The following is a 121,896-nucleotide window of genomic DNA, read 5'->3' on the forward strand; positions in this document are numbered from 1 at the left end:
GTCATTTTTTTCTTTATTGTGAGTTTTTTCCAGTTTGATAATACCAATCTATCAGTGTAAAACTGAAGATATACATTGCTCAAAAGAATAAAGAGAACACTTAAACAACACAATGTAGCTCCAAGTCAATCAAACTTCTGTGAAATTTAAACTGCCCACTTAAGCCACGGTCACACTGCACTTTTCACCCATAGACTTCCATTCATACGCATGTGAATGAGGCAGACTGAAAATGCAAGCTTGTGCGACAAGTTTCGCAGTTTGCTGCATTCGAATGTTTAAGCTTGGAGAACTCTGACATGTGAAATCGCATCACGTGATTGCATGAGACCAATCGAAGATCCAAACCTGACCTCTCTGGACAGAACTTTAAAATATGGACCAATTACTTGCTTTTTTAAATGTCATCTTGTTTAATTCTGCACCTTTCGCTGCGCCGTAGATCGGATTTTCGCACGTACAAACTCTAGTCCAGCGGAGGCATTAGGAAGCAACCCTAATTGACAATCAATTTCACATGCTGTTTTGCAAATGGAATAGATAACAGGTGGAAAATATAGGCAATAAGCAAGATTCCCCTAATAAAGGAGTGGTTTTGCAGGTGGTGACCACAGACCACTTCTTAGTTCCTATGCTTTCTGGCTGATGTTTTGGTCACTTTTGAATGCTGGTGATGCTTTTACTTTAGTAGTAGCATGAGACGGAGTCTACAACCCACACAAGAGGCTCAGGTAGTGCAGCTCATCCAGGAGGGCACATGATCACTCCAGATCATGGAGACGCTACCAGGAAACAGGCCAGTACATCAAGAGATGTGGAGGAGGCCATAAACGGGTAACTACCCAGCAGAAGCTACCCCTGCCTTTGCACAAGAAGGAACAGGAGGAGCACTGCCCTGCAAAATGACCTCCAGCAGGCCCCCAATGTTCATGTGTCTGCTTAAATGGTCAGAAACTGACTCCATGAGGGTGGTATGATGGCCCTAATTCCACAGGTAGGGGTTGTGTTTACAGCAAAACACCATGCAGGACGTTTGGCATTTGCCAGATAACACGAAGATTGGCAAATTTGCTATTGGCACCCTGTGCTCTTCACATGTGACAGAGATGACAGAGTCTAGAGATGCCGTGGAGAACGTTCTGCCTTCTGTAGCCTCCTCAAGCATGATCATTTTGGCAGTGGGTCAGTAATGGTGTGGGATGGCATTTCTTTGGAGGGCTGCGCAGCCCACCATGTGTTCACCAGAGGTACCTTGACTGACATGATGTACCAAGATTAGATCCTCCGACCCCTTGTGAGATATGCCGGTGCAGTTGGCTCTGGGTTCCTCATAATGCAAGACAATGCTAGATCTCATGTGGCTGAATTGTGCCAGCAGTTCCTGCAAGATGAAGGTATTGATTCTACGGACTGGTCTGCTCGTTCCCCAGACCTGATCCTAATTAAGCACATCTGAGAAATCACGTCTTGCTCCATCCTCACATTCGCCACCTCATCAGGAGCATGCCCAGGCATTGTAGGAAGGTCATACAGGCATGTGGAGGTCACGCACACTACTGAGCCTCATTTTGACTTGGTTTGAGGTCATTACATCAGACATGGATCATCAGACTGTAGTGAAGTTTTCCACTTCAATTGTGAGTGAGAGTCCAGATCCAGACCTCCAAGGGTTAATAAATTTGATTTCCATTGATAATTTTTGTGTGATTTTGTTGTCAGCACATGTAAAGTACAAAGTTCATTCATTTTCTTTTCGGCTTAGTCCCTTTATTAATCCGGGGTCACCACAGCGGAATAAACCGCCAACTTATCCAGCATTTGTTTTATGCAGCGGATGCCCTTCCAGCTGCAACCCATCACTGGGAAACACACACACACTTATTCACACACACATACACAACGGACAATTTAGCCTACCCAATTCACCTGTACCGCATGTCTTTGGATTGTGGGGGAAACCGGAGCACCCGGAGGAAACCCATGCGAAAACAGGGAGAACATGCAAACTCCACACAGAAACACCAACTGACCCAGCCGAGGCTCGAACCAGCAACCTTCTTGCTATAAGCGTTGACTAAAGTACAAAGTATTTATTAAAAATATTTTATTCAGATCTAGCATGTGTTATTTTAGTGTCCCCTTTATTTTTTTGAGCAGTGTATTTTGTAGCCACATTCTGGATTAATTCACCCAAAAATGAAAATTCTGTAATTAATTATTCATTCTCAGTTTGTTTCAAACTCCTGAGACCTTCGTTCATCTTCAGAGAACAAAAATTAAGATATTTTAGAAGAAATCTGAGACCTCTGTAACGCTCCATAGACAGCAATTGCCCAGAGACATTAGAAATCCAGAAAAGAAACCAAAAACCTTTCATGTGACTTTAGTGGTTTAACCATAATTGTATGAAGCTCCAAGAACACTGTTGTGCTGAAATAAAATACACGTAAAAAGACTTAGTCCACCTATATCTTCTCACCTGTACTGAAAAAAGGTGAACTACTGTGTCTTTCATTCAAAGTATATTTTTTATAATGGATTAAGTGATAAAAATATGGTTTCTGATTTAAATTTAAAGCATAACTTTTTCTCAAAGTGGTATTTTTATCTTAAACCAGCAGATTTCATGTTATGTGAACACATGAAAAAGGTCATTTCTTATGTTTACTTATTTCTAATGTGACTTTGATTAGCATCTAGTGTGACATTTATACTCATACTGAAAGCAGAAGCAGATAATTTACCTCATTACTGAAAATAACTAGCAATAGCCTAGACTAATGCTGTATGTATTTATTACAATTAAGTCAAATCTACAACTTTTCTTGGATTTAAATTTTAAGTTTAAGCAAAGAAATTCAGTTACTTCAACTACTTTGAATTAAATCATCTATAAAAACAATATTTTACCAAGTCAAAACTATCATTTGAGGGAAATTTATAAATGTAGCAGTAACAAATTACAAAAAAAAAATTAAGGTTAGTCCAAAGCTAAATTACACTTTGATCTAAGGGTAAAAAAAGATAAGATATTACTATAAGATATTATTTCCATAATAAAAATCTACGTTGTACCAAAGTCAAACAACAGTTAGTGTCTTTATAGTAATTTTTTTGTGTTTGTGTTAAGGATGCACCTATATGGAGTTTTTGGCCGATATCGATAACTCTTAAGATTTGGAGGCCGATAGCCAATATACTATAGCCGATAATTATAAATATATTAAAATGTTACATTTTATACAGTGAACAACTGATTTTAATTAAAAAACTTCTTAATAGTTTGAAATGATCTTATGATTATGAAATGATCTTACGGATTAGCCTACTTAAAGCTATAATTTCAAAATGATTATACAGACCTATGTTCATGATTTTATAGCATGTCTAATATAAATGATTTCCTTTTCTTCACTTGGCAAATTACCATGCAACTTGACTGTTGTATAAAATAATTGGTTAAATAACAAAATGGCACTTAATTAACAAACAAGTTTAATAAATATGTCTCAAGTAAAATGAAAATGAAAGAACTAAGAACTGAAACCAACTCAACTCAAATATTCTCGAATAAAACATGTTACAGTAATGTACATATGTAGAAATACAAGGTCCGAAAAGGCTTTTTAAGAGGTGTTTTGACAGTTCAGAGCCACCGTACAATCGAAAAGCTTGACAGTATTACTTTAGAAAATGCGGCATAAATTCATCCTATTTGGCGTTTTAGATTCTTTTGAACGCATGTAGGTGCTGCTTGTCAATCAGACAACGCTTCTATGTTCGTTCTTGCTGTCAATTGCGGAGAAAATGATCTATGAAAGGGTTTTGATAAACCGCTGTGAGCTTGAAACTAACTGAAGGCGCTGTGTGACAAAGCGGAGTCAGAATAGAAAGTCAGATTTTGATACAACACCTGAGCATTGAGCACGGATGACTTTATGACAAACACTGTGCATAATATAAAGACAGAATGTGGCGGAGGGTTGAGAACCCCTATGCTGGATTCAGTGTCTGGCGCACCTCTCCCCGGTGCTGCTGTGAAGGCTCTGTCGGCTCACTATGTGTGTGAGCATGTGGTAATAGCCATCACGAGCGCTCGTTATAATCATAAATATGTCAATCAAAATGAATACAATCTTACATCAACAACATATGGCAAGCAACGCGTTGATAAGAACAAATAATCATATTGGAAACCCAACAAGTTTAGCATGTGAGCGTCGCTGCTATACATGTAATATGTAACATGTAATTGTTTATACATGTAATATTTTTCCTGAGGCTATTTAAACCAAAATACACAATGACACTCAATCAAACATATCTACAATGATAAGGAACACGGTTACTTACTGAGTTATTAACGCCCAGCAATACCACACAAAGAAAGGACGGACATTGAAGGAATAAACAATGTGAGGAAAGCTCTATTACAGTGCAATGGACAAGTCCGAACAAGTTCCATGTGCGAGGCAGGCAGTTATGTACACTTACGTAATTCATCGGCTTAAAGATATAGGCCTAATTTTTACATGGCCGATAACGATATGGACGCCGATAAATCGTGCATCCCTGGTTTGTGTCAATGTAATTCTTTTCTTGGCAACAATATACATTTTTGATTTAGATTAAATTACATTTTAAAGTTTAAACCAAAGTTAAATTATACTTTGAGAAAGACCAAAAGTTACAGTAATATTTTTTAAGTTGGTTCAATGATTACGGTCGAACCACGTGAAACGATGGTTTTTGACTTTTTTCTGGGCTTTGTACATCACAGGATCATTGTTGTCTATGGGGGATGAGAGAGCTCTTGAAGAGGGGGTCTTGGCACGCTTTCAAATGAACCCTGGAGCAGTTCGTTTGTGGTGAGAATAATATCTGAACTAAAACAGACCCAACTGCAAAAAGTACTATGCCTTTTGGACTAATCCAGCTGCCGTAGTCTGATGCGCTTTCCCATTTTATGGGGTTTAGAGAAAAAATACTTATTGACAGCGCTTTACCAACAAATTTAAACAGAGAGAGAGAGAGAGAGAGAGAGAGAGAGAGAGAGAGAGAGAGAAAAAAAAACATTCCTGATGGATCGTTGGTAGTATTTCCGGAAGATGACCATGTCGCAGTTTAGCTAAATTAATTCACGCCTCCTCCTAACGCCTTTGCCGTTTGCAGTGCATTAAAACACTGTCTTCCAGCCGCAGCTGCGCTTCATTCTCGAAATGTATAGTTTGTCTAAAGTGATGTTTACAAACTATATAGTATACTATGACCAGGGATCCAATTAGCCAGTGCAACGATATTTTGTGTCTGCCAGTTTGTTTACTTGTGGGAGTTCCATTGGCATTTTCCCGCACGATAATTCTGACCAATCGAAAAGCAGTTTAGGAAATACATTCAATAACATCTGGCCAATGAGTGATGTGGATTTTGTCACATGACTGCATTTTGGTTCTTTTTAACTGGTTCGGACCAAAGCAATCAGTGTGGTGTGGAAAGGACCCAAAACGGCAGAAAAATGCTACAATGTATCATTTGTTGCCCTTGGTCTGGACCAAATGAACCAAACCACAGGTGTGAAAGCAACCTAAGATAAGCGTTTGGTGTCTCCAGCTAAAATTACGCATCAGATTACGCATTATAGACTCCAGAATCTGCCTATTTTGTTGTCTGAGTACATTGTAGCTGTTTTTGTAGCCTGTGACTTTAAATGCAAATGAGCTGCGTTTCCCCGCCCACCATTCCCACATGCGTGTCTGCTTCTCATGCATTACATCAGACAAACAGCAGTCAGTGATAGAGACCGATAGGATGAAGCTGAAATACAGCTCATTATTAAAAAAAGTACGTTTATTTGATGTATTTGTGGTGGAGTTTATTTGAGCCTTTCTGAAATGATGAGTCCCACACAAATGGTGTTTGCAGTACACACACATATGCACGTTTACTGACACCATGCGGCTGTGGTGATTATAGCGGTTAAGAATTACATGGCGATTTTACTTTATTACGTTTCTCAATATGGCCCCGTTTACACTGTCAGGTCTTGATGCCCAATTCCAATTTGTTGCCTATATCAGATTTTTTTGCCTGCCTGTTTTCTCGTCCTTTTAATTGCGACCCATATCCGATTCATGTGTTTACACTTGCCATACAATTTACGATGCCGTGCATGTGTAAAGGCGGGTTCTAGCATCTGCGCCACACTAGCCATGATGGAAGAAATTGTCTTAGCACTGGGAAATATGTGAAGTTCGCCCAACTTTAAAATGATTTTGAGGCGGAGGAGGGGGGAAAGGGTCGTCATCGCAGCTTGCGCCTATGGTTTATATATGGTGTTTATTTATGGTTTGAGAGAGATCTCAGGTCTGGTGGGAGCAAATTGTGGCGACTGACCACTTTCCTCCTCCATGTTTCCTCTGTTGTTGTTGTTGTTGTTTACCATGTCGGCGTCTCGACACACGCTCTTCCTTCTATGTCATTAAACTGCAGAGAATTACTACATTGTTGCAAGTTTAATGACGTATAAAACGGAATGCCTAAATAAATCAGATCTGCCTGTTTACATGATAGTCGCATTGTCACATATCACACACGATTTATATCTGATTTATTTCCACATATGAAGGAGGCCTGAAACCGATCTCTGAATATCCGAATGTATGCGTTTTTTTGTTCTTACACGATCATAGAAAAGATCTGATCTCTGTAACATATGAGCAAAAAATAAATAAAAATAAAAAATTCGAAATTGGGTCACATTTAACTGTCAGTGTAAATGGGGCCTATGTGTTCTCGTCTGTACTTGTTTTCTTGTGTCCTCGTAAAACGTCATTAACCGTCGCTGTAGTACTGTTCCAATTCAAAGTACATATCCTGCCAAGCACAGATAAAAAAATCCCAGATGTGTACTTGCTCCGCCTCTTTTGTCGAGGGCGCATCGAGAGGAGACTTGTGCGAACTTGCGAAGCACAGGTCTCTCATAAAGCATTGCAACCCAACCAGCGAAAGCTAACGGCGGAGGAGAAAACCTGCACAGTTTTAAAAATACTCATCTGTTATGTCACAAAATAAAGTTTTAGGAGTTTTTCAGGTGAGAATGTAGATGTTTTAAACTGGAATTGGCAGTTTATTCAAAAAGAAATCGCATCTTTGGCGATGAGCCTCAGCTTATGTGGACTCTGACTCCCAGCCTGTCAGCAGGAGCTCCGTCATCACCTCTCCCACCATACCTGCCAACAATCGGATTATGAAATCCGGGAGATTTTATCTGGAGGTGCGTGTGAAGTGAAGAGCGGGGGTGTGGGTTGGGTGGGAGGGGAAGGTGCGCGCGTAGTGAAGAGTGGGGGTAAAAGTGCGCACGAAGTGGAAAGCAGGTATGAAAATGGTTGCGCGGTGGGTTCGGTGCGCATGGGGACTGAACCAAATAGCCGAGAAGCGGGGGTGGAATTCCGGGAGACAGAACAATACGGGAAGTGGGCGGAAGATGGGTCTGAAATACGGGAGACTCCCTGGAAAAATGGGAGTGTTGGCAGGTATATCCCCCACTGAGAGCAGCCAGTCCATCTCGCGGATAGTTAAAACATGATGTTTAGCGAAAACCTCAGATACTGTTGATTGATTCCTGTTGGTTGTGCACCTTTTTTACCAACCAACTTTGTTGACGACATTATAACGACAATAATCACTCTGCCTATTCATGCCAAAGTCCAGCGAAAAAAACAGGTGGTAATTTGTGTGTAACTTATCTTTATTTATTTATGATTTTAAACAAAAACCAAGCAGGTAGTTAGGCTGCAAATAATTAATTTGTAATGAATTAATTCATTATTCATAAATAATTAATTCACCGTCGCCTACGAAGACGGCGATGCCATCATCCATCGCAATGTTTCACATTAGACATCATACGATGCCAAATTGATCAACATCGCCCAACCCTAGTGTGTATATCTAACAGTTTTTGGTCTTTTAAATATATTATATGTTTTCAGGTGTTTTATTTTGGCATTGTTATTTTGTTATGTTTTATAATTTAATTATGTTATCATGTTGTAAGCTGTTTATCTTTTTTTTTACCAAATTACTTAACGTTATCTCCTTTTGTTTACGTCATGTACATCTACTTGTATAATGTTCATTGTAGTTTATTAAATCTGATAATCAAAGACACGAGTCTGTGTATAATAACACTTTTCAATTCACATTTCTGATTGTTTATGTTTACATTTTCCTAAATCAAACACATTAATTTGTAATATTAATATAATATTAATTATAAAGGCCGTGCTTTATATAATTAAATCATTTTATTGTTAATGTACAGTAAAATCGATGAATCCATGGTGAGGTAAGTGACGTTAAAAAGTAAACTGCTGCTCCATTTAAAGAAGTACCCAACTTGTGTCCAAGTCTGAACTTTGCGTACTTTGTATTGAGAAACTGCAATGCTCTGTTTTAAAAACGTTTTAAACTTATAAAAATCACAGAGAGTTGGAAAATGTATATTTTAATTCCAGTTTCTTTGCAAAAAAAAGTTCTGTGGCACAGGTCAATCAATTCGGTGGGCAGGGAAAACCGCACTCTTACATCACTTTGCAGTGGGACTCAAATTATCTGGGATTTAGATCCTATTTTAACATTAGAAAATTTACAAAAAGATAAATTTGTTGGGTTTCCATCATTCCAATATGACAGTGGACCCACTATATCTACACACAGTTCTGTTCACACAGCCTACAAAAGATGATTTTTATCATAGGTGCCCTTTAAAAGGGCAAATAACAAATCTCCCAAACCTGAAAGTATTATCATTTTTTGTTTATTTTTTCATTCCAGGGCTGGTTGAAAAATCATGAGATTGTCATCACCATACAATCAAAAACAACTTTCTCTCATGACATGTTTACTAGAGTGTGGGCAGGACAAACTGTCACTCACAACTCCCAACAGACAAAACCAAGCCCATCCTACTTTTTTTTCTGAAACACTATTTCACCAGGACAGTAGAATCACAAACAATAGAAATACAAAACCAAAACGTACGCTTACAAAAACATATATCTAAATTTGCCTCAGAAATATTCTCCAGAAAATAACATTACTGTATACTGTGATAATAAAGAAAATACATTAAAACCAAATCAAAAAGTGTCTCTACAATCTAATACACTGAACATTATATCATCTAGTATTATACACTGTAAAACCCAATAAGTTAAGGCAACTCAAAACGTTTAAGGAAACCGATTACTACAAAAAAAATTATCTGTATGAGTACTGTGAACTTAATCCATTTCAGCTGAAGTAATGAGGTATTTAATTGACTCTTACCTTCAACACTGAGTTTAAAACTCTTTTCAAATGAGTAGAACTGACTTTCAGTCAATTTTGAGTTAACTACACTCATTTCATTTGATAAAGTTAACTGTTGGATTTTATAGTGTAGTGCTGTAAGATCATTCAAGAACACTCAAATTAAGTAGTAAATACTGCATGCGTAATGTTTTGATAATAAACTTCGTTTTAATAGGTCTACCGTGACGCTATTTCTACATTTATTATTATTGAGGTAAAGTTGGTTTTATATTCGCACATCGATTCAATAACAATTTGTGACATGCTCCCTATAGTGTTTACTATGATACTTTGAATAACCAGTCTGAATTATGATATAATAATGACTTCTAAGCAACATTAGGACTATTTATTTGACTGTGAACAATGTTGTACTTTTATATTCACTGGCTGCCATAACGTTTTATTAAGGTAGGGTTGGTTTTATATTCACACATTCAGACTTTCTCCTTAATAATATAATTTCAGAAAAGTAATCTTTGCAATTTATAAATAGACAAAACATTAACTGAGGTAAAGTTGGTTTTATATTCGCACATTCGTTCTGAGACAACTTGTGACATGCTTTGAATATTCAGTCTGAAATCAGATGTTTGTTTATTTATTTATTTATTTATTTATTTATTTATTTATTTATTTATTTATTTATTTATTGCCACATCTGCAACTTATGGCCATTTCATGGCACAATGGTTATACATAAAAATATCACATGATAAAAACAAATTCGCATTACAATAAAAAGTTACTTAGAAAAATATATAGAATAGAAATAAATAAAATTCACACAAAAATATATTCAAAGTTAAATATGATTTTTCTGTTAAATTTTTGATAAATAATTTAAGATTTTTCCTGGTGGTACCATTTTAAAAATATCAATCAAAGTACTCTACTTATAATAAATTTGTCTAATGGAATTCAAACGTCCACATTCCAACAAAATATGTTTCATGGTAAGAGCAGCTTGGCAGTAATTACATTTAGATTGAGCTTCGTTATTATTACACATAAATTATTACTTTTGCAGTTCCCTTTGCCATGTTTTGTTTACATACAAATTAACTGTAGGTTTAAGGTCCTCAGGAGGAGTTAAACATTCTGTCCTGAAATCTGATGCAATGATGACTTGAAAACAACATTAGCACTATTTATTTGACTGTGAACAATGTACTTTGATAGTCACTGGCTGCCATAATGTTTTGACTATTTATAAATTGCGAAGATTGCTTTTCTGAAATTATATATAAGGAGAAAGTCTGAATGTGTGAATATAAAACCAACTTTACCTCAATTGTATTATTAGGCTACACATGGGATCATGTGAAACGTTTGGCTATACTATTTTTGCATATATGATGATTTTAAATAGACCACTAGAGATATTTTTGTATGAAGGGTCGATTAAAAATTCAGTTGTTAAACAAATCAAGTGAACCTGTCTATTATTTCTAAAATTACTAATATAGCATGCTGACTGATTGCTGTAATGGCCGAGGGTTGTCATTTCTCGAAACATCAGTCACTACATTGACAAAAAAAAATCACTGAACAGGTGGCTAAATGTCAACACTAAACGAAATAACATATTTACTCTTCTCATAGAAACAATATGTAGGAGCAAAGTAGCGACAAACAACCTTCTTTTAATATGATATTATATATATAATCTACTTCCTGTTTCACATTCAGTCCTGCTGGGTAAGTACCTTACTTTATTTAAATAACAATAAAATAATAATCGATAAAATAAATATAAAAAAACCTCAGTATTTACCTCCAGGCAGATGAATGACGGTGTTTATCTCACACGGTGTTTATTTGTCTTCTTATTACGGTATTTACATCTATATCCACACACGCGCACAACAGAACAGACATTACGTATTTTCACTCTCGCTACGTGATCTGCTCCAAGTGTCGGAAGAGGAAGAGTCACAAACTCCAACACTGACTGCGAGTCAACTCAACACACAGAGACGTATCTATGGTCAACACATGGTGAGCGTCAGACCTAGAAGTGAAAGGCAAACAGCAGGGGCGCGTCGAGGGAGCGTAGAGTGCTGTCTGTTTAGGCAGCTCGCGTGGTGTTGAGCGCAGCCAGAATGTGTTTTGACCCGGCGAGATCTACAGTACAAACTAAGAGTTCTGACATAGAGTGTCTAATATTTTACACGCATACATAATTAATCATTTCAGATTAATAATTCATCTTTTTTTTATTTAGCAGACATAATACCGTCATGAATAATAATACTTTTTTGATAATACTCTTAATACTCTTTTGCCCCCTCATACACCCCCATACTCTCCTCATAACTTATACTCCCCATAATCACTGCACTATTTAATATTTACACATTTCAAGATTGCGCATATTCATCTCACTACATTGCACGGATTCATTTTGAATTGTACATACCCACTGTCCCTATACATTTGTAATTATATTCATATATATATATATATATATATATATATATATATATATATATATATATATATATATATATATATATATATATATATATATATATCTGCATACTCTAATTATCAATAGCAACCTCTAATTACATTTGTAATTATATTCATATATATATATATATATATATATATATATATATATATATATATATATATATATATATATATATATATATATATATATATATATATCTGCATACTCTAATTATCAATAGCAACCTCTACCTCTTCATCTATTGTTAATCTCTGTTCAGCTAATATAACCTGTATATTCATAGTACATCCATCTGTAAATATCACCATAGTTTTTCTATAACTGCACTTTATAACTTATCTTATCTAATCTAATAATAATAATAATTAAATAAATAAATAACAATAATAATAATAGCTTTTATATCTTGATTTTGAGCTTTAGTTAATAATAAAATAATAATAATAACACATAGCCTACATCTAGTATTCCTGTTAACATATAAAAATATAATTTTACAGTTTGTTGATATAATTTATATTCATTAAATAAAAGAATATGTTACTACATATTGTGGTTTAATTTGATGAGAGCATTATTTTTTCTGGTGAGGTAAAATGAAGTTGTAATATTCCCTACTATGACGAATATCCCTATATATGAATATGATTATATTCCGATGGTTAGTCGTGATATGATCCTTCACTCTTTACCCATAAATTATAACAATAATAAATACAATAATAATAATAATACAAATTAAATAATAGTAATAGTAAATAAATAAAATAAAATAATGAATCAGAATAAACTTAACAATCAACATTCATGGATAAACAACAACAACAATAACAACAACAATAATAATAATAATAATAATTATTATTATTATTATTATAATAATAATAATAACTAGATATTAAAGTTTGAGGACAAACTTTATGGTGGCTTGAAAAGCCGAGTCTGAATTAGCATGTTACTAGCATGAATTAGCAAGTAACTAGCATGATTCTAACATAAATTAGCATGTAACTAGCATGATTCTAGCATGAATTAGCATGTTACTAGCATGTTTCTAGCATGAATTAGCATGATTCTAGCATGAATTAGCATGTTACTAGCATGTTTCTAGCATGAGTTAGCATGTTACTAGCATGTTTCTAGCATGAATTAGCATGTTACTAGCATGATTCTAGCATGAATTAGCATGTTACTAGCATGTTTCTAGCATGATTTAGCATGTTATTAGCATGATTGTAGCATGAATTAGCATGTTTCTGGCATGAATTAGCATGTTATTAGCATGATTCTAGCATGAATTAGCATGTTACTAGCATGATTCTAGCATGAATTAGCATGTTACTAGCATGTTTCTAGCATGAATTAGCATGTTACTAGCATGATTCTAGCATGAATTAGCATGTTACTAGCATGATTCTAGCATGAATTAGCATGCTATTAGCATGATTCTAGCATGAATTAGCATGTTTCTAGCATGATTCTAGCATGAATTAGCATGTTACTAGCATGATTCTAGCATGAATTAGCATGTTACTAGCATGATTCTAGCATGGATTAGCATGTAACTAGCATGATTCTAGCATGAATTAGCATGTTACTAGCATGTTTCTAGCATGAATTAGCATGTTATTAGCATGATTCTAGCATGAATTAGCATGTTACTAGCATGATTCTAGCATGAATTAGCATGTTACTAGCCTGTTTCTAGCATGAATTAGCATGTTACTAGCATGATTCTAGCATGAATTAGCATGTTACTAGCATTAATTAGCATGTTACTAGCATGTTTCTAGCATGAATTAGCATGTTATTAGCATGATTCTAGCATGAATTAGCATGTTTCTAGCATGAATTAGCATGTTATTAGCATGATTCTAGCATGAATTAGCATGTTACTAGCATGATTCTAGTATGAAATAGCATGTTACTACCATGTTTCTAGCATGAATTAGCATGTTACTAGCATGATTCTAGCATGAATTAGCATGTTACTAGCATGATTCTAGCATGGATTAGCATGTTACTAGCATGTTTCTAGCATGAATTAGCATGTTACTAGCATGTTTCTAGCATGAATTAGCATGTTACTAGCATGATTCTAGCATGAATTAGCATGTTACTAGCATGATTCTAGCATGAATTAGCATGTTACTAGCATGTTTCTAGCATGAATTAGCATGTTACTAGCATGATTCTAGCATAAATTAGCATGTTACTAGCATGATTCTAGCATGAATTAGCATGTTACTAGCATGATTCTAGCATGTTACTAGCATGTTTCTAGCATGAATTAGCATGTTACTAGCATGTTTCTAGCATGAATTAGCATGTTGTTAACATGATTCTAGCATGAGTCAGCTTGTTTCTAGCATGAATTAGCATGTAACTAGCATGATTCTAGCATGAATTAGCATGTTACTAGCATGACTAGCATGTCACTATCGTGTTGCTAGCACCTTTCTAGCAAGATTAGCATGTCAGTAGGATGTTAAAACTGTTAGCGTGTGTTAGAATAGCTAGTCACAGTCTCTGGGACAGTTGCTAGGGTGCTGAAATTGGTTGCTAGGGAGTGGCTAGTAAGTTTAAAGGTAATCAGTGATTGGCTGCTGGCTAGACTGAGTTGAATGAGGCCAGACTCTAGTCTGTAGGACAGTCTGATGCAGAGTTATGAGCTCACAAAGGTTGATCCAATGTTAAGTAAATGGGAGTCTTTTACAATGGAAGTCTATGGGACAGTTGCTAGGGTGCTGTAAGTGGTTGCTAGGGAGTGGCTAGTAAGTTAAAAAGTCATCAGTTATTGGCTGCTGGCTAGACTGAGTTAAATGAGTCCAGTTAGAAGTCTGTAGGACAGTCTGATGCAGAGTTATGAGCTCACAAAGTTTGACCCAATGTTAAGTCAATGGGACTTTTGGGATTTTTCTGGGTCGTTTTTCGGAAAACCCAAGGTCGGATCAGTTAGAAAAGATATAGCAACCCGAGTCAGACCAGTTTGAAGGTTTGACGAAAGTTTGAAGTATGTAGCTTGAAAGGCCTAGGAGGAGATACACTTAGAAATTAGTCTCAGAAGAATAAGAAGAAGAAGAAGAAGAATAATAATAAGTTTAAGATAGATAACAATATGCTGGCTTTTCAAGCCACCATAATAATAATAATAATAATAATAATAATCTCTCTTTCTGTGTACATAGATACTTCTAGTTTTTTTAACAGTTATGTTTTATTACCAGCATTTTGGTTGCCTTTTTATTGTAGCCTTACAATGCTTTTTGACATTAAAATGACGCAAATATTACTTTAAAAACTTTCAAACAAAATAAACTGTGTTTACTTTCACTTTCATGTTGTTATGTTTTGTCTAACCCCGCCCTTAACCCGGCCCTCCATAGTGACGTCATGTGCGGTGACTGCATGTCTCAGCTCGCATGTGGAAGTGTGCTGTCAGATACCACTAAACGTTTGTAATAAAGGATTTCAAAGAAATGAAATTGTTTTTACTTTCACTTTCGTTTTGTTCGTCTTAGGCCTAAACGTTTTCATAGAAAATAAACACATTTTACTTTTGTTTTCATGCTGGCTGCTTTGCCCAATAGCATCTGGATGCAGCCTTTATAATGCAAGCTGAGATTGCATCTCTCAGAGATGAACCGTCAGACACAATTCAATCAATGGATATAGTGACGTGTAGGGTTAAGGGTGGGGATAGTTGAACCCATTCAAAAGCATTGCATGCAGCTCAGATTGCATCTGCACTGAGTCTGCAGCCAAACCCCTCACCAAAAAGTATGAAATCCAGTCCCAAAAGTGTGATACAAGCATGATATAAGTTTTCAAAGAAAATAAATATATTTTACTCTCATTTTCATGCTGTTCTGCTTTGTCAAGAACAGTACAAAATGCAGTCCCAAAAGTGTGACATAAAAGTTTTCAAACATAAATAGATTTTGCTTCGACTATCATGCTGTTAGGCATTTTCTTGGGTGATATATACACAGTTAAAATATTTGATATTTGCTTTTTTCTCAATTGTTTGTTTTGCCGTCGTTTTTGTCTTAAATTAGACAAATCTGTGAAAAGCATTACAGCAGTTTTGGAATGCTCCTTTTAAGGCACAAGCTATATACAGTTGGGCTTTTTTTGGCCCTTAATAAATGTGAGCAAAGAAATCTTTTTTAAAAATCCCAAAACTAACATTTCACTGAAATAAAGCAAGTGAAGATGAGCAAGAACTCACTATAAAGTATAAATTTCTTAAATACGCTTTGGTTAAAATTGTGAGAATTGTTGTTTTTTTCAATGCTTTTTGCAATCTCAGTTTGCCCACATAACAGCTCTAAATCTCCTTTAAGGCCTGATGAGGTTTGAAGAGACTCCGAAAGGGATTACAGAGCATTAAATACATACAGAATCTCACTATATCCTTTAGGTTCTCTGATCTTGGTGCACTTTGTTAATTTTCTATAAGATTCTATAAGAGCCAGACAGAATCTGCAGACATTACTTGCTATTTCTGCAGTTTTGTCAAAAATCTGTGGATTTATCCTGCATGATTTTGTGGGTATCACAACTAAAATCTTTATATATTCTCAAAAAGCCTGCTTGAGGAACTAAAGTTTGTTGCATGCCTCAACCAGTGGAAAATTTACATGTAGTAATGTGTACTGTACTACATATATGAAATAAAAAATAATGCAGTTTTTAACTTTTATCAGTGTTTACAATGCATTAGATCTACTTATTTGGTAAACAAAGCAGGTTTCTTATATAATATCTCTACTAAAAGAAAGAAAATATTACTGCACAAAGTGTATTGTAAATAAATCATATGAACATTCTGAGTCAATATTACTGACATTATTTCAAAAACTGAATTAATATTCATTTACACACATCTACACAAGTAAATAAATAGACTAGTGATGGGCTAAAAATCTGTGGATTTCTGCAAGCGCAGATTGCGTTTGGGCCTACTAATAAGCAATGCTTATTTGTTTTTGTTTATTTAGTTTTGGGGGAGAGGCAGAAGGAAATTCTGTAGAACGATACTGGAAAAACACCACTAGAGGGTATAATTCGACAAGCAAGCAAACTCACACAGAAAGCCTAGCAGGTATACCGAGCAGTTTGTACACACATTGCCTGAGCATGAATATACTTCATTCACTCACTCACTCTCCTTCGGCTTATTCCCTGCTTTTGTCAGCCGTCACCACAGCGGAACACAACGCCAATTGTTTTACACAGGCAATGCCATTCCCGTTACTTATAATGTTTTTAACTACACAGCTGCTTATTTTTTGAACGTATGTGATTTATATCCTATTTATAACCAGCCTGTTCATAAACAAATCCCTCAAATCCATGAATATGTGGCTTATTAATGCAACTTTTCTTTCGTTTGTAAAATAAGTGAGCGGTTGAAACAAAGCGATGTGTGTCTCCAAATAAATTCGTCCTCTTCCTTGAAAGCACGTGGTGCAGCAAGGGTACTTCTTTCCTGTGATTTTTTGTTCTTTTGTAACCTGAAGTTTCATAATTAAGACAATGACTGTAGTATTTCCTGCATTAGTTTGCAAAACGCCTAAATTTAAAATCACTGCAAATAGTATCATAATGTTATCAATGACATTCAATCAGAAAAAACGTGCCTGTTCATATATTCTTTGCCAGTTGTTTTAATAAAAAAAAGATAATTCATAAAATGTTTGCGCACAACATGTTTAGAAATCTTTACAACTCATGTCAACTGTTTAGAAAGATTTGCTAAGTGTTCAGTATCCAACAGAGATTAAAAAACGCATATATGATGAAAGGCCAGTAGGGGTTCAATCTTCAACTGGCTGGCTTGAGCTGCCAGTGGCGGGTCACGTGACCTGTCACTGGCTGGTGGTAGCCGCCAGTGTCCAACTGTCGGGTAGCCTATCCTGCCAGTGGCAGCTGCATCTAACCCGGCAGTTGACAACTAGCAGGTGGGTCATGTCATGTGACCAACCAGTGCCTGGCAGGTGGGGCAGGTTTCCTATCAGTGGCTGCTTGGTGGCCATTAACAACTGGCTGGTGAGTCAGGTGTCCTACCAGTGGCCGCTGGCAAACCATAGATATATACACTAGATGTCGCATACGGACCCTGAGCATGCGTCAATAGCGCCGCCATATTTGTACAGTGCTCCCAGGACAAATGTCATTCAACCGCACTAGACAAGTCAGTGTTACTAGGTGAAGATGCTGGACTTTAGCGCTGTTTACGAGCAAACAAAGAAAACAAAGCACAAAGGCAGAACATTTCATAGGTAAGATTTAGTTTTTTACGTTTTTGTATGTTATTAACTTTTGTGCTAAACAGGTAACGTTATTGATAATACAGTCATCTACTGCATTCACCATAAGGCAAAGTAGTACCAACTCGCACTAAACACTCGGCTTATGCTAGTTTTGTTGAATAAAATCAGCAAACAATGCAAAAGAAATGTGACAACGAGATGCCGAGATGCAACGGTGTCTCATCTTTTGTACAAGTTCATCAATGTTCGGGGTCAGGATCTGAGCTGAGGAAATCCTCAGGATTGGAAAGACTGCTCCTTTGTGATGTTTTGTTTAGGTTCATCAAAGAAAACGTTTGTTTACACAGGTATGTGCTGCCAAACATAGAGAGCTTCTGAGCAGCTTGGATGCGCAGCTGGGGCATTGTGTCGGGGATGAAACGTGCAAACTCAGCAGCACCAACTCTCTCATATTTTTCCTTCAGTGTGTTATTGCAGTGGAGCTCAATCAACTCCATTTGTAGGTTGGGTGGTGCACTTTCCACGTCAACTCCAAAAGGATTGCTGAGCAGTTCAAACCTGAATGTTTGGGCTTCAAAGTCAGCAAATCGGCATCGAAAGTCAGCGGCAAGTATGTTGAGTTTATCAGCAAACTGCACTTGGAAACACAGCGGTAGAGAGTTTCTCTTGCATGGTATGGCAGCTTGGAAAGTGACTCAAGTTTTCTTTTCGCATCTGCGTCTCCCACAGACTCAGCTTGGTTTTAAATGCCTTCACTGTACTGTACATATCAAAGATGACACACCCTCGTCCCTGCAGCTGCAGGTTCATCACATTCAGATGGCTGGTGATCTCGCGTAAAAACGCCATTTCACACAGGAACGTTTCATCTCGGAGCTCTGTTGTGTCTTTCCCTTTGCTTTCCATAAACAGACAGATCTCCTCACGCAGCTCGAAACATCTTTGCAGCACCTTTCCCTGGCTTAACTATCGCACCTCTGTGTGATAAGTCACCAAACTCTGTATCTAATTCACCCAGAAATGCCTGGAACTGGCGGTGATTTAAACCTCTGGCTCTGATGAAGTTAACTGCTCGTGTTATGGTGCTTATTACATGTTCCATTTTCAAGGCTTTGCCACACAACGACTCCTGGTGTATAAAACAGTGATAAGCTGTCAAATCAGCTGTGACGTTTTTCTCCCGCATCCTCTCCCGCATCCTTGCCACTAATCCACTCCTGTACCCACACATCGCGGGTGTTCCGTCTGTAGTCAATCCCATGACTTTTTCCCAAGGCAGCCCCATCTCATTTACACATCTGGATAATTCTTCATACAGATCTTGTCCTGTAGTTGTGCCATGCATAGGACGTAATGCAAAAACTCTTCTGTTAGGCTCAAGCTGGAGTCAACTCCACGGATGAAAATTGACAGCTGGGCAATGTTAGATGTGTCGGTGCTCTCATCCACAGCAAGGGAATATGCAATGAAATATTTTCCCTTTTCCACAAGCTGTTCTTTTAGATTGGTGGAAAGCTGGTCTTAGCAATGGTGTTTCTGCTCAGACTCACGTTTGAAAATAGTTGCCTTTTGTCTAGGCACACTGCGTCACAAACTTTAAGCATACAATTTTTGATAAACTCTGCCTCTGTAAATGGCCGCGCTGATTTTGCGACCTCTTCTGCCACAATAAAACTGGCCTTGACAGCAGCCTCGCTTTGTGATTTGGCTTTCGGGAACAGAGCCTGCCGGGGACTTAAGACCTCGTTTTAATTCTTCCACCTTCTGTAGCCTTTGTTCTGTGTTCATATTCTTGTGTTTGTCTTTGTGTTTCTGAGATGTTTCATGGTGCCTTAGATTATATTCTTTCATTACAGCCAAACTTTCTTCACACAGAAGACACACAGGTTTGCCTTTTACCTCCGTGAACATGTACTCTGCCTCCCACCTGGCTTAAAACCCCCTGTTCTCAGTGTCCACTTTCCGTTTAGACATTTTTGGGGAGGGGGTAGCTGAAAATTGACATCTGCTCTGATTTCTGATGAATAATGAAGCCGAGGCCCGCTTGCTGCACTGCAGTGAGTTCGCGAGCTACCCTTGCATTGTGTGGAATGTAGTGTTGGTGCATGCAAAACACCAGCAGGTGGCTGCGGCCTGCGGACCGGTTTCAATAGTAATTAAATATCATCCCGGGGGCCATAGATAATTCGTTCCTTTGATATATGTGCCTTGACTTTGACATATGTGTCAGCTTTTGTAGTATTGGTTTTCGCATTTTGCTCTTTGTAGACGGTCCCTAAGGATAGGTCTCTTCTCCGCCACCTGCGCATAGAGATCAATATAAAGCGTCCAGTGCATAGGAAAGCTAATTTTTAGGAAAATAAGGTTGTAGGTGATTGTTTACATTGGGACGGTTGAAAAGTGGTCCTATTTGTGTAAACTGACTAATATACACAATTTGTAATAGAAAATGTCCGGAAGAGTATATTCATGATGATAAATCAATGTATAAAGCTGCAGAGACAGTTAAAGCGAATGCGGTAAACGCGAAGCTCACTGTCTGCTGACTGCATGATTAGCGTTGGTAACCCACCAGTCTGTTTAAGAGTCGTTTGAAGACATTGTTTGGGATAAATTTACTGGAAATATCACTGATGTAACGCAATAGACTGTAAGGAATAAAAAATATTATACATAAAATTTAGATTGCTCTTATCGAGAGTGCAAAGAGAAGCGTCAATCTCGGAGCGCGAATGCACTGTTGAAGCTGGGGGAGACGTTACCAGCCAGTGGTAATCTCGGCTATTTGAGGACCGTATCTGGAATTAAGCTGAGGAATATACACAATTTGTAATAGAAAGAGTTCAGAAGATTATATTCATCATAGTAAATCAACGTATAAAGCTACAGATACAGTTTAAGCAAACGCGGTAAACTCGGAGCTCGTTGTCTGCTGTCTGAAGGTGATAAGCTTGATAGCTTCAGTAACCCACCAGTCTGAGAGAGTGAAAGCGAATGCGGTAAACTCGGAACTCCCTGCGTGCTGATGCAGCGAGAGTGTTGCAAACCCACCGGTTAGTATTTGAAGACCTTCTTTGAGGAAACATTGCTGCAAATGTCAGTTACGGAAACATATAGACCCTAAAGAATACCCAATGAAAAAAACACCTCATAAAATTATACTCATGATGAGAACAAGTCAATAAATGCAAAGAAAGAAAAAGCGACAAATGACACACTAGACGCAACTGCAACTAACCTGCCACTGGCAGGTCACATGACCAGGCAGTTGGACACTGGCGGCTGCCACCAGCCACTGCCAAGTCACGTGACCCGCCATTGGCGGCTCCTGCCAGCCAGTTGAAGATTGAACCATGTTTCTCTCATCACATGTTTCTCTCATCACTTTACTAGAGTGTGGGCAGGATAAACTGTTACTCCCAACAGACAAAATCAAGTCCCACTTAGTATTTAAAAACAATAGTATCTGGATGCAGCCTTTATAATGCAAGCTGAGATTGCATCACTCAGCGATGCAATGTCAGACACAGTGCACTCAAATGGAGCGAGTGACATTACTGTGAGGGTTAGGGGTGGGGTTAGGTGAGCCCATTAAAAAGCATTGGACTAGCTCAGATTGCACTACACCAGGTCTGCATTAAGACCCCTCTCTAACCACAAATTAAGCACAGATTTGCTACACTAATTGTAGTTCAACTATGCTTTACCAATATTTACATTTTTAATATATAAAACCATGGTTTATTTTCATAAGGGTAAATATATTAAGGGATAGTTCATCCAAACTCACTGTTTGCTCTCCCTCAAGTGTTTCTAAAACTTTAAATTGACCTATGATGAAAATCAACTTTTGTAAGCTGTTTGAAGAGAGATGTGTGTAGTTATAGTGTGTCCACTGTCATATTGGAGTGATAGAAACACAACAATTTTTTTTTTAAATATTCTGACGTTAAAATCAGACCCCAGGGATTTTGAGGCCCACCGCAACGTAACATAAGATTGCAGTTTTTCCCGCCCACCGAATTGATTGACAAGCGCCATGTCTCCATAATAACGTGTATACACATGTCCACAGAACATTTTTTGCAAATAAACTGGGATTAAAATATCTGTTCCAACTCTCTGTGATCAGCTGCACCTCAATAATTAATTTAAGTTTAAAATGTTCTTAAAACAGAGCATGTTTGTAATAAAGAGAGTAAAATCGTTCAGTAATTCTTAACCGCTATAATCACCATGGCCGTGTGGTGTCAGTATACACCAATATGTGTGTGTGTGTGTGTACTGCAAATGGCATTTGTGTGTGACTCATCATTGCAAAAAGGCTTGAATAATTTCCACCACATTATTATTTTTGACTAATGAGCTGTATTTCAGCTTCATCCTATCACTGACTGCTGTTTATCTGATGTAAAGCAGGAGAAGCAGACACAAACAGTTGTTGGGAAGAGCAGCTCAAAGTCACAGGCTACAAAAACAGCTACACTGTACCCAGACACCAAAATGTGCATATTCTGATTATATGAGGCACTGTCGCCTCACAGCAAGAAAGTCGCTGGTTCAAGTCCTGGCTGGGTCAGTTGGCATTCCTGTGTGGAGTTTGTATGTTCTCCTCATGTTTGCGTGGGTTTCCTTTGGGTGCTCCGGTTTCCCCCACTGTCCAAAGACATGCGCTGTAGATGAATTGAATAAACTCAATTGGCCATATAGTGTATGAGTGTGAAAGAGTATGGGTGTATGGATGTTTCCCAGTGTTGGGTTGCAGCTGGAAGGGCATCCACTGTGTAAAACATATAAAAGTTGGTGGTTCATTCTGCTGTGGCGACCCCTGATGAATAAAGGACTAAGCTGACTTAAATATAATCTAATTTCTAAATGTTATGATAAATAATACAACATTAATTAAACAAGCTGAATATTAACTTAATTAAACAGGGATGAAGTGCACTCTTGTTTTACTCAAGTGTTCATTTTTATTATTAGGTGAGTGAATATCTACAACAAGAACAACAAAACATTTTAAAAGTCAGAATCATCTTTATGTATGTCATGTAATATAAAAAAATGCCCTGTTAAAACGATCTTACACACAATATTAAAAACTTGTACGCTTATGATTTCACACACATGTAGGCTTGACTCTCATATTTAACAAATCATAACCCCTGAAAAGAGAGTCCCCTAAAATGCAGCATGGACATCTATAATGTAGAGCTAGAGCTAGATTCTGATCCTCCACGTTCAGAAAGTCCTGAGCGTAGCATCTAGAGCTGCTTGTTTGTCTTCGGTTCCTCCTCAAGATCTCTGGACTTCTTAAACACCTTGAAAACACATAAGAGAGATTATTGTTAGAAATATTGACAGTTTGCAGATCTGTCAAAACACACAAGCAGGAGGGTTATAAAATCAGCTTTTCATGTAACTGACAGACAAAGCGATGAGGCTGCTTCTGGTTCAGGTTTGGGATGATGTTGTGAGTTAGCATTAGCATAGAATTCACACCAAAAGCATGTAGTTTTGATATTACAGCCATATCTGCTGGAATAAAAAGTGATGATGACTAAGTGCAAAAGAGGGAGGAGAGAGTTAATCACAGGAATTCCTGTTCTTGCTTTCCTTCCTGTTGCTCTTTTATTTGAGCGATTTTTACATCTGCACTGTCTTCTGTTACTGCTACCAAGCAAGCATGGTAGGAGTTTCATTTGGACTCTTTAAATGCAATTAACACTATAAAGTCTAGTTTTTCACTATATACACTGCAAAAAATGCTTTTCTTACTTAGATTTTTTGTCTCCTTTCTAGTCCAAGTATCTAAAAATTCTTTAATCAATAAGCATTTTCTAGGCAAGCAAAACATATTGTCTTGTTTTCTGAAATAATATGCCAATATTAAGTTAGTTTTTCCTTAAAACAGTAAAATAATATGCCAATGGGGTGAGCAAAATAATATTGTTTTTCCATGGTGTTTTTCATGGTTAATCTTTGACAAAAGATTATTTTGCTTACCCCATTGGCAGATCATTTACCTTGTTTTAACGAAAAACTCACTTCATTTTAAAATTTCAATCAATTTCAATAAATTTTGGCATATTAATACTTAAAATAAGACAATATGTTTGTCTAGAAAATTTTTCTCGATTTAAGATTTTTTTTTAGATATTTTGACTAGAAACAAGACAAAAAAAAGAAAATCTTTTTTTTTTTGCATTGTGTGTGTGTGTGTGTGTGTGTGTGTGTGTGTGTGTGTGTGTATGTATGTGTGTGTGTATATATATATATATATATATATATATATATATATATATATATATATATATATATATATATATATATATATATATATATATTATATCTATTTTAAAGATATAAGTTGTGCTGGGAACCTTGCCACACATAATGTTGTAAATGATTTATTTTATGATATTACATATCTTTTGTCTTTATTTAAAAAAAATTTTCTACACACATGGATGTACATATTTGAGAATATGTTAACAAAATATATGTATAATCAAATTATATATACAGCGGGGAAAACAAGTATTGAACACATCACCATTTTTCTCAGAAAACATATTTCTAAAGGTGCTGTTGACTTAAAATTGTCCCCGGATGTTGGTAACAACTAAAGATATCCAAATATGCAAAGAAAACAATATTAATACGTTTACAAATGAAGATATGAATAATAAAATGAAATGGCACAAGACAGCAGCTGAAATCTCTCAGTAGTTATTCAGCAATATTCATTCATCACTGTAAATTAATATTAGCTGCGTCAGTCCAACATCTACATTACCAGGATGATGAAGCTGAAACCAGGATGGACATTTCAGCAAGACAATAATCAAAATACAGCTAAGGAAACTCTCAAATGCTTTCAGAGAAAGAACATCGAGCTGTAGAATGGCCCAGCCAATCACCTTACTTGAATCCAATAGAGAATACAAATTAAATATCAGATTTGATAGACGAAACCCACAGAACCATCAAGATTTTTACACTCTGTTGAAGTCTATGAAAAACTCACACCTGTGCAATTCATGTAACTTCATTCTCCATATGAGAGCTGTCTTTAAGCTGCCATCACCAAAAAAAGCCCTTTTTTACAATGTAATAGATATATTTCAGTTGTTCAGTACTTTCTCCTTCTGTCATTTCTTTGTTATTACACAGAACCCATTTTTCTGAGTTTTTGTTTTGTTTTATTTTATTTTTATGTTTGTATTGTTTGAGTTTTTACCAAAATCTGGTTTAATACCATGTCAACAGCTCATTTAGAATTATTATTCCCTGGGTAAAGCATGACATTTTCAATACTTATTTTCCCGTTGTAAATTAGTGCTGGGCAGGGTAATTTTCAAAAAAAAAAAGTTTGCTTTGACATTAGAGATATGTGTGTATTATATATAATATTATGTATATGTAATACACACTTGTACATAAAACAAAACTATACAAAACTATTTTTTTGCATAGATATTGAATTTTATATGTCATTTGTTTCATATACATATATATTTATACCTAAATATAAATGTTTTCTTAAATATATACATGCATGTGTGTATTTATTTATACATAATAATAAATATACACAGTACACACACATAAATTGTGTCAAAAAAACTTTCTGATGTGACTAATTGTGATTAATCTTCACCCAGCACTAATATAAATATATGTTAACATTTTATTATTTATGTGTGTGTAGTTTTATATAAAAAATAAATATACACAGCACACAAACACACACACACACACACACACATATGTAAATAAAAACTTAAAAATAAATAACTTATAAATATTACATTTAGTGTCCACGTTACTTGTTTTAAATATTATTTATATAATAAATTCACTTTCTACATAAGAGGTGTGTGCTATCAGTTAAAACTCAACAAATATGCGTGGGATGTCGTGTTGGTATCTTCAACAAGTATCTGGTAATAAGCCCAGAGATTTAGCTCTGTGAATGGTACTACCATGTTACAATGTCAAAACAATTTGCAAATACTTTAAGAAATTCTGGCACAGTAACTTCAAAGGTGTGTCTATGCATCTTATTTAGCCCCATAGGATTGTTTATTAGGGCTGTGCAATATAACAATATATATTTATCGTATCCTATAGACAAAATTATAAAGTCTACCATTACATATTTCAGTCTGTTGTTTATTTTGCAACCCACGCTCATTGGAATTATGTGCTCAGAGATACAATTTTTGAGAACTGACAAATATGTACCAGGGACTACATCTTCTTGTGTTTTTTGTTTTCACAAATCCACTAGAGGCCGTTGTGTACACAATATTAAACTATTAATGCAATTTATTTCATTTACAGCAATATTACTATATCATTATCAGGATATGCTATATCGTGATATGAAATTGTTGTCTTAGTGTTAATCAAAATTGTGGTTACTGTAAATATTATTGTTTTGTAACTTTTGGATTACTTTTGTGATGTCTGTTATTTACTGTCAAAATCCATGTGTGTCTAAGTAAAGCTATTATATATATATATATATATATATATATATATATATATATTTTTTTTTTTTTTTTGTAAGACTTGGATAGGGTCATTAGTGGCCTAAGGTATGTAATAGTGTTTATTTTTAAGTAAAATTCTATATGTTTTCAGAAAATACATGACGTTCTGCTTTGTTCCTCAATGTGGAGTGTTTTCACCTGTTAAAAATCATCTGCTCCAAGTTCCAAAAAATAACAAATTATGCTTTTGATGATTTTTTTTGCGAAAAATCAGGAGAATTATTTGCTATTGGAGCAGTTAGAAATCCATCCAATGTGTATATTTAGGTCCTTATATAAGACCTGAATATATAATAATGATCGGTAACACATTCATGCATTCAAAAGCGAAAGAATGAACAATTTCTCAACTTCCTCAACAAACTAGTACTAGTGTGGTCAAATATTAAAGGCACACCATGTATGACTTTTGTATTGAAATATCAAAAAACCGAACAGTGTTATATATTTTGCTCACTTACGTTAACCTAAGTGTTTAAAAGAAGGTATAAATCCAGAGAAATAAGCAATTTAACTAATGACACAGACCGCACAGGTCCTTTGTTGCCAGGAGAATGACATCACACAGCCTCGATGTCCATTTTATGTTTCTATAAAGCGAAGCCCCAAAAACTCTTTAATATGTTGTGTGTTCAATTAGACTGCACAGAGTATCATTATAACAAACCCTGGAACTCTGGCATAATAAAAACTCTGCTGTTTTCGTGCTGCATCATGCTCATCTTTCATCAGTCTCAATTGCTGTCATGGTCGATGGTTGGGGAAAAGGAGCGAGGACTTAAGTGCAAAGAAAATGGGTAAAATAACATAAACAGCAAAATTAACTACCCCGAGGGGGAAAACAATAATAAAACAAATAAACAATCAAAACAAACTAGACTGGGCAGGCTGGCAGGGATCAGGGCTGGAAGACAGGACAAGGCAGAAAATGATGACGAAGTGGCACAGAACAGCAGACATGAGGAGAATATAATCAGAAATAATTCACACACAAACAGGTGAACATAATAAACTAATAATGGGTTAACAAGGAGGGTGGGATTAGACAATAGACGAGAGAGCACATGACACAAACAAACAATACAAGTCATGTGCTCACATAAAACGAGACTGGAACACGCAGCCAATGAGAGAACTCATTAACCGCATGTTCATATGTTCATATGTATGTAAACATGCACCACGTGCTAAACACAACACCAACAGAGGACTGAACGCGAGACACGAGTACACGATGAATGAAGACTCTCACCATGCACTCACAGACAAGAAAACTCGAGTCAAGCACAACACACAAGATATGACAGGAATAGTGTCTGGACTCTGCCACTAAAATAAGAATTAACAAGACCAGAATGGCAGAACCCTGACGAATTCCATCGTCTGCCTCCTTTTTCTTCCACAGCTTTTAGCTTTACTCTGCTTAATACTATCATGATTATAGGTTTTAAATATTTAGCTCATTCATGAACTTGATTTCTGCAGCCGTCCTGTAGCATGTATTGAAAACAACAGCTCCCATATTTCCACACTCAGTCACGGAGTCATCAAACTATACCTTTATTTGTTGTGAATATGCGCCCTCTAGGGGTGATAATTACTGTGCTTTTATGTGAATGAAAATATGCCTGTTTCTCAATTCCAAGAACGCAGAGTACTGACTTCCGTTCTTGTGAAGACCGGTCTTGCCAGGTGTCCTCGGAAGAATGAACTCGGAAGACCACGAGAACAGAGAACGCGTCCTGTGACAAATGAGATGCTGCATTCTTCCCTGGTTCTTTCTGATAGTCACGCGTTATAATAGAAAATTATTTAAACATTACAGCATTCATACAACGATTTATTGTTTTCCCCCTTTTCAATATATATATACTATGCATAAAGACTTTACAAACATACGTTTCTGTAACCATGGAAAGTGGCTGACAACAGAGGTGCGGATCCACATGCAGGTTTAATAGCAAAGACAGGTAAGCAGTGGTTAATGCAGGGGCAAACAGACGTATACATGCAATCCACAAACGTAATCAAAGTAACAGGCAAGAGGTCAGATGGCTGGCAGCAGGCAGGGATAAACACATAACAAGGCGAGGATAAAAACAAGAAAAACCAAGAAAAGGAAATGCGTTGTAATGTCACTAAGTGTAAACAAGACTCAGCGACTGGCGTGAGAGTGTGTGTTGCTTAAATAGTGTGTGTAATCAGTCCTTGACAAGCCTCCGGTGGTGCGTGTGTAATCAGTCAGAATGAGGAACGTGTGTGTGTGAGTGCATGTATGAAAATGTAGTCCATAGCATGCTGGATTTGTAGCCCGTAAGTGATTGTGAGTGTATTCCAGCAATCTAAAGAGTTTAGATCGCTGGTGATCATGACAGTTGCACAATATAAATAAAACAGATTTTAATACGAATTTCAGCAAATAAACACCCTTAATGCGTTTATTCCTTTATTAAGACTTTCATAGTAATGTTTATATTCACCGTTTTATTTAGGGAAACTCCTGACATAAATGAGTGATATCTCTGAACTTGAATAATAAATCTATATAAAATGCTGCGCTTCCCACCTCTAGTTGCAATGAATTCAGGGACTTCTAAAGCGAGTTCGCTGCTCAAGTCTGCATCGGTGCGTCCTCAATATCAAGAACACATCGGGGAAGTTTCACGCATGCTCTGTTCTTGCGGTCTTGAGTATTGGAACTGATCTTTGGCAGTTGATGAAGAGTTGCACGAGAACACAAGGACACAAGACCGCTGAAGAACGCATATTGAGAAACAGCCTATGTGAATGCAAAGAGTGGGGTGGGGGTGAGAGTCGTGGGGTCATATAAGGCTGGTGGCATAACTGCTAACAATCATCACCTGTGCATGACACGAGTCTCAAGTCTCACGGAGACTATTGGCAAACTGAAAGCAAAACAAAACACAAACGTCCAGGTCTGGTCTTCTCTCATCTTTCACTGCTGGCTTTCCTTCTTTTAAGATCATCCAGATCTACTTTGTGAGACTCGAGACAGGTGGCGTGCACAGGTGATGGTCGTTAGCCACCAGCCTCACATGCCGGTGTCCTGAGATTTTATCCTACCCATCAGTTTATGCTACCAACACTGTATGTGAATGGTTCTAAGGTTGGGGTTAGGTAGTGTTGGGAGATATTACAGCTTCATATCACACTATTCCACATTAAAATTTACACTGGTGGCAAAATCTCATGGTAGCATATTGCGTTATCAAAATGTGCTACCTACTTTTTGAATGGAAGGTAGGACAATCTGACAAGCTAGGACAAATCGACACTGGCTCTCAGTCTGCTCCACTCACTACAGTGAAAAAACAACACCATTTACCTTGCAAATGTGTTTTTATAGCTCTCACCTTTGGATTTGTGCTTGATGACAAACTGTTTGCTCTTTTTTCCAAGGATATTTGACGCAGTGCATGTATAAACCCCTGGGCTCAAAGATGCGTCTTTCAAAACGGGCTGATTATCAGCCTTCTCCTGAAGGTTTGGGGACGTCCAGATGTACACAGGTGGTGGGTTTCCCTCTGCTGTACAATCCAGTACCATTTCACTACCCTCACTGACCTCCAGCTGCTCTTCCTTTGGACTGCGGAAGTCAGGTGGGTCTGATTATATAAAATATATTAATAAATTAATGAATGACTGCAAAACAAAGCTTAGTATCAACAGATATAACATGTTGGTAATGTTGGCTTGTTGTTGCCGATTGTTGACTTACACTGAACAGCAATGTTGAGCGATGGGGACTGAACTGTGGGAGGAGGCTGAGGGCCTTCAGGGCCCAGCTGTAGCTCTGCTTCACACCTGTACTGAGCTCCATTTTCAGCTCTGTTTGGAACGATCAGCAGGGTGGAGGACACCTGCACTGGCGTAGAAGTTGTCAACTCTGAGAACGAGTGGTTGTAAACTTCGGTTTGTCCTCTGTACCATCGTAAAGCAAGGTACTGAACAGGAGCAACGTTGTGCACCTCACATTGGAGCTGGTACTCTCGTCCCTCCACCACAGGACTGCTGTGATTCACTAAACTTATGGACACGCTGTCGGGTTTTTCTGTGTGGAAATGAGTAAAATACAAACATTTACAAAAATTACAGTTTACAGTAATAGTTGGGTGAAGGGAAGTGAATGTAATTCACTTGTTACATTTCCAGTTGTTCAAATTGCGAAAGAAAAAGTCACTATAGTGTTTTCATGACTTAAAAATAGTAGGAAATTTAAGACTAATAAAGGTAGTCAAAAGAGAGAGTCATGTTACAAATAGGCCACAATTTTTAGTATGTGACCCTGCCAATGGTTAATGTTTGAAAATTGACATTGAAATCTGAAAGCAATCTAAATGAATAAGCTTTTCATTAATGTTTGTTAGGATATGATCACATTTGGCTGAGATACAACTATTGGAAAATCTGGATTCTGTTGTTTACAGTTGTTTTAATTACGTTCTTAGCAATGTATATTTCTAAACAAAATTTGTGTAACCAGTTTAAGTTTTAAAAATAGTTTAAGATCTCTCATGGGGTGGCATTGTGGCTCAGTGGTTAGCACTGTTGCCTCACAGCATGAAGGTCATTGGTTCGAGTGGCATTTCTGTGTGGAGTTTGCATGTTCTCCCCATGTTTGGGTGGTTTCTTCCGGGTGCTCTGGTTTCCCCTACAGTCCAAAGACATGCGCTATAGGTGAATTGAATAAACTACATTGGCTGTAGTGTATGAGTGTGCGTGAGTGTGTAAGGATGTTTCTCAATACTGGGTTGCAGCTGGAAGGGCATCCGCTGTGTAAAACATGCTGGAATAGTTGATGGTTCATTCCACTGTGGCGACCTCTGAAATAAAGACTAAGCCGAATGAAAATGATGCAATATCTCAATCATTTGAAAAGGGTCCTATAGTTTACATCAATTTGGACAAGTCAAAGTTTGATAGTGGTCTTGTTTTTAAAGGGTTAGTGCTGGTCTGTTTCTAGCACAAGCTGGTCACTGTTTCAGATGTTAAAAATGTTAAAAACAGCTTTCCAACCAAAGGTAAATGACCCAAGATGACCAATATGTCATCATTTACTCATCCTCCAGTGATCTGTTTGTCTAATAGAGCTTTTGAAATTTTACTTCTGCTTTTGTTGGTTTAAAAATACTGTGCTCAGGCTCTTTAGAAAGCATGCTTGTGATGACATTTCTTAGAAAGGATATCACACTTCTTCTTGCAAGTTTTACAATACTTTCAGAAAGAAATCTCGTGTGAGTGAAACTTAAAGAAGATTTATATGAAACCAGAAAGGTCATGTTGGTTCCTGGAGAAATACATAGTTATCTAAAAAAATTTTTTATTCATTTGTGTGTCACACTTGGTACATTAGAGGTCAAAAGTGACCAAATCCTTAAAATGTAAAAAATTGTAGTGTGTAGAAATTGTATTTTTTAATTTCTTAACTTTGTATATGTTTACATGTCACACTAGAGTTAATATAAGAATGTTTTTTATGTTTTTTTTTTCAGGGGTAAGAGTAAGACCTTTTTAACAAATGAATACTTAAAGGGACAGTTCACCCAAAATAAATAAAATGTACTCACTATTTACTCTCAAGTGGTTTCAAATCTTCATGAATTTCTTTTTTTTTTCTGGTGAACACTAAAGAAGATATTCTGAAGAATGTTGGAAACTGGTAACCGCTCACCACCCACCTTATTAGGTACACCTGTCCGACTGTGTGTTAACACAAATTTCTTATCAGCCAATTACATGCGGCAACTCAATGCATTTAGGCATGTAGACATGGTAAAGACGATCTGTTGCAGTTTAAACTAAGCATCAGAATGGGGAAGAAAGATAATTTAAGTCACTCTGAACGTGGCATGGTTGGTGGTGCCAGTTCGGCTGGTCTGAGTATTTCAGAAATTGCTGATCTACTGGGATTTTCACGCACAACCATCTCTAGGGTTTACAGAGAATGGTCTGAAAAAGAGAAAATATCCAGTGAGCGGCAGTTCTGTGGACGCTAATGCCTTGTTGATGCCAGAAGTCATCAGAGGAGGAAAATGGCCAGACTGGTTCGAGTTGATAGAAAGGCAACAGTAACTTAAATAACCACTTGTTACAACCGAGGTATGCAGAAGAGCATCTTTGAATGCACAACACGTCCAACCTTGAGGCAGATGGGCTACAGCAGCAGACCACAGCAGGTGCCACTCCTGTCAGCTAAGAACAGGAAACTGAGGCTACAATTCACACAGTCTCACCAAAATTGGACAATAGAAGATTGGAAAAACGTTTTCTGTCTGATGAGTCTCGATTTCTGCTGTGACATTTAGATGGCAGGGTCAGAATTTGGGATCAACAGCATGGATCCATCCTGCCTTGCATCAACAGTTCTGGCTGCTGGTGGTGGTGTAATGGTGTGGGGGATGTATTCTTGGCACACTTTGGGCCCATTAGTACCAATTGAGCATTATGTCAATGCCACAGCCTACCTGAGTATTGTTGCTGACCATGTCCATCCCTTTATGATCACAGTGTTCCCATCCAGCAGGAAAACACACCATGTCATAAGCACAAATCATTTCAGACTGGTATCTTGAACACGACAATGAGTTCACTCTACTCAAATACTCAAATGGCCTACACAGCCACCATATCTCAATCCAATAGAGCTCCTTTGGGATGTGGTGGAACTGGAGATTCGCATCATGGACATGCAGCCGACAAATTTGCAGCAACTGCATGATGCTATCATGTCAATATGGACCAAATTCTCTGAGGAATATTACTAGTACCTTGTTGAATCTATGCCATGAACGATTAGGCAGTTCTGAAAGCAAAAGGGGTCCAACCCGTAACTAGTAAGATGTACTTAATAAAGTGGCCCTTTAGTGTATATAGTAGGAACAACATATATTATGGATGTCAATGGCAACATGTTGCCAAAGTTTTGCAAAACACCTTCTTATATTTTTAACAGATGAAGAAACTCAGGCAGGATTGTGACAAGTGAATGGTGAATAAATGATGACAGAAATGTTATTTTAGGTGAACTATCCTTTTAAAACTTGATTAAGGTAAAGTTGGCTTGCTTATCTAACTGGCATAATTTCATAAGGTAATTTTTGATGTAAGCAACACTGTACTTACTGTATAGAACAAGGTTTAGTTTTTCCTCACACTGTCTGGGTGCAGTGAAGAAAACGCCATAGCAGATCGGCTCCTCAATCCAGTCTGTCAAACTGTCCACCCGCCACTGAACGCTCAGGTCATGCTGAGTGTGTGATGCGGCAATAATCGATTCCCATCCCAGCACTCGAACGGGACGAGAGGCCACACAGCTGACCGTCACCGGATCCCCAAACTTCACCACTGCTCTGGGTGGAGAAATCTCTAGGGAGCAACTGTCACCAGACACTAAACAGAGAATGTCATCGACGTTATCAAAATTCCACAGAGAATCCACCTTTTTTTTGCTCATCACAACTTTCATTCTGAGAACTGACATTCTCTCTTTGTATGTGTCATCGGAGGGGGAAAGCCCCGTCCATTAGTGACTCTGCCTCATTAGCATAACACATTAAGCTGCGGTCCCACTGGGCTTTGTGTGTCCGAAATTCTGTCGTGCGGCGCTGCGAAAAGGGGCGGGATTAAAGAAGATGATTAGACATTAAAAAAAAGCGAGCGATTGGTCCATGTTTTAAATTTCTGTCCAGAGAGGTCATGTTTTGATCCTCGATTGGTCTCACGCAGTCAAGTGATGCGACACCACAGCGAACTGCGAAACTTAACGCATGACCTTGCGTTTCCGGTCTTACGCATTCGCGTGCGTATGAATGGAAGTCTATGGGAGGAAAAGCCCAGTGTGCAAGATTCTGTCGTGCGGCGCTGCGAAAAGGGGCGGGATTAAACAAGCTTATTAGACATTTAAAAAAGCGAGCGATTGCTCCATGTTTTAAATTTCTGTCCAGAGAGGTCATGTTTTGATCCTCGATGGTCTCACGCAGCCAAGTGATGCGATTTCGCAGGTCAGAGTTCACCAAGCTTGAACTTTGCACCCCAGCAACCAGCGAAATTTGACGCATGACCCTGCGTTTTCGGTCTGACGCATTCGCGTGCGTATGAATGGAAGTCTATGGGAGGAAAAGCCCAGTGTGACCGCAGCTTTAGTCTTGTTTTTGAATCTGCCACTATGCTGACACAGACATTTGTAGCCTCGCCCTCTTTTGAAAAAGAGCACAATCTTATTTGAACTTAAAGTGACAGTCACCAAAATGACACAATTTGGGTCAAAGCCTAATGCTGATGATACACAGGGCAACTTTTTAGGCAATGCTGCTGGGCAATTTTGCAGTGCGATGTTGCTTGGATATTTTTTTATTAAGAATGTGCAACAGTATTATACCTAATTAGTGGCCATGTGTCTGACCCAGTTGCCCATTTATGGCATCATTTCCCAAAGTTTGCATTGCTCAAAAATTTTGAAATTCAAAAGAACCCTGCGTATCATCAGCATTTTAAAGAGTTAGAAAACATTGGTGTGGCATTTTGAGCTGAAACTTCACATACACACTCTAGGGATATCAGAGACTTCTTTTACATCTTACAAAAAGGGGCATAATAGGTCCCCTTTAAAATAATGTAAAGAAATTTCTAATTAATGGAAAGAAATGTTGCTTTACACATAATCTGTACATAGAAAAAACTTAATGAAAGGAATGTCATTGTTCCTTGTTGTGTGGGAAGAACACAGGGTCGGCAATATTAAGTAAGTAGATGTTTCTTTATTTTATAAATGCACAACACACGTGAAGGTGTGTGTGTGCTCCCCTTCTCTCCCGGCTGCTCCTTCTGTTCTCCTTAAGAAGGGTGTCTCTCCGGCCCAATCACTAGAATAAACAGGTGTTATTTATTATTTCTGATTGGCCTGCTGATTAGCTGCCGGGCTCTGAGCATGCTCTCCCCCCTCATTGGGTGTTCGATCATGCTTACCTCTCCACAGTCTGGCTTTAAACTTTATGATTGACATGAACAAAACACTACGCTTGGTATTTTAACATGACATTATGCTAGCTTAAGCATATTTTGATATGCTTCCTTGAGTTCACTGTGTTTCTCTTCGTATTTAATAAAGTAATGTTCAATACAAGTCCGTAATATTTTGGGTTTTTAGTGTTATTCATTGGCTGCTGAAAGTAAATTGATAATTCTAATTAGAATGATCTGTGAGGAGAATAATGGCACCTCTTGTAAACTTCACAAATTGTTTGTTGTCACAATTCACATTAAGCATCATGAGGAGTAGGAAAAAGATCTGTGTAAATGTAGAACAATTAAAAGTTACATTATTTTCTAATTTATCAGACCAGATTGAATTATTCTGCTTATACTACAGTTACTATATCAAAAGACTTTGTTCAGATTTTGTATTTCAAGACATTTGTCAGGTTTTTGTCCTCAGACCGCTTCTGTGTGTATTTTTTCTTTCTTTCTTTCTTTCTTTCTTTCTTTCTTTCTTTCTTTCTTTCTTTCTTTCTTTCTTTCTTCCTTCCTTCCTTCCTTCCTTCCTTCCTTCCTTCCTTCCTTCCTTCCTTCCTTCCTTCCTTCTTTCCTTCTTTCTTTCTTAAACAGACCATGTGTGACCAGTTCTGTTCAGTTGAGGAGAAATGGTTGTGCCCAGCTGAGCCTGGTTTCTCAAGGTTTTTTCCCCTACACTTTTGTCAATTGGTGAAGTTTGTTCCTCACCACTTTCGCCACTGGCTTGCTTGGTTTGGGACTTGCGGAGCTGCGCATCGATGGATTTGTTCTTCAGTGTTTGTACTTTCAGCAGTGAAAATAATCTACACTGAACTGAACTTCAACTCTGAAAACTGAACTGACTCTGTTTCAATTTACTAGAACTTAAGCTGCTTTGACACAATCTATATTGTAAAAGTGCTTTAGAAATAAAGATGAATTGAATTGAGGATTCCGCTACTTTACCAGGTAAGATGTTTTTTTTTTCATTTTAAAAGTGTAATTCTACCATTTAAAAACAATAAAATAAATACTCAAATTACATTAATTCTAACATTTCTAAAGATTTTATTAAAAGTTCCTATCCCACCTAACAAATATGTGTTTAATAGACATCTTAGAATAGCCCAAAACTAGACTAGTTATCACATTAACCTAACCTTCTGTCTCGCTACAATCCAACTCGCTCTTTAAGGTCTCAAATCTCAGGGCTTCTAGTAGTACCTAGAATAGCAAAGTCGAGTAAAGGAGGTCGAGCCTTCTCATTTATAGCTCCTAAACTCTGGAATAGCCTCCCTGATAACGTCCGAGGCTCAGACACACTCTCCCAATTCAAAACTAGATTAAAGACCTATCTGTTCAGTAAAGCATACACTTAGTGCACCACTTAGGGGGCTTCCACACAGGTTCTGCATCTTGTTGATATACACTGTGAACATCAGCTACGCTAATTATTTTCTTTATTCTCCATTTCCACCTGGGGATACTCTTCCTGAGGCCCTCAGACTATGCAGAGTCACTGATTCGATCCAAGACCAACGACGAGATGATCCCAAGGTTTTTTATATCCTGGACCAGGCCGAATCCTGAGCAGCTACTGTGATGGTCATGGAAGAGTGGAGAACATGAGACTGATTCCTGTGACGCTCCAGAGACAGACGAGTCTTCGCTGAGGCCAGCTTCCAGCCTCCGCCACTGAGACTGCAGCTCTGCACAAGACGTTTGGCCAGCGGAGAAATTAAAATGGTCGTGCCCAACTGAGCCTGGTTTCTCTCAAGGTTTTTTTTCTTCACTTCCGCCTTTAGTGAAGTTTTTTTCCCTCTCCGCTGTCGCCACTGGCTTGCATGGTTCGGGATCTGTAGAGCTGTGCATCGTTGGATTTGCTCTTCAGTATTTGGACTCTCAGTAGTGAATATCAAACCACACTGAACTGAGCTAAACTGAACTGAACTTAAACACTACAAACTGAACTACACTGTTCCTATTTACTATGACCTTTTATGTGAAGCTGCTTTGACACAATCTACATTGTATAAGCGCTATACAAATAAAGGTGAATTGAATTGAATTGAACATTAGACAGACTTCACGTGTGTAGTCATTTATTCCTTTGTATTTGATGATTAGTTTTGGAATATTCTTTGATGTCTATTAGATTTTCACTGAAAGAGACCAAATTTAGCCCTGTTTTATCAATGTATCAATGTTTAGATGTCTATTAGATCTATTAAACATTAATTATTGTTGCTAGGATATCACATTTTATCTCTTGTGTGCTGTTGGGGATGTCCACTCTGGGGTGATGTTAAGTCTTAATTTGGCCACAACATTCTCTGTTTCAGCAAATAGACAGATTTTTTTGTTGACAAATCTTATTATGACACATTTTGGGAAAATGACGTTTTTCAAATACTCAACAATACACTCAAATTTACTACCCTTTTGCTCTGTTCGTGGCTGTTTTTGCCCTCATGATGTCAATTTTAATGATATTTTTAGACTACAAAGCCATAACACCTTATAATCATGCATTCTTGATTGTTGGTGGTTTTCCCTGTTGGGAAAAAGTACAATTGATCATTTTTCCCAACAGGGAAAACCACCAACATTTCAAGATTGCATGATTAAATGCTGTCTTGGCTTTGCTAACAAAAATGTGGTTATAATGGATGTCAATGAGGCAATAACAGCTACCATCATTTTGTCCACTCTAGGGTGATTTTAAGTTTTAATTTGGCCAGAGCTTTCTCTGTGTTTCAGCAAATGGAATGACTTCTTGTGAAAAATCTTATTTTGACACATATTTTGGGAAAATGCTTTGAAAGTTTTCAAAAACTCAACAATACACTCAAATGTACAACTTTTTTGTTTTGTTCGTAGCTGTTTTTGCCCCATTGAATTCCAATATGATGACATTTTATGATTGCTAAGCCATGACACCATATAATTGTGCATTCTTCAAATGTTGGTGGTTTTCCCTGTTGGGTAGAGGTACAATTGATCAATTTTACTGTTGATCATCAGTTTCAGTGCAACAAAAACTATAATTTCCGGCTTTTATATGGAGTGTGTGTGTGCTTGTATGAATGTGTGAGAAAGACCTTTGCAAACGTACCTTGATGCATCTGAGAAAATCTAAATTAGCACCTCAGCTCTCAGAGCTATCTAAAGGTTGCAAATTGTACCTCTCCAAGAATGAACAATCAAGAATGTGCTATTATATGATGTCATGGCTTTGCAATCAAAAAATGTGGTTATAATGGAACTCAATGGATCAAAAACAGCCACAATCATAATGAAAGGAGAGTAGATTTGAACAATAAACCATATTAAAAGCGTTTTTTCTAGCTGAAGCACTTTTTTGGAAAAGTTTAGATCAAAGAGTGTAGTGATATACTCAATATACTCTGTATCTGGAACTATAATGTGGTCAGGACCTGACTGGAACTACATTAGCTGGGCTTTTATCTGAAAATAACTGCACGCCTTAGAATGTTCATCGGCCAATCGGAATGAAGCATTCAACAGGCTTGTAGTATAACATGAAGTAAAACTTTATTAGAGTTCTCTCCAATCCAAATTGTTAAAACTTACTACTTATTACTACTAGCTGATACTTACCGTAGTAACAAAGAAAGGTGGTACAGAAGATTTGAACAGATTAAAACAAACTGAGTGTAACATGAAATACTATAAAACAACCAACGTTATTTGCACAATGCAACGTCTTACCTATTCCGATAATGGACAGACCAAGAAAGCACAAGAGAGTGTTTTTCATTTTGATGGAAGTGGTTGCGATCCGCTATAGTCCAGACACAGAGGCAAGAGGAATTCCGACTCGGTCCTGCTTGGCAACTAAAAACAGCGAGCTGTGACAGGCAACAAAAGCCTTCCCTTGTGCTGAAGGGCCTGGAGGGGGATTGAAGAAGTGGGCCTCATTAAAATCAGCTCTCCCTCTGCTCGCACTTTAATATTTCTCATAAAGTGTGTCATTTTCTAGCATGTTTGAGTCTTGTGAGAAGAAATCTGACATCAAATGCAGCCATTAACAAAACTTTGAATGGCTAATTTGTCTAAAGGTGGCATTTAATTGATTGATTATTATTTATTTTATTTTAAAAATAACGATTTATTGTGATGGTTCCATGAAAGACTGTCCCACATGAAAAAAAAAATACTATAGTAAATACTGTTTTTGAACCATATAGGAAAGTACTTGTTGGGGATAATTATATAGTTGCCATGGTAACCCAACAACTATAATAATATAAACAAATAACCCAATACTATAGTTTTCTACAGCTATAGTATACTACAATGCACAACAGATTACTGTAGTAAAGTATACTACAGTATGACATTTTTATCAGTTCACTATAGTAAATACTGCAATATGCTGGAGCAATCATTAGTGAGTTTTAAATACTATATAGTATGATACACTTTACCATAGTGTGGTTCACAAAATAGGTTATTTACTTGTAATATTTACGGTATAAATTACAATAGTATTTCTTTCATGTGGAATTCATTCAAAGGATCTTTATAGAGGAAAAAGTGTCTTTAGATTAATTGTACTAAAAATGTTATTTTATAGCAGCACTGAGAAAACCTTTTAGAATCTTTTTTAATATGTATTTAATTACTCCTGTGATCTTCACTATTGAACTGTCGCTGTTTATCTGAAGCATCTTGGTTTCTTTTTATCTACAAATTAACTTCTGTTGGCCGAAAGCTGATGAGTTCCTGCTCGCCGTCTTAAAATGCTCCACTGCAGTGAGGTTGCCATGGCAACTCTCATTCACGGGAAGTTCTGGCAGACTCAAGTCGCACAGGTCACTCTGTTTAACATACACAACAGAAGACTTTATTTAATAAAAAAAAGATAAAGTTTTGAACTTATTTGTTCCTCTAATGGATTTTCTTTGAGTGTGAAATGACACCTCAGTGTCTGATAGCTGTCATACTGGTCATGCGTTAATGTGCTTTGTTAATATTTATGAAGGAAGTTTTGTTTTTAGGCCCGGATGTTTTTGTAGAGTTATGGGTAACGGAAATTTTAAGTGTGAGAGATGGGGGGGGGGGGGGGGGACTAGTGTTAATAGTCTACAGTGCATCTGGAAAGTATTCATAGCGCTTCACTTTTTCCACTTTTTTATGTTACAGCCTTATTGCAAAGATGATTTAATTAATTTATTTCCTCTAAATTCTACACACAATACCCCATAATGACAATGCGAAAAAATATTTTTTTGAATTTGTTGCAAATTTATTAAAAATAAAAAACCTAAAAAATCACATGTACACAGCCTTTGCTCAACACTTTGTTGATGCACCTTTGGCAGCAATTACAGCCTCGAGTCTTTTTGAATATGATGCCACAAGCTTGGCATGCCTGTCTTTGGGAATTTTAACCCATTCCTCTTTACAGTACCTCTCAAGCTCTATCAGGTTGGATGGGAAGTGACGGTGCACAGCCATTTTCAGATCTCTCCAGAGATGTTCAATAGGATTTAGGTTTGGGCTCTGGCTGGGCCACTCAAGGACATTCACTGAGTTGCTGTGAAGCCACTCCATTGATATTTTGGCAGTGTGCTTTGGGTCATTGTCCTGCTGGAGGATGAACCATCGTCTCAGTCTGATGTCAGGAGCACTCTGAAGCAGGTTTTCATTCAGGATGTCTCTGTACATTGCTGCATTCATCTTTCCCTCTATCCTGACTAGTCTTTCAAGTCCTGCTGCTGAAAAACATCCCCATGCTTCACTCTAGGGATGGTATTAGCCTGGTGATGAGCGGTGCCTGGTTTTCTCCAAATGTAACATCTGGCATTTACTCCAAAGAGTTAAATTTTAGTCTCATCAGACCAGAGAATTTTGTTTATTATGGTCTGAGAGTCCTTCAGATGCCTTTTGGCAAGTTCCTGATTGGCCTGATTGGTGGATTGCTGCACAGATGGTTGTCCTCCTGTAAGGTCCTCCTCTCTCCACAGAAGAACACTGGAGCTCAGACAGAGTGACAATCGGGTTATTGATCACCTCACGGACAATGGCCCTTCTCCCCCGATCACTCAGCTTAGATGGCCGGCAGCTCTAGGAAGATTCCTGGTGGTTCCAAACATCTTCAATTTACGGATGATAAAGGCCACTTTGGTGGAGCCACATTGGAGCTTTCAGAGCAGCAGAAATGTTTCTGTAATCTTCCCCAGCCTTGTGCCTTGAGACAATCCTGTCTCGGAGGTCTACAGACAATTCCTTTGTCTTCATGCTTGGTTTGTGCTTTGACATGCATTGTCAATCCTGGGACCTTATATAGACAGGTGTATGCCTTTTCAAATCATGTCCAATCAATTGACTTTACCACAGGTGAACTCCAATTAAGCTGCTGAAACATCTCAAGAATGATCAGTGGAAACAGAACGTACCTGAGCTCAATTTAAAGCTTCGCGGCAAAAGCTGTGAATACTTGTAAATGTGAGTTTTCAGGTTTTTTATTTTTAATAAATTTGCAACAATTTAAAAAAATCTTTATCACATTGTTATTAATGAATTTAATCCATTTGGAATAAGGCTGTAACATAAAAAAATTTGGAAAAAGTGAAGCGCTACCAATACTTTCTGGATGCACTGTATCACAATGTACACTGATAAATTTACAATATCACATCACCTTGTGATTAGTTGCAGTGTTAAAGGAAGCCACCCTCTTTTAAAAAAAGGCTTTTTTTTTACAATTTTTAAGTCATTAATCTGACTTTTAAAGCACTTTTAACTTTTTAATAGCACAGAGCATTGGTTGCATCCGAAATCACATACTTCCATTTTATATAGAACGCTAAAAACAGTATGTGAGCTGAGTAGTATGTCTGAATTCATAGAATTCAAAAATCAGTATGCGAGAAGTACCCGAATGACTATGATGACTACTTCCTGCAAGATTCTGAAGTGCTCATCAGATGGACGCTACACTATCCCATGATGCCATGCGAGAGAATTCATGAATGGGAGTGAAGCGAGTAGGTCACATGATCATGACAAATGGTGGATATAGTACGTCCGAGTTCCATTAATTCGGTATAGAACCAGTGGTGTAAAGTAACTAATTACAAATACTCAGATTACTGTAATTTAATAGTTTTTCTCAGGAACTGTAATTTACTGAGTAGTTTTAAAAATGTGTACTTTTACTTTCCCTTGAGTACATTTTTAGTGCTGTATCTGTACTTTTACTCCACTACTTTCCTTCAACCTGCAGTCACTTTATTTTTTCTTGTCTATAGGGATTAGAAAAATCAGTCCTGTGATTCCTGTCCAATCAGATCACACATAGAAGGCAAATCGCATCATAATGAACTACCTCAAGACATGGGCAATTTATAATTGCAGCAAACTGTTTGGAAGTATTCAAAGTGTCCAAGAAGATGTCCAAAATCTTTAAACGCATTGACCCTGAGACTGTTTAGAAGCATGTCACTGATGACAAGATGACGGATGCTTATTGTATGATGACCTAAATGGCTTAAACACCCAGCAGGCACAAGACAAAACATGACGTCAGATTGTTGTTGTACCCCAATGTCATGGGGATGTTGCATTTTGTTTGACATGAAAGTCGTGTTGACGTCAGAACTCAACGTCAATGTCCAACCTAAAACCAACCAAATATCAACGTCTAATGATGTAACAGCTTGATGTTGTATGGACGTTACCACTATTGACATTTATCAGATGTTGGATTTTGGTTGCCATACCCAATAGTATCTGGATGCAGCCTTTATGATGCAAGCTGAGATTGCATTACTCAGCGATGCAATGTCAGCAGACACAATGCACTCAAATGGAGCAAGTGACGTCACTGTGAGGGGTAGGGTTAGGGGTGGGGTTAGGTGAGCCCATTAAAAAGCATTGGATGCAGCTCAGATTGCACTGCACCAGGTCTGCATCCAGACCCCTCTCGCCATACCTGATGAATAAATGTCAGTATTTGTCATCAATATGACATTGGTTTTAGATGTTGGGTCGACGTTGGATTTTGGTTACTTTCTAACAACCTAATATCGACCAAATATCAACGTCATTTGACGTCATTATTGGACATCAAAATATCATTGTCCTTAGACGCTGACTAGACGTTGAATTTTGGTCACCTGACATCACAACCTAAATCTAACCTAATATAAACGTCTTATGACGTCATGTGCCTGCTGGGCAATAACTGGATACACTACAGAATGTTACATTTACACACATCCACAAATTACATGTAAATGCATCAGTTTATACAGCGTAATACTCAATACTCACTACTTTTGAAAGGTCTACTTTTTACTCATACTTTGAGTAATATTTACAACTGATACTTTTTACTCTACTTACACCGTAGAAATTTACATTAGATGTCGCCTGCCCTGTTGTTGTCTATTGGAAAGAATGCATCAATAGAGCTGCCATTTTAGTACAGGGTAGCGCTGAGTAGTACATTTAAATTCAAGTGCAGTACCTAATTAGTAGACAAATTTGGACACAGTCATTGAATCGGATTAGACCACAGGTGTCAAACTCAGTTCCCGAAAAGCCGCAGCTCTGCACAGTTTAGTTTCAACCCTAATTAAACACACCCGATCAAACTAATTAAGTCCTTCAGGCTTGTTTCAAACCTACAGATAAGTGTGTTGAAGGTGGGCTAAAACTAAACTGTGCAGGACTACAGCCGTCCAGGAACTGAGTTTGACTCCCCTGTCCTAGACATATCTAACTATAGAAAATAGCTAATCTAAATTTAAAGTCAGTCTTAGTAACTACAGAAAAGTCGAGCTTTACATGACAAAATTATCTAAACTTTTTTCAGTGAGATGCTAATGGTCTAATCTGATTCAATGATCTATGCTAAGCTAAGCTAAAAGTGATCCCACCGGCCCCGGAGACCGACTGAATGGATTTAAAAATTGTTCAAATCAACAGTTTAACTCTAGTGGGAAAATATTATCTTCAACACACACAACAACGCTTTTTGTGTCCTCAGACTTTTACAATCTCCACCCAATCGTTTCTATCAAACGCCTTTTCATTTCCTTTGACAAACCCAGTAAATGCATCGATATTAACACTGAAACAGAAGTCAATGCCAAAGTTTATTTTAAGTTATTTTGTTCTCCAAAAACATCTTCACACAGGGTACAAAAGAAATCCAGAAGCTGTGCAATGAGTGCATAATGCGTATAACCTGCTAAATAAGGTATTTAAAGGTGACAAACAAACAAAAAATACCAAAATATTTCACAACAAAAGTAAAATGTCAAAAATAAAACGAAATCATTTTCATTAACATTAACAACTGCATCCTGTCATTGACTGGCATGAAAACTGACAATTCTCTAAAAGCATATCTGGACATATTGTATTTGTGTATTAATCATTTCAATAAAATAATGTTTTGGCAGACAAATGGCATCAAAGTAAAACTAAATGTATTAGTATCTAGTGCAAGAAAATAATTACTAAGATCTCTTTTTTTGGCAAGAATATGAAAAAATGATCACGCATGAAAACATCTAAACTCAAATTCACTTTGACGGTCAGATAGTTCTTGATAACAACAAAAAGCACAAATTTAATTACAAATAAAAGTGATGTGTAGCATATCATGCATATTGAAGTAATTGATTTGGAATCAACAGAATTTACATGAATACTCAGCAGATTAATCCCATGTCTGAAAATAAAGCACAATCCTAGGACTAATTCTCTCCTACAAGATAGACGTGAATGCAACCAGCAACTGGAGGAAAACCAGAACAGTCCAGAATGTACCATGACAACCTGTGGAAGGAAAATGCACAGTTTTCAGTACTGATTCATAAAAATGACATTTATTTAAGTGTGCTGTTAGATCACGAGCTGCAACACATCGATTGGAATTGTTTCTAAATGATCTAAGCCATATTAAAGGCTTTATTAAATCTTTATCAGTAAAAATACATGACTATATCAACGCTATCTCACAGCAATTCGTAACTTTTTGATTTAGTGGCTAATTCGTATAAATTTGTACAATCTCATTCGCACAGTTTAGTACTATTTGCTCTTCATCCAATGACGGTTGGGTTTAGGTGTGGGGTTGGGTGCCACATCTCCTTTTTAAAATCAAACATTTTCATATGACTGAACTTGTATTGAATTAGCTACTAAAATGACAAAAAGCTAAATACTTGTGTTTTCTCGTGAGATAAGGCTGGACTTTATATAGTTCTTGGTTTTTATGACTTATAAGCAATGATGACAGATATAGCTGACTTTTTCCAGCCAAAAAGCTGTCCAAAACCCTCCCAAATGCACAAAAAACAGCCAAAATATTAAGTTAATATTAATTTACCTTAAATTTATTTAAATCAGGAATTAGCCTAGTAACTCTACCTGTCTCAATTTTTACCAAACAGCAACCAACAGTCACAAAACCACAATAGTAAAACTAGAACCTAATGTTCGTTGACAAACTTTGATGTTGGCTTGAGAAAGCCAACGTGACTGCGCTAGGACTGGGAGTGGCAGTTGGCAGGAAGCACAGCGGTCGCTAAGTGGTTGCAAGGCAGTTGCTAAAATGTTTAAGGTATTGCTAGGTGGTTGCTAAGCAGTTGCTAAATGGCAACACTTGTGTACATGTTTGATCAAATGCTAATACTTAGTAGGCATTTCTAGCATATGTTATTGCACTTAGATAATTATTAATAGCATGAAGCTAATCGTTATAAGCACTAGACTTATCATTGTTACAATGCATAGTACACAGGAAGTCCCATTTGCTAGCATGAGTCAACCAAGCCAATACCCAGGTCTCTACGATGTTCTGATGAGTTATTGCTGTTTTTAAATGGTTGCTAAGCTAGCCTGTTTTGTTGCTATGGGGACAATTGACAGCTTAGTGATAATACATCAAAGCCTCTTGCCAATATGAGTGATATAAGTCAACCCAGATGTCCTTATGACAGTCAAAAACTGGACTTGGACTTTATGAAAAAATCAATTGCCATGTTTTATTAATTATAATCCTTAATTAGTGTGGGGATACATGCAAAACAGTAAATAGATACATTGGACAGTAAAGTGACAGTAAGTTGCTTGCCATATCAGTAAAAAATATGGAGTTTACAGTGTAAGTCAAAAATGGGTTGCCATATTTTGAGAAAAATTATGCTTAAAATGATTTATTGGAAAACTATAAGTCTGATAAACCTGAAAAGATATAGCAACAAAATCTAATGCAGATCACAGCTTTTGGCCAAATTTGGGGCTTGTATAATTATTAAAATGTAACATTTAACATTTTTTTATTCAAAAAACGATAAGTCATAAGGAGATAAAGCAACAATCTTGAATGCAGAAGGCACCTTTTGGCCAAATTTGGGTCTTGTAGCATGAACGGCCTAGGAGGACAGAGTAGTATAACAGTATGTTGGCTTTCTCAAGCTAACATAATTACAACATAACCGGTCACATTACAACACTTCACCCCACTCACCAACACACTGCACTTATTGTAGTGTAGATCACACCTATTAGAGCAGGGGTTCCCAAACGTTTTAGCTCATGACCCCCCCCCCATAATAATGGTGGTGACTCGCGTCCCCCACTGTCCTCTGAGGAGGATATAAATATACAAATCTTGCATGTTACTACATTCTTGGTGTAATTTTGGAGACCGCTTCGAGCTTAAGCTCTATGTTCAGTCATGGCCTGTATTTATAATTAATGTATATGAGTGCCGTAAAGGTGCCAAAAATGAACCTGATGCCATAAAATCAGTCTGCTGCATCTGACACTATTGCTGTGCATTTAATATAACATACAGTAGTCACCCCAGGGGTCGCAATCCAATAGGGAAAAAAGTTAAATAATAAATCAAAAGCCTTAAGGATTTTAATTGGCATGCTGTTGTTTTTTATGTAACTAATAACTACTATTTTTATCATTTGTGATTGTGGATAAAATCTGGTCATTCTAATAGTTTAGAAAATGAATTTTTTGGAAATCACCAAGTGACCCCCACTCATTGTCCCGCGACCCCCACTTTGGGAACCACTGTATTGGAGTATGTTTATATATAGTAAGATTGTCCCATTTGGTATTTCAAATTCTTTTGAACATATTTATGTGCTGCTTGCAGGGGCGTAGCAACTGAGGTGGGGATACGTCCCCCTCACTTTTAGAGACAGACCATTTAAAAACAGGTGATTAATAATTATATGATCGTATGATCTCATACAGCTGTCCCCCCCACTTTTAAAATGTCCGCTACGCCTCTGGCTGCTTGTCAATCAGACAGCGCTTCCATGTTTGTTCTTGCTGTCAGTTGCTGAAAAAAGATCGATAAATGTGATTATAAACCACTGTGAGTTTAACTGCAGATGCTGCGTGATGCACGTGCACGCAAAGGGGGGTAAAATGTGTGTGAGGAGTAAGATTCTAGTAGATTTTAACTCGCAGGTGGGTCCACGGAGTTTGCACTATGCACTGGTTACTACTAACTAAATGGAGTATAAGCACACAGTTACATTTTGTTAAATAATAAGTTAAAGTAAGTTACGACTAAAGTTTATTTATTTATTTTTTATTGCACATTGCATGTGTCTTTCTCTTTGTCCCGCCTCCTTGTGTTGTTTTCTGTTATTCCACAGGCTCCCACTCTAACGTGATCTAAGCTCTGATTGGCTACTGCTCGCGGAGGCCTATAAAAAGAAACTTCCGGCAGGGTTCGGAGAGCTCATTTGTGGTGTGACGGTTGCTGGGACTGGAGCTCCTGGATTTCCTGGATTTCCCTTCCCCTCTAGCCAACGACCAACATTTGATCTTGTACCATTGTTCATGCGTTCAACATTTTGAGAGTTTGTAGCGGTAGCCTGGCTATTTATTTGATTACTTTAACTATGTTTATGTTTAGGGAGAAAGGTAAGCTTCCTTTATTTTTCTTTAAATATTTATAGGTAATTTAGTTCATTTACTTTGTAGAATCTTTTGTTTGTGATTTTGGCCTGTGGCCACGCTGAAGAGATGCTCATTTAAAACTACTTTTTTCTAATATAAATCTATTCAATTACTCTCAACTGAGTGTCTTGAGTTTGATTGTCGACCGAAGGATTCTTGCCATTCTTTTGCATTAAGGTTTTGTTTGGGAAACCCACCACCACAACACTAGACTTGGGGCGTAATAGCAGATAACTAAACACATAAATAAAAAATAACTTCTTGACTTTATTTATGGTGTACAATGCAAATCAGAACCACTTGTTTCTTAAAGGGACTACATTTTCTTTACTTTTTTGGGGAAATTTTACATGTCTCCGTGAGTTAAACCGTTTATTTTTTATCATTTCTGAATCCAATCATTTGAACTCTGGGTCTGACAGGAACACTTTTAGCATAGCTTAGTAAAAATCATTGAATCTAATTGGACCGTTAGCATGTCACTCAAAAAAAAAAGTTTTTCAATTTAACGCTTGCCTTTTCTGTAGTTACAGTTACAAGACTGACAGAAATTGAAAGGTTCCTTTTTCTAGGCTGACAGACCTCTTGAATAGACCTATATTTGCATTGCATTTAGTAATATTACTGACATATAAAAACAGAATAAATATATACTAAACATACATTTACATAAGTGAATAAACAGATGGAATGATGAGCTCAAAATTTGTGGATTTCTGTGGGTGCAGATTTCATGTAGGCCTACTTACACACCTGTAACGCAATTGACGGTGAACACTTTGCTGTCTTCTCCCAGACAGTTTGTGGCGGTGCATGTGTATTTTCCTGGATTGAGTGTGGAGGACTGGATCACTGAGGAGCTGATCTTCTCTGTCAGATGCTCTGAGTGCCATGTGTACACAGCAGCCGGGTTTGCCTTCACTGTACAGTTTAGATAGACATCATCGCTCCGACTGATGATCTCTGTCGGACTGGAGTGTTTTGGTTTATCTGAGGAGGACAGAAGAACATTTCTCATCACTACAGCAACATTTATGCAGTTTTTATATATTTTTAAATAATATACTCTAAGCAGTTGTTGATTTGCTTTTATAATGTAAATTAATATATTACATCCATCTGGATTTAACTGGATTTATTTACACCCACACAGGCCTCTTTGTTAGAATTAGTTTTCATGTACTGGAAACATTCCTCAAAGATTTTGGTCCATATTGACATAACAGAAAAACGCAACTGTGTTAGATTTGTCATCAGCTTGTCCATGATGTAAATCTCCCATTTTAGCATAAAGATGCTCCCTTAGATTGAGATTTGCTGGATCTGGAGTCAGTGTTTCTTCTATTGCAGCTGAGCGCTCAAACTCGTTGCTAGTTAAATGTGACAAAAAAGACTAGCTATAAAATACACAGGAATGACCAATGAAAGGACATTCTGAGTTTAGTCCGAAATCGTATACTTTCATACTATATAGCAGGGGCTTTCAAACTGTGGAGACATTGAGGCGAATTTTTCGACTTTAACTGCAGTTTCACTTTCACTTATGAACATTTCATTCATGCCCCCATAACAAACTGGGGTATTTGACGCTAATATGAAGTAAGGACTGGTGGAAAAGGGTTGTTTAAATGGAATTTGATACCTCACGCCAAATGGAAAGAAAAAAAACATCCGCATTTCATGATGTGTGTGTGTGCTGTCCTTTACTAACAGTCATGACAGTGAATCTTGATACAAAATGCGGCGAAAAGTCCTACATGACGGTAATAGTATGATTGCGGTGTTTACTTCAATAATGCCACTAATATATGCATACTCCACGTCTTAATTCCATTTCTGTTTAGTTCAATTATGACTAGTCGGATTAAGGTAATAAAAAAATTGCTGTTTACATGTTAGACTCCAATCAGAGTATTCTCTTAATCGTATTAAAATCATATTAAAGTATTGTTGCGCATGTAAACATACTCAATGTTTGACTCAACCACACCGTCAGGGCTCTGCAAACTTGGCTTTGCAAAGCAGCATTTTGTGTATGTACGTACATCAAAAGCAAGTATGCAATGGCTCACGCTTACAGACAGTGGAACATGATTTACGGTTAGCCAGGTCAGGAATTCAACCACAGATTAGCATGTTGTCCTCACAGAAAGTGTGTGTTAAAAGTTGGAAAACCTCTGCTATATAGTATGGTAAAAAATGAATGCGAGCCGAATAGTATGGCCGAATTTACGTGCTGTATCCCAACTCACATACTATCCATCCTAATAGTATTTGTAAATAGAATGTGTCACAAATCGTAGTATGTTGAACAGAGGTTTACTACTTCCAGTAAAAATTCAAAGTGTAAAAGCGTCCATACTCTAATCGCTGATATTCCACACAATACATTGCTCATTGGAACTTAGACGTGAATTTTATTAGAACTACAAATGTGGGGGAAAGTGTAAAGAAACTACAAACATGGTGGACGCGCAAGACCACTTTAAAGCAGAGAGGCTCCGGTTAAGATGTTTGTTTGACTGTTAATTGGTATCTAGCCAACTGGAAAATATTTAAATCGTGTGTTCTGTGTTATATTTCATCTGCAACAACACTACTAAACTTAAATTAAGAGGTGTTTGGACATTAACATCTGAATGCATAATTATCCAAAGACCTGAGGAGATTTCTCTGCATGAAAGAGTTGTGAATGGGAGATTATCCTGCTGCTGCTTCGCCAATAAAGTAGGAAATTAAATCCGACAGAAATGTGGATGATGTGTGGAGGATTGAGAGGGCTCAAAACTAACACAACGATCTGTTAACGGGGAAGTAGTGTGCTCCAAAGCTTGCATACTCTTCTGTTACACACTCAAAAGTATATTTTTTCACTTCACAAAGAAAGTGCATACTTTTAGGGTGTAGTGTAAGTATGCGAATTGGGATGCAGCAATGGAATTCGAAAATAGTATGCAAGAAGTACTCGGATGACCAACTACCTCTGGCGAGATTCTAAAGTACGCATCGGATGGACGCTATGCTATCCCATGATGCACCACAAGAGAATTCATAAATGACAATGAAGCAATGCAACTGACACAGATAGGTTATGTGATTATGACAAAATGGTGGACGTAGTATGCCCGAGTTCCATTCATACTACTGACATTTATACTGTATATAACGCGCTTTTTTAACAGCCGAGTACGTTTAAATTCAAACGCAGTACCTACTGAGTAGGCGATTTTGGACACAGCCCTAGTCTATTTGTGCCAGCCATGCCCTATTACAATGTAAAGTACTACATAGGGTCCAATTCACTAAAGCCTAACATTTTTAAAAATATTTCCAGACAGTATTGATGCTTATAACAGATGTAAGCAGTCACCGGCCGATTACCTCCACATTTGGTGGTCTTGTTCAAAATGAACAAACTATTGGTGTAATATTTTTAATATTAAATATTTAAATATTATTCTTTCTCAAGCACTCAATATAATCATCACTCCTGACCCTCTGACTGCACTTTAAGATATCATCCAACCCCAACTACACAAACATGCTGTAAACACACCATGTCATTTTTTCCTTTACCACCTTGCTTGTCAGGCACGCGATTGTCCTCAAATGAAAACATTTGTCCCCTCCATCATCAGAACACTGGATTAAAGAGCTTCTACGTTGCATCTATCTTAAAAAACCGAGACATTGCTACTTTAGATTTTCTTCTTCTATACTGTATTTACCCATATTTTCTTATATCTTATTATGTATTTATTTATTCATTCAATTGGTTTATTATTAATTTGTCTTGATTCATCTTTGCATACTTATTGAAGGCCTCAGGAAAAAGGGAGGGGTGGGAGAATGGTGCTTAGAAGAAGGTAGAAGAGTTTAGGTTTGTTTTGAGAGGATTGGTGGAGAGGAGACAGAGTGATAAAGCCAATTATGATATGGGGATGGTTAGGTGGCCATGATGGATGGAGGTCCGTGGGTAAATTTGGCCAGAATGCCACCCCTACTCTTTTTGGGATTTTTAACGATCACAGAGAGACCTCAATTTAACGTCTCATCCAAAAGACAGCGCTCACTGAGCAGTATAGAGTCCCCGTAAATATACTGGGGCGTTAGGACCCACACAGACTGCAGGTTGGGCACCCCCTGGTGGCCTCACTAACACCACATCCAGCAGCAACCGAGCTTTCTCATGTGGTCTGCCATTCAGGTACTGACCAGGTGCAGCCCTGCTTGGCTTCAGTGGGTGACCATGTGAGAGTTGCAGAGAGACATCCCATTCTCTGCAAATCATGGAGATGCTTATGTATAGAAGCTCAAACCTTATCATCTGGCACTAACAACCATGCCACATTTAGAGCCCGTTTATAAATATATTTTCTGATGCTCGGTTTGATGTTTGTCCCATCATCTGAGAGGGGTCTGGCTGCTGACTCTGTGCAGATGCAAGCTGAGCTGCATCCAATGCTTTTTAATGCACTCACCTAACCCCACCCCCAACCCTACCCCTCACAGCTCTCTGAGCGATGCAATCTCAGCTTGCATCATAAAGGCTGCATCCAGATGCTATTGCATCATCTTGACCACATCTACATGCCTAAATGTCTTAAATTGCTACCATGCTGTAAGTGTACCTAATAAAGTGGCCCGTGATTGTGTAACATAAATATCAATCACCCATAAACCATACTAATTCTTGCACCCAAAACCTGTAAATTATGTTGAATTGCCCAACACTGGGGGAAAATTAAGTAAAACGTCTTTTTACATTAAACCTTGACCGAACAGTCAGTAGACTCACAATACACAGTAATGTTGAGAGGTTCTGATGTGTTTGTAGGAGAAGGTTGAGGTCCTCCTTCTCCCAGGTTCATCTCTGCTTCACACCTGAACTGAGCTCCATCATCAGCTCTGTCTGGATGGACCGCAAGTTTAGATGTTTTACTGACTGGACTCTTGGTGGTGTCAGTGAAGTTGGTTTGATCCACCAGAGTTTCTCCTTTGTACCAGTTGACAGTGAGACTCTGAACAGGAGCCACATTGTGAACGTCACACTGGAGCTCATACTGGTTTCCCTCCATCATTGCTTGATTCACAGTGCTGATGGAAACACTGTCTGGAGTCTCTGTGGAGGAAGATTCACACAATCTGATACCTGCAGTCATTTATTAGATATTTCTGAGAATGAAAAGTCTTCTTTAATAATAACAGAGAAACTCACTGTAAACTGTGACTGGGAGATCTACTGTACACTGCTGTTCGTCATAGTTTAAGTAGCAGAATGGTGGCTGCATCTCCCAGTCTGTCAGCTCTGACACTCTCAATGTGATCAGACTGTCTCTGGACAGGGACACTGCTCCCACAGTGGATTCCCATCCCATCCCATGATGTGTGACAAAAGTGCTGCAGTTTACTGAAACAGAATCGCCGTACTTCACAACAACACTCTGTGGGCTGATCTGAAGAGGACATTCAGCCAGTGTACCTGTTAAACACAATGAGAAGAACTGATTTACACATAGGCTATCAGCAGAACTGAAGTGACTGAATAAGTAGACCCATGCATCTACATGTTTGTAAAGTTATGTATTTTATGGCTAGTGAAAATGTTTTCTTGGTTGCTTATAAGTCTGTCTTCTGCCATAATCATGATTTAAAATAAAGAACTTCATTGCAGTAGCATGAAGTAACCTCAACTGAACATTCATTCATTTAACACTCCAAACCAAATTATAACAGGTACAATAATCAACCTCAAAATAAAGCAAAATATACAACATATTTAGACTCCAAAAAATTGATAGAAAAAAAAAAAACAGATTTAACAAACCTCTGAGACAAAGGTGTGAAACTGCTGACAGATAAACGAGTCCAAAGAAACGTTGAAGCATGTTGAATTTGATCAGGGAAGCTCGGCTGAAGAGAAAACGTTTTAAATCAGCCTCTTCACACAGGAACTGTGAATGTAAACTGCGGCCGTGGTGAAAACTAACCCCACCCAGAAAATACTCTGAGAGGGAATTTGAGTAAGTTCAATCTGACAACATTATTATTACCGTTCAATAGAAGTTCGACAGAATAAAAGCTGAATAAAATACTAAACAACTCAATATAAAAAGTCTAATTTAACTCCTTAGCTGAGTCAAAGGCTATCAGAACATCTGGAGATCAAGAGAGGTACAGTGAACTTTTTTCATTTATAATTTTGAAAATTATGAAATTGAATATGATACAATAAAAGAAGAAAAAAACTAAGTGCAAAAACAAATCTGAAGTTAGTTTATAAACCGACTCCTTGACCTGCTTTGTAGCATACTGCGCCATCTTTTGGTTATTTTAGGATACAACAATAAAGCAAGAAACGTGACTAAAATGGCGTTCATGTGCAGTATTTCTTTCTTTCATTTTAATATATATTTTTTTATTGCAGTAACAACCGGCAATTACAACAGATAGGAATACAAACAGATAGAAGTATAGAACAAACTATATATATATATATATATATATATATATATATATATATATATATATATATATATATATATATATATATATATATATATATATATATATATATATATATATATATATATATACCTTTTTGAAAAAGAGAATGTGAAAAATTTTAAAGAAATATACAAGTAAAGCAAAAGAAAGACAATAAGAAAGAAAAAAGAAACAAAAAAATAAATAAACAAGAGAGGGCACAGGTAAAAATAATACAATTATTTACAAAGTTACAAAGTTTTATAAGTTTTAACCGCTTTCTTGTTATGAGAGTCTATAATGGTTTTCAAGTACCGTTCTAATTTTCGATTTAGAAAATGCTAAATTTGGCTTACATTAAGTATATTTACATTTATGTATAAAAAAAATTCCCAATAAATAAAATAAGGTTTATACGCTGTAAAACCCAACGGCCAACTTTATTAAATGAAATGAGTGTAGTTAACTCAAAATGTACTGAAAGTTAATTCTACTCATTTGAAAAGAGTTTTGAGCTCAGTGTTGAAGGCAATGAGTTAATTAAATACCTCATTACTTCAACTTAAATGGAGTAAGTTCACAGTACTCATATAGATTAGTTTTTTAACTCAAATGGTTTGTTGCAATTGGTTTCCTCAAACGGTTTGAGTTGCCTTAACTTATTGGGTTTTACAGTAATCAGTTGGTTTAAATTCTCTTCATTTATCGGGTTTTGCTGTGCTCAGATTGCTTCATTTACTCAAATGGCTTAAGTTCACAGTACTCATTAGGATTAGTTTTTGAACTTAAATGGTTTGTTGCAAATGGTTTCCTCAAATGGATTGAGTTACCTTAACTTATTGGGTTTTACAGTGTACAAAAAGCTGAATTAAGGAATTGTATTGTTTTTAATAAACAAAATATGCCTATAGCTTAAAGAAAAATTACCACAAACCTTTTGGACAATTAGAGAATTCACATCAGACCAGAAAGATATACAATATATAACCATCATTTTTGTCAAGTGGCAGTATTCATCAAAAATGAAAATGAAAGCGCATTACAGCACAAACTGCCATATTTTAACGTCATATTTTATTTTATACCAAAATCTCTTCATATGGTAACATGAATGTGTTTTGTGGCTTCCAGCACTGCAGTTCAGCATATTCTGGGTTCATCTGCTTTCCTATGAATTAGTGGGCCTAGACTATATTTTATTAATAAACTGATTTTATATCACTGTTTTATCATTAAAACAAAATATAAATTTGTCTTTGCACTGCTTTTGTATGGGGGGAAACTTGCAATTTAGCATAGCCTATTTGATACTCTGAGCTATATTGTGCTTGTCTGTAAATTCCAGGTCTTTATTAATAAGGTGTACTGAATTTGGATATCCAATGGTCACGTGCCCACTCTTATACAGTCCACAGTTTAAATGCAAGAAAAGGGAAACAGATAAAATGACAGATTTATTTATTCATTTACAAATTCTAGGTCACAATTTAGCAAATGTAAAATATTAAAATATATAAAATGAAAATGACATTAATCTTTTATTAAGTAACTTGTAAAGTGTAACATGGAGTCATAGAGTGCTCAGCTGTGGTAACTGCAGGATAAAACAGAATAATCCAGAAACTTGTCAATGGTGTTCATCCACAGAAACACTTACAAGATCTGAATTGAGAGAAGTTGGGTTTGCTGTTCTGTTGTTCAAAACAAAACTTCTTGCATTCACAAACATCTTGTGCGATGCTCACTTTCACAAATACAAAAGAAATTTAATAGCTGTACTGTAAAACAAATACATAATGCTGAATAACTTCTGAATGGGTTTTTACAGGGTGAGAAACAAACCTGATACATTCAAAGCTATTGACATCATAAATAGCATCATATAATATGGTAATTTAGATCGTATTCATCTGCTTTTTTTTGTAAATAATGTTTATCTTATGAAAGTAATTGCAAAGATCAGCAACTTTTATGTAGGCTGGCAGAATAAAAAACTATTTAGGAAATGCATTAAATAGCAAACTGTATTTGTAGTTGAATGACTGTCCACATTCTTTAGTGAGTCTAAAGCCAGCCACACACCGAGAAGCACAGTGCTGCACCACTTCTTTGACGTTTGGCTTTGTGACACAGCAGGAATTTAAACAGCGTCCTGAAGAAGGTCACACATTACACTTTAAAAAATATCTGTTCATTAACAGTTTCTGGATTTTGTCATTCACATTTTTTGTTTTGCTTATTAACAGTTGTTAATTGCTGGATCTTGATATCTGCTCTGTCAACTTTTGATGATAAAATTTCAATAGTAGTTTGAAATAATATAATGTGTAATAAATAATATATTGAGGAATAAGTCTGTAAAATAAGAAAAAATGTATTGGCAGTTTATCACAGGTTTTTTTTTTTTTTTTTGCGTAATATACAACACCAACTCGACCAATAAATCACTTTAAACTATTCAAAATGTTAATAAAAGTGACTTTTTAAAAAACTTTTCTAGGTTAAAAGTTGTCAGAAAAAAGATCAAGGTCCCATAATGCCATTCAAAAGCATAAATAAAGAGAGGGGGGGGGGGGGGGGGGGGGGGGGTGTAAAATCAAGAAATCTCAAAATATGTAACATTTTTAACAGTCTATAGACAAGAAGTGTGCAGGAGCCCCAAATTTAAAATGATTAAGTTGCAAATAAAGCGAATTCTGCAGCAAATTAGTACATGTGCCTGTCAACGCTTATTATTTTTCTATTGCTAGCTTGCGCAGGCCTGCACCATCATGCTCTAAATTGTTTTGAGAATCAGAATTTCTAAAGTAAGAATCGCCATATACATCGATGAGTATTTTTTTTTTCTCCAATTTCTAGTGCTAATAACCTCTACAAGTACAGTTTATTTAAATTGACTTAAACGCTGAAAGATGTGTTTTACCTTTTTTAAAAAGGATGACCAAAGTTTGCATCAGTAACAGAAAAAGCAAAACAAAATCAATAAGAAGCATCTGTGATCTGCGTTTAAAATTTGAACCCAAATCTATCTGGCAAAACACAATGAGCCAACAATTATGAAAGAGCCAGTTTATGTCTTTATTATTACTGTCATTAATACTAAAGCTGAGTGAAAATACAGCACAAGTACAGTTTGTTTACTAAAAAGCCAATAAAACTAACATCGCTGCTTGAACCTTTTAGCTGATGTTCAGACAAAAATATGCTTTGAAGATTAAAACCGACCCATAAGAGGACTCATCAAAGTTCATTCTGGATGATCTGACTGTGAGGTTCAGCAGATGAATCAAACTCAGAGAATCATAATCATAAGAGGAGATGTTGCTCTGACAGAGTTTCTTCATGGGGCTTGTGCTGGCTGCGCTGAGAGTTCTTCAGGTGTTTTGGGCATCTTAAAGTTGTAATCAGTTTTTTGCATAGCAGGTGATGTAGATGAGGATGAAGATCAGTGAGATGACCAATACACCAAAAACAATGCTTAATATCAGCATTGTTATATTCTCTGTGTCAAAAGATAAGATATATAACAAATATACAGTATGAGTAAATCAGCATTTAATGAGAAGGAATCAAAGCATTTAAAGCAGCCGGTCTAAATACTGTAGACAACAAAAATCTAAGACACCAACACTGTAAAAAAAAGGTTCCACACAATTCCTTTATGATGTCCCAACACAAATCGATTAGGTAAACTTAATTGTTTCATTACAAATTTAGGAGGTTTTTTTGTCCTAAAAAAATTCAGGAATTGTGTTGATTCAGCTCATTTTAAATAAGTAGTTTGTACAAGCAGAAAAAAAATCCATTTTGAGTGAATGCTGACACAATCCACAATTCAGAACACTTAAAAAGCGTCTGTATTATTACACATCCTCTGATGACTAGACTACAAGCAGACCAACAAACCAAGAGCTCAAAGGAAAAGTACAGAGAAATTAACAAGGGAAGCTGTGACTCTGACAGATGTGTTTCACTTATTTTAAAATGGATGACCAGAATTTCACAAACATCTGTGATCCAACAAATAAAACAAAGTTTATAAAAGTCCTTATACTGTCTAAATACTAAATAATGGCATTAATTCTGATGCAGAAAGTAATTATTGATGCACACTGAAGGTCAGATGTTATAATAATGCATAGTTACCTTCAAAGAACACTTTCACTGATCTGCTGGAGCTGCCAGCAGCATTGGTTGCAGTGCAGGTCAGATTCTCAGCTGTGGACTCTGTTATAGTAAATGTTTCACCATTAAATGTGTTTGTGCCATCACTCCATCTGATTGTTGGTTTTGGCTTCCCTTCAGCTTCACAAACAACCACCTCTGAATAGCCTCGTACCACAGACACTGTGGAGGGCAGTTTGTCCTCTTTGATGGTTGGTTTAACTACAGGAAGAAGCACTTTTGCTTTATTTATATATTTATTCATATATTTTACATGAAAGTGACATTCTGTACCTGATTCCTGTAACCTGACAGACTTTGATATATTGTGTTAAACCACTTAAAGTCTGCTTGCATTGGACTTAACAAATGTTCTTAAAAATAAAGGACAGAAGGTGACAGAACTCACAATATACAGTAATGCTGAGAGATTCTGATGTGTTTGTAGGAGGAGGTTGAGGTCCATCTTCTCCCAGGTTCAGCTCTGCTTCACACCTGTATTGAGCTCCATCATCAGCTCTGTTAGGACGTATCGCAAGTTTAGATGTTTTATTGACTGGACTCTTGGTGGTGTCAGTGAAGTTGGTTTGATCCACCAGAGTTTCTCCTTTGTACCAGTTGACAGTGAGATTCTGAGCAGGAGCCACATTGTGAACGTCACACTGGAGCTCATACTGGTTTCCCTCCGTCATTGCTTGATTCACAGTGCTGATGGAAACACTGTCTGGAGTCTCTGTGGAGGAAGATTCACACAATCTGATACCTGCAGTCATTTATTAGATATTTTTGAGAATGAAAAGTCATCATTAATAATAACAGAGAAACTCACTGTAAACTGTGACTGGGAGATCTACTTTACACTGCTGTTCGTCATAGGCTATGTAGCAGAATGGTGGCTGCATCTCCCAGTATGTCAGCTTTGACACTCTCAATATGATCAGACTGTCTCTGGACAGGGGCACTGCTCCCACAGTGGATTCCCATCCCATCCCATGATGTGTGACAGAAGTGCTGCAGTTTACTGAAACAGAATCGCCGTACTTCACAACAACACTCTGTGGGCTGATCTGAAGAGGACATTCAGCAAGTGTACCTGGTAAACACAATGAGAAAAAGTGTGATTCAGCACACAACAGCAGAATCAGGCATGTGCACAGGTAGAGGTCACCTGTACAGAGCACATGCCATTTTTCTCAGAAGTACCCTTTTTTAATGAATATTTGCTCATTAATAAATGAATACTATTGGTCACCCTTTATGTCTGCTTGTTTATTTTACAAACATATTTATATATATTATAATAGAGCAACTTCTTCAGCTGTATTTAAAATCACCCCCTATACTCTCAATCAGTGCACTATTTGAAGGAGCAGCCATTTTTATGGTGTCGAAACCATAGTGCACATTTTGAAGTCCACTCAATCAATCCAACAATGCTAAGTAATAATTAAGTGTTCAACCCATATACACTCAACAGCTAGACACTCCCCATAATGCAGTTCACCGTGAGAGTTCACATGCTGAATGAATTTCCACAATTGACCATAAGATGGAATCTAAAGCACAAAACTACCGGTGTGTGGATAAAAAAATAAATTATTAATTAAAGTAACGTTTGTAATTATGACAGAAGTCAAAAGTATTTGTTTCATTACCAATAAATGAAATGATGTTAAATAACTATCACAGGGTCTGACCAAGAAGATAAAAATCTAATCTCTCTAAGGGATTATTAACCAGCAAAGCACAAACAAAATGGCATCCCTTCCGGTCATTCACTCACTCATTTCATTCACTTCTTTAAGTGGACTATAGAAGGGAATAGTGAAAGAAGGGGTTGATTTCGGACACAGCCTTCATCTTCTTCTTCTGTGATATATTTTGACAACTTTGAAAACTGTGTGCATTACCGCCATCTGCTGGACTGAGGTGTGATCTTTATGCTTTTATGCTAGTTGTGCTACATTCAGAACCTCTATAACTACATTGACTGTATTGAATGTATTCCACAGAGCAAATTCAGTGGTCCTCGTCAGCTAGTAAGGGGCAGATTTAACCATTAAGCAAAGGTAGGGGGGTATTACCTTGGTACCTGAGTTTCCCCCACCAACCTACCACAAGAAAATCTTGTACCTTTCTTAATTTTATTACAAATATTAAAATTTTGCTTAAAAATGCATCAGAATACTGACATTATTTTTAGCATTAGACAGGAAGGGCGGGCACCCCCGAACACCACCACCATTGGACTATTCCAATAACTGCTGAACTGATTGACAGGTAGCATACATGTACAACATAAACTGTATTAAACAGAGCTGAAAAGAAGGGAAGATACCCAATGTGCTGAATGTAAGAAATGGATGGAAAGCAAAACTACCAAAGGTAACAAATGTTTTGTTCGCCATAATGAAATAGTATAGCATAAAACATAAAAGTAGCTCATATAGGCTATCCAGCTGGTTTTGACAACATTGTCTTGCTTCCCTTGAAGTTACTGATAAAAATACTCTGCTGTTTTTATTCCAGAATAGCTGCTAAATTCATTGTCAGAAAAGATAAATGCCTCTTGCTAGATTTACTGTTGTAGTAGAATGGTGTGGACACCAGTGCAACAACAACAAGAATAACAAAACTAAAAGCTGACAGATTTTCATGACCTGTACAGACTGTTGGATGTTATGCCTCAGAGAATAATCAACACAGTTCACAGTACAGGGATAATGAAAACTCAACTAAAAGGAAATTAAGCTCTCCAATTTAACACTCCAAATTAAAATTATAACAAATTATAATTATTTACTCTACAATAAAGCTTAAAACATGTTTAGACTCACTCCTTAAAATCCATCTGAACCAAAAAGGGTTTAAATTAAGCAGACAAACCTGAGAGACCCAGAAGCTGTGAAACTGCAAAGAGAGAAACAAGTCCAAAGAAATGCTGAAACATGTTGTATCTGATCAGGAAAGCTGAACTATGCTGTAAATCAACTTTATCACGGTATCTTTGACTCTAAGGTCTATCACTGCTGTTTGTTGAAGCTTGAGCGAGTTGAAATGAGAAGCGTTTTTGAGGTGAAATTGTTGACTGCAAAATAGAGAAATGAAACCAAACCCATTTCTATAAATATATACTGAATCCTCGTAATGACTGAAAGTTATACCCTAATCAAATCAACAGGTCACCAGCGTAGTGGCACATGAAAAAGACGTCAGATTTGGAAAAAAAAGACTTTTTCATGGAACTGCAGATTTAAATAAATCACAAAGAAAAAAAGCTCACTCATTTTAAGGAAATCATTATTTCTGATACTCTTAGTAATTTAAACTGAGCCTCAGCCTCATATCCTCTATGGATCACCATCCTTCAGCGTCAGTGTGCCTTAATCGTCATCCCTCTGGATCCACCTTGGTCAGATGACACTCTGCTATTTCCAAGGCCTTCCAGACCTCTGGATGTGCCTCAGGTTTCCACGGCTATTGCTCCACCATTGTCTTTGCTCACTTCTGCTCCACCACAGTCCTCCAACCCCAAAGCTCTGCCTAGATCATTCTTTCATCTGATTTCCCAGTGACAAATCTTCCATGGGCACTCCTTCATGACTTTACATATTAAACCATATTTTTTGTTGTTTTATTTAATGCTGCAAATAAAAAAAGATTATCTTTGTTTTGTTATAGAAATTTGCCACAACCATATTACTCTGCTGTATTAGGTTGCCCACTAAAGATAAACAGGGTTGTGGCTCGCCATTAGGCCACCTGGGAAAACTAGGTTCCTGTTGATAGTTAGTGAGGCGTGAGTGTGTTTACCCAGTGATCTGTGCAGGTTGTAGAATCTGAAATTTTTGATAACCTGTGTGTGCTTTAAATCAAATCAGTTAATTATTATAGAATGTTTTGTTTTTGTTTTTTATTATTTGTTTTGCACTGGTAGTTTCATCATTCATTCATTTTCTTTTCGGCTTAGTCCCTTTATTAATCTGGGCTTGCCACAGCGGAATGAACCGGCAACTTATCCAGCATATGTTTTACGCAGCGGATGCCCTTCCAGCTGCAACCCATCACAGGGAAACACCCATATTTTCTCATTCACACACATGCACTACGGACAATTTAACCTACCCAATGCATGTCTATGGACTTGTAGGGGAAACCGGAGCACCCGGAGGAAACCCACGCAAACACAGGTAGAACATGCAAACTCTACACATAAGTATCAACTGACCCAGCCAAGGCTCGAACCAGCGACCTTCTTGCTGTGAGGCAAGAGCGCTACCCACTGCATCGCCCCAGCAGGAGAGATATTAAAGAAATTGTCGTTTTAACATTATGTTTAGTTTCCTTCCAAAACTGACTATATTCACAATATGATAATAGATGAAAGAGTCTAATTCACTAATTAACTGTTAATAATAGTGTTCTACAGGCTCCTTGGGCTATATAAGCCAAGCCATAGGCCTAGACTATATTTTAATAATAACTGTAAACAGAGTTAATTTTTTGAAGTCAGTGTCATCATCCATTACTTTATATTAAATAGTTTTTCTTTTTTACAATGCTTTTTTATGTGGAGTAAATGTGTAATTTCAACGTTCATATTCTGGGCTATATTCTGCTTGTCTGTAAATAGCAGGCCCATAATGTGTACTGAATTTGCTAATCCACTGGCCAAATTCCCACTCTTTTATACAGCACACAGTTTAAAATACAAGAAAAACGGATTTAACTTATTAATTTACAATTTCTGATGTCAATTTAGCAAATGTAAAATTGAAAAAAAGAAAGAGAAAATGAAATAATCACTTTATTCAGTACATGGGAAAAAAGTCTAATAAAATTTGGTTTCATTTATCTATTTTATTTTTACATTTCCACCATTTGGTCTGAAATGATTATTGTAAAGTGTTACATGGACCAACACAGAGTTCAGCTGTGGTAACTAGAGGATACAACAGAATAATCCATAAACTGGTCAATGGTGTTCATCCACAGAAACATTTACAAGATCTGAATTGAGAGAAGTTGATTTTGCTGTTCTGTTGTTCGAAACAAAACTTCTTACATTCCTGAACACTTCTTGTGCGATGCTCACTTTCACAAAAACAAAAGAAATTCAAAAGCTGTGCAACAAATACATAGTGTGGTTTATTTATAAACTAATATCGAGAGGATCAGGTGCTTATGATCAACACGGCTGGCTCCTCATTAGCTCCGTAATCTGACCCATTAGATGATTACGGAAGTGTGGAGAGGTAAGCATGATCGAACACCCAATGAGGGGGGAGAGCAGGCTTGGAGCCCGGCGGCTAATCAGCAGGCCAATCAGAAATAATAAATAACACCTGTTTATTCTAGTGATTGGGCCGGAGAGACAACCTTCTTAAGGAGAACAGAAGGAGCAGCCGGGAGAAGAGGGAGAGAGCACACACACAATACGGGCGTTGTGCACTCATTTAAAAAAAGAAATAAAACTTTGTTGCTTACCTGAATCGCCGACCCTGTCTTCTTCTTCCCTACATAACGAACCTTGCTACAGTGGTGCCGAAACCCGGGAAGAAGAAGAAACTTTGCTGCCAGAATGGTTACTCCGTCTTCCAGTTCATGTGCGGAAGTCATCCAGGCGCTCGCGGCCCTCCACCAACAACAACATCGTGCGCTGGGGGACCTGAGAGGAAATCTGGAACAACGCTTCCAAGTCCTCGTAGAGGCCCAGCGGGAGGACCGCGAGCTAATCCGGAGTCTGCTGGCCCAGGAGATCCGGCCCGCTCCGACATCTGCCGCCCACCCTCCCATCTCGCTACAGAAGATGGCCCCGGAGGACGACCCGGAAGTATTCCTGAACCTCTTCGAGAGGTTGGCGGAGGCGTGTGGCTGGCCGCGGGCCGAGTGGCCGGTAAGAGTTATCCCCCTGCTGTCAGGCGAAGCTCAAATTGCCGTGCAGCAGCTACCGGCCCAGAATCTCCTGGAGTACGCTCACCTGAAGCGAGCCGTTCTCCAGCGGGCCGGCCGCAATCCGGAAGAGCAGCGTCAGCTCTTCCGCTCCATGGAGCTGACTGCCAGCGGCCGGCCCTTCGTGTTCGCTCAGCAGCTCCGTGACGCCTGCCGCAGATGGCTGGTAAAGGATGGCCGGACCACCGACCAGCTGGTGGATGCCGTGGTGCTGGAGCAATTCATCACCCGCCTCCCCTCCCGAACATCGGAGTGGGTCCAGTGCCACCGGCCAGAGGATCTGGAGACGGCCATCCGGCTGGCGGAGGATCACCTGGTGGCGAGGTCCAGGGTCGGCGAAATAACCTCTCTCTCTTCTCCCCCTCTCTCTCTCTCTCCTCCTGTTCCCAGGCCCAGACTGCGGGGACCGCCCACACCAGCACCCAGACGGCGGTGCACACAGGCGGATCTGCCAAATGTCCCAAGAGGGGCGGGGCCATATCCGTTCGACAGGGTGGAGCCACGACCCCTGGCGGTTCCCCAGACAGCGCCAGGTCTCTCTCCGGTTCAATCGATTGGTCTTGCTGGCCCTGGGGGTATAGTGAGAAGGGCTGGGCCGATGCATTGGCGCCGCGGGGGCGAGAATAGCGCACCAAAAGCCTGCTCCACGAAGGAGGTGAGTGCGCTGATTCGGGTCCCCGCCACGCCAATCGTCGCCCCCGGTCGCGACGGGCTATACCGGATACCAGTGAGTATAAAAGGGGGTACATATCAAGCTTTGGTGGATTCGGGGTGCAACCAAACCTCCATCCACCAAAGCCTGCTTCAAGACCCGGCATTGGATACGAGCCGCACAGTAAGGGTAAGGTGTGTGCACGGGGATGTAATTCACTACCCGCTAACGGCAATAGACATTCAATTCCGGGGTAAAAAGCATAGCGTTGAGGTAGCAGTTAACCCGCACCTCAAACACCCGCTAATTCTGGGAACCAATTGGCCTGGATTTAATAGATTATTAGGGGTCTTATGTGTGGGTGTGTCTTGGAAGACGAAATCGCCGGGTAGGGGGTGTGTCGCTCAGCTGGGGGAATCCCAAGCGGTGACGTCACGCGCTGTCTCAGGGGAAGGGCTGGGAATTTCCCGGTGTAAAGACTTTCCCCTGGAGCAGTCTCGTGACGACACGCTAAGACATACTCGAAAGAGTGCAGGTGATAGATGGGGAAAACCTCCAGCCTGACCGGCCCCTCTCCTATCCATATTTTGCGATCATTAATGACAGGGTGTATCGAGTGACCCAAGACGCTCAGACAAAAGAAGATACTACCCAATTATTAGTACCAAAGAGCCGCCGGGAAACGCTTTTCCAGGCGGCTCATGCTAATCCTATGGCTGGACATTTAGGTCAGGCGGCCACATTAAATCGCCTCATGACCCGATTCTTTTGGCCGGGCATTCACGGGGATGTTAGCAGATGGTGCGCTGCGTGCCGTGAATGTCAGCTGGTAAATCCACCGGCCACCCCAAAAGCGCCTTTGCGCCCGTTACGAATTATGGAGATGCCCTTCGAGAGAACTGGTATGGATCTCATCGGGCCATTAGAGCGATCCGCACGCGGGCACCGGTTTGCACTAGTCCTAGTGGATTATGCAACCCGCTACCCGGAAGCAGTAGCGCTCCGTAACATCTCAGCAAAGAGTGTTGCGGAAGCTCTGTTTCGTATAATCTCCCGAGTTGGAATCCCCAAGGAGATTCTCACTGATCAAGGCACCGCGTTCATGTCACGCACCATGCGCGAACTTTATGGATTATTGGGCATTAAATCCATTCGCACCAGCGTCTATCACCCACAAACAGACGGGCTGGTGGAAAGGTTTAATCGCACGCTTAAATCAATGATCCGTAAATTCGTTCACGAGGACGCGAAAAATTGGGATAAGTGGTTAGAGCCCTTGTTATTTGCTGTGCGGGAGGTTCCCCAAGCCTCCACGGGGTTTTCCCCCTTCGAGCTTCTCTATGGCAGACAGCCCAGAGGGGTTTTGGATGTCATTAGAGAGGCTTGGGAGGACGAGCCTTCTAAGAGTAAAAATGAAATTCAGTATATTCTGGACCTTAGAGCAAAACTCCACACACTGGGGCGGCTCTCTACGGAGAATTTGCTTAAGGCTCAGGATGACCAACGCCGGCGATATGACAAGGGCACTAAACTACGTAAATTTGCACAGGGAGATAAAGTCCTTGTACTATTACCCACTTCTAGCTCTAAATTACTCGCCAAGTGGCAAGGGCCGTTTGTGGTCACACGACGAGTCGGTGATCTCGATTACGAGGTGGTTCGTTCGGACAGGGCTGATTCACGTCAGATTTATCACATTAATCTGCTGAAGCAGTGGAGGGAGCCGGAGGAAGTGGCGCTGGCTACGCTTGTTACTAACGAGGATGACCTGGGGCCAGAGAGCCCCGGCCGGGAACGGCCGGGCGCTCTGGTCACCGGAGGGGATCATCTCTCAGCGAGCCAGCTCCTCGATATCCGGCACCTCCAACGTGAATTCTCTGATGTGTTCTCACCCCTGCCCGGTCGTACTAACCTGATTCAGCACCATATCGAGACCGAACCGGGCGTGGTCGTTAGGACCCGGCCGTATCGCCTACCTGAACACAAGAAAAAAGTGATTCAGGAAGAATTGAGTAATATGTTGAAAATGGGAGTAGTAGAAGAGTCCCACAGCGACTGGGCCAGCCCGATTGTCTTGGTACCCAAGACTGACGGCTCGGTCCGGTTCTGTGTGGATTATCGCAAGGTAAATGCGGTGTCGAAATTCGACGCCTATCCAATGCCGCGTATTGACGAGTTGCTCGACCGGTTAGGTGCTGCTCGATTTTACTCGACGTTGGATTTAACGAAGGGCTATTGGCAGATCCCCTTGACTCCAATATCCCGCGAAAAAACGGCTTTCACAACGCCGTTTGGATTACACCAATTCGTGACACTTCCGTTCGGGCTGTTCGGGGCACCGGCAACGTTTCAGCGTCTGATGGATAAAATACTCGGCAGGCCTGAGGCGGGCGGTGGGGGTATGTGGAGAGGTAAGCATGATCGAACACCCAATGAGGGGGGAGAGCAGGCTTGGAGCCCGGCGGCTAATCAGCAGGCCAATCAGAAATAATAAATAACACCTGTTTAATCTAGTGATTGGGCCGGAGAGACAACCTTCTTAAGGAGAACAGAAGGAGCAGCCGGGAGAAGAGGGAGAGAGCACACACACAATACGGGCGTTGTGCACTCATTTAAAAAAAGAAATAAAACTTTGTTGCTTACCTGAATCGCCGACCCTGTCTTCTTCTTCCCTACATAACGAACCTTGCTACAGGAAGCATTATAAATAACCAGAGTTTTTCACTCTAGTTATCTTCGTCTTGAAGCTCCCCCCTCCTTCCACCCCTACTTCCTCCCCCTTTTTCCGATAGGGCGACACGGTGGCCCAGTGGCTAGCACTGTTGCCTCACAGCAAGAACACCGCTGGTCCAACCTCCTATCGTGCTGGTTGGTGTTTCTGTGCGGAGTTTACATGTTCTCCCCATGTTCGCATGGGTTTCCCTCGGATCCCCCGGTTTCCTCCCACAGTCCAAAAACATATACCATAGCCAATAGATTAAACCAAATTATCACCGAAAACAACCATAGTTTACACTTCTCACGCGGCGACAAGCAGGGGAGTTCTCGAGACTACCTGAGCTCGAACTCCCCTCTCACCCTTCTAACGGGAGGGAGCCCCGGGCTCGAGGATATTATGAGCTCAGGGCTCTCTACCAGGACAGCATGCCAAATACGCTTTATTGATTATCAGCTAAGTGTGAACTCTTAAAATGCTGAATAACTTGTGAATGGGTTTTTACAGGGTGAGAAACAAACCTAAGACACCAAACAGCTACATCAAAAATGGTATTTTAGTATTCATCTGATTTAGTGGAAATAATGTTTATCTTAAAAGGAATTGCAGCAGAAACAATTAGTAATTTGATAATGCATAAAGTAGTGGATTATATTTGTTACAGTTAAATGACATCAGCAATTAAACTAATAGTATGTTAATACACTGATAGATTATACATTATCTTATATCACGACACTAAAAATAATCTTTTTCAGTGATCTTCAGATGCTAACATTTAAAAGCAAGACATTATTTTGATGCAGCGGTTGCCTGATTGTGCATATCAGGCCTCACAGACTTCCTAATAGGTAAACCCTTATAAGTCCACAGATTTTAAATGATTTCCCAGCACGCTAGTCCAAGATTGGAGAAAATTTAATAAAATTCAGCGACTTATTCTCTCCTGTGAGACAAACGTGGATGGAACCAGCAGCTGGAGAAAGCAAGAGTCTGTGACAAAAAAATAAAGTGTTAATGACTGTACTATTGGAAACAACGCTGCTGAATCTGAGTGCGTCAGTGTTAAATAAACACCTAAAGTTGCACTCTTATAAAAAAAGATTCTAAATGTCTTGAAAAGATGTGAAAGGTTTTTTCATGGAACCATTAATATCAATAAAGAACTTTCATTACAACTGTACAGGGGAGTGACTGGTTTTACAGCCAGAAATCAAACATGACAAAGCCCAACAGTATATAATGTATAAAACATTACAAATGTGCAGTCAATTCTTTTATTATTGTATTGAGAGTAATACCATCTCACTTATAACACACATGCAGATCAGACGATAAACTCTTTGCTGTCTTCTCCCAGATAGTTTGTGGCAGTGCAGGTGTATTTTCCTGGATTGAGTATGGGGGACTGGATCACTGAGGAGCTGATCTTCTCTGTCAGATGCTCTGAGTGCCATGTGTACACAGCAGCCGGGTTTGCCTTCACTGTACAGTTTAGAGACACATCATTGCTCTGACTGATGATCTCTGTTGAACTGGAGTGTTTTGGTTTATCTGAGGAGGACAGAAGAACATTTCTCAGCACTACAGCAAAGACATGGTGAGCAGCTGCTATTAATACATCAGTGAAATTACTGTGTAACTGGTCATTTTTAATCTGATAATTGAGTTAATAGTGTACTAGGTGATCGAATCGTTGATTGTTAATGTGTAGAACTCTAACTATAAGAGTCAAACAGACCAAAGGATCTGTGGAACATAATGAACTTGCAAGTTTAGCATTAAAAAAGCTTACAGTGAACTTCAATGCTGAAAGGCTTTGATGTGACTGTAGGAGGAGGTTGAGGTCCTATTTCTCCCAGGTTCAGCTCTGCTTCACACCTGAACTGAGCTCCATCATCAGCTCTGTCTGGACGGATCGCAAGATTAGATGTTTTACTGACTGGACTCTTGGTGGTGTCAGTGAAGTTGGTTTGATCCACCAGAGTTTCTCCTTTGTACCAGTTGACAGTGAGACTCTGAGCAGGAGCCACATTGTGAACGTCACACTGGAGCTCATACTGGTTTCCCTCCGTCATTGCTTGATTCCCAGTGCTGATGGAAACACTGTCTGGAGTCTCTGTGGAGGAAGATTCACACACTCTGATACCTGCAGTCATCAACCTACATTTTCATTTCTGAGAATGAAAATACACAAATAATAATAAAAGAGAAACTCACTGTAAACAGTGACTGGGAGATCTACTGTACACTGTTGTCTGTCATAGTTTATGTAGCAGAATGGTGTATATATGTCCCAGTCTGTCAGCTCTGACACTCTCCATGTGATCAGACTAGCTGTGGACATGGGCACTGCTCCCACAGAGGATTCCCATCCCATCCCATTATGTGGCACAAATGCTTTGCAGTTAGCTGAAACACTACTGCCGTACTTCACAACAGCTCTCCGTGGGTTTAGATAAATAGGACAGTCACCATCTACAATAAAATGTGATTGAAAACCAAAGAAACTTAACATTAATGACAGTAGCAACAGTAGCAGATTGAGCTTTACTAGGAAAGATTTGGTCTGGGAAGGCCATTTGGGAGTACTAAATTAGCTCTGTTGTAATTAGGCACAAAAAGAATTTAAAATACATTGCATAAGATACACCAACATAGTATTTTGAAGATTCACAAGAGATAGCTGAATGCCTCCTGTTTATTGTTCCTGTTGTACTTTTTTCAGCCTTGATGAAATGTAGCACAATAAACACAATAAAGTGCAAGTGCCAAGTACAGGAAATAGGTCATGAAAGTAGTCAAGCAGTCAAGTGCAAAGACAGCAAGTCTGAGTATTTGGTCAAGGCATTTGTGTAGCAGCGCAAAAAGGTTATGCATGTAAACATAGTTTCCTGAACAGAACAAAATCCTGCGTCTCGGAGATGCAATGAGATACACTCTCTCTTATAAAATCCAGAAGCACAGGTGAAATCAATCCAATTTAATTGGTGAGACGTCACCATGTGTTCGTAGAAGTAAACAACTTTAGTCTAAAAGCACTTGGACAAGGCACACTAGGCATGAAAATGTATGGCAAAGAAACACAGCATTTCGTTCCCTTTAGGGAACTCTGGTTACATGCATAACCTGAAACCTTCCTTCTCCGGGAACTTGTGCTGCGTCTTTCTTAAGGAGAGACAATGGGAACACAATGCTGACCATGCCATATTTTGAATTGCTGGGTACGAGGTCTCTTATTTACAAAATGACACTAGATCCAGAAGTAGGATCCAGGTTCAATTGATAGAATCTTATAAAGGTGTGTGGAGTGAACCCTGCTGCATTACAAATTGACGGACCAGAATAAAAAGCTTTAGCTAAAAAGCTGCCATAGCCCTGATAGAGTGGGCCCTGACTATCTAAGTTACAAGTCGATCTAGGACCTCATAAGCCAGTCAAATAACCTCAACTATCCACCGGCTTAGAGTCTGCTTAGATGCAAGTGCCCCCAATCTAGGTAGGCCAAGCACAATGTACAGCTGCTCTGTTGAATGCCACTTTGATATACGATGAATGTACGTGTTTATGGCCCGCACTAGGCAAAGCAGATTTAGGCTCTTCTGATCTGGCATCGTAAATGTTATAGGGTTAAAGGCCTGAAAGTTTGTCACTTTTTGTAATCATTTAAAAAATTTTGTTTTTTCCAATTTACAACCTTCACACATCACCAATCCTGGTCTGAGCTGTCGACACAACAGATCTCGTCACAGTTGCTGCTGCTGATGTGTCCAATGATGAGAAAGGAGGCCAATTCTTGATGCACATATAAAGTTTCAGGAAAACCCCCTCTTTTGGTACAAATCTACCTCAGAATTGTTTCGGAAAATGTAACTTAAATGGCCATGGAGAGCTGTGAGCAGACGGTAGAGGAGTGATGGATCAAAGCAGATAGAGAAAGGAGAGCGAGAGAGCGAGCAACCATATTGTAAATTGAATCGGTCTATGCTGACTCTGATGTAACACATGAGGACATGTAGGTTTCTTATATTTAAAAATAGATTTTTATATATTTTTCATTAAAACACACAACGCATGCTTGCTTTACTGGGCACTGGTGCGTTTGAAAGTGCTGTCTTTGATAAAGGTGTCTATCAAACACTCCAGTGTCTATATAAGCACTCTTGTAAAATGGCAATCATTAGAGCCAATGATAGTCATATTTTTAGAGCAGCAAAGTTTAGAGCGCCTAAAGTTGCCAAAAAAACAGAAGTTAAGATTATCCCTTTTTCCCATATCATGACATACATCCAATTGAAAGGGTCTTAAAATGGGAAAAAATGTATTGGAGTGAATGATTTCATACTTTGGGAACTGATTTGATAGTTGGAAGATGGGCATTGCTAACAAAATGAAGGAAAACTGAAGAGCAGACAAAAGCAGAGTAGAAACGAGACACGGCCTAATAGATCCTCCTGAAAAGCAATCCATGTGACCAGAAATGAAAAAAAGGTTAGCATCTGGAAAGGTTACAGTATTTGATACAATATTATGAAGGCAAATAATTTTAACAAAATAATGAAGTGCACATATCATTTTATCATTTAGAACAAGCACTACTATATTCATACAAAACTAAGATGAGCAAATTGCATGGTGACATTAGTAAACCTAATAAGCCTGTTAACAAACTAGAATCTTACATTTTACAGTAATGCTGAAAGGCTCTGATGTGACTGTAGGATGAGGTTGAGGTCCTTCATCTCCCAAGTTCAGCTCTGCTTCACACCTGTATTGAGCTCCATCATCAGCTCTGTCTGGACGAACCGCAAGATTAGATGTTTTACTGACTGGACTCTTGGTGGTGTCAGTGAAGTTGGTTTGATCCACCAGAGTTTCTCCTTTGTACCAGTTGATAGTGAGATTCTGAGCAGGAGCCACATTGTGAACGTCACACTGGAGCTCATACTGGTTTCCCTCCGTCATTGCTTGATTCACAGTGCTGATGGAAACACTGTCTGGAGTCTCTGTGGAGGAGTGGAGGAAGATTCACACACTCTGATACCTGCAGTCATCAACCTACATTTATTAGAGATTTCTGAGAATAAAAAGTCATGAATAATAGAGAACAGAGGAACTCACTGTAAACAGTGACTGGGAGATCTACTGTACACTGTTGTCTGTCATAGTTTATGTAGCAGAATGGTGTATATATGTCCCAGTCTGTCAGCTCTGACACTCTCAATGTGATCAGACTGGCTATGGACAGGGACACTGCTCCCATAGTGGATTCCCATCCCATCCCCTGATGTGTGACAGAAGTGCTGCAGTTTACTGAAACAGAATCGCCGTACTTCACAACAACACTCTGTGGGCTGATCTGAAGAGGACATTCAGCAAGTGTACCTGCTAAACACAATGAGATAAATGTGATTCAAGACATAAGAGCTGAACAGAAGTTTACAAGCAGACATGCTTCTAGAGTTTTGTGAATTATAGAGGAAGGCTGATTAGTTATTTACCTAAAAGCTAACATTTTTTTTCTTTGCTGCTGAAGTTTTTCAATTGTCATAATCATTACATGCAGGACAATATTTGAAAGGAAAAATGGAAATTCAAATATGTCATCTTAAAAAAATGAAGCACTACAATTTAACACTCCAAGCTTTAAACATAACAAATTCCCATTAATATTATGATACATCTTAAAACATATTTAAACTCATTCTTTAAAATGCATCTAAAAAACACAGTAGTAGTTAAACACACAAACCTGAGAGACTCAGAAGCTGTGCAAGTGCAGAAAGAGAAAAAAGTCTGAAGAAATACTGAGACATATTGTGTATAATCAGGAAAACTGACGTGAACAATGTTGTAGATCAACTTTACCGCTGTATCTTTGACTGTAAGGTCAATGACTTCAGTTCATCAAAACTCTAGTGGGTGGAAATGAAAAGTGTTTTTGAGAAGTGTTAACCCATTTGTGCCCAAATTTTTCTAAATGGTTTCATGCATGCTTGTTAACAGTATCCCATATGAGCATGTTTTGCATTCATTCTCCCCAGGTTTTACATTTTTTTGTTGCTAGAAAATCATATTTGAATATGCGGCGACTATAATAGCCAGTGGGCAAATATGTTGTATGCACACTTCAATGTAAAATTTGAACAAGAGGAGAACATTTGACATTCTAACTCAAAACAACTGCTTTTCGACAGATCAATTCCTATTCATAAACAAATGTATTACTTAAAAGTAGAAGACTATTTGACGTAACCACCCCCAAAAGTATATTTTTTAGCATAATATATGATGAATGTGAAAACACAAAGAACTAATCCATTTGTCCTAAGGCCGGCTCACACTGTAAGATTTCAGCAACAATTTTGTCATCTGAGCCAAATTTGGGAAATCCTAAAAGATTCCTGAAATCCTAGGCTAAAATCGGTGATCTTTGATCATTGGTTTGACATGTTCACAGACAGCCGCTTAATTCCCATTGGGATCAGATTTTTTTCTCCGATGAAGTTCTGGCAGTGTCAGAAGATTTCAGACACTTTCCTGCAGTGTGACAACAACTGGGATGAGCGTCAATCCAAGAACCAATAGGAGCTCTGAATTTAATGGCGAAATCCATGTGAGTGACAATTCAAATGACCGCGGGGAAATGTCAAAACAGTTTTTTTCTTCATGGTTTTGTTATTGAGACACGCCGTGTGCAAAATTGCTGCTACAGATTGTTTACACTTGCTGTGAGGAATCATTTAAGTAAGCAGGATAGTGAAAGTTTCACGGGTGGATGATGTCAAACTCCTGGGCGTTTTTTTGGCGTGTCTTCTTTGTCGTTCAGTCTGAATTTATGACAGCAGAGATCTTACAGTGTGACATTGGAGTTATGTTCATTCAGTCTGACATGCTACAATCGTTAAGGATTATAAAAAAGATCACACAGCGTGAGTTGGCCTATAGTGTGATGAAACACACATTATCAGCACTTAAACTCTTTCAAGTGCAAAAAAACTAAACATTCTCTGAGACGTCAATTTTACTGTTGAGTTGAGTCAACTCAAAAAAGCTCTGCAGCATGTTGCCTTACAATTTTGAGTTGAACCAACTTTTTTTACAGTGCAATAAGTGAAGTTTATTTATAAGCTAATTTCGAGAGGATCAATTGCTTATGATTGTTTGTGGCTGGTCCCGCATTATTCAATAAATGATTGACCAATCAGATGATTCCTAAGCCACTATAAATACCCTAAGTTTCATATAATAGCCATCTTTGTTTTGAAGAATCCCCCCTTCCACCCCTACTCCTCCTTTCCTAGATCAGTGGCATGGTGGCCCAGTGGTTAGCACTGTTGCCTCACAGCAAGAACGTCACTGGTTCTAGTACTTACCAAGCCAGCCGACGTTTCTGTGTGGAGTCTACACGTTCTCCCATGCTCGCGTGTGTTTCCTCCGGGTCCCCCGGTTTCCTCCCACCGTCCAAAAGCATGCAACTTCAGTTAATTGACTAATCTAAATCGGCACCATAGACATGCTCCTACTAAGTAGTTATCTCTTAAGAACAATCACTATCTGTTCATTAGCTTCTACAGTAGGGGAGTTCTCGAGATCTACCTGAGCTCAAACTCCCCTCTCGCCTTGCAAACAAAAGGGAGCCCCGGGCTCGAGGATCTTATGAGCTCAGGGCTCTCTCCCAGAAAAGCATGCCAAACAAGCTTCATAATCAATCATCAGCTCAGTGTGAACTCTTGAACCTTGATTTATTATCTTATTAACATAGTATTCCCTAATTTCCAATGGGTTACGTCCTTACAAGGTATTTGCTGGCAATGACAATTTGACAATGTCTACATTAGACAATGTAGACAAAAACTTTAGATCACTTGTAGGATTTGTTTTGTGTGGATGATTCTGGAGACGTTTGTCATCAGGGAGGTACAGTGGCTTAGTGGTAAGCACTGTCACCTCACAACAAGAAGGCTGCTGGTTCGAGTGCCGGCAGGGTCAGTTGTGTGGAGTTGGAGAAAATGAATGAATGAATGAATAAATGTTTGTCAACAAACATAATAAGAATTTTAGCAACATGAAATTTGTCTTTATCTAGGAGGGTTTAACTCCATTTTGCATCCTGGAATTAGGGGTTGGAAGTTGACAAAGGAATGACAGGAATGAAGACAATTGCTTTTTTTAAAAATCTTATATTTGGTTGTTTGCTTGTCATCGAGAAATCAAACATAGATAACATGTAGAAAATTACTAGGAATATGGAAAATGGCAACTATGAACTTAGGCAGCTATAGCCGCCGTTGTGCTCTAATGCAGAACTGAAACCAAATGAAAGGTACCCTAATCAACAAATCATCAGTGTAGTGGTGCATGGCAAAAAAAAAAAAGACCTCAGAGTTCTCAGTTTACATAATTTTAAGTAAAGAACTTCAGCGTGAAGTGATATTCTATTTATTTTTCTTTTACTCAATAGGCGTTGCAACAGACATTGCAATATTTTGTTGAATATAGCGCCGACTTGTGGCAATTACAAGGATACAATAGAATACATTCAGTAATGTGATGCTACTGTTTGTTTTGTTCATTGTCAGAGATGGCAAAAGTACATAAACCCTTTACTTAAATAGAAGTACAGATACTCATGTTTAAAATGACTCTGGTAAAAGTTGAAGAAAGTAAAGAAGTACAGCCACAAAAATGTACTTAAGTAAAAAGTACCCATAGCTGCTACATGTTTTAGTTTCACTAGGTAAATATCCAGTTTCCGCCCTTTTATCATCATCCTGATGCAAACTCACAGCATTCATCATGTAGTTTTGCGGCTGTTGGATTAAAGACATCAGCTGCCATTTATGTTCATACACTCTAAAAATAATTCTATGCCAGTATATCTGTATAAATGATGTCTTACATTTTACACTGAACTCTGTCCACAATATAATGAATTTTTGGAATTTTATATTTAAATATGTTGAAAATATTTTTTGTATTTGATTGCAAACTATTTTTTTATTTTGCATTAGCAGCTCTCATACATAACCCATTATTTCATTGTTTTTCCCCCAGCGTATTGTGGATATTTAATGGATAAACCTTTATTCAGTTAATACATTTATTCTATACTAAAAGCTATATACACAGGCCTGACTACAATCTACAAAACATGTGCATGATCTTTTATTCACGTGATAAATTCAGGATCTTTTGCATTAGATTTTTGTTCATGCATTGTCCAGTATCATTACTTTTGTTGTTGTAAAACATTTGTTAAAAAAATATTAAAGATTAAATCATGTAGTCATTAAAAAAATCAACAAAAAAATTAAACAGCATAAATTATGTATTAGGAAATATGAACTCATCGGAAATAAAAGAAATACAATTTTATAGAGTATTGATTGTTTTAGTACTAAATGTAAAAAACACAAGCATTAACGCCATTATCATGATGGACATGATGAACTTGCGTTTAGCCTATGTGACTTACACTTTCGTTGAAAAAAGCACCTTATATCCACCTTTTTTTTTTTTTTGCTGCCGCCATCTTCGCTTGTGTGTCACCCAACACACATTATTCCTGCACGGGAAAAAAATCCACTGCTTTTGGCGCTGCTTGTATCTATGCAGGACCCATATATGGGTTCCCAGATCAAACCCATCTGGCTATCCCCACTCAGCTCATAAATATGCCATGCAGGACCCATATATGCATTTCCAGTTCAAACCCAATGCGACTTTGCCCATGAATATGCTTTGCAGGACCCAAATATGCATTCCCAGTTCAAACCCAATGCCACTTTGCCCATAAATATGCCATGCAGGACCTACATATGCATTCCCAGTTCAAACCCAATGCCACTTTGCCCATGAATATGCTTTGCAGGACCCAAATATGCATTCCCAGTTCAAACCCAATGCCACTTTGCCCATAAATATGCCATGCAGGACCTACATATGCATTCCCAGTTCAAACCCAATGCCACTTTGCCCATGAATATGCTTTGCAGGACCCAAATATGCATTCCCAGTTCAAACCCAATGCCACTTTGCCCATGAATATGCTTTGCAGGACCCAAATTTGCATTCCCAGTTCAAACCCAATGCCACTTTGCCCATAACTATGCCATGCAGGACCCATATATGCATTCCCAGTTCAAACCCAATGCCACTTTGCCCAAAAATATGCCATGCAGGACCCATATATGCATTCCCAGTTCAAACCCAATGCCATTTTGCCGATAAATATGCTATGCAGGACGCATATATGCATTCCCAGATCAAACCCAATGCCACTTTGCCCATGAATATGCTTTGCAGGACCCATATATGCATTCCCAGTTCAAACCCAATGCCACTTTGCCCATGAATATGCTTTGCAGAACCCAAATATGCATTCCCAGTTCAAACCCAATGCCACTTTGCCCATAAATATGCCATGCAGGACCCAAATATGCATTCCCAGTTCAAACCCAATGCCACTTTGCCCATAAATATGCCATGCAGGACCCATATATGCATTCCCAATTCAAACCCAATGCCACTTTGCCCATGAATATGCTTTGCAGGACCCATATATGCATTCCCAGTTCAAACCCAATGCCACTTTGCTCAAAAATATGCCCTGCAGGACCCATATATGTATTCCCAGTTAAAACCCAATGCCACTTTGCCCAAAAATATGCCCTGCAGGACCCATATATGCATTCCCAGTTAAAACCTATGTCCACTTAGCCTATAAATATGCCATTCAAGACCCATATATGTGTTCCCAGTTCAAACCCATGCCCACTTGGCCCTTAAAAAGTCTATGCAGGACCCATATGTGCATTCCCAGTTCAAACCCATGCCCACTTGGACCATAAATATACCATTTAAGACCCATATATGTGTTCCCAGATCAAACCCATGCCCCCTTGGCCTATAAATATGCCTTTCAAGTCCCATTTTTGCGTTCCCAGATCAAACCCATGCCCACTTGGCCCATAAATATGCCATGCAGGACCCATATATGTATTCCCAGTTCAAACCCATGCCCACTTGGCCCAAAAATATGCCATTTAAGACCCATATATGTATTTCTAGATCAAACCTATGCCCACTTGGCCCATAAATATGCCATTCAAGACCCATATATGTGTTCCCAGATCAAACCCATGCCCACTTGGCCCATGCCTGTCCCTTATGGGTCCCATGCAATCAGCTCATACGGGCTTCCTGTGGGACTCATACTACAAAACCTACATGGGACCCGCTAAACCCAGCCAAAGCCCATGCCCACACAGTTCCCATGGAACCCGTAGTTAACCCATCTGGGTCCCACATGTATTTGCTGGCTGGGATAACACAGCTAAAACATATTTAAACACATTCCATAAAAGGCAAAAAAAAAAAAAAAGCAGTAGTAATTTAACACAAACCTGATAGACTCAAAATCTGTGAAAGTGCAGAAAGTGAAAAAAGTCCTCAAAAAATCTGGAGCATATTGTATATATAATCAGGAAAACTGAACTGAACTATATTGTAGATCAACTTTATTGCTGTAACTCCGACTGTAAGGTCAATGACTGCAGTTCATCAAAGCTCAAGCTGGTGTGATTGAGAAGTGTTTTTGAAAAAACAGATCATCAGTGTAGAGTATGGGGCTAATAATATGCCAAAACAATCTGAATTTGAAATGTGTTAATTTGAATTATTGACAATTGTAATTTAATAAATCTGAATTTTTATATGCCATTCAAAAATGTTTGGAATTTGAATTTCTTAACTTTCAATGAAACTGCAGATATAAATAAATCATGATAACCAAAAAAGCCAAGTAATTATCAAAAAATAATAAAACCAAATCATGAAGATGAAGTTGTATTATTTTTGTTTAGGGGTATACACAAAAAGTATGACTTTTATGAGTGTTACAAATTTACCACTGCAATGCAGGGGCTGTCGGGAGGTTCGAAAACAGTTAACCGTCACTCAGCCTTTTCAAACTTCTTTTTTGTCTTCAAACAAAGACTGAAAATGAAGTGAAACAGCTTCATTCTCACCCTCAACCCTCTGGATCCATCTTGGTCAGATGACTTAATTTTGCCTGGGCCTTGCAGACCACCATTGTACTCCAGGGTCATTTATTTCAGTCCCCTTCTGTGAATATATAAAGGTGCTGCCTATGCAACCCTAAGCTGTGGCATGACTTTAAAAAAGTGATTCACAGCAGAGATCCCAAGAATATTCCTAAACTGAAACCTTTTTTTTTGTAAAGAGGAATGGTCCAAAATCCCTTCTGACCTGCAACCACAGGAAATGCTTGGTTGAGTTTATTGCTGCCAAAGGAGGGTCAACCACTTATTAAACCCAAAGGTTCCTGTTTACTTTTTTCAACCACCATATTTTCACTTAAATCTTAATTTTTACATAGACTGCTTGTCCTCAGCTTGACTGATAGTGAATAGCGTCACTGAATCATTTACTGTAGGTATCCCAGTGACAAAGTGAAATAAAATACTGCACACATCAATAATGAATATAGGTTACAGCAAACATGGACGCCTATTTTCATCTAATGTGCAGGGTTTTTATTGTAAATAGAATGAAGAATTATTAAACCATTGGAAATATTAAGCATTTCAATGTGAAAATACCAGTCAACATGCTAATTACAGCAGAGTGTGAATTACAGAAGGGTATGCTTGAATCCCCTGAAGGACGTGAAAACAACATGTATGTTGAAGGGTGGGGGGGGGGGGTCAGTCCTCTAAATAGTAAGAAATGGTTAGCTCTGATCTTCATCTTGAATACTAATATTACTAATTAAATAATAGATAATATAAATATAAATATACATTTGACAACCCCCATAATGGATTTCACCATTGCGAATGCAATTAATTGAAGCCGATAGACATGGTAAGTGTTAACTTTTTTTTTCACAAAAAAGGTGTATAGCCTAAAAGTCAAGTAAAATTCGATGCATATTTTGACCTACAGTAACTTCTGAAATGGCTAATCACAGCATATTGTAGGTCAGAACACACTATCCCACAAAACACTGAGAAACTAAATATGTTGCATTAGTAAAATAGATGTCATTTAATTTGATTCACTGAAGTATGTATTACACAAAATAACATTACCGAAAAAGTTGACCCCTCTGATCGCCAGGGTATAATTCACACCCTAAATTACAGATGTGTGACCTATGATTCTGTGATAAAATAAAAGAGTGCAAACCCTTATCAACCATAGTTAATTATAGTAAAGGTTTGGAATTTATTTTTTATTGGTGCATTGATTACCATTTGTATGACCATGGGCAGATTTGGGGGCCCAAAGCAATTCCAGCCATGGGGCCAAAAAGTCATAATAGTACAACAGTACACCCTTTGTATGTATGTGTGTATTTGTTTGTTTGTTGTTAGTTTGGTTTGCTTTTTCTTATGTAACTCAATCTTCTTTTCTTAATTTTTTTAACCTAAAAAACAACTAAAATACTACATTAATTGTTTTATTTTTAAAACTAAATCTATATTTGATTTGACTACTAATCATGGTAACTTCCGTCCATTCCATATCCGTTTACAAACAAAAAAAGGATAATAATTAAAAAAAAAAACAAACAAAAAAAAATAAAATAAATAAATATAAACAAGATTTTGACTTGATTTTTGTTCTTTGGTTTAGGGTAGGAAAACATATAAATTACTTTACAATTCATTATACACATGTAGGCGTTGCTGAAACGCCCTTTTTCCTCTTATTGGTCAACCAAACCTGAGCTCGTGATGTCGCCCAAAATAATAGTTGAATTATCAAAATATAATAATATAGTTATAATATAATTTAATATAATATAATATATATATACATTAGCCCCCCTGAATTATTCGCCCCCCTGTTTATTTTTTCCCCCTCTTCTGTTTAACAGAGAGAAGATTTTTTTTCAACACATTTCTAATCATAATAGTTTTAATAACTCAATTAAAGGTCTGTGTGCATATAGCCTATTGGTTAAATCCTGCCCTGTGTTTGACCACAGTTTTACTACAAAACACATGGTCTGTTATTGTTGTGGCAATTGTTGGCTATGGTGGTATGATTATGGCTATGGTTTAGCTACAATAGTCATACTTATTCATTCATTCATTCATTCATTCATTCATTCATTCATTCATTTTCCTTTTGGCTTAGCATATTTATTAAACTGGGGTCACAGTGGAATGAACCGCCCATAACCATATATAATTATAAATATATATATTTTGTAGTAAAACTAAATTTTCGTTTGGGTCATGACAAAACATACAGAATTCCCAGAATTTATAGTGCTTCAATGATCAAAGTTCATTATTAAGAAATATTTGACAGCCTAACCAACTAGTCAGACAAAACCTCGTCATTAGATTGCCATACATAAATTCAACCCTCTCACAAGCATTTATGATATGATATCATAAAAGTATAAAAGTGGCACAACTTAAAAATCCTACCATGGCGAAGGCTAAAATCATAAATATTAACGACGTAACGCTGACGTTGCCTGGTAACCTCGCAGGGGCGTCCACTCGTGTGACCTAATACATATTCATGACGCAGTTCTTCGCCATAGTATGATAAGTAAAATCACCACACCTCCCGACTCTTGTGTTTACGTCAAATCCTTCCAAGCGGCGGATGTTATTGGAAAACTGGGACCACAACCGTGAACGTGCGAGCTAGAAATCCTCGAAAAGTTGTCAAACCTGATATTTCGACAAACGCCGTGGATACGAAAGGTAACGGCACGTTGTCCATATGATAATAGCGTTATGGTTTAATTCGCTTACAGTGTAGCAGCAGCCGACAGGCCTGACTGTGTTTTCATCATTCACAAGTAACGTTAACATTATGAATGCCTGATGGATTTTAATCTCTAACGATGCTATATGGGTACATCTGTTTATTAAAGTTGTTAATAATGCTTGATTAAAAAAATCAGATAGCCTTACAATTTGGTAGTTATGTTTATATGGCTAAATGATACGTGTTAGCTAAAAGCCAGGCTTGTTGCTGATAGTACAACGTTGAATGAGGGTCGCATGTAACGCTATATGCAGCGATAGGGTCACTCTACACTTGTGTGCTATTTTTGAGTCAATGTGTAGAGACGTGACTTATTTCTATACAGAATAACGGTACATTAACGGTTCTCAGCTCTGATGACGAGGCCAGATATTTGAATTTGCATAACATGTATGAAAATGAAAGATTGGTTGACATTAAAAGTTGAGTAATAGTGGAGAGAGACATGAAGGTTAGGTCAGTTTTATGTAATCTGTGCTAGCGGCGATGAAACTCAGGTTGGATAATCGCTGATCTCTGAGCATCATCTACTCTAGAAAACACTAGAACAAACACCCCTACAACTCCGATTGAACGATCATTTGGAAACGTTTAAAAGGAAAAAAAGCGTTTGGATTTAGGGCTGCACGATATTGGAAAAAATTGACATTGCCATATTTTTTCTCTGCGATATAACGTTATATTGGAATATAAACACAAGTTCACTAGATGACTTTAATAGCTCAATTTGAAAGGTCATTAATTTAGATTGATTCGGATGATTATTTTGTGGGAGAGTGAAATGTAAGTATATATATATATATATATATATATATATATATATTAATAAATAAACTATATTTGTATAAAAATGTGAATGGAAAGCAGTGGAGCAAATATTAAAGTGAAGAAACTTTTATAATATTTTGGAACAGTAAACACGTCAGTCTAAATAGTTAAACTAAATCATTGACTTCTGCTCTCTTCATTAGTTTAAAAAATACAGATTTATATAAAAAATATATTAAAAAACCTTACATATACCTTGGGAATGATATAACCGAACATTTTAGTGGTATTAAATCCTTGACTTTTCCAAATTGCGGTGAACCTTGAAACTGGTTATCATCTCATGCCTAGATATGACTATTGTGGGTGCACACATTGTGATATCGATGCAAATACAGTGCAAGTCAGAATTATTAGCCCCTTTTTAATTTTTTTTTTTCTTTTTTTTAACAGAGCAAGGACATTTTCACAGTATGTCTGATAATAGTTTTTCTTTTGGAGAAAGTCTTATTTGTTTTATTTCGGCTAGAATAAAAGCGGTTTTTAATTTTTTTAAAATCATTTTAAGGTTAAAATTATTAGCCCCTTTAAGCTATTTTATTTTCGATAGTCTACAGAACAAACCATCATTATACAATAACTTGCCTAATTACCTTAACTTGCCTAGTTAACCTAGTTAAGCCTTTAAATGTCACTTTAAGCTGTATAAAAGTGTCTTAAAAAATATCTAGTAAAATATTATTTACTGTCATCATGTCAAAGATAAATTAAATCAGTTATTAGAGATGAGTTATTAAAACTATTATCTTTAGAAATGTGTTGAATTTTTTTTCTCTCCATTAAGCAGGAAATTGGGAAAAAAATAAACAGAGGGGCTATTAATTCTGACTTCAACTGTATATTGAGGTGTATTTTCTATTCATTTTCCCCATAGGGATTTGAGTCTTTGTTTAAGAGTTACACGCCATGAACAAAACCAGCGAATCACAATATTAAAAGATTTGATCGGACATAGCTGATGAAAGACAAAAATTATGAATAATTTATAAAACATAAGTTTAAAGTTGTTGGTTGTATCTGTATATTCCAAATTCACTGCAAAATATGTGGGTCAAAATATTTGAATACATGTACTGTATACAGCTTTGCAAATAACTTAGAGACAACTTGACGATTCTCTAGGTTTACTGTATTTATTAGGTTTGGGTTTGAGTAAAATGTTCATATTTGTTTTGTTCTATAATTTTTTGATAACTTTTTTCCTAATGTCTAATTAATATATTGCCAGTTAGGATATGCCCTTTTCAGAAAATGACAAATGGTCAGAATAACCAAAATATTTTTTATTTGTTGTGATTGAAAATCAGGTTCATTTATAATGATTTATTACCTCTAGTTTAATATTGGCATTGCATTGTTTTTATACTAATATAAACATGTCTATATAGAAATGCAGTGCTCAGCATAAATGAGTACACCCCATTATGAATATTAATATTTTTATTAATTTCTCAGTGAATATAGGCAATATACTTTGGTGCATTTGAACAAAATAAATACTAATACTAAATACTAAAATACCAAACAGATATATTTATTAAAATAATATTTCAGTCACCAAACATTTTAGACATAGAAAGATTATACATTTAAATTCAAGTTTTATTCATTTCAAAAGTCAAATTTAATTCAAAGGTTTAATTTAATTTCAGCTAAATTTAATATATTTTTTGCTTCTCTTGATTTTTTTCTTCTTCTTTTTTAAAATTAATAATAAAAAAAATCCCTAACATATTAATTTTGGAGTACTAATTTTTGAATCGTTAGTTATTTCATTAGATAAACTCCAGATTTGGCTTCAGTACTGACTAATCTAATGCACAAATATATCATTGTATAGCTTCTTATAGAAAGTGTTCATTTAAAAGATAGATCACTGAGCACTGTATGTATATTCAGATATGTAATTATAAAACTTATACCCAGAGAAAGTTGTCTTTTTTCCATTGCTGTGCATTCAAAAGCTTTTAGGAGACAGTATTTCTTGGGAGTGGTCGGAGATAATGATCTCTTGTGGTGCTTTGCTTATTGTGACCGATTAGTGGCATTTTCTGTAAAGCATCATGGGTAATGTAGTTTTTCTGCCCAGATTTTGCTATTGTGACAAGTGTTTTAAAAATAAGTTGATAATTAGATTAACAACTTCACAACAGCTCTGTCTTTTACTTTGAGAACTTGTTGTTCACTATAGGATATCTTTTGAATGTTGATATATAACTCAGTGTGAAAACAAATGCAGTTTATCAAGCAATAAATCCGCCTGCTTTTGAACTGGTAAAATACCTGTAATCAAATGACAGAAAAAAACGTAGTATGATCCAATGTAAATGCAAGTATCAAATGTAAGTATCTTTGTTTTTGGTGCTGAAGTTAAAATGTACTATAAACAGCATGGCAGCTGTGCATTAGATATGTTTGTTGACTTAAGTTGTGGTTATGGAGAAGCTTTCTGCGTAATTCATTTCCATTATCCCATGTAACACAGGATGCGAGCTGGGCAGCAAGTTACTCTGACTATGGTAACCATCAGAGTCAGACATTTATACACTCCATGTTGAGTATCAGTCACATGCCTTCATATTTTAATTTCCTGCTTCATCCCCATTGGCTGGTTATAGTCATTGCAAGAAATTGCGAAGTAGATGATTTGTAATTGTAAATTGCAATTTCACCTGTTTTCCATGAAAGAAAGGCATCTACACTGTAAAAAATGCAGGGTTCCACACAATTCCTTCATGTTTACCCAACACAAATCAGTTAATTTAAATGTTTTTACAAATGTAAGTTTATTGAATATAAAAATATTATGTTATCCTCCAAAAAAAACAAAGAATTGTGTTGATTCAGCTCATTATAAATAAGAACATTAAACAAGCAACAAAATTTTTTTGGATTATACGAGCCATTTAATCGGCCATATTGATTATAAATGTTTGACCTGAATTCTTCATATGTGCTGTTATGTTATTTTTATCACTTGAGGAAGAAAGTTGATTAAATGGGTTATTATACTCTACATACACTATAACGTTTTGGCTTGCAAATGAGGTGCCGATTCAACCATGATCTTGTTCCTCATTTGCATTTATTTCCTTTTAACCAGTTTTAGTTTTTTCGGTTCTTATGTAAAGACACACAAAAGATATCAATGCTTTACATCAGGTTAGTCTTTGACCTATTTATTCGAGGTTTCAGGAGCACTGTGTCCTTGTGTTTCCACTGTAGTGTAAATATTTTCACTTAATCTTCTTTTAAAAGCCAAAACACTCTACATAAATCTGAAGATTGCAGCTATCCTATGACATTAGGCGGGTTTCCATCATAACATGAAGGTTTTTTTAAGTTCACAAAAAAAAAGAAAAACATCCCAAATTAGGTTGTGTCCATCAAGATTTTAGAGTGGCTGACTGTAGTGTTGGTAACCTAGTAACCAACAGTAAATAAGGCAAGCATAATAGACATAGATAAATAGTCACATGGGTCTAATGTTTGCTATGTCAGTTTATTCAGCAAATGAATTTCCATCTCCTATTATTCATGTTAATTACTTCCAAAATCACCAAAATCAAGAATAAAAAAACCTTTTTTTGTAAATCACGTTTCTATAAAACTTTTTTTTAACGTTTTCATCGCTATCTCATGCAGTACTTCAAAATGTGCATTAACACACAATGAACTCAGCTATCGGCTCTTTCAGTTATTTATTTTATTGTGTGTTTTGTTGTCTAAAACATGATAATTAAACAAGATATTAAACATTAAGCAAGGTATTAAACATGCTAGCAACATGCTAAAAAGACTGGTCATGTTTAAAAAGTTAGCAATATGCTTGTTATGCTAGCAACATTGAACATTTTGACAGTGTGCTAGTCATGTTTTAAAACATGCTATCAGTATATTAGAAAGAAGCCAATTCATGCTAGCAACATTTATAAACGTGTACCTTGTGTTAAAGCATGTTTAAAACATGCTAACAACGTGTTTACTTCACATTTGTTAGTTAAATCATTCGAGCCATGTTAAAGTATGCTAAAGATCTCTAAATCTTAAGAAAACCTCAAATAATTTTGTTAAATGGTCACCTTTTTTGGTCAGAAGTTTTCATGCTCAGTATTTTTGTTGAAACTTTAATACATTTTTTTTATTCTGATAATAACCAATCCATTCATGTTCAGTTTAAGAGCAGCGGGCCAGTCAGTAGAGCTTGAAGGTGGGACAGGGATTGCAGCCTTTGTTTGCCGCAGCAAGTTAACATGCCAACTGTTTTAAACTATTTCTAAGTGCTGCAGCATTTTTAGGTGCAAATATGCATTCTGCGTAAATGTCTCCTAAATACGCGCATGCGGTGAACATTTTGCAATGAAAACTGGTTGCACGGCAACAATTTTATGCACTCGCACCCACACGTCACGAGGAAATGGAAACAACACTTGTTTTGGAACACATTAAAACGGAACACTGACAACCAATGTCTCTGAGAATTTCATCATCTATTGAATTTATTTTTGCTTGGTAGCACCATTTGGACCATGCTTCTCTCAACTTTGTAACAGTTAAAAAGCGACAAAGCTATCTCATGCATATTAATGAAGTCGCATCTCATTCATAATAGACCACGCTGATTGGTTCAAACCAACTCTTCCTCATGAATATTGCACAGACATGCTGAAAACTGGCCGGTGCTGGCAGCCAATCACCACGCTTGAATTTACACAATGACCTCATCACCGTGACGTAGCTTCAAAATTTCTTTTTAAACCGGAAGAACGAATTTGCTAAAAAAATGCAAAAACAACCAATTTTCTTTTTTCTTTTTTGTAAAATATATGTCCTAATCATAGACTGTAAAGGAAATGTACGTAGTATCCATGACGTCACCCATAGTTTTCTGAAAAGCATAAATTAAGCTACAAATAGGCGTGGCCAATTGTCGTCATTTTGTTGGCGCGTAATCGCACCCACCGGGGGTGACCAAATAAGGGCAAAGAGGCGGAGCATCAGTGGAGCTACAAACTCTTGCTAGCATTTTGCTTAGACAGGCTTTTCTTTGGGAGAAACGCTTAATACTTCATTACCCGCAACTTGTTTGTGTTCTGACCACATGTTCTTGGTTGTATACTATATCAATAAAGTGTTTAAACTTTTAAAAACACTATTGTAATACATCGAGCCACTAAATATTGTTCTTACAACATTGTGCCGTAGGAGGAAAATGCAAATGACTTCCAAATACTTCAAATATAGACTGTGTTAGTAAATGCAAGGCTATTTATGAAATCCAGGCATAACACTGTACACTAAAGATTACAGTTCTAAAGAACATTATAAATGATAAATTATCGTAAATAAAACAAATACATTTATTGATTTGGTATAAAAGTATAAAATTTCACTCACATGGCAAATGGAGGCCACTTGAATGGTTTGTGAACACAATTAAGAACACACAGCATGTCATATTATCTAATTGTAGGAAATAATTCCAAAAGGCAATAGACTGTAAAGCTACATAAAACAAATACAATGTTTATGTCGAGTTTAGCGGCTAATCAGCTGGAATCAGCTGAGGTGACGAGACTGCGAGCAGCGAGACCTAGCTGTCACTCAAGTGGCCACGCCCTTAATTATGCAGACATAACTGAATAAAAACGAAACAGATCAGTTATAAAAAAAAAATTACCCCCTCACAGTTGTCATGAAGGGCATTATTAGCTATGTACACCAAATCCATCTTTTGTACCAGGCTGTAAACATGTTTTTATCAGCTGTAAATTTGGCCAATTTACCACTGCAGTCAGTGAACATCTGGATTTCCTGGAGCCAGTCCCCAAAGGCAAGTCGATGAATTGCAGTTTCAGTTACTTCAGTATTGGCTTCATGAGAGGGAACAGGAGGTTGCTGCTTTTTAGCAACGTGGCACATATACATGACTGTCAACATCTTAAAAAATGTGCTTTAGTGTTTCGCGAACCTTTAAACCAAAACTATGGTTTAATTTTTTTATGTTGTCACAGTTGATTATTCAACTTCATTCTTGCCAAAAAAAGTATAAATTTCTATTTAAAAAAAATATCACTTTGCCTAAATGTTTCGAATAGTATATGTGTGTATATATGTATGTATGTATGTATGTATGTATGTTTGTTTGTCTTTTTAAAATAATAAATTGATGTGACCTGCACATCTGACTCATTGATAATCTTGCCAAACAGTGCTTTACCTCACATGCAGGTCTGTATAAGTGAGACATATGTCCTAGATCACCTGTCATTTGTTATTAATCAAAAGCGCAGAGAAATCAGTGTTCATAAAGCCAGGTAACTCATGCTTATGGATATGTTGTTTTTATTTGTGGGCTCAGGGGAACGTTGAGGCAGGCAGCATCTGCAAATCGATGGTAATTGGCTGAGCTTAAAGTGTCTCGGCAACAGTAGTCAGGGATGGTGATATATATTACATTAACTGTGTGTGTCTGCTGAACATTGCGGCCTGTGTGTGTGTTTACCTTAGAAACACAGTGATTCGTCTCGTGAGGGAAAAGTCGCTTCTCTGGCCTCCTTTCAGGGACCCATCATGTCCAGTGACCCTCCTCCTCCATACCCCGGGGGCCCTAATGCTCCGCTCCTCGAGGAGAAGAACGGACAACCTCTGCATTCTGGTAAATTCCTTGATATTCCTCTCATCTCTGTTGACATTTAAGTTGAACTCTTGCTTTTTTTATAACTGCTTTACAGACAGATTTACAATGTGTAAGTGCAAGTGGTTTGAAGAAACACTCTGCAGCTTTATGGGCTGCCCATTGGTGCTGATTGTTAAAGGGAAATTATGAAAAATTGAATGAAAACAGTTCTTTACAAGCTTAGAAGTGTTTTTTTTCTTTAGTGTGTGAAATTTAAACGATTGAGGGAGGATTTATTATAGTATAGTCTGTAAATTGTAAAAAATACATTGGTAACATTTTACAATAAGGTTGTGTTGGTTAATGTTAATGCATTTATTAACATGAACAAACAATGAACATTACATTTATTACAGTAGTTGATCATGTTAGTTAATGAAAATACAGTTGCTCATTGTTAGTTCATGTTAACTCACGGTACATTAACTAATTTTAACAAGCATGAGGTCTGAATTTGATAATTAGTAAATTAATTAGTATTTGTAAATTTAGTATTAGTAAATAAATTCGATTTAATTTAGCAAGTGTTGGACTATAAAGATGTACAAGCATTGTATATAGTTCATGTTAGTAAATGCATTAACTAATAAATCCATGTTGTAAAGTGTGACTAATCAGGGTTCAACGCTAAGGATTTTTTCTACTGGTCCGATCGGGCCAATGATTTAGATGTCTACTTGCCCTGGCAAAATTTTCACTAGCCCCAGCAAAAAATAAATAAATAAATAAATAAATAAAAAGAGAGAAGTAAATAGATATTTTTAGCCACATACAGTTAAAGTCAGAATTATTAGCTCCCCTGAATTATTAGCCCCCCCCCCCGGTGGTTTATTTTTTCTCCAGTTTCTGTTTAACGGAAAGAAGATTTTTTCAACACATTTCTAAAAATAATAGTTGTAATAGCTCATTTCTAATAACTGATTTATTTTATCTTTGTCATGATGACAGTAAATAATATTTGACTAGATATTTTTCAAGACACTTCTATACAGCTTAAAGTGACATTTAAAGGCTTAACTAAGTTAATTTGGTTAACTAGGCGGGTTAGGGTAATTAGGCAAGTTTATTGTGTAATGATGGTTTGTTCTGTAGACTATCGAAAACAAATATAGCTTAAAGGGGCTAATAATTTTAACCTTTAAATTAAAAATTAAAAAAATTAAAAACTGCTTTTATTCTAGCCGAAATAAAACAAATAAGACTTTCTCCAGAAGAAAAAATATTATCAGACATACTGTGAAAATGTCCTTGCTCTGTTAAAAAAAGAAAAAAAAAATTAAAAAGGGGCTAATAATTCTGACTTACACTGTATTTTAAATAATGTGTCAAAAATAATGTCTGTGAGTCTAGAATTAAAATATTTAAAAATGTTAATAAATTTATAATGAGCAAAATTAAGTGTTTTGCAATCAAAAAGAGCAGTATGGAAAATGTGCTACTATTTTATTGCAGTCGAAATTATTTAACAAAAGGTGGCCAACTTGTCATACTGAGGGCAATTTGTGCCAAACATCACTTCACTTTTTTCGTCGTGTTGTACCCACATAAATGTCTGTTTCTAAGACGTTCAAATTTTCTTTTACCCCTATAATTTGATGTTGCCGCTATCACTTCACTGTACTGGTTGTTACCAGGTTACCGGAAAAAATTGCATGCTCAAAACATCAAATCAGATAAGAGGAACCGAAAAGCAATATGGTGTTCACGACATCACAGAGAAGGTAGCATTTAAAGACTTAAAAACACAATCTTAAAATGCACACAATTGACATTGTCGCAGGCAAGTTAAACTTTAGTGTCTAGGCAGCACTGTCCCAGTTGGGCCAGTAATGATCTTGTCTACTGTCCCAAGCGTCTCTCACGCTGGCCCCGGGACATCGGGCAGTCCTTATTGTTGAGCCCTGCTAATGCATTTTGGATAAATATTACCTTGATTAAAATAGAATTCGAGCAACATACTAAAATATGCTGGCCATGTTTTAAAACAAGTCAGCAATATGCTTATGTCATGCTTGCAACATGAAACATTTGAACTGGATTATAAACGGTTATATAAACAGTTGAAATGGAGAGAAATTTTTAAATAATAATCCCAAAATAATTTGTGGTTGTATTGAATTGAGTTGGTCAAAGTAGTGGGAATTTGGTCTATAGTAGAAACATATGTTGTTGTTGTTGTTTTTTAATGGTGTAGGATTTACAATTAAAAGCAAATTAATGCAGAAATGGCTAGTAAATTGGGGAAAAGCAAAAAATAAATAAAAATAAAAATAAATTCTACTAAAATTGGAAGTAGAAAGACAGAAATTGTATTTTCTTGTTAAATACTTGAGTTACTCACAGCAACTCAATAAAATTTAATTATTTGAAAAAACATCATTATTTAAATATATTGCAGACAAATATATAGATAAATATAAGGAGTTCTCCAAAATCATGAAGCCATTATTTATAATAATTTTATAATCATTTAAAATATGATTTAAACTACGGGTTGAGACCAGCAAATTAGCAACAAACCTAGTGGGATATGAAAGAAAACCACATTCAATTTTCATTTAGCAACTACCATCAAATTGTTGTTGTTATAGTAATGTCTATGAATATTATTGCATATACGTTTACAAAAAGATGAGTATTCATTAAGACCCCACTCTTTAAAGGGGATTTTAAGACAAGTAAGTAGGGCTGTGTGATTTGGGGAATTTGGTGTTTTATTTATTTTTTTATATCTTATTTATTTTTATTGTTTTATAGATATTGCGATTTGTATACAGCTCAGTAATCTGTAAGCCATGCCAACAATTCTGCTACAGCTCTTAAAAATGACCTGTTTTTGTACGGTGTCTGTGACTTCAAAACCAAAATATTCCCATATTAGCAATGCCGTTTTTCTTTAATATTAATTTGCTATTAATGCTTCTAAAGCAGCAGGCAGCATTATCCCACTTGTCCGCGATTTCCAGTTTGTTTTCTTTTTTTTTCTTTTTTGTGAGAATTCCGCATGGGGGTCAGTTGCGCAATTCTGATTGGGCAGAACGAAGGTGTGCACACTCAATTGGCTAGTAAGACGATCACACACAGACGAACATTTGCTCTGGGAGGGGGAAATGAAATAATACATATTTCATATCACAGCCTCTTACGATTAGCTAACACAACTTTTCAAATTGCGATTGCAATTTGATTTTGATTAATCACACAGCCCTAGAAGTAAGTCTAGCTTTTGGGATGCAGAAATTGTGTTCTTTTCATGATTTGTGATGAATTTGTATCTCCTCAGCAGCCACTGCTCCAGTAATGACCGGACCTCCTCAAGGACACCCTCTGCCTCCAGAATATGGACCTCCACCTTATGAAGCCACACAGCAACCTGGCTTTGTCCCTCCACACGTCCCAGGCGAAGGTCCCATCCCGAAGCCTATGCATATGCCAATGCCCATGCCTCATCCTCACGGTGAGTGTGGATTGGGTATATGTGTTTGGGTAAGGAGCACATTTACAGAAAAGTGGTTTTTGGTTGGTTAATATGATTTAAATAGACAAAAATGGTAATACTTGTCGGGGAACTGATAGTTTTAACTCAAAAACCAAAAGAAGAGCCGGAGTCAGAGATTCAGTAAAAGAAAAGTTTACTGAGGATAGTTACATTTTCATCAAGCAGAAGCCAGCTTCGACACTCACAAAGAGTTCGTAGGCTGCTCTGCTTACAGTCTCAAATCAACAACAATTATACTCTCACACGACGTCATTAACTGCGTCATACACAGCGTGCGAATTACAGGGGGGTTTGGAGAGATTGACCCCGCTAATTAATGCTTGATCCTCTCGGAAGGACATCAAAACAACATGTATAGGTGGCCAGCTCTTTAATACTGAGATATAATTACTTAATTACTTACTAATATACTTACAAAAGTCAGACAGCCACTAGACTAGGCTATTCAGAACTGACCCCAGACAGCTGTAAAAATTATCCACAAACTAATAGAACACACGCACACACACGGTACAATCTGTTTCATACTCAAGGCTGTTTTATGGACTCAAAGCCGTCTTATCAAAACTGGTTTAATCAACATCCAAACTGGCAACATGCTACTAGACAGGAAGTCTATCTTGCATACAAAAGAATTCACTTAAAATGACAAATAATTTGGCATACAGAAAAAGCAACAACATGCTTATCATTCTAGTTTTACTCTGAGAAGCAATGACAGTAACGTCATCATATAATCTAGGTCCTTAAACATTCAACTTTTATATATATGTACACAGTTGAAATCAGAAATATAACACCCTTAAAATATATATTTTTTATTTTTTAAATATTTCCCAAATGATGTTTAACAGAGCAAGGAAATTTTCACAGTATGTCTGATAATATTTTTGTCTTCTGGAGAAAGTCTTATTCGTTTTATTTTGGCTAGAATAAAAGCAGTTTTTATTAATAAAAAAAAAAAAAACATTTTAAGGAGAAAATTATTAGCCCCTTCAGCTATACATTTTTTTTCTCGATAGTCTACAGAACAAACCATCGCTATACAATAACTTGCCTAATTACCCTAACCTGCCTAATTAACCTAATTAACCTAGTTAAGCCTTTAAATGTCAGTAATTCAGACTTCAACTGTATATATATTTATTTTAATTGGCTTTCTTCAAGAAACAAAACATTTTTGACTCGGATGTTTTTTACAAGATAAAATATCGTTCTGATGAGGTTTCATTGTGGATTCTATGCAGGATGCTAAAGACAAAAACGGTAACACTTTATAAATGCACATTATGAATCATATATTAAGCATTAGCAAATAGTTAAGGCATTATCTGTTAAGCACTTACTCTACATTAATAGACTTTAGTAAAAAGGTCCTTTAAATATATAGTAAAAATAATTGTTCTTTCATACTTTATTACTTATTAATCCTTCATTACTAAATTCAGTATTGCATTATTTACAAACCATTTGTATTTAAGAGTAGTTGGTGGCTTTTAGAATCATTCAGAATGAGTTGGTAAACGATTAATAAACTATTGAAATCAACATTTAAATATTTTATTATTCAGGCATATAGTAATGGCTGCTGTCTTTGTTAATAAATGCTTTATTAACTCAACTTCATGCAGTTTTGTTACCTAATCTAAAGTGAGGACTGTTTATGCTTTGTAAAACCCTTATAAATGACACTTAAAGGCTTTGTATCAAATGAACAATAACATTGCCGATTAACAGGAATGTCAAAATACTATTAGAAATAAATACAATGAAATAAAATTGGATAAAACAGCAACAATATAATAATTTATAAGTCTATTATGATACAACATTTCAATGTTATTTAGCGATGATTAAACTGTACATTAATTTTATTTTACATGAGACATATTTGAAGTACAGTTTAATTTGCGTATCTTCAAATAAATAGAAATTAAGTCATTTCTTTTTGTCATGTTAAGAATATAACTGACCCTTTCATTGTTAAAGGGATTTATTAAGCATAATAATTAATCACTAAATAGTATTAAAATACAATCATTAAGGACATTATAAATTTGCTTATAAGTCTAGAATAAAGCAGTTGTAGCTGTATTTATAAACTGCTTACTAACGTCTGTTAATGTAGAGTTAATGCTTAACAGATCATGAATTAACTATTTGCTAATGCTCAATAAATGATTCATCGTGTGTATTTGTTATAAAGTGTTACCAAAAACACAAGTAAAGAACAATATATTTTTGTGTGTTTTTCCCTTAATAATAAACACCTTCATATCAGACCTACATGATGTGTTTAATCTTTGATTAATTAGTTTGATCATCTGAAACCTTAACATGTGTGACAAACATGCGTAAACCATAAGAAATCGGTTCTTACTTGCAAATGATTTTTTCACACTACTGTATGTAACCAGATTTCATTGCAACTTCGAGCTCTTCACAGCATCTTAAAGACACACCATGTCCTAGAAGCTTTGTTTTTCGCAGATAAAGTAAACCTGAAAACTGATGTGCTGCAGGTGGTTACTATCCTCCTCTTGGGCACTTTCCTCATCCAATGGGCGAGTATGCTGGTCCAGGACCCAGTCACTTTGCTCCAGGGCACACAGCCACAGTTCTGGCCCCTCCAGGTGCCGCCACCACCGTGACTGTCCTACAGGGAGAGATGTTTCAGTCGGCTCCAGTGCAGACCGTTTGCCCACACTGCCAACAGCCCATCATCACCCGAATCAGCCACGACATCGGCCTCATGAACACTCTTGTCTGCATGTTCTGCTTCTTCGTTGGGTAGGTAGTGAACTGGACAACTCAATATTAGATTGCCTCTATATTGCTATATTGCTATGCTATATACGCTTATTTCACGCGGAAGTATAGGACCAGCACTGTAAACATTGCAGTAACATGCTGTGGAATACAAACCTCCAGCTGTTGCAGAGGTTTCAAAATGCAGAAATGGTGTAAACATCACTTTAATATCATTCAGTAAGTTTAATTTAAACAATTAAAAAGCAATTTAGCATCAAACAACATCACAATCTCTGTAAGAGTAATACGCTCAAGTGTCCTCCTAGGCATCAGTTCATAGCACCAGGTAAACATCGTGGGGACGCTTTTCAGCTTCAGCCTATGTAACCCGGTGAGCGATAAAACACTGCAGTCCTCTGTAGCACACCCTCGTGTTGTCTGTAATAGTGTTGTCCCGGTACTGAAGTTTAAAAACCGCTCATTTTCTCGCTAACATTGAAACGTAGCCGAGCGTGGATGGCTCGACTGATCTTCACGGCTGCTTCGCACTCCAGTCTCCGTCTATCTGTGTTTGCACTCAGTTTACCGCTCTTCACCCAGTGCTGTAAACAGCTGAGGGTGAACTGATGACCTTCTCGGCCAATCACAAGCACTTCTGTTGAGCATGTGAACACAATGGCAAATCAGTGCTGTTTTAAGAAAGCCATCAACAGTGCCTTAAATTGACGGAAATTGACGTTTTTTCTTTTAATTCAGTATTGTGACAAGTCTAATATAGTGAAAGAATCAGTTCATTAACTCAAGTTTGATAAATGACATCTAAAACGTGTGTTTAGGAAAGAAAACGTTAGCTAACTAGTGCCATTTCCCTTAACTTAGCTGAAAATTAGCTCTGATATCCCTTTTTATTTTCACCATTTATTCAGAACGGACATTCGGGTCACTCAGAAGGCGGTGAAATTATAAATTTGTGTCACTTTATCTTCACTGATAATATATACAGTCAGGTACACAACGTTCCTATGTACTTCCCAACGATACTTCTGGGGTTTCTTCCCACCGCATGCAGCCTCGATTTCGCTGTTAAAATGACGGCCGCGTGAAATCAGTCTATTGACCTTAAGGATGCACCGATATGGATTTTTTGGCCGATATCGATAACTCTTAAGATTTGAAAGCTGATAACCGATATACTATAGCCGATAAATATAAATATTTTAAAATGTTATATTTTTATACAGTACACAACTAATTTTATTTTAAGAACTAAAAGTTTGATCTGATCTTATGAACTGAATAGCCTACTCAAAGCAAAAAACAATCATTTCTAAATTGCAAGATGATTATATAGACCTAAATTCACAATTTCATTTTAAATGATTTCCTTTTCTTCACATAGCAAATTAACATGCAACTTGACTGTTGCATAAAAATAATTGGTTAAATAACAAGATGGGATTTAATTAACAAACAAGTAAAATAATTGTTTTTATTTTACATAAAATTCGTTCTATCTGGCGTTTTAGATTTATTTGAACACATATAGGTGCTGCTTGTCAATCAGACAACGCTTCTATGTTCGTTCTTGCTGTGAATTGTGGGTAAAATTATCGATGAAAGGTTTATGATAAACTGCTGTGAGTTTGAAACTTTAACTGCAGGCACTGTGTGATGTGCATGCACGTGAAGTGGAGCCAGATTTGTCCTCAGAGTCAGATTTTGATACAACACTTGAGCATTGAGCAAAGATGACTTTGACAAACACGGTGCATAATATAAAGACATAATGGGGCAGACATTTGAGAAGCCCTATGCTGAATTCAGTGAAAGGCACTAGTCTCCCCTGCTGCTGTTTGGGATGCTTTGAATGTGTGTGTGTGTGGTGATAGTCATCACGTGCGCTTGTGATAATCATAAATATGCCAATCAAACTGAATACAGTCTTACATCAATGATACATGGCAAGCAACGTGTTGATAACAAATAATCATTAGATTACAAACAACCCAATGAGTTTTTGTGCATCGCCACTATTGTGTTTACACATGTAATATTTTTCCTGAGGTGATTTAGTCCCAATCCCAATTCTATTTTTGTACCTCTACCCTGTACTACTACTTGTACTACTACCCCTTCCCCTTGGCCCTTAAAACCGAGTGTTAATGGGAAGGGCTTAAAAATTTACCCCTAAGAATTGGGACAGCACTACTGCACCTGCACACGTCATCATGTCATCGCGATCTCTTGCTTCATATGAGATCAGACGATCGCGACTGCTGTAGTTATTCCAGTTTTTAGTTTTTTTTTGTTATTTTTTGGTATTTATCTCCAGGAAATCACTGAAAGCATATATTATGTTATTATAACGATCTAATGTGGCAATAAGATCATAACTGTACTGCGCATTTACACCATGGCTATATTCATCAATGTAAACACACCAAAAACAACATTAACATTATAGCAGACACTGTAAAAAGCTCAGTCCCAGCCACTAGACTTTTCTGACCGGGTATTCAAGTGCCATCGAGTGTCAGAATGTTGTGGGACTGCTGAACAGGAGTTATGATTATAGATTATAGATCGTAAAACATAGAGGTATTTATTTTAGCAATTTTTTTTATTTTCAATTTTTAAAGCATGATGGAAAAACACGAACGCTGTTATGAATATATTAAAACATTTGTCGTTTGTTGTAAAAATTCATAATAATGACAAAAAAATATAAATTTGTGGATCCTCCTTACTTCCGGGTACAGCGATCCTTCCGTTGGGGCTGGTGTATTCTGGGAAATTTTCTTACCCCTTGCTTTCCAGTGTTGTCCTGAGAACTCTTCGTTCGAAGGGCCAAATACTCCTTCAACTTAGCCCTACGCCTTCAAGCTAAAGAGAATTGGGACAAGTGGAAGGGCTAAGGGGTAGAATTGGGATTGGGCTTTAAACCAAAACACACAATGACACTCTATCAAACATATCTACAATGGTTACTTACTGAGTTATTAACGCACAGCAATGCCGCACAAAGAAAAGACAGACTTTCAAGGAATAAACCATGTGAGGACAGCTCTGTTATAGTGCACTGAACAAGTCTGAACAAGTTTGACCCACGCATGCACCAGGCAGGCAGTTCTGTACAATTACGTAACCTACCAGCTTAAAGATATCGGCCTAAATTTTGAGATCAGTCCGATTAACAATAAAATTAAAAATAGCATTTAACGGTGGATAGCGATATGGCCGCCGATATATCGTGCATCCCTAATTGACCTTATTTTGTGATGCGGAAGTTTGTTCAATTTTGCAACTATTTTAGAACTTTCGATTCAGTTTCCAATGGGAGAAATGACTAGGAATGATAAACAGTTAAACTACTTCCTCTACAAACAGGTTTGTTCATAACTATACAGGCAAAGTAGAATAATATAAGATGAAAACATCAGTTTTTAACAAAGCAACTAGCTGTTTTTAACGTCTAAAAATAAATGGAAGTGAATTGGACCAGAAGTCTCTAGCCAAAAAGGCTTAAATAATAATAATAATAATAATAATAATAATAATACTTTTTATTTAAAGGCACCTTTCTGGCAACTCAAGGACACTGTACAATAAAACAAGAGAAATAAAACAACAAGAGAAATAATATAAAAGTATACACAACAATAGTGCAGAGACAGTTAAGTATTAAAAGCCATCTTAAATAAGTGAGTTTTGGGTCTTGTTTTGAATAATGTAAGGGAGTCAATGTTTCTGATGGCAGGTTGTAGTGAGTTCCAAATCTGGCGAGCTGAGTGGCTGAATGCTCTGCTGCCCATAAAAGAGCAGAGGGAACAGACAAGTGGAGGAAGGAAGAAGATCTCAGGGAGCGAGAGGGAGCAGCAATGTGGATGAGGGCAGACAATTATGGAGGGGCGAGATTGTGGATGGCTTTGAATGTTAATAGCAAAATGTTTAAATTAATTAGAAAATGAACTGGTAACCGGTGAAGCTGCTGCAGGACAGGGGTGATGTGATGAGAAGCAGGGGTTCTTGTGATGATACGGGCAGCTGAGTTCTGGACCAACTGGAGCTTACGGTGGGATTTATGACTGAGACCAAAGAGAAGGAAGTTGCAGTTATCGAAACGAGATGTGACAAGGCTCTGAATAAGAACAGCAGTGGCGTGAGGGGTAAGAGAAGGGCGGAGTTGGTTAATGTTGTGTAGGTGGAAGCAAGCAGACAGGGTGATGTTATTGATGAGAGAATCAAAAAATAGGTTCCTGTCAAGGATGACACCCAGACTCTTGACCTGTTTAGAGGGATAAATGGAACGGTCGTCAATAGAAAGACAAAAGCTGTCAGTTTTGGAGAGGGTTGATGTGGTTTTGCACTATTTAATTTCAGAAAGTTAAAAGAGAGCCAAGATTTGATTTCTACTAAGCAGACTGTAAGGGATGTAGGTGAAAAACAAGAAGAGGGTTTGCCAGAAAGATAGAGCTGGGTATCATCCGCATAACAGCGGAACTGTATGTTATGTTTACGGAGAATATTACCAAGGGAAAGGAAATGGATGATAAAAAGCAGGGACTGAGCCCTGTGGTACACCCGAAGAAACTGTAAAGTGCTGAGAAGTGAATGATTTGAGTTGAATGACTTAAATTGCTGCGTCTGCTCGTACGTGAAGAATGACGTCAATTGGTTGGACCAAAAATGCTAACACAGTGTCAAAATTTCAGCGACAAGCAATTTGACTGTCTGCAGTAGACGCCATGGAAACATTTGAATATCAGACATTAAGAAGCACAGAATAGCGCACTGCACTCCCAACCAAATGGACAGGTTTATTATCTAATTAATGAATATTACATTTAATTAGCATTATTCAAAGTACATGCTGGTGATGCAGTGGCGCAGTAGGTAGTGCTGTCTCCTCACAACAAGAAGGTCACTGATTCGAGCCTCGGCTGGGTCATTTGGCGTTTTTGTGTGGAATTTACATGTTCTCCTTGCGTTCGAGTGGGTTTCCTCCGGTTTCCCCCACAGTCCAAAGACATGCAGTACAGGTGAATTGGATTGGCTAAATTGGCCTTAGTGAATGAGGGTGTATGGATGTTTTCCAGAGATGGGTTGCAGCTGAAAGGGCATCCGCTGCGTAAAACGTGTGCTGGATAAGTTGGCGGTTAATTCTGCTGTGGTGACCCTAGATTAATAAAGGGAATAAGCTGAAAAGAAAATGAATGAATGAATGAATGGAAAAAGTACATGCTGAGGGACTGATGCTAAAGGTTTACTCAGTTCCTGCATTCACGTAAACATGTTTGCTGGTTATTTTATTTTGATGATCTGAAGTTGACTATCTGCTGTTGCTTTCATTATGGTGGCAAATCATAACAAAACAACTTTGCATTTCCAGATGCACGATGCAAAGGAAACTCAAGGTATTGGGACTAAACAGCTGCGTAGCCTTAAGAAAACCACTTTTTTTTTTGGATAATCTTGAACAAAGGCTTCAATTTGTTTAAAGATGTCGTACATATTAGACTGTGGACCAATAGAAGAAGGTCATATGGTCTGATGAGTCCTGATTTGCCTAATTTCAGAGTGATGGACAATATCGAGGTAAGAATAGAGACAGATGAAGTGATGTACCCATCATTCCTAGTGCCTACCATACAAGTCTGTGGGGGCAGTGCTGTGATCTGGATGCTGCAGTTGCTCATCTCTAGATTCAACAATGTTATGTGTCCAAATGATGAGTTACGTTGAATATATTATATGACCAGGTTATTCCCTCAATGGATTTTTCATTCTTACATGGCTTAGACCAGTGTTTCTCAACCACGTTCCTGGAGGCCCTCCAGCTCTGCACATTTTCCATGTCTCCTTAACCAAACACTCCTGATTCAGATCATCAGTTCATTAGCAGAAACTGAAAGACCTGTAATGGATGTGACAGACAAATGAGACATCCAAAACATGCAGTGTTGGTTGAACGTGGTTGAGAAACACTGGCTTAGACATATTTCAAGATGACAATATCTGGATTCATCAGGCTTAAATTGTAAGAGAGTGATCCAGGGAGCATTAGAAATCATTTTACAAATGGATTGGCCACCAAAGAGTCCAGATCCTAACCTTATTGAGTATTTTTAGGATGAGCTTACTTACAACTCTCCAATCATCAGTACAAGATCTTGGTGAAAAATCAATGCAACTAATAATGCCACGGTGAACATGTCACATAATCAATGCAAAACATCCAATGAAATATTAGAGTGCGTGAATTTTTATTATAAAAGTGCTAGAAACATACTATCATGTTACAAATTAATTTTAATATGTGATTCCTCTTGATTTCTGTCTTTGTTTTACAGTTGCGACCTAGGTTGCTGCTTGATCCCCTGCTTGATCGACGACCTCAAGGACGTGACGCACACCTGCCCGAACTGCAAGGGCTATATTTACACATACAAGCGCATATGCTAACAGTTTATCCCTTCAACAAATGTGCTGCGACCTGATGCTGGTGGGTGTCGGCGACTCACTTTCATTTCCGTCCGCTCCGCTTTCACCTTCCGCCTACCTGACAGCTCGTATTTCTAGCCATTGCTCAGTTTATGTGACCGCGTTTAATTTACAGGCACATTTTATAGGTACCGATGCACGTCAAATGAAGGATTCACTTAAGGAGGCACATTTTATATGCATGATGGTCAGGGTTACATCAAAACACTATTTTTTTTATTTACTATTTTAGCTGTGAAGTGTATATGTGAAAGGGAATATGTGAAAAGAGGCTTGCGTAACAAAACTAAGTGAGTTTCATTCAGGGTCAGTATTGCTGGATTCTTAATTTATGCATTAGAGTTTTATTTTAACCTTAAAATGGAATTTTTTCATTGCTGGTTTTGAAGACATCGCTTATACCTCTCTGTGTCTCTGTGTGTGGCATTTTATGCAAATGTTATGGAAATGTATTTTCCTTTTTTAGTTTTACTTTCAATCTCTTGTCTGGATTTGATATGCTTGTCTATGTAACCTGCATTGTTGTGCGGACGTGTCATTTCTAGATGAAGGGTTTCTATTTATAAGGCATATATAATGTATGCCAATCCAGCCTGATCTCACGAGAAAATGGAAGTATTTTAAGTTTTGTCAGTTTAGTGGCTAATTCGTATGAATTTGTGCGAGTTCAGTTGCATGAAAATGTATGATTTTAAAAAGGAGCTGTGGCACCCAACCCCACACTAACCCAACCGTCATTGGGTGATGAGCAAATCGTACCAAATTGTACGAATTAGATTGTATGAATTCATACGAAGTGAAGTTTATTTATAAACTAATTTCAAGAGGATGACGTGCTTATGATTGCTTGCGGCTGGTCCCGCATTATTCAATTAATGATTGACCAATCAGACGATTCCTAAGCCACTATGAATACCCTAAGTTCCATATAACAACCATCTTCGTTTTAAAGAATCCCCCCTTCCACCCCAACTTCTCCTCCTTTCCTAGATGGGTGGCACGATGGCCCAGTGGTTAGCACTGCTGCCTCACAGCAAGAACGTCACTGGTTCTAGTCCTTACCAAGCCAGCCAATGTTTTTGTGCAGAGTTTACACGTTCTCCCCATGCTCACTTGGGTTTCCCCTGGGTTCCCCGGTTTCCTCCCACCGTCCAAAAACATGCAAGTTAATTGACTAATCCAAATCGGCACCATAGACATGCTCCTAGTAAGTAGTTATCTCTTAAGAGCAATCACTACTTGTTCATTAGCTTCTACAGTAGGGGAGTTCTCGAGATCTTCCTGAGCTCAAACTCCCCTCTCTGCCTGCAGACGGGAGGGAGCCCCAGGCTCGAGGATCTTATGATCTCAGGGCTCTCTCCTGGGACAGCATGCCAGACAAGCTTTATAATCAATCATCAGCTCAGTGTGAACTCTTGAATTAGCCACTAAATCAAAAAGTTACGAACTGCCGTGAGATTGCGTTGGCCAATCTGAATCTGCTTTTATTGATTTAGAGACACTAAATAGCCTTCGTTAAAGCTTGTGGCGTTTTAATATGCCACGCGGTTCATGTTAGGGTCGATATTTGTGGAATGCAAACCAATATACAGAGAATTTAATTTCAACTGTGAATCGAAGCTATAGCCACGGTGCTTTTCAAAACCTCTCTACTTAGCTGTTCTGTGTTGTCGATAAGCTGTGTAAACTGGGACTTGTGTAAACCGTCATCTGTTATCCAGGTCGGTTCGTTAGGTAGGTCAGTGTTTGCTACTATAATGACTGATGTAGAAGCATCTACAGGCATTTATTCTTGCCAGCTTTGCTAACAGGACGTGTTTAGAAGTGGCTGTTGCGTTACTTTCAGATTCTACTAGCCGTAGTGTTGTTGTTGTTGTCTTCAAAAAAAAAAAAAAGGGAAGAATTGTCTGGTTTTTCTGTTGAAGTTGATCAGCATGATGAAGCACACCGCAGGGCATCGCTGTAATCTTGCTTATTTTTTTTAGGCCATATGTGCATCAGTGTGTCACGCTGGGCTGCTTTCTGAACTGGCCTTCAGAAGTCAAAGCAGATTAACTATGCGCTTATTAATACTGTGTGCAACAAGCCGTGAGGATTTAAAGGATGATCGTCCTTGTTTTTCCTTTCTTATTTTTTTTTTTTCTTCACGGTCAGATTGTATCATCCAAAGAGATTGTTTCCTTTTTTTTCTGCCTGCAAAAATGTGAACTCTTAAGTCATGTTGTTCTGTTCCTTTACTGATGAAATGGTACGAACTCAATTTAAAAGCACCTATACTACACTCACCGGCCACTTTATTAGGTACACCTTTCTAACTGTTTGTTAACGCAAATGTCTAATCAGCCAATCACATGACAGCAACTTAATGCATTTAGGCATGTAGACATGGTCAAGACGATCTGCTGCAGTTCAAACCGAGCATCAGAATGGAGAAGAAAGGTGATTTCACCAACGTGGCATGGTTGTTGGTGCCAGACAGGCTGGTCTGAGTATTTCAGAAACTGCTGATCTACTGGGATTTTCACGCACAACCATCGCTAGGGTTTACAAAGAATGGTCTGAAAAAGGGAAAATATCTAGTGAGCGGCAGATCTGTGGGCGCAAATGCCTTGTTCATGCCAGAGGTCAGAGAAATATGGCCAGACTGGTTACAGCAGATAGAAAGGCAATAGTAACAACTCGTTACAACCGAGGTATGCAGAAGAGCATCTCTGAATGCACAACACGTCCAACCTTGAGACAGATAGGCTACAGCAGGAGAAGAAACTATGAACAGGAAACTACAATTTAATAAAATTGTACAATAGAAGATTGGAAAAAACATTCCTGGTCTGAGTCTCGATTTTTGCTGTGACATTCGGATAGCACGGTCAGAATTTGGCATCAACAACATGAAAAATCTCTGAAGAATAGGCCAGTACCTTGTTGAACCACAAAGGATAAAGGCAGTTCTGAAAGCAAAAGGGGGTGCAACCTGGTACTAGTAAGGTGTACCTAATAAAGTATCCAGTGAGTGTATGTAGATATTGTATTATGTGTAAGAATCATTCGCGATGGTGTAGTTTGGTTGCAGACAATTTTCATTCAGAAAGTGCAGCACGTTGTACAATTAAATATGAAGAAGTGGAAAACATGCAATTAAAACATACAATAGCACTGTGGCAGTTCAAAATGGCATGCATCTTGCAGGAAAAATCATGGCGCCAGCAGTCTCAACTCACTAATTTTATGTTTTGGCAAATTGCTGGCTAATTTATGGAAAGCTGTTTGCACCAATGATTAAAAAATAAAATAAAAAAGGTTAATGCGACTTTTTATCTCACAGAGAATTAAGAGTTCTCACAGTTTTGATGTATGAATCAATTGCAAGAATTGTAAGATATAAACTTGCAGTTGTCATAAAATACTTGTTTGTTTGTTCGTTCCCAAAACCTTATATTTTAGTGAGCCCTCTAAAAAGCTCTCTTTATGTACACTAAATAGGGCACTTTTTCTAAGCTCGGATGTTCTCTATTAAACAAACATCCATGCAACATTCTGTATTGATTAGGTTTTGTTTACAAAAAACTAACCTGCAGAGAACATTCCCGGAATGGTATTTGATTTGGATGGAAATGTTCAATGTTTGCGGTGCATGTTCGCATCTCAGTTCTGAGAATAATAATAAAAAAAGAGTCATTATTGCGAAATATAAACTTGCAATGGCAAGAAAAGTCAATATCGAGAGTAAAGAAGTCGCAATTACCTTTTTAAATTTGTAAATGTTTTATATGATCAAGACTGTTCTACATTTTCATGTGAATGTGATTGTACAAATTCATAGTAGACGCTAACATGACAAAATGTAGGTTTCCTGTGATATAGAGTTCTTCAATGCACCGTTGTTCAGATAAATCATCACACAGCTGGTGAATATTTATGAAATATATCCCAACAAATCTGAAATCTAAATCATTAATATTTATTTTGTCTATAATTTATAGTTATTGCATTAAGATCTCTGATGTTAATCATCTGTCTCCAGTAGACAATCTGCTAATGATATAGCTCTTCAAGTAAAAGACGTTACATATTTTTATCGTAGTATTTATTATGAAGGGAAGAAAAAGATGTAGCAAAGCTGTGAAAATGCATATATAAACCTGCGGTCTCATTATACGATTTGTAAATTGATTCATTTTAAACTAACAAACACCTTAAATCTTTCCTACTAAATCAACCTGCACCCCATATGCATTTTTCAGGCATCACAGAAATAAATTATAGCGGTAGTTTGACCAAAAATGAAAATTCTGTCATCATTTACTGGCAAAACCTATTTAAGTTTCCTTTTTCCATTGAATACAAAGGAAGATGTGGAGAAAAAGAAAAATCAACCATTGACTTCTATAGTATTTTTGTTCCTACTATGTATATCATCTGCTTTCTCTCCCAACATTCTTCAAAATATCTTTTTTTGTGTTCAATAGAAAGAAATTCATAAAAGTGAGGAAATTTTCATCTTTTGTTTGAACTATCACTTTAAAACCCTCGTTAAATCAAAATTCAAAGCACCCTCCAATAGAAACAAGCAAAAAAAAAAAAAAAAAGACTTCCATTCATCCACTATAACCACATGCCGTCTGTTTGACTACTGAAAGATAATCTCCAGTAAATATGTATGCATGTTCATGAGGTTTACTTGCACAACCCAGGCTGGCTCCCTTTAATCAAATACGCTCTCGACTAGTAAGTCTACTTGCTTTGTGAAGTGACTTGACGCTGTTTTCCGACAGAGTAGATGTCAAGCTTGTCGTACGGGAATGCAGCTGTAGATAAATGCCTTGAGAATAGTCTGTGGCTCTACAGCAGATGCCGTGCTCATCCCAAGTCTCAAATGTGTATGTTTAACAAAACGTATGGACTCATTTGAACAAATAAAACAAACTGTATCAAATATGAGCATCTGTTTTATTACTTTCACACATACACACCAAAAAAGGGAAGTAAATCATCTGGTTATTGCACACAACCTAATGTTACAAAGCTTCTAGATGGTGGAAATAAAGTTTAAAGAGCATCTGAGGGTTTTAATTTATACAAATGATGATGAGGTTCCAACAATTAAATACAATTCTCTGCTATTCCACAAACAAAGTCTAGATTTAGTCTCTCCATCGATGGCCACACTGTATATTGCAGCATTTGTAGAAAGTTGTCATTGGTTCATCAGCAGATCTGGTTTGAATCTGCATGAAATAAGCCCTTGGATGCTCACATTTTGGACAGGGTTCTTCAAAGAAAAAACAAATTAAAGAAGAATGTTAAACATCAAAATAAACCAGGAAAACTGTCTTTTATTACATGTGGATTTTTATTATGGTTGAGAAAGCCAACATACTGGTATACTCTTCCATCTTCTTTTGAGAATAATTTCTTTATGTATCTTCTTCTAAACCTATCTTCTAAAAGCTACAAACACAAAATTAACTCCAAACTGGTCTGACTTGAGTTGCTATATCTTTTTTAACTAATTCGACTTACGGTTTTCTGAAAACTGACCCAAAGAATTTGGAAAAGTCCCATTGACTTAACATTGGACCAAATTTTGTGACCTCATAACTTTGGGCCAGACTGTCATACAGACCTAAGGTTGGGCACATGTAACTCAGACTACCAATCTGCCAATCACTGATGACCTTTTATTTTACTAGCCACACTCAGCACCCTAGCAACTGTCCCATAGACTTCCATTGTTGGGGGAAAAAAAACTGCCATTGACTTTAGATTTGACATACTAACAACATAGCAATTCATACTAACAACATACTAATCCATACTAGAAACATACTAACGACATACCAATCTATACTAGAAACATACTAACAACAAACCAATTCATACTGGAAACATACTAACAACATACCAATTCATACTGGAAACATACTAACAACATACCAATCCATACTAGAAACATACTAACGACATACTAGAAACATACTAACAATATACAAATCTATACTAGAAACATACTAACAATATACCAATCCATACTAAAAACATACTAACGACATACTAATCCATACTAGAAACATACTAACAACATACCAATCTATACTAGAAACATACTAACAACATACCAATCCATACTGGAAACATACTAACGACATAATCCATACTAGAAACATACCAATCTATACTAGAAACATACTAACAACATACCAATCCATACTGGAAACATACTAACAACATAATCCATACTAGAAACATACTAACAACATACCAATCCATACTGGAAACATACTAACGACATAATCCATACTAGAAACATACCAACATGCTGACCTATATGTAGTTTTCCATCTATGCCAACTGTTTCAAACTCCTTAAACTACTCTCAAGCCAACATAACTTTTGTCTATGAACTTTACTTTTCTAGTTTCATTTGTTTACCTGCAGTGGAATCCACATTTTCCCAAGCAGCAGATCCTCCAAGAACATCATCAACCTCCTTCAGTTTGGGGTACTTTCTGTTGTTTACCTGTCAAAACACAAACACAGGTTTGTTTTTCTGTTTGTATATCAGGGAAATGATACTGTCTATGCCTATCCTTCATAGAAACAAGTGAAAAATTATTAGATAAAACCATGTTCTGGATGGTTTACTATTGTTTTTAACTGGAAATTGCTGGGTCTTATTTTAATATGTTGATGAACTTCCAACTGAAACTGAATATTGAGTATGGGGCGGGGCTTTCTTTTCGCACATTATTCACTCATAGCAAGCTAATGGTTAGAGGGATAGAGATGGTTAGGAATATTGTGGCCGAGGCTGTCAAATTGATGTCATCAGAAAAGTACCAGAGAAAGACTCCAAATGCAGAAGCAAATGGTCAGACTTACCAAACATTACCAAAACACATTTTTCAATGAATTAACTTGCACGGATTAATCATTCACCTAAAGAATAACATTGTGTGCTAGCAAATAAATAAACACTGTAAATGTTGATTTCACAACGACTTTAAAGAATGTATTTGAAGAATGTTGAAAAAGCTGCCTTTCACATCCATAGTAAAAACAGAAAAATACTATGACTAGTGGGTCATTTTTAATATCTCACTGTATAAATTATAGGTGGGCATAAATAAATAAATAAATATATATATATATATATATATATATATATATATATATATATATATATATATATATATATTTAATCTAGATTAATCTCACTGTAATCTTGGAATTGATCTAGATTAAAATGGCTCAATTGAATTCTGCCGAAGGCATTCCGAATATGTGTGCTACCCAAATAATGACTTAAAGTAAGTCTTTGAGAACAGGTTTCTCAAGCCAGGTGGCGCATTAGACCAGGGGCTCATCTCCTGTTTCCAAAATGCATCACAAACTGCTTGAGAAACAACTCTACTATGATAATTGGTGATGAAAATAAATGAGGTTCAATAAGAAGTACTTGTGTTTACTAACTGTTCATTCAGTTAAACATGAATTTTGAACTGTAGGCCTACATAAGCTCCAAACAGCTATTTTAATTACCTTAATCCTACTAAAGTCATAACTGAACTACAGAGAAATGAAATTAAAATATGTAGAGTATGCATATATTAGTGGCATTACTGAAGTAAACACCGCAATCAAACTATTACCATCATGTAGATCTTTTCTCCGCATTTTGTGACAAGATCCACACACGCGCTGTCAGTAAAGGACCGCACACACACACACACACACACACACATCGCGAAATGCTGAAGTTTTTTTCTTTCCATTGGGCGTGTGTGATTAAATTCCATAACACTCTCACCAGTCCTTACTCCTTATTAGCGTCAAATATACCAGTTTGTCACAGGGGCATGAATGAAATGTTCATGAGTGAATGTGAAACTGCCAAACTGCAGTTAAAGTCACCCAAAATTACAGGAAATTCTTCCATGAAAGCACTTCACATAAACACCTTAATTATATTATTGTCTATAAGGCAAATAACTAGATTACAGATGTCCATGTAAGCATAGTCAGTAGTGTCTTCAAAGTATGTGAAAGATCCAGAAGGGCATCCTGCTCATTTGATTCAGAAGGGCACTTTCTTGCCATTTTGCGCTAAAATATCAAGGTGAAAGTCAATCATAGCTTGCGTAGAATAGACCCAGCTCCCAACCCAACTTTGAGAATAGATTACAGCGATATATATATATTTTTTAAATCGCCTGATAAGAGTCTCGCGTTAATGGCCCACCCCTGGTATAAATACAGTTTATTACTAATGTTATCATTGTCTAAAACAGCACTTTGGCCATTGTTACAATCAGAGTTTGAAATTGACTTGTTCACTCAACAGGCAATTACATTCACACACCAACTGAACATTGAAAACTTGAATGTGTTCTGGCCATTAATTTACACAACAGCATTCTTGGGGACACAACAATACGTTTCAAAGTGCAAGCTTCTGAAAACAACATCAGCAATTTTCAGGTGATTTATTTATCCCTGTTTTGTGTTGTCATTCTGAAGCTAGTCTTTATGAAGTGACATAAAATAGAAATTCTCTCAGGTATCCAGTGTTTATCCACCTGAAGTTGTAACAATATTTATAAAAATCTATTCCATCAAACAATGTCCAAAAAGTTTGACCAGAGTAGAAATGGTCTAGCCCAACTGAGCCTGGTTTCTCTCTAGGTTTTTTCTCATCACTTTCATCAATTGGTGACGTTTGTTCCTCACCACTGGCTTGCTTGGTTTGGGACTTGTGGAGCTGCACATCAATGGATTTGCTCTTCAGTGTTTGGACTTTCAGCAGTGAAAATTAAACCACACTGAACTGAACTAAACTGAACTTCAACTCTGAAAACTGGACTGACACTGTTTAAATTTACTAGAACTTCTATGGTAAGCAGCTTTGACAATCTACATTGTAAAACTTAAACACTACAAACTGAACTACACTGTTCCTATTAACTGTGACCTTTTATGTGAAGCTGCTTTGACACAATCTACATTGTATAAGCCCTATACAAATAAAGGTGAATTGAAAAATTGAATTGAATTAAAAGCGCTATAGAAATAAAAGTGAAGCTTATGAACCTCATTTTTAATTTCTAAGTTTGTAAGGAAATATAAATGCAGTTCTTGGTTTATATGGCACATTAAGACGCGTTTTATTAGTGTTTAAATATTGCCTTGTCCAGCTTTTGACATTATAGGCAAAATTAACCCAAAAAATTACAATTCTGTCTTCATTTACTTACCCTTAACTTGTTTACATCTTCTGTTGAACACAAAAGAGGATATTTTGCAGTATGTTGCTGGGATCCATTGACTTTCACAATGGATGCCAATGGGTGCCAGCATTCTTCAAAATATCTTCTTTTAATCAGAATCCACTATTCTAGAATTGTAAATTTTATACATAAATATGATAACGTGATGAAATAAAGAGCATTTTAAAGTCCCAAAGAACCAGAAGCTGCAACCGTTATTTTTTTCATAATGTGACGCAGTTCCTAGAGAAACAGAATATAATGAGCAAACAGTGGGTGTGGCTTGTTTTTTTTTCTACTGTGAGCTGAATGGATGTAGTAAAGTAGGAATTTCATTCTGAATGATCGGGGAAAGTGTTTGGGGAGATTATTACAACCTTACAGCCACCTCCTCCACACCATTTCTGTTTGTTGTCAAAACTGACAGTTGGCGCTGTGTGATTAAATATGTTCACCACGCCCATTTGCTAAGATATACGTAATCTGACAATTTAACTAAAGAAATGCATTTTCATATTTCAATTAAAGATTAGAAGGGCAAGGGGGTTTGGGGGATTGACCCTGCTAATTAAGGCTTGATCCCCCCTATAGGACGTCAAAACAAGATGTATGGGAGGTCAGCTCTTTGAATCTGAGAAAAAGTTCACTCTGATCTGTGTTTTAAATAATAATGTTAATAATTATATTAATAGACATCCATTTGAACACCCATATAATAGTTCATACCATTCTGAATGCATAATCGCACCAATCAGTCTATGTGGGGAAAAAAGTAATTCAACAGTCTGAACCCAGCAGATTTAGAGCACTGTAAGAGATCGCAAGACTGATTTCTTTTAAAATAGTTGTTTGTTTCTACATAAAGCCTAAAAGTAAAGTTAAATTAGATGCGTAGTGTGTATAGTTTGACCTAAAGTAAGCCGAAAATAGCAGGTCAGAACACATTAAATCGCCTACTGAAAACTTAAATATACTTTATTCATAAATTTTATGTAATTTAATTGAATACATACACTTGATTCACTGATGCATGTATTAATTAACCAAACTAACATTTAAATATTTCAGTTAAGTTACTTAATAACACAGCCTTATTTAGTATGCTCTGAATTCAAGGTTTAATGGAACATAAACACTGTATAACTCAAATGTATGTTTTTCTAATATCATTAATATTAATTGATATATTTATACTCTCTCCTCTTAACTTATACTCCCCATAATCACTGCACTACTTAATATTTGCCCATTTAAAAATGGCACATATTCATTGCACTGATTCATTCAATTCATTTTGAATTCTACATACCTACTGTACATATACTTTTGTAATTATGTTCACATCTAGCTGCACACTTCTGATTATTAATAGCAACCTCTACATAAATTCATCTACTGCTAATATCTGTTCATAGCTATTACAACCTGTGTATAATGTTCATAGTACATCATCTGTCAATTTTACCCATAGTTTTTCTATAATTGCCCTTTATAACTCATGCACTGGCTGCTATTGCACTCCATAGAGGTAAAGTTGGTTTTATATTCGCACATTCGTTCATTTAGAAGTCCCTAAATTGTTTACCACAATACTTTGAATATTCGATTGGAATTAGAATACAAGTATGACTTCTAAACAACATTGATTTGACACTATCTTTGACTTTGAACAATGTTGTACTTTGATAATCATTGACTGCTAGTATGATTTTCCTATTTAGAATTTGCAAAAATACTTTTCTGAAATTATATTATTAAGGATAATGTCTGAATATACGAATATAAAACCAGCTTTGCCTCTATTCGCACTTCTGGTTAGACCTGAACCTTGCCTTGTCTTGTACTTGTCTAACTTAATGACAATAAAGTTTAATCTAATCTAATCTAAATAATATACTTTGTAATGTTAGAAACATTAATCTCATCAACACACGTTCACATATTTTAGAATCAAGTCATTTCACTGGTTTCATTCGAATCGAACTTTTAAATGTCGGCGTTCCATTGAACGTTAATGCATTGGAATCGAACGTTCCAAATGCTTATCCAATCCATATGTTATGTTGTGTTGTGTAATGTTATACATTACCTTCCTTGTGATGTTGTGCACATATGGACATGTGTTACACGCGAATCTAAAGCATCGCTGTCCTTCTTCCACGATTAACACATTCCCACATGTCGGACAAAACAGCAGCATTTTCAAATGGTCATAAATTATATTACGTACTAAATACAATTAAAGTTTCTTTCTGATGCAATTAAAGTTGATATTTACACGCACATTCCCATCTACAGGAAACACGTAAAGATTAGTGTGCCTCAGTATTATTGGCTCGCCATGAAACAAAATATAAACAAGGATAAGCACCTTTTCTGTTTTATATACTAATCTTAAACATACATGAAAATGTCAACAAATATAAGCACTGAATAAAAAATTTAATAGAAAAATAGCGTAATTGTAATAAAGAATGTGTATTATAGAAACCCAAGCGGAACTAAAGTCGGGTGCATCACTGAAATAATCCGACAGCTTGTTTAAAAAAATGAGACATAAAAAGCTGGAACGCAGGAAAAACTGATGAAGGTACAATTTCAGAATTAACTCCTGCAAAAGGCCTACAGTTTTAATACTAAATTCCGGTTATGTTTACTATTAACACATAGTTACTTTTTAATATACGTCCTGGCTTTCTATAACCTCAAAACAAGACGTTTGAAGTTAAAATGGACGAAATAAAGGACGAAATCGAGCTCAAATCCGAGTTAGAGGAGAAAACTGTGGAAGATGAAATGAAAGAGGAGCATGAAGAGGAAGAAGACGAGGAGGCTCTTCCACACTCAGAATTTCTGGACATCTTTGAGGAAGGACTGGCTCTCATGGTGCAGGACCCGCTTCTGTGTGACCTGCCCATTCAGGTGTACATGCAGTCAAAGGGCTGTTTTAAACGGATAAATAACCCAGACATTAAAACGTCCTGTTACTTGACATCTAAAGATGCAGACGACTTTCTTTCTTCAGTAGAACAGAAAATACGTTTTTAAGTTGAAACCCTTGTTTTCCTCTAATATCTATATAGACTAATAGAGGTCAGGGAATGCTTTCACTTTGAGATTAATAAACAATATATATGCTTGGAAATTACAATTACTACCGCATAGTGTTCACTGGGTCTAAAAAAAAAGTCTTAAATTCCCTGACATATTGTGTTGTACAGTGCTCAGCATATACAAGTACACCCCTCACAAATCTATCTTTTAAATTCATATTTTAATAGGAAGCTATACAATATTATATTTGTGCATATACATTAGATTAGTCAGTACTGAAGCCAAATCTGGAGCTTATCTAACAAAATATCTTACGATTACAGTCCAAAAACTAGTACACCGACCCAAATTTGTTATAGAAAAATATTAAATAAAAATTTAAAAAAGGAAAAATCAACAGAAGCAAAAAAAAAAAAATGTAGTTGAAATTTTGTAGTTTGGATTTTTTTATTTTTATTTTTTGCTATATTTTGCTTGCATTTAATTGTATTATCTTTCAATTTCTAAATATGTTTGGTGACTAAACTATTATTTTTAAAAAATATATCTGTTTAATTAATCTGTTTTGTTTAAAAGCACCAAAATACACTGCCTAAATTCTCTGAGAAATGTATATAAATGCTCATTTTCAAAATGGGGTGGACCCAATTACACTGAGCACTATAGGCCTTAAACAGGTCTTAATTTTGCTTTGTCTAAAAAAAGCTACTCAATTTGGGCCGACATCCATGACCAACAATACTTTTCAATAAAACCTTTTAAGTTATTTCATTGCAAAGAGATACAATTCACAACAGCTGTTAGACAGTTTTACTTCAGATTTCCCAAATTAAATTCCCTAATCAGGGAAAAAATAAATAAACCAAAAAACAATTACACAATTCCTCATCATAACAATAAGTACAAGTACTATAAACGTACAAAGGTTCATTCCTAATGTTCTTAAAATATTAAATTTGACTTGATGAAACCTGCAGAAACCCTGGAGCTGATTGCTAGGTTGTGAAAAGCAGGTAATTTAGTTACTTAGAGAATAATAGATCAAGCTAAAAATCTTTCAATATTTAAAAAAAAATGGTCACCTACATCTTTGATGGCCAGAGGATGAGAAAATTTGTGTTAGTTTAAGAGATAAAAAAGAAAAGAAAATTAAGTTATTAGTTGCTCACCCTCATGTTTTTCTAAACCCCTGAGACTGTTGTTTGACTTCAGAATACAAATTAAGATACTTTAGATTAAACCTAAGAGCTTTATAGTCCTCCATAGACAGCAGCGTTCCTGAGATATTCGGAGTCCAGAAAGGTAACAAAAAACATCATCCTCAAAACGGACCCCATATGCCTTGAGTGGTTCAATCTGTTTACTTTTTTGTGCACTTAAAAAAAAATATATATATATATATATATATTTATATATATATATATTTAACAGTTATTTCTTAGTGTCAGTATAATGGTTGTGCCTCTGACATACTACCTTGTTATTTTTGTTTTATGTGAACAAAAATGTATTCTTGTAGCTTGATAATATCCTGATTGAGCAGCTGAAGGCATATGGTCCGTATTGGTGATAATTTCTTTTGTATTTTTTGGAACTTTGAACGAGTTGGGAACTGTTGCTGTCTACAGAGGATGAGGGAGCTCTCAGATTTCACCTAAAATATCTAAATTTGTTTTTTTGAAGATAAACATCGGGCATCAGGGGTTTGGAATGATATGAGGGTATGTAATAAATAATGAAATTGTAATTTTGGGGTGAACACTTTAGCTTGACATTTAAATTTTTGGATGAACTATCCCTTTAAAATACCAATCTTAAATTAAACTATATATTTGAATGCATTAATTAATTCTATATTTTTGAAACTTGCAATTGTGCAGGTGACACTGGAGGAGGTCAACTCTCAGGTGGCTCTGGAATATGGTCAGGCTATGACTGTTCGGGTTTGTAAGGCGGATGGAGAGGTCATGCGTGAGTTTTCTGATTTAATATGTCTTTGCTAGATTCCTGGTGATCCATGAGATATTGATCTGGGAAACAGCGTATGTTTCTTGACTTGTATTTTAATGGTAGTTATATATTAATTGAGTCTGACTGGAGCACATCTCTCCACAGCTATTGTGATTGTGCAGTCTGCTACCGTTCTGGATCTCAAGAAAGCCATTCGCAGATATATGGAGCTGAAGCAACAGCGAGAAGGAGGTGTCAAGCACGTCAGCTGGTGAGACATGAAAAATGGGCCCTGTGTAAATATGAATTCGGATGCAAAATCCTCTAAATATGTGTAAATATGAAGAGTTCAGATGCAAAAACCTCTTAAGTATGTGTAAATATGAAGCGTTCAGATGCAAAAACCTCTAAATATGTGCATAAATAAAGAGTTCAGATGCAAAAACCTCTTAAGTATGTGTGGAAATATAAAGCGTTCAGATGCAAAAACCTCTAAATATGTGTAAATATGAAGAGTTCAGGTGCAAAAACCTCTAAATATGTGTAAATATGAAGAGTTCAGATGCAAAAACCTCTTAATATGTGTAAATATGAAGAGTTCAGATGCAAAAACCTCTTAAGTATGTGTAAATATGAAGCGTTCAGATGCAAACACCTCTAAATATGTGCATAAATAAAGAGCTTAGATGCAAAAACCTCTAAATATGAGTAAAAATGAAGAGTTCAGATGCAAAAACCTCTTAAGTATGTGTGGAAATATAAAGCGTTCAGATGCAAAAACCTCTAAATATGTGTAAATATGAAGAGTTCAGATGCAAAAACCTCTAAATATGTGTAAATATGAAGAGTTCAGATGCAAAAACCTCTAAATATGTGTAAATATGAAGAGTTTAGATGCAAAAAAATCTAAATATGTGTAAATATGAAGAGTTCAGCTGCAAAAACCTCTTAAGTATGTGTAAATATGAAGCGTTCAGATGCAAAAACCTCTAAATATGTACATAAATAAAGAGTTCAGATGCAAAAACCTCTAAATATGTGTAAATATGAAGAGTTTAGATGCAAAAACCTCTAAATATGTGTAAAAATGAAGAGTTCAGATGCAAAAACCTCTTAAGTATGTGTAAATATAAAGCGTTCAGATGCAAAAACTTCTAAATATGTGTAAATATGAAGAGTTCAGATGCAAAAACCTCTAAATATGTGTAAATATGAAGAGTTCAGATGCAAAAACCTCTAAATATGTGTAAATATGAAGAGTTCAGATGCAAAAACCTCTAAATATGTGTAAATATGAAGAGTTCAGATGCAAAAACCTCTAAATATGTGTAAATATGAAGAGTTCAGATGCAAAAACCTGTAAGTGTCATCAAGAATTTTCTTTTACAATGAGCATTTTTCTCAGCCTCTTATGTTTATGTTTAGTTATTTCATGTTAAAATCGATGAAAATAACCTGTTCTTTGCCATGAAAGTAAAATTTCTGAATCAGCACATAGGAGCCTGAGATAAATACTAACATTAGAAGAAAATGTCAGAGGTTTTTGCATCTAAACTCTTCATACGTTCAATTTATGGCAGTAAAAATTTGTAAACTTGAGAACGCTTGAACATTACAAAAGTAATGTAATCTGCATCACCCAGATTGTTAAGGAATTTAAGTCATGGCTATATTGTTCTAGTAGAACTGTTACAAAATTAAATGAATTAATGAACGAAGAAAAAAATCAGTGATCAAAATAAAAGAACAGTAATGATTATAGCACAAAGAAAGCTTGCAACTAAAATGTCTGATGGTTCCAGCAATAAATGGGAGGAGGTGAAAGTTTTCTCAAATTTTTTTTTTCAAATACATTTGCTGGATGCCCAAATATGTATGCTTTATTTTATTATTATTATTATTTTAGAAAATATGTAGCTCATTTAATACGCTTAAAAACATTTTTTGCTCCTTTTAGAGTAGCTTCAGACCTCCACATTTATTTGTTGCTCTACTTTCGTTGTATTTATTTAATTATATTTATTTATATTTGTATTTATTTAGATTTGATATGTTTATGTAAATTTCTTTTCGGATTGGTCCCTTTATTAATATGGGGTCGCCACATTGGAATCCATTACTGGGAAACATCCATACACACTCTAACCAGCGACCTTCTTGCTGTGAGGCGATCGTGCTACCCACTGTGCCACCGTAATGGCATTTATTTATGTTGTATTTTTTACATTTTATTTAGATTTTTTTTCTGTCATTCTTTTTTTTTTCTTCAGGAAATATGTGTGGAGGACATTTCATCTAGTTTTCAATGGGGACAAATTAGAGGACGACAGAAGAAAACTGAAGGAGTGAGTCCAAATATTACTTTTGTTGAAGTATATGAAAACATGTTCATTTGCTGCTAATGTTTTTTCTATTTTGTGGTTAAACATGATTGTGTTTCTTCTGTCCTCAGCTACGGGATCAGGAACAGAGATGAAGTGACATTTTTGAAGAAATTGAGAAAGAAATGAACAACTGCCATGTTTTTGGGCTAAAGTTGGAAATAGCCAAGAAATGTCAAGGACAATTTCCAAAACACAGAGTGTTGCAGTTTTTTGTTTGTTTGTTTTGTCCCAAAATGTTTTCTAAAAGGTCAGTTCACCCCAGACAGACACTTTAGTCATCATGTAACCTCATGTCATTCCAAAATCATTAGTTCTTTTATTCACCTTTGGAGGACAAATCAAGATATTAATGAAATTTAATTGAAACTATGTGTGTGTTTTTAGTTTATTTATTTGAATTGTTTAATACAAGTCTTCTGAAGAGACAATCTCTTTAAACAATGAACAGATTTAATTGTAATTCTATCGACATAAACAAGTCCGTTTTTTATGTATTAATAAACACGTTTTATTAACTGATGAGTTTGGAAGGACTTGAGAATAAGTAAATGATAATTGAATTTTGAGTGGCATGGTGGCTCAGTGGTTTGCACTGTTGCCTCACAGCAAGAAGGTCGCTGGTTTGAGTCCCGGCTGGGTCAGTTGGCATTTCTGTTCATGTTCTTCGCTTGTTGTCGTGGGTTTCCTCTGGGTGCTCCGGTTTCCCCCACAAGTCTAAAGAGGACTGCACAATATTGGAAAAATACTGACATTGCGATATTTTGTTTTTCTGTGATTATATACTGTAGCAATATGAATATAATTTTATTAGATGACTCTATTTGGAAAAGAATTTCAAATTTTATATTGATTGGAATGAGCTGCATAAAATATACAAAATTATGCTAAATTAAATAAATTAAAGCACAGATAGAACAAGGATAAAAATTAAACAAACAACGTTTTATGGCTTTTGGTTGGACTTTTAACAGGAATAGAATTTCAGTAATCAAATGTAAAATAACAGTGGATAGTCTTTATTCTATTGCATTAAATAATTAAGCAATTAATCTTCATAAAGGCGACAAATTTTTGAATTTCACAGGCCTTAAAACACATCCAAATTAAAGTCTTTCATTGTTAGATATGACCGTATGACACCCCAAATCGGGGTGTCACAGTGGCACAGTGGGTAGCACGATCGCCTCACAGCAAGAAGGTCGCTGGTTCGAGCCTCGGCTGGGTCAGTTGGCATTTCTGTGTGGAGTTTGCATGTTCTCCCCATGATTGCGTGGGTTCTCTGGGTGCTCCAGTGACCCCCACAGTCCAAAGACATGCGGTATAGTTAAATTGGTTAAGCTAAATTGTCTGTAGTGTATGAGTGTGAATGAGTGTGTATGGATTACAGTGATGGGTTGCAGCTGAAAGGGCATCCGCTGCATAAAACATATGCTGGATAAGTTGGCGGTTCATTCCGCTGTGGCGACACCAGATTAATAAAGGGACTAAGCCGAAAAGAAAATGAATGAATGGATGAATATTAGATTTGACTC

General features: G+C 37.1%; 8 protein-coding genes and 1 pseudogene across 10 annotated transcripts in view; 2 read left to right on the forward strand and 7 right to left on the reverse strand.

Moving 5' to 3' along the window:
- Positions 1–11,359, reverse strand: part of tyk2 (tyrosine kinase 2) — a 33,009-nt gene extending 21,650 nt beyond the window's left edge. Inside the window, 1 exon segment of the mRNA XM_056452818.1 lies at positions 11,132–11,359. The gene's annotated coding sequence lies outside the window, so the exon portion shown is untranslated.
- On the reverse strand, positions 2,226–20,085 carry LOC130220591 (general transcription factor II-I repeat domain-containing protein 2-like; annotated as a pseudogene).
- A 3,003-nt stretch (positions 20,086–23,088) lies between these two features.
- Positions 23,089–39,526, reverse strand: si:ch211-66e2.5 (hemicentin-1). Its single transcript, XM_056454219.1, has 5 exons — positions 39,414–39,526; positions 33,816–34,082; positions 30,412–30,744; positions 30,047–30,298; positions 23,089–23,432 (listed from the first exon to the last, which is right to left on the reverse strand). The coding sequence occupies exons 1-5, from the start codon at positions 39,460–39,462 to the stop codon at positions 23,425–23,427; spliced, it is 909 nt and encodes a 302-aa protein (XP_056310194.1). The 5' UTR covers positions 39,463–39,526; the 3' UTR covers positions 23,089–23,424.
- Positions 39,527–44,799: 5,273 nt separating this feature from the next.
- Positions 44,800–54,615, reverse strand: si:ch211-66e2.3 (uncharacterized protein LOC100141487 homolog). The gene is made up of 5 exons (XM_056454216.1): positions 54,487–54,615; positions 53,878–54,141; positions 53,458–53,781; positions 49,413–49,649; positions 44,800–45,500 (listed from the first exon to the last, which is right to left on the reverse strand). Exons 1-5 carry the CDS (start codon positions 54,545–54,547, stop codon positions 45,430–45,432), a joined length of 957 nt encoding a protein of 318 aa, XP_056310191.1. The 5' UTR covers positions 54,548–54,615; the 3' UTR covers positions 44,800–45,429.
- Positions 54,616–59,182: 4,567 nt separating this feature from the next.
- On the reverse strand, positions 59,183–62,323 carry LOC130221657 (vascular cell adhesion protein 1-like). Its single transcript, XM_056454217.1, has 4 exons — positions 62,196–62,323; positions 60,139–60,402; positions 59,719–60,042; positions 59,183–59,531 (listed from the first exon to the last, which is right to left on the reverse strand). Exons 1-4 carry the CDS (start codon positions 62,257–62,259, stop codon positions 59,272–59,274), a joined length of 912 nt encoding a protein of 303 aa, XP_056310192.1. The 5' UTR covers positions 62,260–62,323; the 3' UTR covers positions 59,183–59,271.
- A 7,569-nt stretch (positions 62,324–69,892) lies between these two features.
- LOC130221655 (vascular cell adhesion protein 1-like) lies at positions 69,893–74,500 on the reverse strand. The gene is made up of 6 exons (XM_056454215.1): positions 74,382–74,500; positions 73,751–74,014; positions 73,312–73,635; positions 70,850–71,107; positions 70,425–70,748; positions 69,893–70,183 (listed from the first exon to the last, which is right to left on the reverse strand). Exons 1-6 carry the CDS (start codon positions 74,443–74,445, stop codon positions 69,957–69,959), a joined length of 1,461 nt encoding a protein of 486 aa, XP_056310190.1. The 5' UTR covers positions 74,446–74,500; the 3' UTR covers positions 69,893–69,956.
- Positions 74,501–83,257: 8,757 nt separating this feature from the next.
- cdip1 (cell death-inducing p53 target 1) lies at positions 83,258–108,646 on the forward strand. 3 transcript variants are annotated; one of them, XM_056454220.1, is made up of 5 exons: positions 83,258–83,385; positions 90,791–90,938; positions 94,243–94,416; positions 96,981–97,248; positions 103,560–108,646. In XM_056454220.1, the coding sequence occupies exons 2-5, from the start codon at positions 90,854–90,856 to the stop codon at positions 103,669–103,671; spliced, it is 639 nt and encodes a 212-aa protein (XP_056310195.1). In that variant the 5' UTR covers positions 83,258–83,385; positions 90,791–90,853; the 3' UTR covers positions 103,672–108,646. The 3 variants fall into 3 exon arrangements, with proteins under 3 accessions (XP_056310195.1, XP_056310197.1, XP_056310196.1); XM_056454222.1 differs by having other exon boundaries at positions 94,246–94,416; XM_056454221.1 differs by having other exon boundaries at positions 90,845–90,938.
- Positions 108,642–115,287, reverse strand: polr3k (polymerase (RNA) III (DNA directed) polypeptide K). Its single transcript, XM_056454223.1, has 3 exons — positions 115,066–115,287; positions 110,143–110,230; positions 108,642–108,982 (listed from the first exon to the last, which is right to left on the reverse strand). The coding sequence occupies exons 1-3, from the start codon at positions 115,174–115,176 to the stop codon at positions 108,855–108,857; spliced, it is 327 nt and encodes a 108-aa protein (XP_056310198.1). The 5' UTR covers positions 115,177–115,287; the 3' UTR covers positions 108,642–108,854.
- Positions 115,288–115,518: 231 nt separating this feature from the next.
- snrnp25 (small nuclear ribonucleoprotein 25) lies at positions 115,519–120,733 on the forward strand. Its single transcript, XM_056454226.1, has 5 exons — positions 115,519–115,898; positions 117,911–118,001; positions 118,146–118,251; positions 120,251–120,325; positions 120,433–120,733. The coding sequence occupies exons 1-5, from the start codon at positions 115,707–115,709 to the stop codon at positions 120,488–120,490; spliced, it is 522 nt and encodes a 173-aa protein (XP_056310201.1). The 5' UTR covers positions 115,519–115,706; the 3' UTR covers positions 120,491–120,733.
- The last annotated feature ends 1,163 nt before the right edge of the window (positions 120,734–121,896 follow it).

The sequence above is a fragment of the Danio aesculapii genome, chromosome 3, assembly GCF_903798145.1.
Source record: "Danio aesculapii chromosome 3, fDanAes4.1, whole genome shotgun sequence".
Lineage (NCBI taxonomy): Eukaryota > Metazoa > Chordata > Actinopteri > Cypriniformes > Danionidae > Danio > Danio aesculapii.

Bases quoted from the DNA above. Each gene is read 5' to 3' on its own strand.
- si:ch211-66e2.5 (XM_056454219.1), bottom strand. From the start codon at position 39,462: ATGAAAAACACTCTCTTGTGCTTTCTTGGTCTGTCCATTATCGGAATA. The intron at 34,083-39,413 runs GTAAGACGTTGC...TTCTCTGTTTAG, and splicing joins TCTGTCCATTATCGGAATAG to TGTCTGGTGACAGTTGCTCC. The intron at 30,745-33,815 runs GTAAGTACAGTG...ATTTCCACACAG, and splicing joins ACTAAACCTTGTTCTATACA to AAAAACCCGACAGCGTGTCC.
- si:ch211-66e2.3 (XM_056454216.1), bottom strand. From the start codon at position 54,547: ATGCTTCAACGTTTCTTTGGACTCGTTTATCTGTCAGCAGTTTCACAC. The intron at 54,142-54,486 runs GTTTGTTAAATC...TGTGTTTAACAG, and splicing joins TTCACACCTTTGTCTCAGAG to GTACACTGGCTGAATGTCCT. The intron at 45,501-49,412 runs GTGTGTAAGTAG...TTCCTTCCACAG, and splicing joins CACCGTCAATTGCGTTACAG to GTTGTCATGGTACATTCTGG.
- LOC130221657 (XM_056454217.1), bottom strand. From the start codon at position 62,259: ATGTTTCAGCATTTCTTTGGACTTGTTTCTCTCTTTGCAGTTTCACAG. The intron at 60,403-62,195 runs GTTTGTCTGCTT...TGTGTTTACCAG, and splicing joins ACAGCTTCTGGGTCTCTCAG to GTACACTTGCTGAATGTCCT. The intron at 60,043-60,138 runs GTGAGTTTCTCT...CTTCCTCCACAG, and splicing joins TCTCCCAGTCACAGTTTACA to AGACTCCAGACAGTGTTTCC.
- LOC130221655 (XM_056454215.1), bottom strand. From the start codon at position 74,445: ATGTCTCAGTATTTCTTCAGACTTTTTTCTCTTTCTGCACTTGCACAG. The intron at 74,015-74,381 runs GTTTGTGTGTTT...TGTGTTTAGCAG, and splicing joins ACAGCTTCTGAGTCTCTCAG to GTACACTTGCTGAATGTCCT. The intron at 73,636-73,750 runs GTGAGTTCCTCT...ACTCCTCCACAG, and splicing joins TCTCCCAGTCACTGTTTACA to AGACTCCAGACAGTGTTTCC.
- cdip1 (XM_056454220.1), top strand. From the start codon at position 90,854: ATGTCCAGTGACCCTCCTCCTCCATACCCCGGGGGCCCTAATGCTCCG. The intron at 94,417-96,980 runs GTGAGTGTGGAT...GATGTGCTGCAG, and splicing joins GCCCATGCCTCATCCTCACG to GTGGTTACTATCCTCCTCTT. The intron at 97,249-103,559 runs GTAGGTAGTGAA...TTTGTTTTACAG, and splicing joins ATGTTCTGCTTCTTCGTTGG to TTGCGACCTAGGTTGCTGCT.
- polr3k (XM_056454223.1), bottom strand. From the start codon at position 115,176: ATGCTGCTGTTTTGTCCGACATGTGGGAATGTGTTAATCGTGGAAGAA. The intron at 110,231-115,065 runs GTAATGTATAAC...GTGTTTTGACAG, and splicing joins TGCACAACATCACAAGGAAG to GTAAACAACAGAAAGTACCC. The intron at 108,983-110,142 runs GTAAACAAATGA...TTTTCTTTGAAG, and splicing joins AAATGTGGATTCCACTGCAG to AACCCTGTCCAAAATGTGAG.
- snrnp25 (XM_056454226.1), top strand. From the start codon at position 115,707: ATGGACGAAATAAAGGACGAAATCGAGCTCAAATCCGAGTTAGAGGAG. The intron at 118,002-118,145 runs GTGAGTTTTCTG...ATCTCTCCACAG, and splicing joins GGCGGATGGAGAGGTCATGC to CTATTGTGATTGTGCAGTCT. The intron at 120,326-120,432 runs GTGAGTCCAAAT...TTCTGTCCTCAG, and splicing joins GACAGAAGAAAACTGAAGGA to CTACGGGATCAGGAACAGAG.